Genomic DNA, 130509 nt, shown 5'->3' on the forward strand with positions numbered 1-130509 from the left:
CACGCCGGGAGGAGAAGGTCATGTGAAGCAGAGCACAGAGAATCTGCCGGCCTTGGGGAGCGGAGCGGCGCGGCCACAAGCTGAAGGATGCCGGCAGCCACAGGAGCCGGAAGAGGCACGAGGAGGCGGATTCTCCCCAGCAGCCCCCGAGGGCGCCTGGCTCTGCTGACTCCTGGATTTCCAGCCGGCGGCCCTGATCTGGGTTCTGGCCTCCAGAACCGGGGAGAAAAAGTTTTGGTGGCTTTAAAGCACCATGTTTCTGCAATTTGTTACAGAAAATGAATCCTGGACACCGTCACGCCTCACACCCCCACTCCCGAGTGGCGGTCCACGTCCTCAATCCCCTGGACCCACATTCCTCAGCTCAGACCTCGCAAGAGCTCAGGCCTGGGTCTGCCGGGACGTTCTCCGATCCCCTCCTCATCGGAAACCCCAGAACCACCCCTGGAAATGGCTGGATTTCTCCGGATGCCAGGGGGCCACCTCTGATTCAAGTCTCCGTGCCCTAAGAACCAGCTGGGCTCAAGAGCTTGTTTAAAAAAAAAAAAAAAATGCACTCAACCACGCAAAAGGCAAAGGCAAAAGCACACACCACCCAAACACGGCCCCCGCACCATCCGCCGCCATATGCTTGTGTTTCTGGAAAAAGAAGCTTGAGAGAACAAACAAAATTCTCCCCCGTGGGAGAATTTTCTCCTCCCCAGCAGCCCCTCCCCCCACTGGATACTTCCTCTCCTCTCCCGGGGGCTCCCCAGTGGGGATGGAGACACCGGGGGCCCTGAATTCCTGCCCCCTCCCACTGTTCACCATCACGGCCACTGGCAGAGAAGACACCGGGCCGAAGCCCTGAGTTCCACTTCTGTCTGCCTGGGAAGGATCCAGGCAGGGTGGCTTGGGTGGGGGTGTCTTACACTAGCCGCAGACTGGACCCTGAGTGCCATCCTGGGCCCTGGGCCCTTTTCCCTGCTAACAGAGCCCTCTCTGTGTCCTGGCATCTCACGGCAGGTGCCTGGGGCAGCGAATCTTGGTGATTCTCTACTGCTTAGATCCAGGCAATCCTGGTCCCTAACCTGGGGTTGCTTTCAAGAGAACCATATGACCCAATCCTGGCTACTCCGACTCGAGGGGCTCCTCGGGAAGTTCTCCTTGGTCTTCAAATGTGACTGAAACCAGGGATGTCCTCCCTCTTCTGCATGGGGCTCCTGCAACCATGGCAGCCACGTGGGGACCACAAGAGGAGCCCGCCCAGGAGGTGACGTGGAGGACACCCTGTGGAGGAACCTGGCCCTTTGTGACTTGGAATCTGGGTTTCCAAGCCCACCTCTGGGCTTCGGGTCAGATAGTCAATGTCCACATTGCTTAAGCCACCTTTTCTTCTTCTTCTTTTTTTTTCTTTTTTAAGATTTTAAGTAATCTCCGAACCCAACGTGGGGCTCGAACTCACAACCCGAGATCAAGAGCTGTTAGTTCCACCGACGGAGCCAGGCCCACTTAAGTGACATTTAACGGAGGTTTCTTTTCCCTGTGGCTGTCCACACAGGTGAAAACTCACCACACTGCACATTGCACCTTTTTTAAAGGTTAAAAACGAAGCATCCCAGGGAGTCAGCATTTACTGGTTATAAAGTCACCTATTTACTGTTGTGGCCTGGTCTATGTTGTAACAGACCAGGGTTCCCTTTCCAGGGGCGCCTGCGTGGTTCAGTTAAGCGTCTGCCTTCGGCTCAGGTCATGATCTCAGGGTGCTGGGATGGAGCCCCGCATCGGGCTCTCTGCTCAGCCAGGAGTTGGCTTCTCCCTCTCCCTCTGCCTGCCACTCCCCCTGCTTGTGCTCTCTCCCTGACAAATAAGTGAAAACTTAAAAAAAAAAAAAAAAAAAAAAAAAAAAGATTCCCTTTCCAGTTGATGGGTAGAGAGCGCAGGTCCTGTCTGGAATCCCATGGCAAGAATCTAGGCGTCTGTAGCAGGCCCCCATGTGACCCTCTTCTCCCCTGCCCACGGAGCAAGTGCCCACTGCCCCTTTAGGCCGAAGGGACCAAAGTCACCACTCAGGACGGAGCACCAGAAGACAGGTGTCGGTCCCTCTGAAGGGCTGAGCAAGTGCCCAGGCCTGGGCCACCCACATCCAGATATCCTGTTACTTAATTTCCCTGAACCCTGCTCTTGTCATCTGTAAAATGCGGCAACAGTACAGACCTACCACACCGCACTGGGGAAGGAAGGGGAGTAAATAACATTAGTTGAAACAGACTGTTCGAGGCCAGAAGTCTCGGCTGGCTGCTGAATGAATGGACTCAGGCCCTAGGTAAGGACTAGAAGAGGTGACCTATTAGAAGCGTTCCCAGCTGGAGATCTTAGAGCAGTGTTGGTGGTAATAAAATAATAGTCTCAAAGAGATATTTCTACACCCGTGTTCACAGCAGCATCGTTTGCAATAACAGAAGGTGGGAGGACACCCAGCGCCCACTGATACAGGAATGGATATAGAAGATGCGGTCTTGGGGCGCCTGGGTGGCTCAGGGGGTTAAAACCTCTGCCTTCGGCTCAGGCTGTGATCTCAGGGTCCTGGGATCGAGCCCCGCATCGGGATCTCTGCTCAGCGGGGAGCCTGCTTCCTCCTCTCTCTCTGCCGGCCTCTCTGCCTACTTGTGATCTCTCTGTCTGTCAAATAAATAAATAAAAGCTTAAAAAAAAAAAAAAGATGTGGTCTAGACATACAATAGGATATTATTCAGAATATTTATTTTATTTATTTATTCCAGGGAGGGTGAGGAGCAGAGAGAGGAGACAAGCAGATACCACGCTGAGTGTGGAACCCAACACAGGGCTCGATCCCACGACCCTGAGATCAGGACCTGAGCTGAAATCAAGAGTCAGATGCTCAACCGACTGAACCCCTCAGGCGCCCCCCGAGAATAGTATTACTTTTAAGCAGGAAGGGAATTCTAGAATATTCTACAACATGGATGAACCATAAGGACACAATGCTGAGTAAGAGGCGCCAGCAGCAAAAAGGCAGCTAGCGTATATTTCCACTTACGGGAGATCCCTAGAGCAGTCATAGGCATGGACAGGAAGGAGGGGCCGGGGCCTCCGGGGGAGGGCGAGGGGGCTTTGAGATTACTGGGGAGAGAGTTTCAGTACGGGCAAGTGAGAAAGTTCCGGAAATGGGTGGCATTGCAACATCAATGTATCTAACACTACTGGGCATGTAAGGACTGTTGTGATGGTCAGTCCAATGGCATGGGTGTTTTACCCCAACTAAGTAATAACAGCCATTGACTGAGTGTTATCATGGGACCCCCCCGACACTAGGTCTGGTGATGTGCATGGCCTCCCCAAGCCTTGAGCCCGTAACAGGCTCTGAAGTCCCACACTAGCCCCAGGCTCACTGGCGTCACAGGACAGAAGTCACAGGGATACGGGCTTTGGTTCGACCCAAGGAAACACTTCCCAGTGGGGAGGGCTGTCCCCGGTGGGCAGAACAGGAGCTCCCCGTCCCTGGAGGTCTGCAAGGGGAAACTGCCCATTTATCAAGACCTTTTGAAGAAGGAGTGTGCATGTTTCTTGAAGGAGAGACTTCCACAAGTCACCTGGCAGGGAGTCACGGGAGCCGAGGTCAAGAACAGCTCACCTCTGCTTTGGGTAGAAACTGAGGCCAGACAGAAGGAGGACACAGCGAGAGGAAGCTCCAACCACTTCAGATAATAAGCTCTGGGTGCTTCTAAAGACACAAAGTCAGGGTGTGCAGAGCTGGACGGGCCCCTTGCCCAACCACCTCCCTGTGCATGTGGGGAAACTGAGGCCCAGAGAGGCCGGCCCGCGCCCCAGATCTCCGGACACTCAGCGCATGTTCATGCCATAATGTGACACAATGCCCCCCCCCCAACTGTGCGTAACTGCTGTGCCATTGCAAATTCTCTCCGATGCACTGGCACGGGTCTTCCAGAAACAAACTTGATTTCTCTGTACCCGGGCAACCGTGGCAATGGTAGGCATCCTGGTTTTAGCACCGTGCTCACATGCGCTTGCCTCCTGGGCCTCCTCCCCGGCCCCTGGTCCATTGAAAAAGACATCAGACACGAACACAGCACAACGACACGCAGCAACACGGCCGAGTCTCTCCAGCGTGATGAAAGCACCCAGAAGCCCAAGGTCACACCATAGGATTCCATTGATGTGCGGCTCAAACACATCTGAACTCCGACGTTCGAAGTCAGGATGCTGGTCCTCCAGCTGGAAGGGCGTGAATGGGGCTTCTGGGGGCTGGGAACGTTCTGTTCTCCATCTGGGTTGCGACTTGGGTAATTCAGTTTCTGAAAACTTACCGAGCTGCTGACTTATAATGACTAGCTTTCCCCCTCCCCCACCTCAATAAAAAAGTTTTAAAAAGATGTCAGATGCTGGGATCCCCGGGCAGGCAGCAGACACCAGCAGAGCTGGCCGTGACAGACCTCCAGAGGGGGAACTGGGTTCCCACCCTGGGACCAGCCCTTTCAGCCCCATCACTTTATAAACCTGAGAAAATTCTCTGCAAGTTGGTGATTTATGTGCAAAGGCATCTCACCAAAGCGTGTCACACACCCACAAGAACACACAGCACCCAACACACCAAAGGGAAGCAGGAGACCATCCAAGAGCCCCCAGGGGGCTGGAAGCCGCATCGTGGGAGTCACGACCGGCCCCCGGGACATGTGGGCAAAGCCAGCAACGGACACCGCACAGGCCCTTCACCTTGCTGGAGGCTGCGGGGCTCCATGAGTGACTCACCTTCCCGCTGCTTTTTGGTCTTTTGCAAATTCTCTGAGCTAAGGACGTTATCACTTTTCACTTTTGCCACCGGGCAAGAAAGAACAGAAAACTCCCTCCTTACCGCCTCCCCGCCCCGGGGCAGGAAAGCAGCCCCACGGTCAGGCCCAGGGGCCGGGCAAAGGGCAGGCCCAGGGAAGCACACGCCTCCTGCCCTCCTGGGGCTTTCCTGGAAAACGAGGGAGGCCTCCCGCCTTCTCTGCAGAGGGGGAGCTGGGGGAAGGGGCAGCTCGGTGGCCCAGGTGGTGGGAAGCCCGCCTCCTCTCGGTCCAAGGGTTCCAGAAGGTACGGCTTTATGTCTCCGGGGTAGAGAGCGGTTCGTGAAGCGGGACGGACGCCTCCCGGACGGGGCTCCCCAGGGCCAGGCTGGGGCCAGGCCTGCGTTCTGGGAACAAGACAACAAGGGGAGCCCCTGTGTGTCAGCTGTGTGTCTGCGCCCCTGCAGAAGATGGGGTGCTGCGGGGGCGATGGGGTGGCCAGGGGCCCTGTGCCAGCCTTGCCAGGAGGGGAGCCCGGGCTCCGGCGGACAGACAGCTCTCCGGGGTCAGGTTTCTGCCCCGTTATTTAAAGCCCGGCTCCTGGCTCCTGGCGGGCGGACGCCGCCTGCGTGACTAGGATGAGAAATCGCGATCCTGACTGGGGCCGCGCGCCTGTGGCAACTGGTGTGGTAGCCTTGGAGACTAATCTCCAGGCTGCCAGGCTGCAGGGGCCTCCCCGGGGCGGGGCCCCAGCTCCCCGCAGAGGCCCTTGGCCGGGAAGGAGGGGACCAAGCCCTGTCCCAGCAGAGGACGGGGCGTCTGACCTTGCAGGGCCACAGCCCCGGCCACAACCCCCCTCGTGGTCACACGCGTGGGCTGTGGCCACCACACACTTCGTTGGACACCCCACGACACCCACGGCAGGCGCTCCTGCCCCTGAGAGTCCCAGGTGGGGGAAGGGGGGGGGGCTTGGACAACGACAATAAAATAGGCTCTTAAGAAAAAAAGATTAAAACACTGATACATCTTAATTGAAATGGCGGTTGGGGGGTGTCCACGCAGGCAGAAACTCGTCACGCTAGACACTTGCGAAGTCCGCGTTTCACGGTAAGTTACACGTCAGTTAAAGGTAAAAATAAGGAACTTGCAGGAAGCCCAGGCGAGTGCGTGGGAAGTCAGGGGAGGCTCCTTGGAAGAGGTGACACCTGAGCCGAGCGGGACGTCACGCCACAGGGGAGCTGGGCCCAGGGAGGACGACCACCCTGCCCACCCCCCACCCCGGCGCCCCCCGCCCAGAAAAGAGATGCTGAGCAAGCACGGCGAGACCCGTCTGAAGGCTGCTAAATTACCGGCTGCCCGGGAAGCCCAAGCAGCAGCCCAGCCGCCCACGTGTGTCTCGGCTAGGCCAGACCGGGGGTGGGGGGGGGGCTGACCCGCGTGGCTGGAAGGGCCGGGAAGGAGCAGGAAGTGGTGGGCAGAGAGCCAGCCTCTGCCCAGGGCGCCGGGTCAGGGACTTCAGAAGGTTGTCACTGAGGGGACAGGAATCACTGCAGGGTTTGGAGCAGGGGCAAGGTGGGGTCAGTTTTTTTGGGGGGGGGGGGGGCGGTCCTGGCAGGACTGGGCAGACGTGGATCCACACCTGGGGAGCGGGTAGTTCTGAAGTTTCTGCAGTGGTCCGGGCCAGAGATGGGCAGGTCTGAGGCAGAGGGCAGCAGCAGGACAGAGGAGAGCAGGTCTGCGACCAAGGAAAGGGCACAGGTTTGTGTCAGTGTGGACAGGGGAGCCCCGGGGGGGGGGGGCGCCTGGAATGACGTTTCTGGGCTTCTGGTTCTGATGATGGGGTGGGTGACGGTGCCCCTGGCTCAGCAGGGGACAAAAAGGGGGGGGGGGCCAAGAGGCAGCGTCTCGGTCAGGAGGGCCACCTGTAACCTGATCGGGGCTGGGGGCTAGGTGGGGGGGCTCTGGGCTCAAGGCTTGAAATCTGAGAGATGCGGGAGCAGCAGAGGCTCTGGAACAATGCAGTGGAGAAGTCAGAGGGCGAGCGAGGACGAGGGAAGGTCAAAGATCTGGGCCTCTCCGCCCAGGCCCTCTGGTGGTCTAGGACGATGGAGGGTCCCCACCCCACGGTGGCTTCCTTCCCCTGGACAGGGAGGTGTGCACAGGACAGGAGAGGGAAACCACAAGCCAGCCCAGGGAGGGGGTGGTCTCACCCGCAGGACATGCCCACGTGGGCTGTGCTCCAGGACCACAGCACCCGCCGCACACGACCTTGCTCGGTGGACGAACAAGGAGCTCAGAGGAAGTCAGCGTGGGGACTGCAAAATGAAGCGGCGCCAAACCAGACCATCCTGGGCCTCCACGGCCCTCCCCGGGTACTTCCAGCCCCGCTACCTGGGGTCCCCCTGCCGCCCTGTCTGCCCCAGGCTGACCAGCGGCTTGTAACGTCAAGGGAGGCCGACGCGTCATGCCTCAGTTTCCTTGTGAGCGAACCGTGCCACCAACTCTGCCGCCCTCAGCATTTCCAGGACGGCACGCTGATGTGAGAGGAGCATCTGGCACGGAGCCCGGAGACCACAGGCGCTCATTAAAGGCACGGCGGCGGCGCTGCTGTCCCGCCCTGACATCACTGGGTCCCGTGCACTCCGGGTGAGCTCACGCAGCCCGACCGACGGGCAGCACAGGGGTGCTTCTGTTCCCCCGCGTGGGGGGGGCCCGGGGGCGGGGAACGCAGGCCCGGCACCGGGCTGGGAATCAGGGGACCCCGGCACCTGTCCCCCCCACCCCCGCCCTGCCCCGTTTGGGCTGACCCTTGGCCGTGCACGCAGTGAAAGCATGTTTGGGTTCTTAAGCGTCCAGAGCACTTGGGAGCTGGGTGTCAGGAGATGGTGGGAAGGAGCCAGCACTGGGGTGGTGCCAGCCCCTGGGGCGATCGCGTCTCCCGAGAGCCCCCTTTGCCAGACGTAAACAGGCCTTCTGAGAAGGATGAGCAATGTGGATGCGAGCATCAGGCCCTTTCTTGTCGGGAAAAGGCCTGGCGGAAAAAAGCGAATCACGGTGGGTGATCTAATCCCAGGGCTCCGGCTCCCAGGTTCCCACCCCAGCCAGCCAGCTCCCTCCCCACTTCTGCGGCTGGCTAGCCCCTCAGCCCAGGCGGCCAGGGGTGCGGGGCAGTGGTCCCAGGGAAGGCTGGTGGGGGGCGGGGGGGGGGGGCCGGCTTCTAACACCAGACACCACCCCAAAACAGGCTCAACTGGCCCTTTGGGAATTTCTCCGAGGACCTTCTTACCCTCCACCCCAGGTGAAGGGACCATCCCGCCCCCTCCCCTGGCATCTGGCCCCCACACCTGGGCAGCCCCCGGCAGTCATCACAGCCGCCCTGCCCCCAACTCCAATGCCCCCAGCCCCCATGCCCTCCGACCCCACACCTCTTGCTCCTGGCTCCTTTAAATCCCAACACCACAGCCTGCAGGACCCCTTCCTCGCACGCTCCCCATTCCAGGAGCTCCCCATTCCAGGAGCTCCCCTGCCGGCACCAGTCCGGGGCCCATGCGTCCCCGGGGGCGAGGGCGGCATACGCATCTGTCGGACGCGGGGGCACCCACTCATCACACAGACCCATTGGGCACCTGTATGCCCCAGGCCCAATCCCGGCCCCGGAGCTCCCGGGTGAGGGAAAAGAAGCTGGAAGTTGTAAGTGGTGGTGGCCCTCGAGCGAGGAAACTGTCCCGGTTGGGAGGTATTTGTCAGATGTACCTGCGGCCTGGACCCCCTCCAGGCCTGCGGGCTGGCTGTGCGCATGCGTCACAGCTCCTGCCCACCTGCGCCCCGCCCCGCCCACAAATACTTCAGTATCCGCGGAGGCCCACAGGGTCTGTCCCGGGGGCATCCTACTGAAGTCCCCGCGGCCACCTGCTGGGTCGGTGGCTGGCTCCCCGTTAATGACCTGGTCCCTGGGGGAGGACACACCTTATTTTGTGGCTGGAGGGTCTCGGACACAGACACGGACACGCAAGTGCACCGACACCCCCTTCCATCACAGCTTCCACACTCCATCACATCGGTCGCCCCAGGATCCCCAGGAGAGAGGCAGGACAGGTCAGGGACCATCATCCCTCCCGCGCTGGACGTCAGAGGTGCGGTACATAAGTGACCTTCCTGTGATTACACACGAACCCCAGTGGGGGAGCAGGTGCCGTGGCCATGTTCACGCTGTCTCCCCAGCCTCCCACCTCAAAGCCTACATGCTCATGTGTAACCACTCACTACGGCCCTGCTCTGTGCTCACTGCTCCCTCCGTGGGCGAGGAGAGCCTGACCACCTCGATCTACCAGGGCAAGCCAGGCCCACCCGAAGCTCTGGCCAGGTGGTGGGATTCTGCAGAGCCCTCCCCGGGGAGGGGAAAATCTGGAGCCCAGCCCAGGCCACGCCATCTCCTCCCTAGAACCCGGAGACCCAGGACACAGCAGCCCCTCACCAAAGCCCAAGGGTGCAGGCTAGTCCTTGTGAGATGTGGGTCTAGTCAAGGCTCTGCCAACCCAGGGGCTGTGTGACGCTGGGCAACCCGCCTCCCCTCTCTGGGCCTCAGTCTGTGCCTCCAATAAGGACGGACATCCACAGCTCCCGCCGCTTCCTCCCTCACAGAGCAGCGGTGGGAGGTGAAAGGAAGGCTCCGCAGAGACTTTCTAGCCAGATCCCACCTTGGCCTTGGGCAGAGCTGAGGCGCCACGGCACGTTAGGCTCACATCACCATCAGCAGCCACATGAATGCCCAGTGCTGCGCTGTGAGCATCCTTTCAGGCCTCCACAGCAAACCCAGAGCCAGCAAACCCAGAGCCCATTGGCTTTCTCGCCGTTTGACAGGTGAAGATGGGGATGTTGAGAGAGGCTGAGTAACTTGCCCAAGGTCACACAGCCAGAAGAGTCAAAGCCAAGTCTGCCAGAAGGAGCAACATCGCACCCAACCCATGACAACACCCCCAAAGCAGCACCCCCAGAACCCTCTCACTGCCCTACAACGGCACGCAGATACTCTCAGAAGGCCTACTTAACTCAAACTCCTTTTCTGCCTCCCCCGGAGGGTGAGGAGCTGCAGGAAAGGGGCCAGGCTTCCTGTCTGGGGGTAGAGGCCTTCCGGAAGCCCTGGGAGTCCTAAACCAGAAGGGACCCCAAAGTATGGAGACCTCATTTTCCGAGCCACAAACAGGGCTGAGGGCCCAGGAAAGGGTCCTGTGCTGCCCAGATCATGGGCCTTCCAGGACGGTGGGGTGGTTACAGACACGGCTTGGCAGGATTCCAGGAACTGCCTGCCCGCAACACAGACCCCAAACCCTCAGGTCACCCACCACCCATCTGTTGCAGCAGCACAGAGCCCCACGTGTGGGAGCAGGGAGTCCCTGGTTTCCTGCCCCAAAAGGACCCCCATCGAAGCCTGGGATCAGAGAGCCAGTCCTCTTCCAAAGCTGTGGCCCCCGCAGAGGGGCAGCTGGGTGGGGAGGGGTCTCAGGCCTTACTCCTGGCATCCTCATGTCCCCCTCCAAGGCAGCTGCTGGCTTTCCAAGGCCTGCAGCGTGAGAACCCTCCTCGTGGGGCCGACACAGCTCTGAGCTGGCTGAGGCAGGTGACACGAACCTGGCTAGAAGCCAGCTCCAGCTCCCTGCGGCAGGCCGACCTGCCTGTCCCCTCCCCTGGGCCCACCCTCCCAATAGCCTCCAGACCTCTCAGCCGCACGTGGGGGGGAGGGGGGGGACATGGCCCACACAGCAGGGACTCAACATCAACGCCAGGAGAAACCTGGGGCCTGCCTCTCTGAGACCAGGCCCACCCATCGGAGGAGGGCCACCACCCACGACATCCCACCTGCTCCCTGTCAGGGTCTCCTGGGCTCTCTCCACTGTCAGCCTCACCCTGCCAGCCCCAGGGACCAGGGCTGCTGGATTTACCTAGACCCATAATGGGGCTTCAGGGTTACCCCGATGCCATTGGTTTCCAGGGCAGAAGCCAGCGCCCCTGTCTGTTGCCTGTCCCTGGGGGCCACCGGCCAGTCCTACACGTCACCGTTCCACCTCCATCCACCCTGTGCGACACTCCCTTCTCTCCTCATCTGTGGTGTCTTAGAGGCCCTGACCCACCCCGGAGCCCTGCCTTCAGCCACGCGCTGCCCCAAAGCCTCCCGCCAGCCGTCTGGCTCGATGTGCCCGCCCAGTCTCCAGGAACCAGCAGACAAGGGAGGCTCCAGGCGCACCCCCCAGGAGGGCAAGGAGTCCCAGCCCAGGAGTCATGAGATGTGGTTTTGGATCCTGACTCTCATAATCCTGGAATCGGCCCAATGCCTTCCCAGCCCTGGCCTCCGCTCCCCCACCCAAAAAGGAAAGGTCGTTCACCTATTCTGAAGTCCCTTCCAGTTCTAATGGTTCGTGGATCTAAGGCACAGGGCACGGCAGATGCCATCCAGGGGGCTCGTGAGCAGCAGAGGTAGAAGGGGGCCCGAGGACGGCGGCGGGAGGGGGCGCTGGACATAAGTTCCGTGAGCCAATCTGAAAGCCCCAGACCCAACAGTCACGTGTCTGCGGAGGATCGGCACCGCTAACGTAGATGGAAGGGCTCACCCTGCAGGGCGGTGAACCGGGAAAGGCCAGATCAGGTTCAGGCCGGCTTTCTGAAACTGAGCAGGTAACACACACACACTGAAATCCACACTCTGGCGGAGTTGGGTGAGTTTTTAGGGATGCGACCTCTTGTAACGGCCACCACAATCAAGACACAGGGCAGCCCCATCAGCGCCCCAAGTTCCTCCATGCCCCCCGTCAACCCGCCCCTACGCAACTCCGGGTCCCTTAGTTTGGGATCTTCCCAGCTGTGACGCAAACACCACGGGGCCTGGCTTTCTGGGCCTGCCACCTGTCAGCACCCGTGCTGTGTGTTGCTTTTTAACGCTGACTCGTTCCCCACAGGCTGAAGTCGGAGCTTGCTTATCCACACGCCCCCGGCCGGACACTGAGATTGTCCCCCGCGTGGGGCAATGATGAAGAAAGGTGCTTCTGATATATTTCTCTTCTTCAGGTTCTTATGTAAACCTTAGTTTTCATTTCCCTTGGGTAAATCCCAAGGCCCAGAACTGCCGGGTTCTATGGCGAGCCGTATGTTTTAACTTCACAAACAGGTGCCCCCAAATCCACGGAGCCACCAGCAGGGGTTGCTAAGGGGCTGGGAGTGGGGGGGAGAGTGGGGAGGAACGGCCAATGGGTCGGGGGTTTCTTTCGGGGGTGAAAAAAGTTCTTCTGGAATGAGATAGTGGTGACAGTCGTACAACTTGTGACTGTACGAAAAACCACTGGGCAGAATACTTTAAGATGGTGAATTTTATGATGTGATTATATGTCCACGAAAATAATAAATAGACTGTTTTCCAAAAATGGCCATGCTACCTTACTCCCACCAGCCATGTCTGGGGTCTAGCCCAGGCCAGATATTCCATAGCTGGATGCAGGGAGGGGAGGAGCAAAGGCCCTGAGGCAGATTCGAGTGAGCCCTGGGCTACAGGCCTCCTGGGCTAAGCAGAAAGGAGGTCTCTGGGGTGAGGGCACCCACTGCCCTCCACAAAGTGGGATCCCCATAAGCCCCCAGATGGGCTGTGGTAACTCTGGGCCACATAAGGGCCAAGTGCCCATGATCTAAGTCCCCGTCCTAATTGTTGGGGGCAGGGGGTGCTCCATATCCCTCTTCATGTTCCTGGAGAAATGCAGATGTCCACACCGGTCTGGGCCATGAGGGGCAAAGAGGGGCAATGCCTGCCCACTGGCATTCCCAATCCCCTTCCTCCCCAATAGGCACGTCTCTATCTTCCCAGTTCCCTTGTAGTTAGGGGGCACCACAGGACCAAAGTCTGACCTGTGCAAAACTGGAGATGCTCCCGAGGAGAGCATGCGTGAAGGCAAAGCTTTGAGAGAAGCATTCTGCCCTCACTCCTTCTCTCCATCTGGACCATGGGTGTGAGGGCTGGAAGGGATGCAGCCATTCTGTGATAAAGAGGCATATGCATAAGGACAAAATCCAACAAGCTAAATCAAAATCACAGGAGAGAGCACTTCATCCTTCCTCGAACAGCTAGAATCAAAACAACAATACCAAGTGTTAGCAAGGACGCGGAGGAACCGGAGCCCGCATTCACTGCCAGTGGGAATGAAAAACGGTGCAGCCACTTCGGAAAGCAGCAGGGCAGTTCCTCAGTATGTTAAACACGACACTGCCATCATCACCCAGCGAGTCCACTCACAGGAGTTTAGCTAGGGGAACAGAGCGGACAGTTTACACAAAAGCTGGTACACAACCGCTGGCAGCAGCACTGTTCACAACAGCCAGAAAGGGAAACAACCCCGATGTCCCTCAAACAATGAATGGAGAAGCAAGAGGTGGCCCAGCCTCACAAGGGAATATTACTCAGCCACAAAAAAGGAACAGACCTCTGACACCGGCCACAACACGGATGAACCTCAAAAACGTGATGCGGAGGGAAAGGAGCCGGACACCGAGGCCACGTGTCATGGTATTCCACGGACATGAAACGTCCAGAAGAGGCAAGTCTGCAGGGACAGAACGTGAGTCAGTGGTTGCCAGGGGTGGGAGGGGGCAAGGGGAGCGGAGGGCTGACTCCTCCGTGGGTCGGGATTTTTCTGGGTGATGAAATGCCCTGAAATGAGCGGTGGAAAGCATACGACTGGGAAAGAGCACTTGAGCGCATGCTTCCAAGACAATAATGTTTAAAGGCGCTTTGACAATCCAACAAGCTAAGGGAGGAAAAGAACGGAGCCCCTCGCGGCATCTCTGAGCTCCCATCCCAGCCTCCAGCTGCCTCGCCACAGGCTTTTCCTTGGGGTGGGGTGGGGGGATAAATAAAGCCCCCATCAAAGCTGATCAGGTGAGGTTTTTGATTACCTGGAGCCAAGTGTGCTCCTAACCAGCAGCTTCGTCCCCCAGTGCCACCGGCCGCGACTCGAGGGGCTTTGCACATGGGCAGCACCCGTGCTGGGCTGGTGGTCGGGACTCAGCGAAATGCCAGGTTATTCCAGCCGTTCACCCACGTGCACACACACATACACACCCATGTGCACGCACACAAGCGTGTATGTCTAAATAGCCCAGGGGATTAACTGTCCTGACACTCCACACTTGTGCTCCCTCCACACACACACGCACACACCAGCTGCCCTTCGCAGAAGGGCCCCCCCCCCCCGCCCAAGACTGGGCTGCACCCGGCCCCGGGAGACACAGTGTCGTCCCCCCCAGGGAGGTGGAGGGACAAGGCACCAAGGCACGGACCCAACAGAGGGTGACAGGCAAGTCCAAGGACGGCCAGAACACAGGGTGTGAGGAGGGCCGTGCTGGGGGATGTTCGGGGACGCAGGAACCCAGAGGAGGGGCACCTGGCACAGCCCTGGAAGGGGCACAGGGAAGGCTCACAGTTGAAAAGGGCCACCCGAGCTGAGACCCGCGAGTAACAATCAGCCTGATGAAACGGACAGGGAGCACCACGTCCATTCCCGGGAGGAGCACCACCACACGGGCAAGCCAGACGGAAGCGCCGTGTGTTCTAGAAACCCAGGGAAGCTCACTGCCCTGGCCGGGTCTGGGAGTGAGGCAGCCAGAGGAAGGTCTTTGCCTGGACCCCACACAATGCCCCGAGCCGGGCCCCGCCGGGGGAACGGCCACCCGGCCACAGCGCCATCACTGACGCTCCTGCCTCTAGACCCATACGCTGTTGTGCCCCCCAAACTCCCCACTCCCGCCCCCCCCCACACCTGCACTTGTGATGCCCGTCCCAGACTCCGATCCATCCTCCAGGGGCCAGTGAAAAGTCACCTCTTACAGGCTGCCCTCAGGCATAATCCCAAAGGGAAAGGGCTCTCCAAAAACCCGCCACAGGGCCGCTGGCCCTGCGTAGCCCCAGCCCCAGGGATTGAACCAGGTCCACCCTGGGGTTTTCCCAGCTCGCAAAAACAGAAACTGAGGCACGGCACGCTCCAGGCTCCACGGGCAGAGGGAAGAACATGGCAGGGAAGGACGGCATCTGGCTGGTCTCCGGGCAGGGCCGGGGCCCCCAGAGAGCAAGACCCTGGGATCACCATGTGACAAGGTGAGGAAGCACTCCTGAACGGAAGGGCACCCAGCTTCCCCCGGAGCACCACAACACAGGGAGAAACCCCCTCATTCGTTCTGTTGAGGCTCAGAGAGGTCAAGTCACTTGCCTGAGATCACACAGCACAAAGGCAGTCAGAACTAGGACTTGAACCCATGTCTGTCTGGCTTCAAAGGCCCTGACACTTCCCTGGAGTCCCTGGTGGCAAGTAGGGAAGGCATGAGGCAGGTAAAGGAGCCCCAAGGTGGGGCACTGGCCTCTGACCCGGGGCAAGGAACAGCATCCATCCCTGGGATGGGCAGGACGATGGACCAGGACTGGAGAGAGGAGGTGGTCAGCTCACCAGCCCAGAGGGCTGCACCCCCAGCCGGAAGCCAGGCGCACACACACCCCTTCTCAAACTGGGGAGAGGGGCAACCACCCCCCCTTCCCTAAGGCCCTAGCTCTCCCCAGCTGGGCCTCTGCCAAAAGCCGGCACACCTGAAAAACCAGCTCCTGGATAAACACGAGAGAGACATCAGACCGGCCCAGTCATAAGACTCCCCTGGAGCTCGCGGGGACCACCTTGGAGCTGGGGGGGGGGGGGGGGCCAGGACCAGAGAGCCACCCAGGAGCACCCGCGTCTGGGCCTCGCCAGCTCCAGTCCTCCCAGGCGTCCCACCAAGGACAGCCCAAGAGTCGGAATGAGGGGTGCAGGCCTCGAGGCCAGGCCAGGGGAGTCAGGGGCAGGCCGGGGAGGGGGAGGGGTTCCTGGGGGCTGTCAAGCTCCCCAGGAAAAACAAATGACTTATTTACCAAAAACAAAGTTAAAAGACCTTCAGTCTCTCCAGACACCCATGCGGGCCACGTTCGCACCCCAGGGACTCCCTCTCCTGCGGGGCACACGTGCCCTGGGGGGCCGCCAAGCTCCTGGTAGGAGACGCCACCGTTCAGGCCGCCTACCCACGACCCTGCAAGGTACTGCTGTCCTCCCCCTTCTCAGATGGTCAAACCGAGGCTCAGCCGACCCAGCAGCTGTCCACCTCACACGCAGCGGGCACGCCGCAGAGCTGGAATCGGCCGGACTAGAAGCTTCCGTGACCAACCGGAATCTCAGCGATGCCCGCGGAAGGGTTCAGAACGGCCACTGTCCATGCCGCGCGGACCACGGGCAGAGGCGGACGGCAAATGTCTTTACTTAGAACCCTAACAGGTAAAGTGGCTACAAGTGGCCCTACTCCGGCTCCAAGAGGGACACAGGGAACTGAAGGCCTGCCTGTCCCCACCCCCTCCCAGTCAGCAGCGCCCCCCATGCCCTGCGGGCTCCATGGAGGTCCACCGGCCTGTGTGACCACAGCTGAGTCTCTCGCTGGCCCCACTCTCCCATTTACAGATGACCAAACCCAAGCACAGAGATCAGACGTCACTTGCCTGATGTCACACAGCCCCCTTCTAGGGGACCCTAATCACGCTCCTGACCGGGATGCCGGCCTCAATGTCCCCTCCTGCCCACCTCCCCTCCCCGAACATGCCCTGGCCTTGTTTCAGGCAAACAGAGACGTTCTACCCCAAGCTAAAAGAATATAGGAGTGGAGATCAGGGACACACGGCCAGAAAACCCGGACGCCCGGAGATGGGTGAGACACCACCGGGCCCAGACGGCTGCCCTCGCCCGCCCCCCAGCTGTCCCCGGCCTCAGAGCATCATTGTCTCGGGAGCCCACCTGTACGGCGGAGGGCTGTGTGGATGGGAGCGCGGCCTCGGGCAGGCTGTAATTTCATCGGGGGCTCGCTGGCCGGCTGTGTCACCAGACCTGGAGGATGAAATTCTAGCTCGGCGGACAGAGGGGTGCACCTCTCCTGGCTCCAGGTTAGCGCTCAGTGGGGGTGGGGACGGGGCACAGGCTGTGCCTTTGCAAACATGAGCCAAAGGTACCCCTGCCTCTGTGTTGGTCCCCGGTGGGGCTCTGCTAACCGGGTGTCCCTGAACCCCGCCACCGCTGCCACCACAGAGCAGGCAGAGCTATGAGGCATGGCCCAAAAGTGGGACCTTACTCAGCCACCGACAGGGTGATGAAGCCAGACACAGGCTACATTCTGTGTGACTGCATTTAGGTGACATTCTGGAAAATGCAAAAACTGCAGGGACAGAAATGCACAGTGGTTTAAAAAAAAAAAAAAAGAGAGAAAGAAGGGCGCCTGGGTGGCTCCATGGGTTAAGCCTCTGTCTTCGGCTCAGGTCATGATCCCAGGGGCCTGGGATCGAGGCCCGCATCGGGCTCCCGGCTCAGTGGGGAGTCTGCTTGTCCCTGTCCCTCTGCCTCTCCCGCTGCTGGTACTCAACTCTCTCTATTTCAAATAAATAAATAAATAGCAAAAAAAAAAAAAGAGAGAGAGAGAGAGAAAGAAAAAGAAAATAGAAAACACACAGTGGTTGCCAGGGGGCTGGGGAAGGGTAGGAGGCTGGCTGCAAAGGAGCTCAAGGGGACTTTCAGGAGGGATGGAATGTCCCATGTCTTGACAGGGGCCGGGCTGCCTGAATGTGGACAATGGTCAAACCCCTTGGAAAGCACACTGATTAAAACTTGGGCTTTTCCCTGGCTATCCCTCATCCCTCGATGAAACACAGAACAATGTGTGGGGTGAGCCCCTCCTACGTGCGGGCCCGGGGCCGGATGCCAGGACCTGAGACCCCGCAGAGCTGGGGGGCAGGGGGGCACCTGTAAATTTCCCACTGGCTGGTGGAGTGACAGACAGACGGATGGACAGATAGGGACTCCCCTCTATACTGCTTCTTCCAGAAGCCAGAAAATGTACCTTGAACTGCCCCCCCCCCCCCCCCCCCCCTAGACCCCCATCGGCAAACAGGCCTGGCCCTGTCCAGGAAAGAGGCCGCCTGAGGACTATCTCCAGCTTCTGGCCTCCAGCTATGGGCTCAGGACCTCCATCTCCAACCACACAGCCCTGCTGGGCACCTGCAGGGGCTGCCCAGGACCCCAAGCCCCTGAGCCAGGACCACTCACCGATCTGGCTTCCCGCACCATCTCTGCACCCCTGCACTGGGGTGACCCACATTTCCACGTTCTGGAGACCCCCCTCCCCAATCACAGTCCCTGAGGCTCGGACAGGATGATGGGGATATCCTCCTCATTTTACGTGTGAGCACATATCCTGGACTTGGGGGCAGGGGACATGGCCCACAAGACCCTGACCCTTACTTCCTGGCTATAGTCAGTCCACACTCCCGAGGCCTCAGCACCGTCCGGAGGCTGGTGTCACACCAAAGAGGCAGCCCCCCAAGGGGACAGGCCCTCACGCCTGTGACACAACCCAGCAGAGACCCTCCCCCGCCAGGCCCCCACCACCCAAGGCAGGATCTCCAAGCCTTGCAGGGGGGAGAACATCAGACCAACGGCCTCCCGGTGCTCAGGGCTGGATCGGCATATCTTTCTTTTTTTTTTTTTTTTTTTTTTTAATTTATTCATTTGACAGATAGAGATCACAAGTAGGTAGAGAGACAGGCAGAGAGAGAGGAGGAAGCAGGCTCCCCGCTGAGCAGAGAGCCCCTATGCGGGGCTCGATCCCAGGACCCTGGGATCACGACCCGAGCCGAAGGCAGAGGCTTTAACCCACTGAGCCACCCAGGCGCCCCTGGATCGGCATATCTTGATTGCGAATCCTAACTTGGGTGTCTGATGCAGTGTACCCCACAACTTCCCTGCCCCTTCCTCCTCCTGCCATAGCGGCAGAGAAATCTCTGAAAACCAGGGCTTCCCAGACTGGGGATCCCTGAGTCCCCCCACAGCACCCAAGCCTAACAGGGGATCCGGACTAGAGAAAGCCCAACCAACCGAAACTAGATTCGGCGCTACCTGATTCGAACTCACCCAGACCATCACTGAAGCTTTAGGTCGAGCCCTGACCCCCCAGCTCTAGGCCCAAACCCGCCCTGAGCCTCTCCCCAGCCCACAACGGTCCCATGGCCCGGAGGTCACGGCTGTAGGGTTGCCAGATAAAATACAAGACCCCGGTTCAGCTTCAGAGAAACAAACAAGTAAGTCTTCAGTGTAAGTTACATTCTCAATCCTGCATTATCCGTGGCTTATCCGAAATCCAAATTTAACCAGGCATCCCTATTTTTATTAGCCAGATCTGGCAACGAGAAGCAGGTGGTCCTGAGGGAGGGAGACAGGTGGGGGCACGCATAGCTCTGGGTTGGCCCGGCCCAGCTCCGGACCCAGAGGAAGGGGGTCAGGAGCAAGAACTCTGCCTGAGACACACCCCCCACCCCCACCCGTCCTCCCAAGCCCGGGAAGGGACAAAGTACAACCTCACTCAGCTCACGTAGCAAGTCACCGTGAAGGAGGGTTCAGCGCCCCCCCCAACCCTCTCCCCCGGGGCTCTATGCCCCTTGACCATCATCAACCAGGACGCCGGAGCACTGGGTGTGAAATGACAGAGCAAACTCCCTGCTGAGCACGAGAATCACACAGCCCCAGCCAGACACGCCTGCCAACGAGGGAGCCGAGAGGGGGAGCCGGCCCCCCTGGGGCCCCGCCTGGACACCCCTACCACCCACACACAGAAGTCGCCGCAGAACGGGGGGCATCTCACTGCCTTCAACCATTTTCATCTCTACCTGCTGGGAATGCCCTTGCAGCTGCCCAAGGGTCCATCTCTCCCGGACCCCACACCCTTCCAGAAGGTTCCATGAGTCCCTAGCCCCAAGTCCTGCTCCACTCACCAGTGTTTGTGAATTAACCCTGCAGGTCTCTTTCCCGGGGGGGCCGCTTGAGGCCCCTGGAGGCCCGTGCAGCTGGGCACCCTTTCCTGCTCGTCTCATAGAACCTGGCAACACAGAGGTGCCCACAGACAGCCAAAGGACGGAGGACTGAGAGCAGCAGGACAGAGGACATCAAGGGAGCAGAGCCCCAGGCTTGTGGTGTGAGGGGAAGACACAGGCTGGGGTCATGGGGAGAGGGGGGCCCCAGGAGGGTGGGGAGCAGGAAGCTCAGGGGAAGACCCTGGCATTCTCCCCACTGCGTGTGGGGGGGGGGGCCTTCCCTGGAGACAGGGATTCAGGATCACAGGAGGAACTGCTCAGCCATGTGGGCCAAGGCCCTGAAGTGAGCCTCCATTCATTCCCTCAAGCAGCCACTCGACAAGTACTTGGGGACCAGCCCCAGGACACCAGGGAATCCAAAGCAAGCGTTGATCTCTGCCCTGTCCCTAGTGCACTTGGGGGAAAGATGTGGAACTTTTGAGCGAGATCCCCATTGGGACAGAGGAAGGACAGGACATCATGGGGGGACACAGAGGTAGCACCGTGGCCGGCCCTGGAATTCCAGCCCGAGGACATGACAGCCAGAGAAGCCTTCCCAGAGAGGAGACGAGAGGGACAAATCCTGCCACCCCTACCCCTCGCGCTAGCCCAGTCAGGCCATCAGAGGAAGTCCCCCACTCCCTCAGCGGAAAGATGGGAAGAACCCTCCAGGGAGGAGGGACAGCCCGTGCAAAGGCCATTCAGGAAAACTGCAGGATTCAAGGCGCCAGTTGAGAAGCGGGGAGAGAGCTGGAGCCGAGGAACCCCAACCCAAGACAGGGACAGCCCAGGAGATACGGTCTATGCCTCCAAGGTCACCCTTGGGATACGAACGCCCCAGGGTGTCGTCACCCGCCACTTGGCCGTGAGATCCTCACCTGGGGCTTCCAACCATCCGAATACCACCAAACTGTGCAGGCCCCGGCTGCTGGAGACAGGCTTCTGCAACAGCTGCCTCCGAGACCCTATCATTACGCCTGCCTTCCCCACTATTTCCAAGCATCCAGTGCTAACAACCACTGCCGTGTGGGTAGGCTAGCCTGGCTCTGGGAGACTGCCTTCACAGAACACGTAAGAAGTATTTGCGATTAACGCGCTGCACGGGAAATGACCCCTCCTCCAGCACCTAGAGAACAGTGCCCTTAAGTGGGGTAAGCCCGCCCCTACAACGCCGTCTTCCGAGACCCAGCTGCCCGACCTCCCGCCCCAGGTCTCCCGCATTTTCAACGTGCGGGCAGCGAGTGGCCGCAGAGTTCCCACCTTTGCTTGGTTCCTCTGCAGGGGTCCTCTGGGACCCTCTGAGTCAGAGCCTCAACTTTCTAGGTCACTGGCAGAGCCGGCGAGGGAATGGGGTGTGGTCTGACACCTCTCATATCCCAAAAGCAGGCCAGGGATTCCGACATCCTGTCACCTTGGAGCCCGGTCTGTCCCTTGGTCCAGCAGTCCCTGTTCAGAAGAGGTCAGAGTCTACCTCGCAGCCTCCTGAGCCCCTTCCCGCCATGGGTGGCTCGTGATGGGCACCGGACCACCCCCGTCGCTGCCACCTCTGTACCCAGACCTTCCCCGCCAGCTACCACCAGCCTCCCAGTCACTGCCACCTCCTGCTCCGAATAAATAATCGATGACCATGCCCTTTCCCTTTGGGAATGACAATGCTGAAATAAATGGCTGCTTGGAAAGGCACCTCCCAAGCCCCGAGGACCCGGGCAGTGCCAAGAAGCACGCAGTCCTAGCCACGGGGCAACTAAATCCCGCAGAAGGAGGTCAGAGCAGCTTCTGGCCGCCCCTTCCTCCCCCTGCGCACAAACGCCCACTCCTCTAGATGTCCAGGCCTGCCCCTCCCTGCCGCTCCCCGGCTGGGGCAATCCCATGCCCCACACCCCCAGTACCACACTCCATCCAAGGCCGACGCTTCCGCCGCGGGCCTGGCACTGAGACCCCCTCACTTGGGCTGTGGTGGGGACACAGGAGCCTCCCCCACCCCCAGGCCTGGTGTCCTGGGAGGCTGGGTCACACGGCCAGATGTCCAGGGCTCCAGCACTGCCCGGAGAGCAGAACTCTGGGCTGCAAGGTCCCCCCTCTGCCCTGGGCCCAAGCCAGGGCATCGTTCCTCTCGCTGGCGGCAGGCCGGGGCTGGAGCCCAGGACAGGCATCAAGCCCATCCTTTCCAGGGACTCAGGATGGGGGGGGGGGTGGGCATCAAGCACCCTGGGGCGCTCCACAGGCCTCCCTGCCCAAGTGCAGGAACTCAGAGACCACCCACATGCGGGGCACCCCCAACTTGCTCTCCTGGAAGCTTCGGGGCCCCCATGGCCGCCCTCTGAGACTCCTCCCCACCCTCCTCCAGAGGTTCAGCGGCCACCACTCAGGCCGGCCCCCTCCCAGGGGACCCCCGCCAGAAACCACTGTGCCGGGGCAGTCCGCGCAGTGTTGGACTCAGCCTGCGAGCGGGGGGGCCGGCCAGGAGAAGGCCCAGCCCGAGGGAGGCAGAGGTTGGGGGGGGCGGGGACCCGCGGCCTTCCCAGCCCCCCTCCGCTCCCACACTGGCCCCCGCCGCCGCGGGCAGCACGACTGACCTCATTCGCCAACTGCAGCAGCCTGCGGACACCCGCCGCCCGCCCCGGGGCGCCCCCCACCTCCGGGAGGGCCGGGGGTGGGGGGGTGACAGCTCCCGGCTCCCACCCCCTCCCGGCAGGTGGGGGCGGCCGGCCCTTCCCTCCCCCCTCCTCCCCGGCCCGAATTATAATCCCAGTCACGTGCCTCCCAGGGCACCCAAAAGCCGGACCCGGATTCTGGAACACCTTGAGGGGGAGGGGCGGGGGCCAGGGGGGTGGGAGGGGAAGGGGAGAAGGGCCTGGGCGCCCGCCCCCCGCAAAAGTTTCTCCTACCTTGGAGGATCCCCAAGCGCTCCTGCCAGCGGCGCCCCGGCCCCGGCCCGCGGCCAGGACTCAGCCTCCTGCCGCTGCCTCCTTAATTAATCCGGGAGAATGGGGGAAGGCGCGGCGGAGGGAGGCGCGGCGCGGCGCGGCGCGGCGGGGGGGCGGGGGGCGCGGGGCGCGGGGCGCCGGCCGGGGAGGGGCCGCGGCGGGGGCTCTCGGGCCGGCCGGGGGGCTGGCGCTCGGCGGCCCCCACCCCCGGCGCGGGCTGCGGCGGAGGGCGGGGCGCGGCGCGGGGAGCGGAGCCGAGAGCGGGAGCGCAGGGAGGCTCTTTGTTCTGTAATCCCAGTAAGATTGCCAGCCATTCGCCCCGGCCCTAATCCCAGCCCCGCGCAACACCACCCTCCATTGGCTGCCATTTACATACGGGATTAGCCCGCCCGGCCCGCCCCGCGCCCCGGCCTGGGCACCGCGGGGGGAGCGCCGCGCCCCCCGCCCCGCCCCCGGCGCCCAGAGCGCGCGCCGCCGCCCCAGCGCCCGCCGCCAGGGGGGCCTGCGGGAGGGGCGCCCGCGGCCTCGGCGCCCCCTGGCTGCCGGGCGACGCCCCTCCGCCTCCCCAGCGCCCGTCCGGGGCCGGATTAGGAAGCCGGGGCGCGGGAGTGGGCCCCCGGGCGCGGGGTCAAGGTCACCCGGCAGGGCACGGGGGAGGCCCCCCCCCCGCCCCCGGGAGCAGAGGCCGGCGCCCGGCGCGGAGGCGGTGGCCGCGGCTGGAGGACTGAAGGCGGCGGGCTGGTCACTCCCACCTTGCCCAGGTTAGCTTCCGGTGGCTGTTCCAGGCACCTCTCCCAACCTTTGTCCCCGGGGATGGGAGGGAAGGCAGGGGCATGCCCAAGGTCGCCGCAGACCCAGCCGGAGGCTCCCGGGCCCATCTGGTCCGGGCAGCCCTCCTGCTGATCGCGGGACTCGGACTTCGGCCACCCGCTTCCCTACCATACCAGCCAGTCCTCTGGAATCCAGGAGCGCGCTCCCCATCCTCTCCAGAGCCAGGCATCTAAACTCGGCACAAGGAGTGGTGCGCCACGTCCTGCGCCGGGCCCCTGCCATGCTGGGCACTCCTGGGAGGGACAGAAGCCAGGCAGGCCCCAACCCCAGGGAGCTCCTGGCCTAGATGGAGAGAGCCAACAGAGACTGAGAATCTTCCAGGTCCCAGCAAAGCCCATGAGGTCCTTGCCCAGCCTCCTGCCACCCTGCTGGGCACACAGCGGGCACTTGGTAAAGGATAAACTTCGGGGACCAGGTCTAGCCCACAAGCCCATCAGACAGAGCTCCTTCGGGACAGGGCAGGTCCACAGTGCACAGCCCGAAGCCAAGCCCAGAGGGGCTCGGGTGCCCCCCCGAATGCCTTGCCCACAGCATTGGCCAGAGCAGTGGGGACTGGGAATGAGGCCATGATGCCCCCCTCACCCCACACTGTCCTTTGCCCTCTTGGGAGTACCTCCCCAACCCCGCCATCACTAGGAGGCCTGCGGACACCTTGACAGGGTGTTGTGCAGCCCGCCTGAGACCCACATCCCCACCTGCCGACCCACATCCCCACCTGCCCTACCACATCCCCACCTGCCCTCTGCTGGCCTTGGTGTGGCAGCATCACCGAGGGGGAGGAGCTAGGACCTAGAGACTGTGGGTTCAAATCCTGACTCTTCTTCTTAGCGCCATGTGTCCTTGGGTGAGGTACTTCACCTCCCTCCGCCTCCATTCCCCCCCTTTTTTTGCAGCCTCTCAGTAAACCACAGCGTGGCCCCTCAGTGGACGACGGTGATGACATCACTGAGCCTGTGGGGGTGTCTTGTATTGGCCTTATACGATGAAGGGAACTGACTTGCTTAGGGACATACATCATGGGCATGACATGGCTGGCCCTGCCTCCATAGCCCTGGTTCATCCCACTGGCCTACCAAGCCTCCCTCCATCCCACCTACCGCTGCCCATCTGGGGAGGTAAGACGTGGCCTCTGTACACCTAGCTGGGGCACGCTGGTCCCCGGAAGGGCCAGCTGGTTGGGCTGTTGGTTTCTAAGGAGAATGCTTTCCAGACCCCAAGTCCTGGGACAGAGAACCCAAAGCCTCTGCAGCCCAGGGCCACCACCCCTTTCCCCCTGGATCTGAGCCCTGGCAGGGTGGGAGCACCTTGGTGTGCTCAGTACTGCCCTCTGCAGGCAGAATCCAGAGCAGCAATAAAGCGAGAAGAGTGTTGGGGGTCGGAGCTCCCTTCCAGCCTCTGGGGTGCTCTTCTAGTCCAGAGCAGCCAGCCTGAACCCCACCTCGCCCAGGCAGACTGGGGACAGTGTGATGCAGTAGAAGGCCTTGGCCCGGCGTGTCTAGGCCCCGCCCCACTACGTGGGACGACGGTAAGACACCTGGGCTTGACCTTCACGGTATCTTCCCGGCCAGTGGACTGACCTTTCTGGGCCTGAGCTTCCTCATCCATAATATGGAGACAAGATAGTCCTTTCTCTGTAGGATGGCTGTGGGGGCTGAAGGACCTATGGCACTGGAGAAATGCTTGGTGTAGTGCCTGGTGCACAGTAGGAGCGCGACGAAGGGTGGTGCTCAATTTCTTAATTTGTTGGCTTCATCTAGGGGCACAGTCCCAGTCACCGTCTTTGCTTGAACTGACCCTCCTGAGGAGGTGAGAATTCTAAGCACAAGGTCATGGGCATTCCGTTGTTGTCAAGTTCAATTCCTTCCCCTGGGAAGGGCAGCAGAAGCTCGCTCAGCTGGGAGGGGAGTTTGGAGGAGGAGTCCTTGCTGGTGGCTGCTCCCCACCTGTTGGGGCTTCTACCATTTGCAGGCACCTGGGTGGCTCAGTCGGTTAAGCGTCTGTTTTTGGCTCAGGTCGTGATCCAGGGGTCCTGGGATCGAGCCCCAAGTCAGGCTCCCTGCTCAGCCGGGAGTCTGCTTCTCCCTCTCCCTCTGCACCTCCACTTGCTTGTGCTCTTTCCGTCTCTCTCTCAAATAAATAAATGAGATCTTTAAAAAAAAAAAAAGCACATTTGCACGGGCCTTCCCTCTTCCCTCATCCTCCCTCAGGCCTGACTGCAACCCACATATTGCACAGACCTGGAAACAGCCTCTGCTCACCGCCTCCCCTTATCAACCTGGAAGCCAGAGGACTCCCTCCATCACAAAGCCTCTTCCATGCTTGCCTTCTTCCCGAGGACCCTCCTGGCAGGTGGGTCTGCCACTCCCCATTTCACAGATGGGGATCAAGAATGCCAGGGATTTGTGGAAGTGAGTGTGTCCCCAGGGCATCCTGTATCCCCATCCATCCAGAGACTCCCTGGCAGGAGCTTGTCTCTCCCTCCTGGCCAGTGCGTGTGTTCCACTGTCTCCAACCAGCAGACCGGCCAGCAGGGAGAGCTGCCCACAGGGACTCAGCCCCCATGTCCCCCTGGGGTTGGAGCCCAGTCCTGGGTCCCTGACCTCCCGAGTGCATCATTTCCTTTTCCGTGATTCTGATTCCACTTCTCCTGGCTTCTTGCTCCTTGGAGGTAAGGCTCGAGGGGATCGGGGAACAGATGGAGGGACAGTCCCGCTGCCCCCAACAAGGTAACCCTTAGCTGGGGGCAAGCCTCCAGGGAACCTGGGACTAGGCTACCCTAGACGTGACCCCAGGGTCCAAGGGTGAAGACAGTGAGCCCAAGCACTTCCTCTTACAGGTAAGCAGCCCTATTATGGAAAAGGAAGGACGGACTCAGCAGCCTCACGGTGCGTGTCGGGGTGGACCTCAGGACTCCCGATCCCCAACCTGCTACGCCTTTGTGCCATCTCCGTGGCTTTCCTTGGCTTTTCAGGAAGTGATTTTCTCTGATAATTAGTATTCATCCTTTAAAAATAAGACTTGAACAGCTTCTGGAATGAGCTACCCCTGTTTCTCTTCAGAGACGGTCTCCTGCTCCATCATGGAGAGCAAAGGGAAAATAAGATTCAGTGTATGGAAATGGGCTCTGAAGGTGGCCAGCCGGGTCCCTACAACAAGGGCAGACAAGGCGGGTGTAGAGTCTGGAACTTAGCTGGGGCGCTCAGGCAATGTGGGGGCCATGTAGCCCCCAAGGGTAGGTGATGGGCTCATTGGGGGCTGGGTGGAGGGGCCTCTTGAGTCAGTGACCCAGACCCCCCCCCCCCGCCACAGATGGGCCATTCCCCAGGCCACCAGCAACTCTTTTCATTCCCAGATCTGTTTCCATGGCCACTAAGGACAAAAATCATTTCTGTCACTGGGGTGTCTGATCTGCAGAGGAACCTCTTAGAGTCCTCCGAGCCTTTGGGACCCAACAACATAGAGCCCTTGCTTTGGGATTTCGGGCCCCACAGCCGGCCAGCCCAGCCGAGGCAGGACACAAGGAGGTCTGCCATCGGGGCACGGGCAGACCTGTGGCCTCCGTCTCTCGGGTCCCAGGGTTTGGCCCTGGCGAGTCGTCTAGAGCACCGCTGGCCCACAGAAGTAGAACGTGAGCCACAAAATTCACGCCACAGAGGGAATTTTAAATTTCCTAGTAGCTGCATTTAAAAAAAAAAAAAAAAAGTGAAGAAGAAACAGGTGAAATTCACTTCCACGATACATGTTATTCACCCCAGCCTTGTAGTCAATGTACGCAGTCCAAACGGTATTCGTTTCAATGCATAATAGTATTTTCTTTTATATGGAAATATTTTCTATTTTGTAGTCCCTGCCTTAGACGAAGTCTCTGATATCCAGTGTCTGTAGTACACTTAGAACCTTCCAGTTCGGCCGAGACAGACTTTTCAGATGTGGCTGGTGGCTAAGGGTCCCATGGGAGCAACTTCTAGTTCAGCTCACTGCTGACTTTGGGGAGCCCGGGACTCAGTTTCCCCACCTTGGGAGCTTGTTAAAAGTGCGGGCCCAGGCCCTTCCAGGAGACGGGTTGGCTTGACCCTGGAACGCTGGGAGGGAGGCCCGGGACTCGGCCCTACAGAACACAGTCCCTAGCTTTTCGGATACACACTCAAGTTGAGGGAGTAGCATTCAAATTCTGGGGCTCTCGATGCTGGCCCCCGAGATGGGAGGGCCTGGGAACCGCACCAAAGTGCCCTGTCTGTCCCGGGTGTCACGCAGACCTGGGGGCCCTGGGCCAGCTGCTGTGGCATGTGCAGGAGTGAGCCGGACAGTGTATCCACCTAAGCTGAGACCATGCCCCTGTCCCTGCCCCCCCACCACCGTGGGGGATGGGGAACCCACTGGACGGCCCTCTCCGGCCTCCATGCCTAAGGCCCCCCTGGACCAGGGTCTCAGCGCTCCCTAAAATATTTCTCTCCTGTCCTGGGATTTTCGGGGATCCCAGGGCCCTCCTGCAGCCCCTCACCCCCAGGGGAAGAGTTCCCCCTTCCCTCTACCAGCCTGCCCTGCCCCCACCCCGCCAAGGAGGGATTGCCCAGACCTCGGAGTCAGAGCTTTTGCTCTTGCATCGTGGAAGGAAAGCCAGGCTTGGCACGGTGTCCTGAACCCAGTGTCCTGCCTGCCTGCCCCCTACCCGCCCCCAGCCAGGCCAGCCCCTCATCCTCTAGGTCTCAGCTTTCCCCATTTCCCTGGCTCCCGGAGCCCTAGCGCACTCTTGAGTCTGCTGGTCGGTCGGTTTCACATGGAGTGAGTGAGGACTTGATCCCCATTTGACTCACCCACTAAATTCAGGGGAGGCCCCCAGGGCTAGCACACAGAACAAACGTTTGCTGAGTGACCGGAGGAAGGAAGGAAGGAATGGACGGCCGCGGGCCTCCTCCGTCTGCTGTCAGGTGCATCGCCGAGCTCTGCTTTCTCCCGCCGCGTTCCCTCGGTCTGTCGGTGGCCGCCTTTGTAAGCAGCTCTCTTGAGCAGGACCCCCGGCTCTGTGCACCTCCCTGCCTCGCGCCTCCTCTCCATGGGGCCTCCTCCCCCGACTTTCCTCCGCGGGAATCTGTCAAGAACAGAGAGAGGCATGTAATTGAGTTGGGGCCGTCTCCATGGCTGCAGCCCGGGAGTAACTAGAAGATCAATTTGGAAAGACTATCTCGGTAATAATTGCGCCTTAATAGTTTTTGCGAGGCCGAGCACGGCTTGGTGCGCGGCGGCAGTCAGGACAATCCCGGGACCCTGGTGGGAAGAGGCGCCCCCCCCCCAAGGCCCCCCGGGGATCCCTGGGCCGGGCTCTGGAGGAGACTTGACCTTGGCCAGAAACAGGAGGGGAGTGGAAGCCGGGGTGGGGAGGGGGAGCTGGGGGCCGGCCAGTTTCTCTCTCTCTCACTCACACACACACACACACATACACACGCACACGCACACCCACTCACACCCACGCACACGCCTCCCAGAGGTAGCCCCGCCCCCGCTCTTCCTGGTACCCGCTGCGGCCCGCTCCTGTTTATAATTTATGCTTATGATCGGAATTATCAGCAATAATGATAACGTGATTATAATTGCCAAGCTGCCAGGCTCAATTGCAGCACTGTTGGTAAATATTATGATAGAGAGTAGCGTGAGGTCACTGCCTCCGGGAGCTTGAGGGGCGGAGTGGGGGATAGGAGGGTCACGAGGCATGGCGGGGGTCCCTCCCCCGCCCCCCCGCCAAGCCCGCCCACCCTCTCCAGAGAACTTGGCGCTGCTTGACCATTCGGTCATCCATTCCCCAACAGCCCTCCCCGCTTGAATGGAGCTGAAATCACTCCTTTAGGCCCCACTGCAAGCGCTTGGAAGCCCGTGGGGTGCGGGAGATGCCATCTGTCGCCCCACCAACAGAGGGCACTCCAAGGCGTGACTCCCACGGGGGAGGTGGGGAGGCCCGAGGACGGTCCCTTCACACCCAGGTTAGTGTGATTGGTGACTAAGTCCTGCAGGAACTCAGAGGTGGCCCCGGGAGTCTTAGCGGGGGGCTAAGGGACAAGGCACACAGTTCCTGGGGGACAGGCGACGTTTCTGGCATCCAGAGGCCTTCCTTTCTGTTCAGGAGAAGCAAGTCTAGAGCCCAGGGTAGGAACAAGGATGGCTGCTGCCTTGGACGTAAAAAATGGCCCCTTTGAGAAACCCACTAAAATAACTCGAGGACGGGGGCGAGAGGTGCCCTGAGCAGCCGCCGGACAGCCGCGCTGTGGGCTGAGCCAGCTGCATCGCCGTGGAACCAGGCCCTGCCTCAGCCTGTGCCCTCCAGCCTTGGTCCCTGCTCCTGTCCGCTGTCGACCTGTTCAAGGACGTGTCCACAAAGGCTTGTGGCGCTGAGAGCCAGACAAAGGCCATGAGCTAGGACAGCAATGCCCAAGGCGATGAGGATGGGACCCACGGGCCGCCCGTGGGGAGGAGAGGCTCAGAAGCCCCATTTATAGCTCGGGGCTCCGAGGCCCGGAGAGTCTCCCCCAGGCTCACCGAGCAGCAGGTGGCGGGGCAGGATCCCGCTGGGCCCGTGTGTGGCGGCTTCTGGGACAGGACCAAGCCCTGCCCCCAGCCCCCCGGTCCCTGGCTTGTTGCATTATTCATAAACCCGACATTCCTCCAGGGGTAAACATTCAGGAGGAGCGTTTCAAATCCACTTTCCTGCTCTGAAAATAAATACATGAGCAGAGAATGCCAGCACACTTGGACAGGTTCGGCGGAGCCCTGGGAAAGCTCACAGATGGCCTATTTCTGTCCCCCCCACCCCGCCCGGGGGCCCCTGAGTGGCAGGCCCGAAACCCACGAGGTGGGCCAGCCTAGTGCGGGCCAGATGGCAGCCCCCGTCTGTCCCCTTGGGACCAACCACCCAATCACCACCAAGGCATCACCTGCCAGGTCCCCTGAGGCTGCCACCCGGGACCCCTCAAGATCTCAGAAGGGGAGTGTCCTTCAGGTGACAGAGTCGGGACTATGTGCTCCACTAGGAGACTCCTCTCTCCAGCAGAGGGAGTCAGGAGTTGCTGTTCGACCCAAGCAAACCTCTGCCCCTCTCTGGGTTTTCATTTTTAAATGAGAGGGGTCCTTTTTTTTTTTTTTTTAAGATTTTAATTACTTATTTATTTATTTGACAAAGAGAGAGACACAGCGAGAAAAGGAACACAAGCAGGGGGAACGGGAGAGGGAGAAGCAGGCTTCCTGCCAAGCAGGGAGCCTGATTCGGGGCTCGATGCCAGGATCCTGGGATCATGACCTGAGCCAAAGGCTGACGCTTAACCGACTGAGCCACCCAGGCGCCCCCTTCTAACATCCTAATGAATTCCCCCTTGGCTACATCCTAAATGGTGGCCATCTGCTCCAGAACCAAAGAGAGCCAAGCGATCAAGAAGAAAGAGGTTGTTCAGCCCTAGTGGCTAAGAGTGCAAGTTCCAGAGCCATGGGTGGTTCAGTCGTTGATTGTCTGCCTTCAGCTCAGGTTCTGATCCCCAGGGTCCTGGGATCAAGTCCCATACGGGGTTCCCCACTCAGCGGGGAATCTGTTTCATTCTCTCCCTCCGACCCTATCCCTCAATTGAAATAAATAAATAAATAAACTTTCTTTAAAAAATAATAAAGGGATAAAGAGAACCACACTAGACACACTTCTCTTCCTCCCGGCCCTTGAATTGTTCACACCTGGGGCCCGGACCAGCTCTATAATTGCAAAGTGAAAACGGGGTGTGTGTTGTTCAAAAAGCAGGAACGGGCACCCGGGTGGCTCAGTGGGTTAAGCTTCTGCCTTCAGCTCGGGTCATGATCTTGGGGTCTCTGGGATCGAGTCCCAGATCGGGCTCTCTGCTCAGCAGGGAGCTTGCTTCCCCCCCTCTCTCTGCCTGCCTCTCTGCCTACCTGTGGTCTCTTTCTCTATCAAATAAATAAATAAAATCTTAAAAAAAAAAGCAGGAAAAATGTGTCTTTAAAGGTATTAAACTCTTTTCTTTCTTCTAAGGTCTCCCAACACTTCGTGGTTTCTTAACAATTTGCTACTGAATATCATTCCAAGTAAAGCAAAATTAAAATTTATGATGGCCCCTTACGATCTCTTCTTTACCATTCTTTATATTGCTCGAGGTCAGGGTTTTTTTTTTTAAGTTTTATTTGTCTAAGTCATCTCTGCACCCAACATGGGGCTCGAACTCATGACCCCGAGATCAAGAGTCGTATGTTCTTCCAACTGAGCCAGCCAGGTGCCCCTGAATACTAGTTTTAAGCAAAGCTATGAGAGTATCTGACCTCTACGTGGAAATCCCTGAATTTACGTAGTTTATATCACGCCTCGTATGTGCACATGCACAGGGGCCCCTCGGAAACACTGAGGGTTCGGTCCCCGACCACCGCAGTAAAGGGAACGTTGCCACCGAGCGAGTATGGTGATAGAGCCGGTCAAATGACTATTTTGGTTTCCCGGTGCACAGGAAAGTTACATGCATTCAATACTGTAGTTTAAATGCAATAGCATTATGTCTCAACAAACGGGCATACCTTAATTTTAGAATACTTTATTGCTAAAAAAAAAAAATGCTAAGCATTATCTGAGCTTTCAGTGACTCATAATACTGATCACAGATTGTCGTGACAAATATAATAACAATGAAAAAGTTCGAAATATTGTGGGAGACAGAGCCCCAAACTGACTCAACTCTATTTCAGGGTTTTGTTTTGTTTTTTTTTTTTTTAAGATTTTATTTATTTATTTGAGAGCAAGAGAGAGTGAGCGTGAGCCGGGGGAAGAGCAGAGAGAGGGAAAGAGACTCTTCCACAGACACCCCACGGAGCGCAGAGCCCAATGTGGGACTCGATCCCACGACCCTGAGATCATGACCTGAGCCGAAACCAAGAGTTGGCCGCTTAAAGACTGAACTGAGAAGAAGGTGCTCTTCTATTTCATTTTTTGCTACATACCCATTCAACCAGCTTCCTCTGCCTTTGGCTTATGACATACAGGTGACCCTTGGATGCTCGCTGAGAAGGTCACTGCCTTCCTTCTGTGTTCGGAACAAGCTTGAACAGGACTCCCGGCTTCTCAAGGCCGTCCGCGGCCCCCGGATGGGACATGCGCGCCTTTTACTTGCTTCGACACCAGTTACCACCTGCAGGGCTGGCTCCTTTGGGTGACCAAAGGAGTCTGCTGTGAGCCTGGGGGTCCTGCCCAGGCCTGCTTGGGGACCCCCCATCCCAAAGCCAGTCAAAGCCATCACCTCCAGCTTCTCTCCCTGATTAATGGACCCAAACTTCCGCTTCAGCGGAAGAGTCTCCTAGCTCTTCATCCCACGCAGAAACCAGAGACCTGCCTCCCCAAACCTGCTTCCCCCAAGCTGTGCAACCTCGAACAGGCACCTCCCCTCTCTGAGCCTCACTCTCTCTGGGTGACGGCGACGGCAGTGCGGTGGGCTGCCCGAATCTCCAGCTCAGGGGAGCAGTGGTCCTTCTGCCTGGCCCACCTCTGTCACACTGGAGACATTTAAGGGCACTCTCAGCGTTCACAGTCACCCAGCCTGGCCCCCTTGTTGGGGTGGGGGTGGGGGTGTTTGTGCAAAGTGCATGGGTTTCCGATGCAGTAGGAGTTTCTGCTGACACAGCTGTATTTTCAGCATGGGCATTGTGCTCGTATTTGGGTCAGACCTATTTTAACTCCGCTGGTACCAGAGCTGAGCTGAGACGGCCTTCTGGGGCCGACACAGAGAAGAAGTGGTTGGTTCAGCTCAGCTGGGCCACCAAGGGCCCACAGGGTTGCGGGGGAGGTGGTGGGGACGGCAGGGAGGAGGGAGGTGTGAAGAGACACCACAAGGGGCAGAGAGCCTTGACCCCCAAATCCTGGCCCGTGTGGGGCCCCTTCGCTCTCTCCCTTCCTGAGAGACCCCCGACACACACTCAGCTGGTAGGGGAGGGATCCCCGGATGGAGCCTCAGGGGACGGGGTTGACGTTCATCAGTGTGCAGGTGTGACTGTCCCCCCTCGATGTCCCCACCTGTGTGATGACGGGCCGCTTCAGGGATGCTAACCTACACGTCCAGTTTCTCGTGTCCATGCAGTTAAGAGGGGCCCTGACTTGGGGCGCCTGGGTGGCTCAGTCGGCAAAGTGTCTGACCTGCCCTCCAGTCATGATCCCAGGGTCCTGGGATGGAATCCCACGTGGGATCTGCACTCAGCAGGGAGTCTGCTTCTCCCTCTGCCTGCTGCTCCCCTGCTTGTGCTCTCTGCCTCTCAAATAAATAAATAAAGTCTTAAAAAAAAAAGAGCAGTCCTGTCAGGCATCCTGGTGTAGTCACCCTCTAGCTGTGTGACTTCTGTCCAGTTACAAAACCTCTCTGTGCCTGAATATCCCCCTGCAAAATGGGGATGAAAATAGGCGCGATCTCATGAGGGTGTTGGGAGTGGGGTGGCAGATGGTTCGTGAGAGGGGCAGGTGGCCCCCACGTGGCACGCGGTAACCAGTGGTGGTGGCGGTGGCTTCGCTTCCGTGACCGGTCGTCCCCGGCCAGGGGGCCTCTCACCTCCCACCCCTCCTCAGCCCTGGCCCGAGCCTCGGAGACCCGGGCTCTTTGACATTCCAACCACCGGGGTCCTTACCCGGCCTGAGCAAACCTAACCCGCGTCTATCGCCCGATCTGGTAATTAATACCCTTGACGGTTTTTATGGGAATGAAGCGCGGCCTGCACATGACTTGCTTTTTAATTAATAAGCAGTCTCTCTCCCCACTCTCCTTCCTCCGCTGCTGTCCTTGAGGACAGGCTGGGGCGAGGGGCCCAGAGTCACCCAGGCCAGTTCAGCCAGCTACGGAGGGAGGGGTGAGTGGTTGAGCACAGGAGGTAACCCCGTAGCTGCCCCCCTGACTACGTCCCGAACATTCCCTGTGCTGGACAGGAGAGCCCAGGGGATGCCCCAGACATGGCCCCCGATCCTGGGGAGCTTGTAGTCTGGGGTGGCCAGACCCCCAGGCACATGAGCCCCAGAGCAGGCGCTGGAGAAGTGTCTGAAAAGCAGAGCCAGAAACAACCAGCATGGCCCAGAGGCTCCCGGAAAGTGGCCTGGAAAGATCTGGAAAGATGATGTAGCTCTCCTGAATGGAAAAGAGGAGACACGGGCTGTCCCAGGCATCAGGAGTCTTCTGTGCAGATGCCCAGATCAGAATGAGGCAGGAGCCCTGGGGAGCACTATGGATGGGGTTGGGCAGGGGGGAGAGGCGAGGGACCAGGCGTGACAGGTCTCAAGCGCAGGACTGAGACTTTTACCCTGGGGGCAAAGGGCAGCCATAGCAGGTTTTATACAGAGGAGTGGAGGGGTCAGATCTGATATGTAGAACCATCGCCTGGGGGTCCACTGTGTGCAAGGGACTGGGGAGGTCCCGGGATGTGGACACCAGGGTCCGGGCTGAGGCTCTAAGGCCTGGCCACCACACCAGGGTCCCAGCAGTCTGGACCTTCTCTGCCATGGTGCCTGGCAGCCTCTTTCCAGCCCCAAACGTACGTCCTTGCTCCTGCTGGGTTTTTTTATTTATTTGAGAGAGAGAGAGAGAGAGAGAGAGATGGAGGGAACACAAGCAGGGAGGAGGGGCAGAGTGAGAGGGAGTGGGGAGCCTGATGCGGGCTTGATTCTAGGACCCTGGGATCATGACCTGAGCCAAAGGCAGACACTTAACTGATTGAGCCCCCCAGGCGCCCACTCCTGCTAATTCTGACGCAGGCACCTCCTTGAGATTCAAATGTGCATCTCTAAACTAGGCTCCTTAGTATAATTTCTCTCAATTAACATTTCCAAGGTGCCAAGAAGATAGCACACATATAGCCCCAGGAGGGGACCCCCCCACCCCCCACCCCACCGCTGCCCAGTGCCCCCTGCAGAGAAGCACCCTCCCCTCGTCCTAAGAGCTGGGCCTCGGATGGGGACTGGAATGTACGTGCGCTTGGGTGGGCTCTTGGCTTCTCTGGCTCTCAGTTTCCCCTTCTGAGAAGTGAGGCCAGGTGGTGTGATCCGTAAGGAGATTCGCTCACTCTTGGCTCCAAAACCACACACAGAGTCTCCTTTCCTCCTGGCAAACGTGTGAGGGTATTGGGGATGATGAACCCATTTCACAGATGAGGAAAAGGAGACCAGAGAAAAGGAGGGATTTGCGGGGCGCCTGGGTGGCTCAGTGGGTTAAAGCCTCTGCCTTTGGCTCCAGTCATGATCCCAGGGTCCTGGGATCAAGCCCCGCATCAGGCTCTCTGCTCGGCGGGGAGCCTGCTTCCTCCTCTCTCTCTCTGCCTGCCTCTCTGCCTCCTTGTGATCTCTCTCTGTCAAATAAATAAATAAATTCTTTATAAAAAAAAAATAAAAGGAGGGATTTGCCTGTGGTCCCTCAGGGCTTCAGGGGTGGAACTAGACCTGGTGCTTTCATCTCACCGAGGAGGGTCTCCTGCGCACTGTGGGTTTCCTCGGTATTTGGGGAGACCACACCCTCATGGGGAAACCTCGTAAGCGAAAGCGAGCAGGGGCGCTGCGGCCGTCGTCTCTGAGGGCTGAAGCGGCCAAGAAACCTTTCCTTTCGTTCTCTGGGTCTCAGCTCCGATTTGCCTCCTCCAAGAAGTCTTCCCAGAACTCTGGCTCGTCTGAGCTACTTTCTCCCCCATTCTCCATGTTGCCCACTGTCACCTAAAGCTCTCCGGTGGTCCTCTTCTCCCAGGATGCTCCGGTGTCCACGCTGGACCACGGCTTCACTGAGGACGGGGATGGAGTCCCCTTCCTTCCTGGCCTTCCTGCCTCCTCGTTCCACTTGTGGCCTAGCTCGAGCCTGGACAATCAGGATCGGCCGATCTCTTAAATGCCTGCGTTTCTAGCACATGGCAGGACACTCCACGCCCGCTGGACGTGTGAATGAGCCACGTTCCTGGATGGTTAGGACCACGCTGTCTCCTCTTCTTCGGCCAACACTTCCCACCCCAGGATTTCCCTGGGCGGAGCTGAGTTTCCAGTTGGTGCTCAATGAGGCCTTTGAGAATTTAGATTGGTTTACTTCTGGTCTGCAAACTGAGAATGCTTGGGCATTTTACGGAGCCCCTGCTCCATATACAGTACAGCGGCAGACCCTGGGCCCTGCAGAAGATGCAGAATCTGCCCACCCCTGTCTGCTCAGAGCCCAAGGCTAGCTGGGGAGACACCCAACACAGCTGGGAAAAAATGCTGGGTAATTAGAGAGAGAGGGAGAGAGAGAAAAGAAGGAGACAGAGAGAGACACTAACGTCTGAACTGGTGGGAAAGGAGCAAGACACTGAGGGGCGGGAGCTGGTGACCCAGCCCCTAGCTGTCCCCCTCAGTCGGACAATCCTGTGGTCCCCAGCTTTCAGAGGGCCCCTAACAAGACCAAACCCCCAAACTCACCTGCTCCCTGGTCCATTCTTTTTTTTTTTTTTAATTTATTGACAGAGAGATCACAAGTAGGCAGAGAGGCAGGCAGAGAGAGGAGGGGAAGCAGGCTCCCTGCTGAGCAGAGAGCCCGATGCGGGGCTCGATCCCAGGACCCTGAGACCATGACCCGAGCTGAAGGCAGAGGCTTTAACCCACTGAGCCACCCAGGCACCCCTCGCTGGTCCATTCTTCACTGGCTCTCTTCCCTGTGCTCACAGACATCCCATGGTCACTTCCCGACCACTGGCCCCAAGTCCTTGGGGGATCCAAGTGAAGACAGCCAGAATTCTTTCTCTGAGATCAGCTCTGCCGGGAAGGAGAAGAGGCATTTCAGACAAGGAGGTAGAAGTAGCTCAGGGCAGAGCTGCAGAAGCCACAGGGAAGAGGGGGTGTTTGCAGCGGTAAGTAAGGAGCTGTAGAAAATCCTTCTGTTGGGCGCCTGGGTGGCTCAGAGGTTTAGACCTCTGCCTTCGGCTCAGGTCATGATCTCAGGGTCCTGGGATCGAGTCCCACATTGGGCTCTCTACTCAGCAGGGAGCCTGCTTCCCTCTCTCTCTCTCTCTGCCTGCCTCTCTACCTACTTGTGATCTCTCTCTGTCAAATAAACAAATAAAATCTTTAAAAAAAAAAAGAAAAGAAAAGAAAATCCTTCTGTTTATTCAGTTGTCTGGATGGCACCTCATTTCAAAGACGATTGGAACCCACTTTGACCCACACATACATAACACTCGTGGCAGTTGGGGTCCCCCTACTGCCTTGTATGAAGTCACATCCCATTGCTGGGGTTTGGTCCTTAAGGTCACGGGTTCACCTTCTCTCCGCCCAGACAAAAACCAACGTCTGGTCTCTGTGGGGTGTATGAGAGTAAATTTCATGTACTGGGTTTTTACCCTTTTCTTATTGATTTGTAGGAATTCTTTATATATGATAGATCACAAATCTTTGCAAGTTATGTGCTCTGCAAATCTTTTCCCAAACTAAGATTTATCTTTCATTTTGTTTTTAACATTTATGTTTAGATTTGTTATTTATTAGAAGTTTTAGGGGCACCTGTGTGGCTCAGTGGGTTAAATCCTTTGCCTTTGGCTAGGTCATGATCTCAGGATCCTAGGATTGAGCCCCGCATTGGGCTCTCTGCTCCGCAGTGAGTCTGCTTCCCCCTCCCTCTCTGCCTGCCTCTCTGCCTACTTGTGATCTCTGTCTGTCAAATAAATAAATAAAATCTTTTAAAAAAGGAGTTTTAGATTTTTTCCACTTAGTCTCACTTGTCAATATTTTCCTTTAACATTTATGCTTGCTGCACTTTGTTTCAGAAAAACTTTCTACAGCCAATTTCTGTTGGTGGCCTCCAATATCCATTCTATTCTTCCTTTGTAACAGAATTTCAGTTTTTTAGCCAGATGTATTGCCAAGCCAGCTGAAAGATTACATGACTAGTCTCCTTTCCAGCTGGTTGTGGCCATCAGACTGACATCTGGCCAATGAAATGTGAATGAAAACGTTTTGTGGGGGGCACCTGGGTGGCTCAGTGGGTTAAGCCTCTGCCTTCGGCTCAGGTCATGATCCCAGGGTCCTGGGATCGAGTCCCGCATCGGGCTCTCTGCTCAGCAGGGAGCCTGCCTCCTCCTCTCTCTCTGCCTGCCTCTCTGCCTACCTGTGATCTTTCTCTATCAAATAAATAAATAAAATCTTTAAAAAAAAAGAAAAGAAAACGTTTTGTGGGACTTTGTAGGACACGTGTCCCTCCCTTACCTTCCTCATTCTGCCATCCAGAAGGCAGATGTGGGGCCCCTGGCTGGCTTAGCTGGTAGAACAAGCAACTCTTGATCTTAGGGTCATGAGTTCAAGCCCCGTGCTGGGCGTGGAGACTACTTAATAAAAAATAAATAAATAAATAAATAAATAAAGGAAAAGGAAAAAATTTAGGAGGCAAAGGTGATGGTCGGAGCTCCAGCAGTCGTCTTGAATGTTGAGGTCATCTCAGTAGGGAAGCAACATGCTGAGGTTGGCAAGATACAGAACTGGAAGCTTTGGGGCACCTGGGTGGCTCAGTTGGCCAAGTGGCTGCCTTTGGCTTGGGTCATGGTCCCAGAGTCCTGGGATCAAGCCCCACATCGAGCCCCACATCGAGCCCCGCATTGGGCTCCCTGCTCAGCGGGAGGCCTGCCTCTCCCACTCCCTCTCCCCTTCCCTCTCTTGCTGTGTGTCTCTCTCTGTCAAATAAATAAATAAAATTTAAAAAAAAAAAAAGAACTGGAAACTTCTTCCTTTTTTTTTTTTTTAAAAGACAGAGAGTGAGTGCATAAGAAAAGGACAAAGGGAGAGGGAGAAAGAGAATCAAGTCCACAGAGGGACTCAATGCCATGACCCGGAGATCATGACCTGAGCCAAAATGAAGAGTCTGCTTAAGCGACTAAGCCACCCAGGTGCCCCAGAAGCCTCGTTCTTGATATCGCTGTGAATTGGTCACATTTCTGGTTTTATTTTGTTTTGTTTTATTACCTGCCCCGGCGTGATTATACCTGAGATAAAGATGATCATAAATAAGAGAGTTTACTTGAGCCACCGTGGCTCTGGGTTTTTCCAATTGAATACACCTCTCTAGCCTACATTTTCTTTTAAAAGTTTACAACTTTCCTTTTCCCACATAGTTCTTTAATTCATCGGGAGCCGGGTTTTGCGTATGTAGGAGGTAGAAATCTAATTTTATTTTTTTTCCATATGGACAGCTAATTGTCCCAGCATCGTTTATTAAACAGTCCAAAACAAAATAAAAGGTGTTTTGGAAGAAATTTAGTACAAGTTGCTCCAGACCTTTATAGAAAACGTTGTAAAGTTAACGTACATTTTAAAAACACTTAGATAAATGGAAAGTCATACCATGCTCGCGGATGGAAAGATAATTCCTGGTGTGCCCAGCGGGCTCAGTCTGTTAAGCATCCAACTCTTGATCCCGGCTCAGGTCTTGATCTGGGGATCATGAGATCGAACCCTGTGTTGGGCTCCATGCTGGGTGTGAAGCTTACTTAAAGAAAGAAAGAAAGAAAGAAAGAAAGAAAGAAAGAAAGAGAAAGAAAGAAAAGAGAAGATAATTCCTCCCAGAATTAATTTATAAATTCAATGCCATCTTACACAAATCCTGATGATGTGGGTTTTTCAAATTATATATGTGAAGATAAAATAAAAACGGGGTGCCTGGGTGGCTCAGTGGGTTAAGCCTCGGCCTTCAGCTCAGGTCATGATCTCAGGGTCCTGGGATCGATTCTCGCATCGGGCTCTCTGCTCAGCAGGGAGCCTGCTTCCCCCTCTCTCTCTTCCTGCCTCTCTGTCTACTTGTGATCTCTCTCTCTGTAAATTTAAAAAAAAAAAATCTTAAAAAAAAAATAAAACAAAAACAAGCTAGGAAGTTAGGGAAAATAGGACAGGAAAATAAGAGGCTGGCCAGAGGTGAGGGCTCGTGAATTTGTCAGAGGCGGGAACCACACATTTCCCTTTGAAATTTCTGGCAACCAGTACACAGGGAAACAATCTGTTTTTATCTAAAGGATTAAAAAAAGAGAGAGAGAGAGGTACCTCGTCACCAGGTAAACACGATTGTTCCTGGGAGTGGTGGTGGGACCGGAGGAGGCCCGCTAAGGGATACAGCGGGAGGGTTTCTTTTCGGGGAAATGTTCTAAGACCCAGCCATAATGGTTGAACATTCCGCAAGTATGTGAAAAGCCATCGCATTGTGCACTTCAAGTGGGTGCGTTGTACAGCAGGCGAGTTATATCTCAAGAAAGCTGTTAAAAAAAATAAGCGGGGAACAAAGAAGAACTCCCAGTGAGGCATCCTAGATGTGTGGGTGGGAGCCATGTGGCTCGCTGGCAAACCCTCAGGGACGGACTGGCTCTGCACCAGGCCTGGGGAACTCAGCGGGGGCGACTGGCTGAAATGAGTTATTACCTACACGTCTGTAAAAGGTTGGAGCATTTCCAAGCCCTGTGACCCCGGATGGAGGGTCTGATGGAGATAATGAACAGCCAGGCCAGATCGGGTCCAGGCCCTGGGAAAGTCCTATCCTCTGCCTGAGGCAGAATGCTTCCTTTTTTGTTTAAAAAAAAAAAATTTTTTTTTTTTACATTGAGGTATTACTTCCAGGAAAGTATATAATCATCTGTGGGCAGCATATTGGGTTTTATAAACTGAATGCTTCCATGCAACCAGCACCCAAGTGAAGAAATAGCATATGCCAGACCCCCAGAAGTCCCCTTATAACTCCTGCTGGTCATTACCTTGGAGACAGATGACCCTGACTTTGATGACTGTTGTCTGTTTTATTCCTCATCCACAGGGAGCTCTCCAGGATGTGCTGTTTTAGCTGGCATCTTTTATTTTGTTTTGTTTTGTTTTAAAGATTTGACTTATTTATTTTTCAGAGAGAGAGCATGAGCGGGGGTTGGGGGAGGCGGCAGGCAGAGGGAGAAGCAGGCTCCCCCCCTCCCCCGCTGAGCAGCCCAATGCAGGACTCGATCCCAGGACCCCAGGATCATGACCTGAGTCGAAGGCAGATGCTTGATGGACTGAACCACCCAGGCGCCCGTGTCATCTTTCATTCTGATGGACGAGTATTTTAAAAAGGAAAAAGAACCTGTCACCCAGTTACTTAAAAAATAAATAAAGGGGAAAAATTTTTTTTAAATGGGCAAAAAAAAAAAAAAAAAAAAGGAAAAGAAAAACCCTGTCTATGACTTTTCTGTTCTTTATAGCTGGGGGTGAGGGGCACCTGGGTGGCTCAGTGGGTTAAAGCCTTTGTCTCCAGCTCAGGTCATGATCCCAGGGTCCTGGGATCGAGCCCCGCATCGGGCTCTCTTCTCAGCAGGGAGCCTGCTTCCCTCTCTCTCTCTCTCTCTGCCTACTTACGATCTGTCTGCTAAATAAATAAATACAATCTAAGCTGGGGGTGAGGGGTGGGAAGGAGGTGAGACAGCCTGAAAGGTGGATGTTCTAGGGCATCCTGGTGACAGGGCGGAAGTACTGGGGAGGGGTGTCCCACCAGCTGGCCTGAGCCATGAGCCCATATGGGAACCAATGCTGGCGCCCCCAAAGATGATCCCCGTTTGGAATAAACTCGACAGGGGTCCAGTGTTCCTTGACCCTCAGCCCGCTGGAAGGATCCTTGAGCACGTGTCTCTGCAGGGACCCATGTGAATAGAGGCCCCTGGAACTGGGCAGTATGGTGGCCCAGGTGTCACACCGTCTTCTGGAGGTCTTCCAGAAGGAAATTGGGACGTCAGGGCGGCCTGACAGCAATCTGGGCCAGGGGTGGCCCGGCAGTGACCCTTTCCTGTCCTGTCCTCCCTCGTGCCAGGTATCAGCACTGCAGCGTCTGATCCGACCAGCGTCCCGCCAGAGGGCGGCGACACAGAGCGGCAGCATGGGCTGGGCATCGTGCCCAGCCTCCCCTCCGGGTTGGTGTCCCGCTAGTGGCAGACTCTGCCCTGCCTCCCAAGGCGTGGGTGTCAAAAGACCACAGAGTCCAAGACACGCAGGCCTTTAAACAAAGCCCAGGTGGCATGAGGCTCCAGGCAGCCCCGTGCTTGGGCACCAGACACACGGAGGAGCCCGTGGGAAAGCAGTTGAGAAAGGCAGGGAGATTCACGGGGCAGCCTGAGGGGCACCTGCAGGGACAGGGAGGGGGATGAGCCCCATCCCACCCGCCCCCCCCAGCCTCCTGGCGGGCATGGAAGCTGGGAAACAGCGGGTGAGAGTCTGGACCCAGCCACATGGCCTGGGCTCGCCACGCCTCCCGCCACTCACTCACCAGCCGCGTGACTTGAGCAAATGCTCACCCTCCTTGGGTCTCATCTGCTCAGCTGTAAAAAGGGATTGGCGACAACCCTTGAACCCTGATTGCAGTGGGGCGGAGCAGGGGGCGTTGAGAACCAGGAGGCTGGATGATTAGGGAGAAGGAATCACGGAGAAGAAGGAGCCTTTTAAACGGAGCAAAATCAAAAGCCAGCAAAGGCTAAACATCGAGTTTTTTTGTGTTGTTTTTTTTTTTAAGTAATGAGAAAAATCTCAGGTGGAAAAGAACTCAAAGACGGGCCCAATACGATGGCAACTGTGAAATAGAGTTGTGGGAGGTAAAGGTCATCAAGGTCACAATCAGCACATACGAAGCTAAAATGTAAAGCCAGGAAGTCGGGCTGAAAAGTTACCCTGAACGAGAGACAGGAGTTAAGAGGTTTAAAATAATGGCAAAATAAAGCGACAAAGTGAATGTAATTTAAGGGGGAGATCAAAGCCTAAAGTCCGAGATTAAAAGCTTAAACATGTGAGCATGAAGACGTAAGAATTTAAGGAGATCCAGACGACCGCCCACGAGACGAACTGAGATTTTCCAGAGGACAGGACCGTGGATGAACCAACACCAAGGACGGAGATACTAGGGATGTTTATCTTTTAAATAAGACATGCACTTTATTTTTTTTTACTTATTTATTTGGGGAAGGAGAGGCGGAAAAAGAGGGAGAGAGAGAATCCCAAGCAGGTTCCATGCCCAGCGCAGAAGCGACTCGGAGCTCGACCCCAGGACCCTGAGATCACCACCTGAGCCGACATCAAGAGTTGGACACAACAGACTGAGCCACCCAGGTGCCCACAAGATGTAAACTTTAAAGAAGACTAAAAGAAAACCTACTGTAGGGGCGCCTGCATGGTCCAGTCATGAAGCGTCTGCCTTTGACTCCGGTCATGATCCCTGGGTCTTGGGATCAAGCCCCGCATCAGGTTCCCTGCTCAGCGGGAAGCTTGCTTCTCCCTCTCCCACTCTCCCTGCTTGTGTTCCCTCTCTCACTGTCTCTCTCTCTCTGTCAAATAAATAAATAAAATATTTAGGAGAAAAAAGAAGAGAAAATCTACTTTATAGGACACCACCGTCAAAAGCTCGGCGATCCCAGATATAGTTGGTTAAGTAAACTCAGATTGCAAATCAATGAGGACAAGCAGGTGACTTGGAAAGGGCCACCGGAGGAAGAATTTTATTTATTTACGTATTTATTTATATTTCAGTAGGCTCCATGCCCAACATGGTGCTCGAACTCATGACCTTGAGATCAAGAGTCGAACACTCCGCTGTCTGAGCTCGCCAAGTGCTCCTGGAAGAACATTTTTTTAAACCAGGGTTGAACCTGCCAAGGTTTGGAGCTCAGGGGAGTCAGCAAAGAGGAAGGCAACGTTGAAGATTTACGGTGTCTGGGAGGGTTGATCCATCGGACCGCTGTTTATTTTTTTAAAGATTTTATTTATTGACTTGAGAAAGAGAGAGTGAGCAAGCATGAGCAGGGGCAGAGGTGGGCAGAGGGAGAGGCAGAAGCAGACTCCCTGACAAGCTGGGAGCCCAACGCGGGACTCGATCCCAGGACCCGGGGATTAGGACCTGAGCGGAGGGCAGATGCTTAATCAACTGAGCCACCCAGTACCCCCCCAACTCAACAACTATTTATTGAGCACCTACTATGTTCCACGCCCTGGGCTAGGAGTTAGGGCTGTGTATGAGCTCATGACCAGTCCTGCCCCCGGAGAGACACAGGTGTTAGACAGGTTCCCTCCAAGGATGTCCCTTCACACTGTGGTGTGCGCACGAGGGAGCAGAGGAAGGCAGGGGGAGGAAAGGGTGTGTGTGGCCTCCCTTGGAATGACTCCTCGGAGGGTGTGGGGTCTGAGCCCGGATCTGAGGGCAGAGCCGAGAGAGGGGAGGAGGGTCCCCTGCAAGGGGGATGAGGGGCAGGAAGGGTTGAGCATACTCAAGCCCAGGTGTGTTTATCCAGTGACAGCAAACGACAAAGCTCCTGGTAAATTTCAGACTCGTGGCCCCTGGGAAATCGGAGGCAAAGTCGTCCATGTGGGTCAGAGGGTGGGAGGTCACCGCAGCTGGCAGAGGGAGGCTGTAAGGGGCGTCTGGGGCGTCTCGACGGGTGTTGGGGAAGCCCTGGAGACAGCAGGCCCTTCCCTCTGCTGATTCGCTTGAGGGCAAGGGCAGAACGTTTGCTCACGGTTCCAGAGAAGATTCTAAAACTTAGTCTCCTGGTTATTTGCCCCATCCCAGGCTGCCTCCCGAATTTACTCTGGGCCCCAGACTTCAGTCTTAAGACATTTTCCAGCCACTCGTGGGGAGTAGGAGAGGGACTGGGATGAGGGCCTGGAGCTGGGGTTGGCGTGGGGCGGGGGGTGGGGTGCGGTGGTGACAGAGCTTGGGGCAGAGACTCCAGGCTCAGGAGGCAGCTCCATGGATGGGGGCAGAGCCTGGAGTCAAGAGGGCAGATCGGTCCGGGATCCTGCAGGGGTGGGGTGGGGGGAGCACCGTAATGGGAGGAAGGAGACTTTAAGTCCTGGCCGGCTGGGGTCCTGGTGATAGAGTAAACATCCACCTCCTACCGTCCCAGATGGACACTCATAAAGAAGCCAGAGCCACATCTGGGAGGCCACAGGGTCAGAGAACTCTCGGGCCAGTTGCTGAGACATCTGGGTCCCGGTTGGGCTCTGGCTGGGGATCTGTGCCATCTTCCCCCGGAGCCTCCGGGACCCCTCCCAGCCGCGGATGGGGCTTGGGAGGGCCGAGGGTGACACCTGGTGGCGAGCAGGCGGCACCACAGGTGAGAGAGAGGGCCAGACCGGGCTTGCGCAGAGCCGCGTGGGGGTCCCGCTTTCTGGGTGAGGCGGGGGGCTTCAATCTCCTAACTGGGGCTAGGGGTGCAGGTGGCACCCGTCCTCCACCTCTCTCCCAAGTTCCCTCAGGAGGAGAAGGCCAGGGCCTCCCTGATGAAGTTCTTGAACCTAGGTGAGGTTCGGTGGGGGGTGAGGTTCGGAGCCGACGGCTAAGAAAGAATTCTTAAGACGTCTTTGGGGCAAAAAGGTGGTTTATTAGAGCCCGGGGACAGGACCCGTGGGCAGACGGAGATGCTGCTGGTTATATACACAGGAGTTGGGTAGGTGAGGACAAAGGGATGTTCAGAAGGGCTATTGGGGTAAAGAAGACTGTCAGATACTGAAGTCCTGGTTACTATCAAGCCAAGGCCGCTTTCCCTCTAATGAGGCACTAACATAAAGACAACTGGGGAGTCTCCTGGTGGAATGTTACCTTCCTGCTATCAAGCGTCCTTGTTAGTGAGATTTGGGTTTAGAAGAAATTTAACTTTATTTACTTTTCCTTCTACCTCAGCCTCCTTCAGTGTTTATGGAGGGGAGGACGACATTAGGGCTTGAGGAACTGAGTTATTTGCCTCTGGAAATTGGGCTATTGATAAGGTAACTTCTCTGTTGTAAATCTCAAGGACATTTGTAAACCAAGGGAGACTCCTGCCTTGCAGGACTGTGATCTCTGCAAGTTAACTATTTGTTTTTCTTTTAGGGCAGTCAGGGGTCCTGAGGAATGTGACACACATTACCGAGGGGAGCGGGTGGAGAGGAGGTGCAGGGTGCCAGCTTTTGCTTTGTCCTCAGCCAGCCTCCTGCTCCATCATCCCGACCTACCTGGATGGTTGGATCAGTGTCTCCCCAGGCAGGCAGAGCAAAGAGGGGGAGTGGGACCAGAGTGGCAACAACCCCGTGCGATGTATTTCATTGTCCCAATCCTACTGGAGATGGGAAAGCGGGGGCCCAGGGACTTTGGGGGCTCTGGTGAAGGTCATAACCAAGTGAGTGGCTGAACTGGGAATTCAAACTCAGACCGTCTCACTCTCAAGCCCCGCTCAGGTTCCTTTCATGTCTCAGGGGGCCAGGGCCGTGTGCATCAGACGGAGGGGTCATGGGGACCCCCGGTCCCTGCAGCTATCCACAGGAGCTCACCCCTGCGCCTGGACACTGCTGTTCCAAGTCCTACTGAATCCGCCCAGAATGGGACCAACGGGGCCACCTGATGCCATCCTAGGAGCAGTGACCCAGGGAAAGATGCTCCCCCCGACCCCTGCTCAACTCAAAATTGTCGACATTTCCCTCTGTGACCGCCCCCCCCAAGGCCTGGGGATTACAATCCTGACTTTATAGATAAGGAAACTGAGGCTGGGGGGGTTCCCCAAGTCCAAAGGCAGGTTAGGGCCAGCGTCAGAGGCGGAACCCCAGTCTCAGTCCCGTGGTGTGGTTTTGCAAACGGGACAAATGTGGAGCCCTGTGAGCTCTAAAGCACTGTTAGGTGACTCTTGCGCCATCAGGAATATAAAGAGGCGGGGTGCCTAGGCGGCACCTGGGGGGCTCTGATGTCTGCTCTCGGCTCAGGTCATGATCTCAGGATCCTGGGATGGAGCCTGGCGTCAGACTCCCTGCTCTGAGAAGAGCTCGCTTCTCTCTTTCCCTCTGCCCCTCTCTTTACTTGTGTGCTCTCTCTCTCTCACTTTCTCTCTCAAATGAATAAATAAAATCTTTAAAAAAAGAAGAAGAAGAAGAAGACGACCTCAGAGAGAACTTTTGCTGTCCTCGAAGTTGGGGGACACCGTAGACGGGGGCCCAACATTTTAAGTTCTGACTCGAGATTGTGTTTGTAATCAAACTGACCTTGGAACTCTCTTACCTGTGAGAGCCCCTTGGAGGGGGGGGGTGCCCCAGCTTTCGTGGAGTGTTGAAGAGGTTCCGTGACAAACTGGGAGACAAAAATGAAGTCGGGATCATATCCTGGGAGTCCCGCCTGGCTCTTGGTCTCGGGCATTCTGCACACGTAATCGAAGCTACGTGCAGGTTTCTTTTCATTTATCATGCTCGGGAGACTTGGTATCTCACGTGCTTATCTTTCATCGATTCTGGAAATTTCTCAGCTGTTTCTTTGGATAATGCCTCCTGCCAGGCGCCTGACTGGCGCCATGGGAGGAGGAGCAGATGACTACTGATCTCGGGGTCACGAGTTCAAGCCTCACATTCAGTGTCAAGAGTACGAAAAAAAATAAGATAAATCATGCCTCTCCACAATTCTGTTTTCTTTCGGAACCCAATTAGACAGGTATCAGCCTTTCTTCTTCTTTTTTTTGTCACTTGTTTATTTAGCAAACATTCACTGAGTGCTATGCCAGGGGTGACTTGGGGGGTGATTTGGCAAATATGAGCTCCCTTGTGGGTCTTCTTTTTCTTCTTCTTTTCTTTTTTTTAATACTTTTAACTACTGATTTAAGTGTTTTCCTTGAACTTTTCTATTTTATTTATTTATTTATTCAGAGAGAAAGAGAGAGGGATAGGGAGGGGCAGAGGGAGAATCTTAAGCTGACGTCCCTCCCGAGGTGGGACTTGAACTCGTGGCCCCGAGATCGTGACCTGAGCCGAAGCCAGGAGTCAGACGCTTTAACCTCCTTCAGAGGTTTGCTCTTGTGTCTGGACTCTCCCAACAGCTGCTCGGCGGTAGGTTCTATGCTGGTGAGTATATCCCTTTGTCTTTCCTGACACCCTGGTCTGCAAAGTGCAGACCGACGGAAGGAGGGCTCTGTGCACTGGTTTGGTCCTGTCTGGATTCCCAGCTGGAGACCGTGGGTGGGGGCCTCATCCGCAGTGGGACCCTCAGTGTGGGGCTCTGCTTGGCCTCCTGTGGGGCCGCCGTTGTATCAACCCACACCCCCCAACCCTCCGTGCAGCTCCCCGAGGCCTGAGGCAGGGACCAGGGGGTCAGTCAAAGGGGACAGATCTCCCAGACCCTGGCGTCGGGTTGTCTGTCCGTTCCCTTTTACCAGCAATGATTCTTCACGTGTCGTCATGGGTAGAGCATACATTCCTCAACCCACCTGTGCACCCAGAGAAGATGGGATAAAGGCAAATGCTGTATGATCTCACTTACATGCCGAATACACTTTTTAAAGATTTAAAAAAAATTTTTTTAAAGATTTTATTTATTTATTTGACAGACAGAGACCACAAGTAGGCAGAGAGGCAGGCAGAGAGAGAGGAGGAAGCAGTCTCTCCCCACCGAGCAGAGAGCCCAATGCGGGGTTCAATCCCAGGACCCCGAGATCATGACCTGAGCCGAAGACAGAGGCTTTAACCCACTGAGCCACCCAGGTGCCACTAAAGATTTTTTAATTAAAAAAAAAATTTTTTTTTAAATTTTTTAAGAAAACCCTCATAGATACAGAGAACAGATGGGTGGTTGCCAGAGACAAGGGGGGTTTGGGGAAGGTTGGTGAAATGTGTGAAGGGGGTCAAAAGGCACAGACTTCCACTTATAACGTAAATAAGGGGCATCTGGGTGGCTCCGTCGGTTAAGCCTCTGCCTTTGGCTCAGGTTATGATCTCAGGGTCATGGGATCGAGCCCGGTGTCAGCCTCTACACTTTGGGAGGAGCCTGACTTCTCCCTCTCCCTCTGCCCCTCCACTTGCTCATGCTCTCTCTGACTCTCTCTCTCAAATAAATAAATAAATAAAATCTTAAAAAAAAAAAAAAAAAAGAGGGCGCTGGGGTGGCTCAGTGGGTTGAAGCCTCTGCCTTCAGCTCGGGTCATAATCCCAGGGTCCTGGGATCGAGCCCCACAGTGGGCTCTCTGCTCAGCAGGGAGCCTGCTTCCCTTCCTCTCTCTCTGCCTGCCTCTCTGCCTACTTGTGATCTCTCTGTCAAATAAATAAATGAAAAAATCTTAAAAAAAAAAAAAAGATGATTAAGTCCTGGGGATATCGTGTGCAGCATGGAGAGCTACAGTTGATATCACTGTGTCCACTTTTGAAAGTTGCTTGGAGAGTAGATCTTGAAAGTTCTCATCAGGAGAAAAAAACATTTGTAACTATGTGGTGACCCCATGTTAACTAAACTTACCCTGGAGATCATTTCCTGATGTATGCAAACAACTCACGATGTGGGACTCCTGAAATGAATGCAGTGTTATGTGCCCACTGTATCTCAATTTAAAAAATAATAATAATAAATAAATATTTTTTAAAAAGAGCAGAGTGGGTAAGTACATTGTGGTACATTGATGCAATGGCAGATTTAGCTAGCAATAAGAATGGACTTCGCAAAACAAAACAAAACAAAAAAAACAGGGTATTGCAAAGCACAAAAAAGAGTGAAATTCACAAGTGTTCCTGAGAGCCAAAAACACCCTTCCAGAGCCTGGAAAGTGGATAAGAAAGCTCATCAGTGATGACAAAGGTAGAAACCTGGGTGGCTTCTTGGGTGTGAGGGGGTGAGCCTGGGCTGGGAAGGGGCCCAGCAGAGCCTGCCTGGATTTGGGAATGTCCTATATTTTGACCGGAGCGGTGATGACGGTGGCGTACACTCATGTAAAAAATGCATCCATCTGGACACCGAAGATCTGGGCATTTTACCGCATGTAAATTACTCCTCAGCAGCAAAGAAAAACAAAAACTTATGATAAAATATTCCAAACACCCAAAACATTAAAAGGGATTGTATTTTATTTTTAAAGATTTTATTTATTTATTTGACAGAGAAAGAGAGGGAGCACAAGCAGGGGGAGTGGGAGACGGAGAAGCAGGCTCCCCGCTGAGTAGAGAGCCCAACGTGGGGCTCGATCCCAGCACCCTGGGATCAGCACCCAAGCTGAAGGCAGACGCCTAACGACTGAGCCACCCAGGTGCCCCAAAGGGATTATATTTTTAAAGAGCCCTTTACATAACACCAATTCAGTGACACCCACTGACGTCTTTGGTGTTGACACATGTCTCTCTGGCTCGGTCCCTACCCTAGGTGAGATCGGGGGGCTCGTTCAGGTCCGTGGGAGCAGTCTGCTGACCCCTACATTGGACTGTCAGGGGACCCACCAAGAGGGCAGCTGGGGCCGCCACATGCCTGCGGATGGAGAAAGGGAGCCTCCCCCTCTCGGCCAGGAGAGGAGAAAGGACCAATGGAGACTTTAACCTAAGGACTTCTCCTGGGGTCACATTGAGATCCACTGTCACTCTCCCTGTGACAGTGTCTGTCTCTTCCCTTCTTCCTTCCTCTCTGCACCCAACTCCTTCATCCAACGACGAACACACAGGGCCAGACTGCTGGCTTGGAAGCCGGGAGTGGGGTGGGGGCTTCGCTCTTTTCTGACCACAGCATACGGTTTCCACTGCAGGCTACACGGGTCGAAGAAACGCTCCCCCCTCCCCGGGGTCAGGGCGATGCATTTAGTGCCCTGGGTCACCACCTTATCCGAAGGGGACTGGGCCTCAGGGACAACGAAAAGAAACCAGAAATCACAGTGGTGTTCGATCAGCCCCTGGAGGAAAGAATCTTGTTTGCAGAAGCTCTTTGAAGTTCAAAATGCTGGGAAGGGCAGAGCCCGAGAGTGTCCGAGGCAGCGGAAGCCCAGAGACCAGGCGCTGTTGAGCCCTAGCCCAGAACCGTCTCTCTCTCTCTCTTTTTTTTTTTTTTTTTTTTTGGTAAAGACTTTATTTATTTGACAGAGAGAGAGATCACAACTAGGCAGAGAGGCAGGCGGGGGGCGGGGGAGCAGGCTCCCCACTGAGCAGAGAGCCCGATGTGGGGCTCGATCCCATGACCCTGAGATCATGCCCTGAGCCGAAGGCAGAGGCTTGCCATTTATTCCCACCCCAGCCCCATCCTGCTGCCCCTCCGTCTGGGCTGGGTGTGCCCCGGGGGCTGCCAGCCTGGACTCCAGGTTGGGTTCAGCCTCCCAGAGGGGCAGCTGGAGGAGGGCAGGAGAGAGCCGGGGTCATTGTCTCCTGATCCTTTCCGCCTGGAGTGGGGTCCTCCGCACAGCTCCAGTCCCAAGCACAGCGCCTTTGTTCTGCTCCTTTGGGGTAACGGTGGCCCCCAGAGTCCCCTGTGGGCTCCCTTAGCCCACCTGTGCCCACAGCCCCCCTTCCCTAAACCCGTCACCCACGCACAGCCCCCACCGCCTCCTCCTTCTCTGCTGACACAGTACCTGGGAGCCAGCACGAAGCTTCCAAATGCATTCAGCTGTTAACCCCGAGAGCCTTGATGGTCTCCCAGGACAGCAATGTCAAGTGCAAAGCCTGTAAGATGACCACAGAGCTTGCAAACTCTTACCGTTCATTTGATCTCGAGAGAGCTGGCTGCAGGAGATAGAGTTCCCTCCCTGAGGTTCCAAGTGTTCCCAGAACTCACTGAACTCGTTTTAGTTATTCTGCACATCAGGGAGAGGTTTCATTTCTTGTGGGTCCCCTCCTCCTTCTAACAGAGTCAAGTCCAAACCCCCAGCCCTCTTCTGGCAGCCTTGCCCGGCCTGCCCCCCTATGCCTGCTGTCTCTGGTCCTCAGAAGGTCCCTGCTGGGTTCCTGCTCCTTGGACGAGCTCTGGTCCTGGTCTCCTGGGTCTCTTCAAGCCAGGCCCTGTGAAGCCCTCATCAGCCTTTCACAACTGAGTAAGAATTAGCCGGCAATGAGCAGGACAGGACCGACGCCCGCTCCTGGCACGTCCCAGCGGGCACGCAGAGAAAAGCAGACAAGGGTCCTGGACATCAGTCACAAGCTTTATTGTCTCGAGCACGGACTCGCCACACTTCAACAATTCCACTTCGGGGAGGACAAGGGTTGGGAGGGCTTGGGGACGGGGCACAGGCTGAACCCACACTGGGCAGGGGGAGGCGCTCACAGGCAAAGGGCTTCTTGCCACCTGCCAGGCGCCCTGGGGGCTCAGCCCCTCCTGGTGTGGGCCTTTGGCTGTTAGTAGACTAATCGATGCCTTCTGTAGGCGGGGCGAGCTGCCGGATTTTGCTGGAAAGAGTAGTAGTTAACTCTGGGTTAGGCCACTAAAGCGTCGCTTCTAGACTGTTGTTAATAAAACCGCATGCGAGAGCTACCAGAAGCCAACGGGGAGGTGGCGGGCCGACGGGACGATCTGGCTAACCGCCCCCCGCCCCAAGGATGGGCTGCATTTGGGCAAGAATGGGGGCCCCCTGGGCTGCTCTCAGGGCACAGACTGCATACCCGTCCTGGTGCGTGGCAGGAACGCCTCGATGGGCCGTCAGGCTTCCCCCTTGAGCTCCTAGGAGGGGAGGGCCCCAGAGTGAAAACACTCCCTGAGCTGGGGGGGGGGGGGGGCGGAGGAAGGCCTCCGCGGGGACACTGAGGCAAAGGCAGTAACCTACGGGCCCTCCAGCTCTAGAGGTTTTTCTACTGGCTTTTCCCACCACCCCACAGGCCTGGAGTAACCCAGACGGGCTCGCCGGGCATCGGGGACAGGCAGTTAGATCTTTCTTTTCTACAACGGCTCTTGGGCTCTTTTCTTGGCTGCGGGGACGGGGCTTCCAGAGCTCGGAGCAGGTGCCTGGTAAGCAAGGGGGCTGCTGGCAGGCGTGCCCGCCGACGAATGAGCCCGGCACGCACGTCCCTGAACACACCCACGGGTACCCGGGTGTACACCCACACAGCGCGGCAGCAGAACCGTGTGCTGTGTGTCCGGGCACAGCCCTGCCAGGCCGGGGGTTCGACCCCAGGACCGCAGCGCGGGCATCTTCGGACCGCAAACGCCCCCGCCCACACGGCTGCGCATGCGTGCGAGACCCCCGGTGCGCAGGCCAGGGTCGGTGCGTGTCTGGGTCAGAGCCTGCGTGAGCGTGTCTGCGGGGCAGAGGCCCAGTTCTGGAATAGCTAGTCCACCCCGGGGACGCCGCGTGGCGGACCAGTGCCTGGAGCCCCGGGTCTGGACTCTCCAGCGGCCCCGCTGCCCCAGCTCCCAGCCAGGCCCGTGAGGGGGGATGAGGAGAGGGGCTTCCAAACTTTCCTAATACTGTGGCTCCTGGCCTTATGGTGACCGTCTGGCCAGCAGCTTGGAGCTACATGTATGAGCTGGTGTTGGGGGTGGGGAGGGGAGGACCTTGTCCCCACAACACCTTGAACTTGGGCTGAGCTGGGCAGAGGGGCTGAAGGGGGCTTGTACCACTGTTTGTTGGGACAAGAAGCCTGGGGGCTGCAGAAAAGGGGTCCCCACCTGGCTCCCGAGGACCGGACTGCCCTCCTTGGTGCCTAGGGGGCCTCCTCTGACCCTTTCCCGGGACAATGGCTCTCTGGGGTGTCAGGGGAACCCGGGAGAAGGAGGAGAAGGGAGGGGAGGGACACGCCCGGGGTGCCAAGATGGTGCTCTGGGCGGCTCCTTCTGGGGGTGGGGTGGGGGGCCTGGCCAGATCACCTCAGCCTCCCCCAAACAAATTCCAGAAACTGCTGGGGCATCCAGGCTGTCCAGGCCGAAGGTCCCGGGGGCCAGGCCGGGACTGTACCGCTCTCTGTGGGAGGTCGTGCTTGAGGAAGCCTCCTGGTCCCGCAGGGGAGTCGGGGATGGGGGATTGTCCGAGGCAGTGGGCACGTTATTGTTACAAACACTGTTCTTGTCTCCAAAGTGACAGTCCTGGCCCCTGCCTGGAGGGGGCGCCGCCGGGGCAGGCTGCAGGGGCTGTGGTGTGGATCAGCCGCTCCACGGTGTCCCTCGGGGTCAGTGCTTCTCCTGGAGAGAGCAAGGGCCTGATCAGCAGGTGTCGGACCCTAACCCGTCCCATCTCGCTCTCTGCCCCTCCCCCACAGGCCTCGGCCTGGCGGATTCTGTGGCCCAGGTTCTCCCATCTCTGGATGACACAGTGGCTGGGGGGGCTCCACGGCCTCAAGATGAAAGGAGGAGAGTTCCTTCTCCTGCTCAGCCTCGCCCCTGCATGTTCACTGAGCCTCCCAGGCACCCCGAACATCCGACTCTTGATCTCAGCTCAGGTCTTGGTCTTAGGGTCGTGAGTTCAAGCCCTGCCAGGGGCTCTACACTGGGCGTGGGGACTACTTAAAAAAAAAATAAATAACAGGGCGCCTGGGTGGCTCAGTCGGTTAAGCATCTGCCTTCAGCTCAGGTCATGATCTCAGGATCCTGGGATCCAGCCCCGCATCAGGCTCCCTGCTCAGCGGGGAGCCTCCTCCTTCCTCTCCCTCTGCTGCTCCCCCTGCTTGTGCCCTCTCACACGCTCTCTGACAAATAAATACAATCTTTTAGGGATAATAATAAAATAGTGCTCGCTTCGGCAGCCCATATACTAAGAGTAATAATAAGATAAAATACTCAGTGAAAAACCAGGAGGGAAACTTGACCGTGGAGTATGCCACCTACTCTGTCACGGGCTGTCAGGGGCGCTACTGAGCAGTCACCCCAGGGAACACTGCTCAGGCAAAAGCCATCAACACATGCTCAGTCCGGGGTTGTTCCGGGAAGGCACAGGGAGTTTATGTGATCGTGAAGTCTCTCTCCCTAGACCGCCGGTTAGAAAAAACCGTTAACTGTACAGCGGAGAAATCAGACAATGTCTTGACCTGGTGATCTCAATTCCTGTTGGAGGGAAGGGCAGGTGAACGCCACGCCTGGCCAGCTGGGGGGCCCAGAGGACACCACGCTGAGGACGTATTCTAGCCTGAGATGCGTAACCCGGCTCGAATCACAAGGAACCATCAGCCAAACCCCAAATGAGGACACTTCGCTTAAAGAAAAAAGGAGGGTAAGGGCGCCTGGGTGGCTCAGTGGGTTAAGCCTCTGCCTTCGGCTCAGGTCATGATCCCAGGGTCCTGGGGTCAAGCCCCGCATCGCACTCTCTGCTCAGCGGGGAGCCTGCTTCTCCCTCTCTCTCTCTGCCTGCTTGTGATCTCTCTCTGTCAAGTAAATAAATAAAATCTTAAAAAAAAAATTTCTAAAGGTGAGGTCCAGCATTTAACAATTAAAAAAAAAAAAAAAAAGGAGGGCGGGAGCACCTGGGTGCTCAGTTGGGTCAGCATCTGACTTTGGCTCAGGTCGTGATCCTGGGGTCCTGGGATCAAGAACCCAGTGACACCCAACCTGGGGCTTGAACTCACAAGCCTGAGATCACGAGTCACACGCTCTTCCAACTGAGCCAGCCTGGAGCCCCCGGGGTCATTTTGAACAGCGAGATCACCAGGAAAAAGCATGAAAATGGGAGAAACACGGCACCAAGCGGAGCGTGGAAAGGACGGTTATTGACTCAGAACTGGAACCGGCGGTGAGCATCGCCCTGTGCGGCCTCTGCTGGGACTGTGCCCTGCGGGTGACTCGAATTTCTCTCCATTCTGCGCATGCCCGAGAATGACCTAAAAGGGCCGTGAGTGCTGATTTTGGGGTCACAAATGTCATGAAGTAGGTCGGTTTGCAAATAAGGAATCAGCAAATAATAAGAATTCTGTACATCTGGGACGCCTGGGTGGCTCAGTTGGTTAAGCAGCTGCCTTCGGCTCAGGTCATGATCCCAGCGTCCTGGGATCGAGTCCCACATCGGGCTCCTTGTTCTGTGGGGAGCCTGCTTCTCCCTCTGCCTCTGCCTGCCACTCTGTCTGCCTGTGCTCTCTCTCTCTCTCTCTTTCTGACAAATAAATAAATAAAAAATCTTTGAAAAAAAAAAAAAAAAAAGAATTCTGTACATGTACACACACACACACACACACAGAGGGAAGTTCCACAAAGAGATCATTTAAGAGTTGTCTAGGTCATCTCTAAGAGTACATTCTAAGTTTCCCAGTAGGCACGTAGAACTTTTACTATGTCAGTGTTTGGAAAAAGAGCAACAAGGTGGCAGGAGCGGATGACGGCCGGATGGAGAGTGGCCGCCCTACCTGGGGAGACTCTGGCACCAGGCACCTTTGTAATTGGGGTGGCTTTTCGTGGTTTTTTCTCCTGAGAAGTCAGCCCGTGTGGGAGGGCCGTGGGTGTGGCAGGGGGTCCCCCGGGGTACAGGGCGTCCCTTACCTCTTGTTTGTGGCCCTTGTCTTGCTGGTGGATGCCGTTTGCAGAACTGGAATTGCTGATGGCCTGCAAAGAGTCACGGGCACAGGCTGAGTGAGGGTCACCAGGCAGCAGTTCCTGGTGCGACCACTAGAGGCCACCAGCGGCTCTTCAGAAAGCGGCGGGGGTTGGGGGGTCTCAGGGCAAGGCCACGTCCCAGCTTAGTCTGAGTTCCCCAGGATCAAGCCGTGTACTCCCCTGGGCTGGGACTCCCGGAGGACAGGGCGGAGTCTCCCCGCTCACAGACCAGGGTTCCCAGGACAGGGCCATGCTTCTGACGACAGGGAGCGCCCCACGGCTCGCCGCCCGGTCCGCCCATGCCCGGCCCGGGGCTCACCTGGGACTTGTCGGGGCAGCTCCTCATGGCCTCCATGAGCTTCTCCACCTGCTGAGCCTGGTCCAGGGCGTCCCGCAGCGTGTCCTCCGTGCTCACGAGCTGGCGCTGCAGCCGCTGGAGCTCGGGCGCGGAGGCCGGGTCAATGAGGGAATAGCGCCGCTGGTCCACCAGGGACTTCTCTTTGTCCTGCACGCAGCAGGGGAGACGGAGAGCGCGCGTGTGAGCCTGTGCGCGCTCGTCTGCACGTGTGCACGCGTGTGCTGGGAGAGGACGCGCCTGCCAGCCTCCTCGCTCCTGCACAAACCTGTATCCCACTGTATCACGCTGCCCCTGGGCTGGGTGCTTCCAGATCCTTCTGCTCCGCTGCTCCGCTCTGATCCTCCACTCAAACCTCCCTCACCGTGGGGACTTTCTAACCACCGAGCCCTTCCCTAGTTCTCCTGTGGCACTGGGGACAGCACGGGGGGACACAGGAGAAGCTGCCCTGGGCGAGTTCCCCAGAGAAACTTGACCAGCCTGTGCCCCACGGAGATGAGCCAGAACAGGACTGCCCCTCTCCATGAGGCTCTGGGAAAGCCTCAGGGAATCGAAACTTTGAAGTCCCCACGGGCCCCAGGGCCTTGGCTTCTCCGGAGTTATGCCCAGATGCAGAGCCAAGGGCCCTGGAGTCCTGCCTGCGGGCTAGGCCTGCCAGGATTGGAAGAGTGTGCAGTGAGTGAGCCCCTGGCCCTTGACCCCGAGGGCCCCCAGCTGCAGGCAGGTCCTGTCCCTCTGCCCTGCCCTTGAGGCCTCCCTTCTTCCGTCTCCTCCAATGGCTGAACCCGTGCAGCTGAGCGGGAGGGCACTGGGGGCTTTGGAGCCACATCCCACGGCAGCCGGCCTGTCTTCCCAGAACCTGTCCTGTCCAACCCTGGGACTGACAGGGCCCCATAGCTGGCCACAGGGGGACCAGTGGGGACAATTCTGTCCTGTGTTCCCAGCATGGCCCACCTACTCCAAGCCCCACGTCTGGGGACTCAGCTCAGGCAGGTTCCTGCTCCTGATGGAGGAGTCTTAGCTCCCAGCAGCTCGGGGTTAGAAAGAGCTCTGATAGGTCCCATCTCCTTCCTGAGACAGATGTGTGAATCCCCGTGGCAAAACCCTGAATTAGGAGCTGGTTTCTGGCTGATTACTTCCCTCGATGGGGAGCTCACCACCCTGCAGGAGCCCATCCTAGCTCTGAACAGCTTGGGGTCTTTGGAAATCTTCCCTCTCACTGTGTCACCCAGACTGCCACACGGCCAGCCACGATGTCTGCAAAGGGGTCGCCCGTGGCCCTTCCACAGCTACGTCGCTGGCCCTGTCTGTGATTCTAGGGCCTCTCGAACCCTCCCTGTGACTTGGCTGTCCCTGGGGTGGCTCCAGGACATCGCCAGCCTCCGCCCACCACGGCATGCCCCTGTCCCCAGGCTCCCCCTTGTCCACGCACCAGCCCGGTCAGCTTTTCTCGCAGACCCCGGATGTCGTCCTTGAGCTTCTGCTCCTTGATCCTCCACTCGGCCTTGTGGACCTCGCGGCTCAGGTCCCTCTCGGGCCCCGGGGAGTGGCGATTGGCCTCCAGCAGCAACACTCGAAGTTCGTTCAGGCTCCTGGCGGGATTCGGTGGGCGGGCACAGGAAAGCCCGTCAGCCCTGGCCCTCAGCTCCCACATCCCGGCGATCCGCCAGCTGCCTACGGGCTGGCTGCGCTAAGGGAGGGCGATGGCTGTGCAGACAGCGCCCGGGCCAGGAGGGGCCACCATGAAAACGTGGGGCACAAAACCGTTTGGTGGCAGCCCGAGAGGGGCCAGGATTTGGGGATGGGATGGTCAAGAGGACGGGGCCTTTTCTAGAATGTTCTTCAAGTTTTAAAAACGGAGAACAGAATATCTGTTTGATTAAAAATTAAATAAAACAGGGGCGCCTGGGTGGCTCAGTCGGTTAAGCATCTCCCTTCTGCTCAGGTCATGATCCCGGGGTCCCGGGATCGAGCCCCACATCGGGCTCCCTGCTCAGCGGGGAACCTGCTTCCCCCTCTGCCTCTGCTCCTTCTCCCTGCTCATGCCTTCTCTCTCTCTCTCTCAAATAAATAAATAAAATCTTTAAAAAAATATATAAAAATAAAAATCTTTTAAAAAGTTTAAATAAAACATTCATCCAAGAGAGCTCATGTGGAGACACTTTCTATTTTTTTATTTATTTTTTAAAGACTTAATTTTTAAGTAACCTCCACATCCAACGTGGGGCTCGAACTCACGATCCTGAGATTGAGTCTCATGCTCTCCCGACTGAGCCGGCCAGGTGCACCTAAGTGGTATATTAATAATACTCTGAAAAGGATATTAAAATACTCCTCTCTCTTTTCCAACTACATTATCTACGTAAGGTCAGATTTTCATAACATACTTCAAAATAACAACTGCAAAGACGGAAAGCAGAGGAAGATACGAGAATCGGGCTGTCTTCTACAAATTACAAGACCCAGAAAATTTGCAAAAATGTAACACGATGCCACTCTTTTCCTAAAATAATTTTTGTTTTGGAAAACGGTCACTTTTTTAAAAAATTAATTAATTATTTATTTATAAGATTTTATTTATTTATTTGCAGAGAGAGACAGCTAGAGAGAGAACAAAAGCAGGGAGAAAGGGAGAGGGTGCAGGGCGCCCGACGCAGGGCTCCATCCCAGGACCCCGGGATCATGACCTGAGCCGAAGGCAGACGCCCAATGACTGAGCCACCCAGGCGCCCCAGAAAAACGGTTACTTTTTATCAAAAGCATATTATTTACATGTGATGCAACTGGCTTGTTATAATTTTTAAGTGGATTTAGAAAGATTAGTAAACTTCTGTTTTAATTGATAATATGGTGATTACAGAATAAATAAACAAAAGCTTTTTGGGAATCCTCGGTCCTTGTTAAGAGTTTAAAGGGATCCCAGAGACCAAGAAGTCTGGGAACCACCAGTGTTGCCTGCAGGCTCTGCTTGGAGATCTGTGTTGAGAAGGATTCTGAGGTTTCATCGGAGCAGAGGATGGCGATTGTCCGTGATGCCAGGCACCTGTCTCACCCGCCCCTCCCCTGCCCTGCCTCCGGAGAAGACTGGCTAATGTCCGGCGGAATGGGGTCAGGGTCAGGGTCAGGGTCAGGACCGCCCTCAGTGGACTCACCGCTCCTTCCGGAGCAGCTCCTGGCTGATGAGGACCAGCTGGCCCGAGGCGTCGTGCGTCTTTCGGGACACGGCCTCCAGCTCTGCCTCCAAGCGCCGCTTCTCCTTCTGGAGGGCGTCCACCTTCTTCTCTCCCGACTTGCACTTTGTCTCCAGTGCTGAGGGTCAGACGGCAGGGAAGGCAGAGAGAGGGTCAAGCTCTCCATGAGAATCTGTCTCCGCTGGGGGTCGGGGAGCCAAGTCCCGGGCAGGGAGCTGGTTTACATGGGGGACCAGGGTGACGCACTCCACAGAGCGGGTCTTTCTTGTCCTGGCGAACCAGCAAGGGGCCGAGAGAACAGCCACACAGAGCAGGCCACAACCCCAAGTTCAGCCACACAGGCCCTTTGGTGTGGGGAGAAGCAGGCCACCTGTCCCGAGACAGGCCCTGGGCATCGACACTGCGACCTGGACAAGGGAAGGCTAAATCCTCCCCTTAGCCTTGGAGAGGTCTGAGGTCAACCGCCCTTTGTGGGGACCAATGAGGCCACGTGAGCGTCATGGGAACTGGACAGAAGTGGGGGTGGGGACCACTTCCCGGGACGGCGGCCGTCTCACGGACATCACCACTGGCATTCCAGGACGAGAAGCAGGGCCAGTTCTCAGAATCACAAATTCCAGACCTGTGCCTCTCTCTAGGCTCCCCTTCTGCCCTTGTGTCCCCTGTGTCTCGCTCCCTGCTGTGGCCAGCATCCTCCCTGCCCCCCAAGTCCGAAGGCCTGTATTTCATCTAGAAAGGAGCCGGAGGCACATGCACTCTATGTGCACGACCAACATTAAAGTCAAGACGAGAGATGGGGCGCCCGAGCAGCTCAGTCGGTTAAGTGTCTGCCTTCGGCTCAGGTCACGATCCTGTGGTCCTGGGATCGAGCCCTGCATCGATCAGTGGAGAGCCTGCTTCTCCCTTTGCCTCGGCCGCTCCCCCTGCTTGTACGCTCTCTCTCAAATAAATATTTTTTAAAAAGAAGTCAAGAGGAGAGAGAAAGCTGATGGAACTTCAGAACACAGAGAACACAGACCTGGCTCTATGGGAAGAAGGCAGCGGGGCGCTTGGCCATCTTAGAGATGATGTGGGGGTCACACTCTTCCACTCTCCGCTGCTCAGGTGGGAGTCCGAGCAGGGGGACTGGCCCACATCGCCCTCTCAAGGCGGAGTGGGAGAGGGCACCCGGACCCAGAAGCCAACCCAGTCCACGCCCCACTGGCTTGAGACCCCCGTGAGAGCCCCCCGCATCTGCCCTGCGGCAGGGAGACTTACCACTTACTTGGGCCCTGAGCATCTCGGTCTGGGACATCAAGGCTGTCACCTCTTTGTCCCTCTTGTTCAGCTTGTCCTGCAGGCCTGGGGGAGAAAGGAGAGACAAGGGGCCATAATGTTGCAAGGGCAGTGGGTGAGGGCGTGGCCCTCCCGCAGGAACCTGAAAACGAGGCCACACTTGGCCTCCAGGGTCCACATCCTTCCCCACACCAGCCCTCTCACGGGGGGACCCACTCCAAAGACGCCTCCAATACCACGCGGTCTCAGGCCATTTAACTCTTGGGGAGTCTGTTTCCCTGAGTGAAAAATGGGGACAGTCACGGCGCCCGTGTCACACAGCAGTATGTTCGAGAGCCTCAGAATGGTCCCCAACAGGATGATCTACGGAACGTGCTAGAAACACATCCACTTCCCATAAGTTAATAAGTGTACGTAGGATATCCATAAAAATACCAACAAGATTTTCACTCTTACGGAACTACGTTAGCTGATTCTGAAATCACTTGGAAGATAAGCAAGACCAGCCAAGAGGTTCTAGCAAATCCTTCCTCAGTGCGTTAAGACCCAGAACACACGGGCACACCCCCAAAAACGGGAACAGGGACTCGCATGCGTCTCCTTGTGCGTGTGTACAGCAGCACCACTCCCAAGAGCCGGGAGGCAGAAACAGACCAGCCCTCCATCAAAGCTGGAGGAGGAATAAGACGGGGGCACACGATGGCATATTACTCGGGCATGAACAGGAACGGAGCGGTGACACGTGCTACATAAGTGAACCTTGCTTATAGTGCGCTCAGTAAAAGCGGCCAGGCGTCCACCTATGGCATGATGCCATCTGTACTGGACGGCCTGAATGGGCAAATCCATAGACAGAGAGCAGACCGGTGCCTGTCAGCGGCTACAGGGAGGGCAGCCGGCAGGGAAGGGACTGACCATGGGCACGGGGTTTCCTTCTGGGGAGATGAACATGTTTTGGAACTAGATGGAGGTCGCGGTTACAGAATACTGATTGAACATACTAAATGCCCCCCGAATTATTTACTTTAGAACAGTTAGTTATGGGCGCCTGGGTGGCTCAGTGGGTTAAAGCCTCTGCCTTCAGCTCAGGTCATGATCTCAGGGTCCTGGGATCGAGCCCCGCATCAGGCTCTCTGCTCAGTGGGGAGCCTGCTACCCCCTTTCTCTCTCTGCCTGCCTCTCTGCCTACTTGTGATCTCTCTCTGTGTGTCAAATAAATAAATCAAATATTAAAAAAAAAAAGAACAGTTAGTTATGTCTTAATGTTGCAGCTTAAAAAAAAAAAATCAGCCAAAAGAATTTACAATTTTGAAAAAGCAGAGCAGGAAGGACTAGTCCAGAGGGACTAAAACATAAATAAAGTCTGGGTGGCTCAGTCAGTTAACTGTCCGACTTTTAATTTTTGGCTCAGGTCATGATCTCTGGGTCATGAGATCGAGCCCTGCGTCAGGTTCCCTGCTGAACACAGAGTCTGCTTGTCCCCTTCCCTTCCCTTCTGCCCTTCCACTTGCTCCTCTCTTTCTCTCTCTCTCTCTCACTAAAATAAATAAATAAAATCTTTAAAAGAAATCTGCATGGCATGCATGACCATAAGAAAAGTCAAAAGACAAACTACAAATGGGGGAAAAAATGTTTGCAATGTCATATATAAAGAGTTTCTAAAAATCAACAAGAGGATCAACAACCTGCTAGGAAAAAATGAGCCAAAGATGCAAGCAGAACACAGGACATGAAGAAAGAAAAGGGCGAGTTGAAGTTACATCTTTCACCACTCAGAGTGGCAAAGACCACAAAATGTGATGAAATATTTTGCTGGTGAAGCTTGTGGGGAAACATACTTTCAACCTCAGCTGGTGGGAGTTGAAGTTTTGAGCCCCAAAGAGCAGAAGGTAATTTACTGAAGCAATGTAATAGACAAAGACTGGAAACAACACACAATCCATAGGTAGGAAACTGGGTAAACACATGACAGGGCTCCAAGCAAAGGATTATTCTCCGTCATGGAAGAGACTGGAACAGACTGGAACAGTCTCCAAGAAGCACTGTAAAGTGGACAAGAGAAAGGGGTGGAACGGCACGGGAGGTGTGGCTGGGCGACCCAGGTGTTTGTGCATAAGCGTCTCTGGAAAGGAACCGTAAGTTGGCCAACGTGGTGCCTTTAGGGAGAGAACTCAGGCGACAGGGCACCCTTTTCCAGATGCTGCCCTTTGACCCACTAGAAGTTTATATATTAAAAAAAAAAAAAGTTAAAACCAAACAGGTAACAAGGGGTTTAGCCCAAGGCCCGGCACTTCATAAGCCCAAAAGCCCAGGGTCCCACCCAGCCCCATGGCCACTCACCCTCTATAGTCTCCTTCATCCTGATCTTCTCCCCTGAAATGTCGTTGGACTCAATCATCTGAAAGAAGAGCGTGGTAAGGGGGTCGCTCAGCCCCCCCCCCCGCCCCCCCCCCCCCCCCCCCCCCCCGCCGCCAGCAGAGCCAGCACCCCTCACCCCTACAGGCTGGTTCTCAGGGACTTGATATGGGGGCAAGGAGCACAGATGTTCTCCATCCTGCCCCCTGACAACAGAGGACCCCCCTTCCTGCTCCCAGTGCCCCCGAAGGCTGTTTGTGCAGCTTCCCCAAGAACGCTTCCCATCCCTTCCTTTGTTGCAAATGTCTATTATGTTAAACAGATGTCTCCTCCCCTGGGACACCCACAGAGATCAGTCCTGGAAATCTGTTTTCATCATTATCCAGAGGCAAAATCCCCGGCTTGGTTTCTCATCCATAAAACAAGCATCAGCAGCCACAGGGCAGCTCCCAGAGGGACTTCAAGGAAAGCTACTTCCTCTCCCTCCAAGACTTCTTTTTAATAATAAACCCAGAAGCCAAAGAAGAAAAGACCCATTAAGAAAAACAAATCCTGATGGCAAACGTCAACAGGATGCCCGCGGCTCCTCGGAAAAAGTGTCCAGACTCTGCCCAAGCTGGCTGTCCTCTGGGCCTGCGGTTCGCCAGTCTAACACTGAGGGGCAGCAGAGAGCCAAGCAGGCAGTCACCTCCATCAACCCGCCCCTCATACTTCTGTTCATACATCCCAAGCCCCCTTCTGAAGTCTCAGCCAATTGTCCCTACACTTAAACCTCTGCATCTGGGAGTCATGTGGGTCCAGACTGAAGCTCCATGTGTGTGAAAATCAAGAGATGGGCCTTCCTGAGGTCACTGCCCACTCCTTGGCCTAAGGTCTGTGACTGAGGGGAAGGGGGCCGTCCCCACAGCAGTCCCAAACCGCCTCTGGTAAGGGACTCTCCCTATTCTGAGCAGCCAACCAGGCCTCGGGCACACAAGCAACTCTGGGGGCTGTTCCTTTCCCCTCTGCCCAGGATCCTGGGAAAACACTTGCTAAAAATGGTCCCTCCCTAGGAGAAGGGGGCAGAAAGGCTGCCACAACGGACCTCCAGAGGGGACACAGGCAGAGGTCCCTCTACAAAACAGGCACCCATTTGTGAAACTCCTGAACACTTACAGCTAGAAGTTACTCTAGTGTAAATGCCCAAGGAGACTCGGACGCCCAAGGAGGCCCAGGGCCTGTTTAAAGGCAGTGATCACGCCACTCGCTGTCCCTCATCTGGGATCTGACCTGTGTCATCCTGGGCACCCTCAGCCGGCCCTCCAGCAGCGGAGCTGGGCCTGACCTCCACCGCTGGTGGGCAGGAAACCCCGCCTCGGGCTTGCTTTGCTCATCTATGAGACAGAGCTAACACTAACCTTGCGAGGGTTAAGGTAAGAAAAGGCAACACAGGTCCCGGCACAAGGGTTTGGTGGCCAGAGCTACCCAAAAGGCCCTTCCTGGAGGGCATGCTCACAGCCCACACCACCCAAGGCCTGGGCCTCCCCAGCATGCTGAGCTGAAGGAAGATGTACTAGATGTTTAGAGGACTTCTAGATTCAGACCAGAACGGATACTGTAGCAACAGCCGCTCTGGACCTATGCCCTTCCAGCCTCCCACTGCCCACTCTGGAGACCCCACACTCTGGCCGTGACTGTTGTTCAGGCTCAGCAGGACTGGCAAAGGGGGCCGCCCTTAGGTCACCTAGGTTGGTGCCTGTGTTGGGAAATGGGCCCCCGCCCCCCCGCACCATGGAGCTCCTGGTGCTGGCGCCTTGGGGAGATCCAGGAGCCCGCAGAGTGGGACACGTCTGGGAGAATCAGGGGCCTGGGGATGGGGAGAAACCCTGTGCCCTGGGCCGACGTACGCATCTCTCCAGGCCCAGCCAGGTCAGCTCTGCCCACCTTGGGTCCCACGGTCACCCTGTCCTACCAATGGAGGGATGGGGGGGTTCCTCTGGTCTCGCGTGGGCCTGGCTGGAAGAAGGGGTCCGCCAGCGCTGGGGCCCCCGTGGCCCCGTCCCCCCGCCCCAGCCATCCCGGCCCGAGAGGCGGCTGCCTACGTTGCTGTGCTGGGACGAGCACAGGGACTCGACGGCCTGCAGTCTGTTTTCAGCCACCAGAAGCCTCTCCCGCAGCCTCTCGGCCTCCTGCTTGCTCTGAGCTTCCGACCGCTGCAGCAGCTCATGGTCCAGCATCTTCTTCTCGGCCAGGGAGATCTGCTCCTTGAGGAACTCGATGGCCTGCGCCTGGCCCCGATACTCCGCGTCCAGCTTCTCCAGCTCGTGCACCCGCAGCTCAGCGTCGCGGCACCGGTCCTGGGCCTCCTGCAGCTCCAGCCGGTGCTGGCCGGCCTGCGCCTCCAGCTGGGCCCGCCAGTGCTGCCGCAGCCCGGCCAGCTCCTCCTGGGCCTCCTGCAGCTTCTGCCGCAGCCCCTCCTTCTCCTTGACGTGCACGGCCGTCTCGATGTCGTGCTTGGCCCGCAGGTTGCCCAGCTGCAGCTGGTGCTCCATCTTGATGCCCTCCATCACCGCCTTCAGCTCCCCGATCTCCTTCTGCTGGGCGCCCGGGCCCGAGTTCAGGGTGGCCTTGAGGTCCTCCAGGGACTTCTGGTGGTCCGAGGCCAGCGAGTCCAGCTTGGACTTCCAGTTGTCCATGAGGCCCATGTTCTCACTGGTGGCCTGCTGCACCTTGGCCTTGAGGTCCACCACCTCCTGCGCGTACTTCTCGTTGGCTGCCCGGAGCTTCTCCACCTCCGCCTGGTAGGCCCGCAGAGCCTTCTCGTACTTGTCGCGCAGGGCGCCGCTCTCCCGCTGGTGCTCCTGGCTGGCGGACAGCAGCCGCTCCCGCAGCCGCAGCGTCTCGGCCGCCTCGGGGTGGTCGGCCGGCGGCGGGCCCGAGTGCCGCAGGCACTGCTGCAGCTCCTCGATCTCGCCGCGGCGCAGGCTCAGCTCCTCCTCCAGCTGCAGCACGCGCGACTGCTCGGCCACCGTGGTCAGCTGGCGGGGGAGAGGCAGGCGGAGGTCAGTGGGCGGCAGGGGGGGCGGGGGGACAAGGCCGGGGAGGGGGAGCTCTGTGGAAGGGAAGGGCGCCCCCCGACCCCAGCACCCGACCCGGGCGCCACCTGTGCCCGGGAGCACCCCCTGCCCCACTCCCGGCCACAGCCTCTGGAGAGACTTCCCTGGCCTGTAGTCCGGTGGCCCAGGGACTAGGTTGTCCCTGCGGCCCTGGGTGGCTCGGGACAAATTGGTGGTTAAAAGAAACCACCTGTTGGGAGGTTCTGGCTTTCCTGAGGAGGGAGCGTTGCTTTATCCGGCTCGGGGAGGGTCCCCAGCCGGAATGGGTGGATTCACTAGGAGGGTCGTCTAGAGCGGGTGGCCCAGGAAAGGTAGGGCTTAATGCCTAAGGCAGAACAAAAATAGTGCTCCCAGACGCACCTCCTCACGGATAACAGATGAGAGGCTCATCCCCGCCCCCACCCCCTCCAACCCCACCTAGATCACGACAATCGAGGTCGTATTTGGAAACGATACACTTACAAGTTTTAAATCTCTTCCTAACTGAAAAAAAAAAAAAATGTTGTTTCCGAAGGTGACCTTTAGTTCTGTAAATCCAGTTTTGTCTTTCTAATCAGGGTGACCCCCAGATCAAGGTGCCTCGGGGTGGCGGGTTCCAGCCCGCCCTGGTGACTGGGTCGGTTTCTGTAAGCAGCCTCCTCGTACGCGCGCGTCCCGCACAAGCACACACGGTCGCCTAACCGCGGCCGGTGTGTGCAAAGGGACGCCCGGGTGTCTCCGGACATGCACACACACGCACACGCTCACTTGTGTGCCGAGACTGACCTGCAGAAACGGACCGCGGCTTGCCCTGGCCCGCACCCTGTTCAGATGGTCTGCCCCGTCTCCGCTAGCTGGCTGTTGGGCTCCGTGGCCAGACCTGCAGCCGGGCTGGGCTGGCCAGCTGTGTGGATGTGTGCACCTGCTCAGGGGCCGGCCCTGGGGCAGATTGGGGGAGCCGCAGAGGGGCCAGTAGGGCCCAGACGTACCCCCCCACCAGAGGGTCTACTGTATCTCAACGGCCCCACCACTGCGTCTAATACAGAGTCTTATGCCCCAGGGACACTCCCACACCCCCAAAGCTCCAGATCCTCCAGGCGAGCCCCTCCCACCACCAGAATTAAGACCCGCTAGACTAGAGAAGCCGGGATCTGCACTCCCCGACCTCCGGCCTTCCTCAGCCTCCCGAGCCTGGGGAGAAGGGGAGAAGGGAGGCGTGGATAAGTTTCCCTTGCACCTGCCCATATATATATATAAGGGGCAGACCGTTCCCAAGAGCCCCCCACCATTTCTGAACTTGACAAAGCCTGGCGTTGGCAATGCATAGGGAGGCAGGGACGGGGAGGGCCTCGCAGGACACCCCCAGCCAGTGGGACCATGAGCTGGGTGCAGGGGCTGGGACAGCCAAGGCCCCCTCCTCCCCAAAAAGCGTCACGTGGCAACGGCAGAGAAGCATCCCTAACCCTTGACTTCCCTCCTAGAAGGGGCCAAAAAGCGAAACACAACGAGGAGAGCAGCCAAAGACGGAGAAAATAATAAAACAGAGAAGCCGAAGGAGGCGAGGAGGGGCGGAGGCGGCGGGCCGGGGGCGGCGTTACCCTGTTGTCGGCTAATTCGCGGAGCAGCCGCTCGGCCTGCGCCTTCTCCAGCAGCAGACTCTGCTCCAGCTCCCCAATGCGGGCGTGCTCCAGCTGCGTCTGGGTCTGGTCCGCCCGGGGCGGGAGGGGAGGCGGCCCAGGGGAGAGGAGTACAGGGCAGAGGAAGCCGGAGGAAGACAGAGAGAGAGAGAGACAGAGAGAGAGAGAGAGAGAGGCTGCGTCATCTTCCGTGCACAAGACAGGAGAACAGGTCAAGGACAGGAGGTGGCTCGGGGACAGAGGAGGTCTGGGGAGGGGCCGGGCCGGGCTGGCCAGCTGCCCCTCGCCACCGGGATTGTTCAAAGGCAGGGAAGGGGCTGCGGCAATCCTGCCCCCCAAGCCACCCCACCGCAGAGCGGGTGGTATCAGGGCACCAGACTCCCGCCTGTCACCCCTTGGCGGCTCTGGGGAGGGCCCCCCGCCTGCTCCTGCTCCCCATTCAGGTGCCTGCCCGTTTTCCGCCCAGATCCCGCACGCTGCAGGCCCCGGGATGGACGGATCTGTAAAGGAACCCAGGACTCCCGGCCCCCCAGGCCTGAGCTGAAGGCACAGAGCCATTCGAAAGGGAAGGTTTTACAAGATACCCCTACCCCGCGGGGAAGGCCTGGTCTCCGCAAAGCACAAGAACGTCTCTGTTCCGGCTTCCCACGCTAACAAAGCCCAACTTTCTCGGGCCATCCAGCCGGGCATCTGCTCAGAACAGATCTGCAAGGGTGGCCAGGGCCAAGGGCGCCGGATCCAGGCCCCCCGGGGCCAATCTGGAGACCACGTTCGTTCATCGCCGGGAGAAGCCAGGGGGCCTCCTCAGCCTCCAGCCCCCGGAGAACCTGTGGGGCCAGTCTGAAGAGGCAGCCGGTGACTCAGGGACTTGACTGTCCCTGCAGCCCGTCACCAGCAAGGGTGATGCAGACAGCAGGGACCCACCCAAGAAACACGCGTGCGGTTCCTGCACAGCTAGAGACGCCTGTGTCGTCTGGCCTAGCATCTGATCTCTGAGAATGTTCCTGAAGGAACAACTGGAAAGCTTCTCTGTCCCTGTGTCTCAAGAATGCGGCACGTCACAGTGCTAATGAGCTGCCAGGCTCAGGCTTCTTCAGGAAATTACAGGCTGACAATGATGTCTCGGTGTCAGCCCCTGGGTGGTGGCCGGGGTGGGGCGGGGGCCTCGTCCCCACCCTCCTCTCCTAGAGGGTGGGCCCCACAGCTCAGCCGGGACCCATGCTAGGCGGGCCCGATTGTAAATGATTACTGGTGGTCCCACAGACAAGAAAAAGCCCCCAGCCTCACAATCCCAAGTTTCACTCGGTGCTCCCAAAAGGACACCCCTACTGCCCCGCATCAGCCTCATCCCAAACTTCTAGCCTCCTGGTTTGTAGGCTGGGGTCTCCACAGGGGCACAGGAGGACCCAGCGGACTCGCTTCAAGGGCTTAATTAAGATAAATTCAACCACAGAAAGCTGAAGGATGGAGAAGAGCCTCTCAGGCTACATTTTGGAGACGGGGGGCAATCTGGCTTTCCATCAGCTCCAGGGGCACTGCCCAGGGTGTGAGGAGTGGGGCCACCACGCTCCTGCTTCTCAAGCTCCCTGGAGCTGCTATTCATCAGCTGTGCCCACGGTTGAGGTGCTGGAGGCAGCGTGAGTGAGGGCGGACGCCACTTCTGTCTCGAGTGCTAACTATAGGACCCAACCCCCAAGGGGAGGGTGTCGCGGCTGTCTCCCCAGCTCCCAAGTGGGAGTGGCTACTCCAGACAGACGAAGCCTTGGCCGGGATCGGGAATCACACAGCAACTGGGGGCAGCTCCAGGTCGGGAACTCAGACACCCCCGGTGCCAAGACTGGTGCCTCTGCCTGGAACCGGCCGAGCTCCATAGTGGGGATGGTGTTGGGGTGGGGAGCCACAGACTTCCAGGGGCAATACGGACCATCAAAGGGGGCTCCTGGAGCAAGGGACCCCCATTTCCCTGCCGCAACTCAAATCTAGGAGCTCGGCCAAGCCCTGCCTACACCCCGCACCTGCAGCATGGCCTCTCCCTGCAGACACAGGGTCCGCACCCCCACGAAGCACAGAGCCACTGTCCCGAGATACCCCTCAGGTAACTGAGGGCTGGGATCGTTAATGGGGGAGGAGATGCCCCACCTGCACTAGGGGCCCCTGAAGGTCAGGGGCACGTGTCACCGCTCTTGACCTCTCTCTAGTCCTCACAGCGCACAAATCGACAGGGAGCGGATTCTGAGTTCACAAGCCTGGCCCTCTCTGCTCCCATGGGTCCTCCCAGGCAAGTGACCGACTGACCCAACAGGTGCTATTTAATTAACAAAATCGTAACACGTTTTAAGCCCTGGATGATTGATTAATCAACAACCACCAAACCCCGAGAAGGTCGAGTCCCCACTGGGGCGGCAGCGGGGAGAGGCATGCACATTTTCACGGTGCATCGTGGCAGACATCCACTCAAGAACCAGAAAGCCTGGCCCCAGCCCGCGACCTGGGATTCCCACCTTCCCAGGGCTCCTTGCCTGTTCCAGTCGTGGGGACTTAAAGGTGCACGAGACAGACAGGGTCCCTGCCCCCCAGGGGCATACACTGCGGGGAGGGACAGAAATGATAGATGATTTCAGGTTGTGGGTGCGGCTGGGAACAGGGCTCAGGGTGGGGGGCGCGGCGGACAGATGTACTACCGAAGAGGCAGAGGGGGCGTCTCTGAGAGAGACCGTGGGAGGTGAGGCCCGAAGGAGAAGCAGGAATCAGCACACGGAGTAGCTCAGAGGCAGACAGAGCTTGGAGCATCCAGGAACAGAGAACCCCCACGTGCCTGCAGCCCAGGGGCACGGGCTGGGTCCCCAAGGGGCTCCTCTGGGCCCTTTACCTGGGCTCGTGGTGTCAGAGGTGCGAGCACAGCAGCGGCAGGAGCTGGTTAACCTTCTTAAGAGATCTGGTCGGTTTGCTTTACTGTAACACTGAGAGGGGGCCGGTTTGGGGGGTGGGGACTGGAAGAAGATGGGCCATGAGCTGACAGTCACTGAGCCCGCTGACCCACCAGTGATGCGGGCTTCTTGCCCTTCTTCCCTATTTATGTGTAGCCTCCAAACCTCCCAGAGTTAAAACTTGCAAAGCTTCAGTGAGGACAGCAGGTAGCAGAGAAACACGGGAGGTGCCAAGTAGAGGCTGGTGCGGTTGTCTGAGGCAAGGTGCTGGGGGCCTGCCTGGCCCAGGAAGGCGGCCCACGGGGAGGCAGAGAAGGTCAGAGGCAAGGTCAAGGTCAGGATTTCTGACAGAGGGATGACGGAAAGATTCAAGATGAGTCAGCTAAGCAACCATCTGTGGGATTGGGCGGTGGGGGGGGCGACGACAGGAACAAATGCTCTGGGTTGAATAGTGTCCTCCCAAAACCTCACCTTTACCTGCAGCCTCCGAATGGGACTCTGTTCTGGAAGAAGGGTCTCGGCACGTGTGACTCGTTAAGATGAAGTCATGCCGGATGAAGGCGGACCCCAACCCCAGTGACCGCTGTCCTTACTTGAAGGCAAGTCAGAGACACAGGAACACACAGGCACAACGGCCGCATGACGACAGAATCAGTGACTCAGTTTCAAGCCGAGGGATGCCAAGGGTTTGCCAGCAGCCTTACCGAAGCTGGGAGACAGGCATGGAACAGGCTCTCCCTCAAGCCTGACAGAGGAAGGAAGCCTGCCGACCCCCGGATTTCAGATCTCTGGCTTCCAGAACAGCGAGAGAGGAAGTTTGCATTGTTTTAAGCCACCAAATTGCGGTCATTTGTTACGGCAGCCCGGGGAGGCTGCTGCTGGCACCGTCCTCCCTCCTCCTGGGGGAGACGTCCGGTAGGCAGGCCGGTGTGCGTGCAGGGGGCACGAGGGAATCGTGAGCTCACAGAGGACGCTGAATGACACAGACTGACGCTCTCAGGGACAGTGTAGGTCGAGGGACAAAGGGGCCCTGGGACAGGCCGACATTTAGAGATCTGGAAGGAGGCTAAGAGGTTAGAACCAGGGAGTGAGGCCAGGAGGAGGACAAGCATTGAGATTGGGGTGACAGCTGGTGGGAGACCAGGAACTCACAGGAATGCGCTGGGTTTTATTTTTGACTCCCGAGATGGGTGGGTGTGAGCAGAACTTTGGGACCATTTGCGTTCTGGTCGTCATGAATGTGGTCACAAGGAAAACAGCAGCAAGGGGACCCTGGTGCCCCCCGACTGGCTGTCTGTCGCTGTCTGTCAGGGTCTCTCCCAGCCGTTCCCAGTTGGGGCTGAAAGGCGCCGGGATGGACACCGGATCCAAAGCAGGCCAGCTCATTGTCTAGCCTAGGACCAGAGGACAGAGGCATGTGCTGGTGGGAGGAGGGTGCTGGGCCCTGGGCAGGGCCAGGAGGCGGTGGGTGGGCGGGGCCAGAGGTGGGTGGGCGGGGCCGGAGGCTGGCAGGTGGGCGGGGCCAGGAGGCTGCAGAAGGCGGGCAGGAGGCTGGGGGTGGGGCAGGAAGAGGGAGCAAACCTGCCTAGAGCCCAGGAGATACAACAGGCTAGAGAAGAAAGGGAGAGACAGACAGACGAGGAGACTGACCACAAGTAAGGAGCCGAAGGAAACCTCTGAGCAAAGAAGGGACTTGGCTCCTGATGCCATTTCTCGCGTTGGGTCCTTGAACTGCCGGTGACAGCTCCCTGTAGCCTTTCAGTAACCCCCCTCGAGTGACGTGCGCAGGAGGGGTCTCCGTCCCTTGCAAGCACGGGTGCTTTTTCCAGAAGCCCACCCCAACTCCTGCAAAGAGGGCAGCCGCCTGGCAGGAGAGCCAACCACATGCAACCACACAACCTGCCCCCTTGGCTGAGAGGGAACCTACAAGACAATGTCGTAACGCTGGGCTGGGGTCCTACATTGGGATTGTACCCCGATATCCATCCTTAAAGCTAGGTGGCAAAATCTGCTCCATTAGGGGCAGCCGCCAGGAACCCTACCCCGATCACACACACACCCCTCCCCCAGCCAGGGTCACCCAGGGACAGGACAAGCACAGGCATAATTCTGCTGGGCAGCAAAGTCACGGGCCCTTAAGGCAGCTCTTTCACAAAATCAGAAACTATAGTGTCCAGTTTGGGCTCAGAAATTATCTAGTATAGGGGCGCCGGGCTGGCTCAGTCAGTGGAGCCCACAACTCTTAATCTCAGGGTTGTGAGTTTGAACCCCAACTTGGGTGTAGAGATTCCTTAAAAATAAAATCTTAAAAAAATATTTAAAAAAAAAGATCGAGTGCAGTGATTCCCCCAAGTATGGTCCCTAGACTGGCATCACCTGGGAACTTGCTAGAAATGCCAGTTCTCAGATCCCAGACCCATCGAATAGGGAGGCTGGGCCCAGCACTGTGTCTGAACACGCCCTCTAGGTGATGAATTCAAGTCTGAGAATCACTACCTAGTTTAACCTCCTCATTGTGCAGATGAGAAAAGGGAGGCCTGGGAAGGGAAGGGACTGCCCAGGGCCAGTTAGGACCAGGCCAGTGTGTGGAGGACTGAACTCACTGCCCCCCGCCCCATCTGATGGCTCCAGGAGCCCCCCTCATCCCTGTCACCTCCCAGGGAGCTGGGAGGACCACAGCAGCAAGGCATTCCTGCGCACCCAGCATTGGCCGCGTGAGCCCTGAGGTCTGTGTGATGTGGTGGAGGGCTGGGTGGTGGGGGGCGTTCACTGACTGATAGGCTCAGAGCGGGTAGGGTGAGCAGGGGCTGAAAGGCTCACCTTTGCCCAGACCACCTGTCCAGGTGTTGTAACACAGGAGGCGCCCTAAGTGGTCCTCCTCACGGCGGAGCTCGGGAGGCAGGAGTCGCGGGTCCTGACCCCAGGGGCTGCAGCCTCGCTCCCTGATCGGGTGAGTCCCTTTGATTTTCTGGGGCTGCTGTGCCATGCCTAAGCCCTGAGACCCAACAACAAGCTACTTCCAGCCCAAACGTCACCTGGAGTCCAAGATAAATAAAGGACCCACGGGACACTTCTAGGGCGACTGTCCAACAAAGAAGGGACAGGGGAGTCCAGCCACCATGTCCTAAGGCTACCCTAGTCCACCCCACCTGGCAGCCAAACAAAAGAAGGCCTGCCCTCCGCCCCCGGGGCTCCTGGAGCTGAGCCACTCCCCGCCCCCCAACACCGGAGTCTCTCATGACCTGCCCCTCCCCATCCTCCCAGGGGCCTCTTCTGGATTTCCCCCTTGAAATGTCCCCAGCCCCCTCCTGGGGAGGCCAGAGCTGCTGCCTGGTCCTCAGGACCGTGTGCCTGGCAAGGGCTGGGCCGGGGCAGTGGGGAGTGGAGCTAGGGCAGGGGTGGGGCGGGGCGTTACCTCCAGGTCTCCTTTGGTGATGGATTCCTCCTCCACCCGGAACTGCAAGTCCTCCACCTTCCTGCGGGGGGGGGGGGGGGGGGGGGGGGGGGGGGGGGCGCACCTCAATGAGGGCAGGGAGGGGTGAGGCCGGGAGCCAGTGCTCAGGCCCGGAGAAGGCACCGTCCCAGAGTCATGGTGATTGGGGCAGAGCCTCCTGGAAACCTCTAGCCCTCCCAGTGTCCCGCCCCGTGCTCCACTCTGAGACCACAGGATTCTCTAAAAGGGGGGCAAGTCAGGCAACATCCTTCTCACCTAGGGTGGCTGTGGGATGAGAAAGGATGGGCGGTCCTGCTGCTGTCCTCGGGGAGGGAGGGAGTGTGGGCTTCTTCCCCTGCTGACCACTCTCGCATCCCTTCCCCACAAAATCGGGGCCCGGAGCCATGGAGCTGCTCCCTAACAAGGGCCCCCACTGCCCTGCCTCCCACAGTCACCCACCCATGTGCCAAGACAGCACATGGGAGACGCGAGCACGTAATGGCACATGGAGCTGCCCGTCCTGGGGCCTCCTGACAGCTCCCAGCACGCAGATGGGGAGACGGGGGCTGCAAGGGCAAGAAGACCTGCCCAAGGTCACCCAGCAAGCCCAGGGGCCTGCACCCAGGCCCTCGGTGAACACAACCCCCAGGACAGCCTTGAGTTTTCTGTTTGTCGGCCTCCGGCATGTCACCATGGGAACCAGATGTGTGGGCCCCGAAAACTGTCTCAGGCAGATATAAATAAGCCCTTCGTTCTCCAAGTCAGACAGTAACAGCAGCCTATGGCTCACAGGCCAGAACAGCCAGAGGCAGGGCTGAGCATGGGGGCTGCCCGAGGCATGGGGGAGGGGAGGGAGCCCCGGGAATCTGGGTGTCGGGGGTGTCTGGGTGGCTTGGTCGTTAAGCGAGTGCCTTCGGCTCAGGTCATGACCCCAGGGCCCTGGGATCGAGTCCCCCATCGGGCTCCCTGCTCAGTGGGGAGTCTGCTTCTCTCCCTCCCCTCTGCTCAAGCTCTCTCTATGAATGTCTCTCTTTGAAATAAATAAATATAAAATCTTTTTTTTTTAAGATTTTATTTATTTATTTGACAGAGAGAGAGATCCCAAGTAGGCAGAGAGGCAGGCAGAGAGAGAGGAGGAAGCAGGTTCCCTGCTGAGCAGAGAGCCTGATGCGGGACTCGATCCCAGGACCCTGGGATCATGACCCGAGCTGAAGGCAGAGAACATTAACCCACTGAGCCACCCAGGCGCCCCAATAAATATAAAATCTTAAAAGAAAAAAAAAAGAAAAGAAATCTGGGTGTCAGCTAGGGGACAGGGAGAGGACCCTGGGCCAAGAGAAGCCCTGTCAGCTCTGTCCTGCTCTGACCCAGGACCAAGTCAGTCCAGAGGCCCCGCAGGGCGGGAACCACAGTCCCCACTGCCTGCTGGGGCAGGAGAGAAAGAACCAGCGCCCTCACCAGCAGACCGGTGGCCTCAGGCAAATCCCTGCCCGCTCTGAGCCTCCGTTTCCTCCTCTGTGACATGGGGGCGAGAGCCGCCTCCGGGACTCATGGTAACGCAGGGAGCCCTCAGCCCGGGCTGACACGGAGAAGCAGGGTGCTTCAAGGGGCCTCTTGGAGCTGCTTCTCTGAGCCTCGGGGACCTGACCCAGCCCAGCAGGGTGCTCTGCAGGTACAGCCGGCGTGGGGGGGCCTACCCACCCCGCGTGTTCCCCTCAGGATGTGCTGTCCCGGCCGGTAGGTCAGGTGCAGCGAAACCCTTGCCCTTCCGGTCAGGAAGGAGAGCAGCGGACGGATGTGGTGACCCCTCGAGCCTGCAGAGATGGGGACCATCACCCCACGTAGCGGACGAGTGGCTGGCCTGCAGAGCTCAGACACCCCCCAGCCCGGGGCAGGGGTGCCCCATACCTCCTCTCCTCCTCCAGCTGGTTGGACAGGTCCACCTTCTCCTTCCGCACGCTCTCCACTAGCAGCCGGGCCCGCTGCAGCTTCTCCTCTGTTTCTGTAACATACTGGGCCCCGAGCAAGGGCCAGCGCGGCGTCAGCCCCCTCCTGGGCCCGGGGTCCGGGTGGGGGCAGGGATGCGAGCGAGGACCCGGGCCTGCCACTCTGGCTGCCCCGCTGGAGGGGCACAGCCCATGGGCCTCGCTGTTTAGGGAGGACAGCCCAGCTAAGCGCCAGGAACAGCAGAGGCCAGACTCACCCGGTGGGAACCTCAGGTCCACCTGTCCCCAGTACCCGGCACTCCAGTGCCTGCCACGTTCCCTCAACCACTAAGGTCCTAAGATCCGCTGTGTTGGGAAGGCCTCTGTCCCAGCACACACGGAAGCCTGGCCTTCATCACCACATTTGAGGGCGGGCTGAGCCAGACTCCCAGTGGGGATGGGGACCCAGGAGGGATCTGTCACACAGGAGACAAACACCTCCATAAGGGAAAAGAAGGCAGGTGACAGCAGCAGACCCAAGTCGATGGGAGAGGACTCCCCGCCCTGAACCCAACACACAGATCTACCCGAAAGCATGATCTGGAACGTGGACAGGGGCAGACCAAAAAATGTGTACCTGAGTATATTTAGAAGACGTGAGTAATTGGAAATAACTTGAGCCACCACAGGGGACTGGCTGCGCGGGTAAGGACACAGCCCGCGATAGACGGCCACGCAGCCGCGAAAACAGGAAGAATTTTCCATGACCTAGAAAGTGCTCCCACTCTAGTTAAGTAGGAAAAAGCCCGCTAGAGCCAGGCTCCGGATCGTCAGGGGGGAGGAGGAGGGGTCTTAAGATTCTCTGTGTGAGGGTGCCCGCAAGGCTGACCTGGGGGTGCCCACCCCCCACGACCCCACCGGCCCAGCCACCTGTTCGTGCTGCGCCTTGAGCAGGGCGATCTCCTTCTCCACTTCGCAGATGTGGCTTGTGGCCTTGGCCACCTCGGCCCGCTCCAGGTCCCGCTCAGCCAGCAGCTGCTCGATGTGCTGCTGCTTCTCCTTTAATGCCTCTTGCAAGGCAGTGGTGCCCGATATCTTGCGGGCGTAGCGCGAGGAGGTCTCTGTGAGCTGCGGGAAGGCGCAAGTGCAGGTGGGATTCAGGGGTCTGGAGCACCGTCCGGACACCAGCTCGAGCGCCTCGCCTCCCGGGCGCCAGCTCCTCCGGCCAGTACCCTAGGCACTCTACGTAGGGGGAATCATGATGTTCGAGATGCTGGGAGCTCCCGGCTCTCGGCAGAGCCCGACTGACCCCTGACAGTCACAGCACCGGGGCTCTGCCTCACCTGGGCCACTTTCTCTGCACACATCCTAGACTCCCTGCCTAGATTCGGATTGCCCAGAAAGCTCTGTGCCCCCAGCAGGGCAGCATTGCCTTCTCCCCTCACCCAGGGTGCTTGTGGCAACCTGGAATTCCCTGCCCTCGACCTGCCCTCCATCCATACTACCTGTCCTGTATGTGTATGACCCTCCTTAACTCCCAGGAAAGGGGTAAGGCTGCTGACAAATCCGTAATGTAAAAATAACAATAAACATAAATGGATCAATCTTTCCTATTAAAAGACTTCAACTTTCATCTCTTTTTTTTTTCCTTTCTTAAGTAGGCTCTATGTCCAATGTGGGGATTGAGCTCACGACCCTGAGATCAAGAGTCACATACTCCACTGCCTGAGCCCGCTAGGGATCACTAAGCTTTCACCTTTGTTCCAAAACCCCACATTGGGATACGTGGAACACAGCAAGTCAGGGGAGAATGGGACACCCGGATCCTTCTGTCCCTACCCTCTCGCCCCCACACACACCAGGGTACCCCTTCCCCACTCCCCCCTCACCAGTCCGCTGCGGCTGGGCCGGCCCCCCACGGAGGAAGCCACGGAGCTGACAGAGCTGATGGAGGAACTGCTGGGGCTGTGGGTCAGCGCCGAGACGCCCATGGCCATGCGCTTGGTCTTCTTGGCCTTGGCCGGGCTGGTGGATGGGAAGCCGATGCGGATGACCTTGTGGATGGGTGCGAAGAGACCAAACTTGGGTGGGCACTGGAAGTACCTGGGGGAAGCAGGAGAGACTCACACTGCGGTCACGGCCCCACGGCCCAGAGCCTAGTGTCCCCCAGCAGAGACGCTTATCCTTCAGGGCCCAACACCCTCACCCCATGACCAATACAGGGGACTCCCAGAAAGGGAACAGAGGGGAATAGGGCTGGAGATTCTCTATAGCCATAAAGAGCCACTGGGCATATGTGGGAGGGGTCTGGGGGAATAACGATTATCCGAGTACCCACTCCATGCCCGTCCCAGGTGAGTGCCCATTCCTAACCCCCAACCACTCTACTCTCATCCATGTTTCACAGATGAGGAGATACAGGCTAAGAGAGGTTAAGGAACTTGCTTATGGTCACACAGCTGGTTAAATGGTAATGCCAGCATCGGACTCCCCAGTCTTCTGGGCTTGGCTCCCACACACCATTCAGAAGCCCTCTCCAGCCCTATCTGCAGCCCCCACTCTCATGACAGCCCCTGGGTCACCCCAGACCCAAGGAACCCCACTGACCCCTTGCTCGCGGAGCTCCCAGTGCACAGCAACCAAAACCTGAGGGGGACACCTTGGAGGTGGGGGGCTGCTGCCCCCCGGCCCCCGAATTCCGAAGGCAAGAGTGAGTTGAGAGAAACACCCAGCTTGCCAACAGGAAGGCACAGTGCTGTCAGGGGAACGCTGGCCTATCTTCTCTCAGAACCTCTCAGGGCGGGGATTCCACCAGGGGCCGGGGAGCCGGACCCGCCCAGTTCCTGCCTCACCTAGAAAGTGCCTCACCTAGAAAGTGCCTCCCCATCCCGCCTCTTCCTACAGGCGGGTCTTTACTAGGACCGCCCCCCGCCCCCCCGGACCCAGAAGACCTTCCTCAAAAAAAGCCTCCTTTCCTGCAAGAGCTGGGTGAAGGAGGGCTGCTCCCCCAGAGCTTGACCTGAACCCCAGTAACCGCTCCTTTTCAGAGTCGGCACAAGCCAGCCTCAGGACAGCCAAGGCACAGTGGGGCTGCTGGGCCTTAGCCCCATGCCCCTGCCAGTCTGCTCACCCAGAACCTCACACCCCCCGGCCCCAGCCTCTAGGCAGCCAGTTCCCTCTAATCAGAGAGGGTGTGCGACCTGGAGCGCAGCTATGACCCCACCTGGGGCTGTAGGCCTGGGACAGTGTCAGACTGTTTCCCTTGTCAGCACCCCCTCTTGCTTCCTCGGCTCTGGCCCCCCTAGCCACACGTGGCATGCAAGAGCGAACACAGAACCCACAACTCTCCCAGCACTTGTCCATGACTCTGTGTGACCTTGAGCAATGACCTCTCTGGCCTTTGTTTTCTCATCTGTAAAATGGGGATGCTATTCCTCAGCCAGAAGGAAGGTGGCAGCACCTCTCCCATGGTGCCTGGCTCAGCTACCGGGAGCCCCAATACCGGCTTCCTCAGATGCCCCAGCCCCCACTCCCATCCCAGGGAAAGAGGAGCCCCTCCCAGGCACCCCGGGGGAAGTCTACCATACCTGGTGCCCGCCACCGCCCCATCGTTCTTCCCAAGGGGCTCATCCAGCTCCACGCCACACCACTCGCCCTTGGCAAAGTCTGTCTCCCCCACGTACCGCACCACGCCAGTCTTCGTACCGCCAACCTGTTGGCATACAGACAGACTCCAGTCCGGAGGGTGCACTGAGCCCAAGCAGAGCCGGCGTGGGCACCCAGGTGCTCATCCCATCCTTCCCTTCCGGTGTGCAGGGGACAGGGAAGGTAGGGGTGAGAGGAGAAGAGGCCCAAGGGCAGCGGGGAGGGATCACAGCTATCACCGGGGCTTCCCGGGGCTGTCCCATGCAAGAACTTTGGAGACAGACAGACAGACCTGCACTGGAACTCTCTGCCGCGTACAAGCTGTGTGAGCCTGGGCAAGTTACCTGACCTCTCTGAGCTTCAGCATCGTCATCTGTAAAAAGCATTCATTTTATTTTTCTCCCCGAGGATGAAATACTTATGTCTGCCCCATACTAGAGTGTCAACAAACATTATCCTTAAACATTGTTCGATGGTGGTTGCCAGCGGGTGAGGAGACAGGGAAATCAGGAGCTGTTTCATGGGAACCGAGTTTGTTTTGCAAGAGGAAGAAAGCCTGTGGGTCGGGTGCACAGCGACGTGAATGCACTTAACACTACAGAACGGTACATTTAAGGGCGGTTAAGGTCGATGTGCGGGGCGCATGGGTGGCTCAGTGGGTCAAGCATCTGCCTTCGGCTCAGGTCATGATCCCGGGGTTCTGGGATCAAGCCCCGCGTCGGGCTCCCCGTTCAACAAGAAGTCTGCTTCTCCCTCTGCTCCTACCCCAGATTGTGTGCGAGCTCTCTCGCAAAAATAGATAAATCTTTAAAAAAAAAAAAAAAAAAAGGCCCTAGAAGTTTCTCAACCTCACTCCACAAGCAAACACGGCAACTCTCTAAGCTGAATATTTTGGCACTGACCTCCTTATTCCTAACACGTACAGCGCTATTTCTCGATTTCTCAATTTTGGTGACCCCCCACTTCGACTTCCCATCAAGGAGAGGCGTCAGCTCCCCGTCATCACTGCCTTGCACGCGTGTACACACACACGTCCCGGCTCTGTCCCCTCTCCCAGGCAGTGGTGTCTCAATTTTGGTCAAATTCTAGGTTTACAGTTCTAGAGGCTACGACTCGCTGCTCACGGAGAAGTACGGGAGGCTGCAGCGCTTTTCCCTTCTGGCACAAACTTTTCCCTCCAGGTAACAACTGTCCCTTACGATCATTCGTCCGCCTGGCCTTTACAGACAAGACTCATTCCACCCCAAAGTTTCTCAGTTAGGAAAGGCCTGGGGGATCCCATCCAGTTCCTTCTGAAGAAGACGTGACCTCAGCCACATGACCCACTGGGAGGCCACCAGCCTCGTGGCTACCGTCACCGTCACCCTGAGGAGTCCCTTTGCCTCTCTCCTGGGCTGGACCCCGTCTTGCCTGGATCCTAGGTCTTCCATTTTTCTTGGTTTACTTCCTTATTTTTTTTTGTTAAGATTTTATTTATTTATTTATTTACTCATTTATTTGACAGAGATCACAGGTAGGCAGAGAGGCAGGCAGAGAGAGAGGAAGGGAAGCAGGCTCCCTGCTGAGCAGAGAGCCAGATGCGGGACTCGATCCCAGGACCCTGAGATCATGACCTGAGGCTTTAACCCACTGAGCCACCCAGGCGCTCCAGTTTACTTCCTTATTTTTAAGAAAAGGTGCCCAAAGAAATAAACTCTTTGAGCCTCTGCAAATTTGGACATCATTTTTTACTCTAGCCTCCCTTTTGCTAATCGAGGTGAAAATGCCACGAACATCAAAATTCACCATTTTAACCTGTTTAAAGTGTCCAATTCCGTGGCTTTTCGTTTGCAACCATCACTGCTCTGGGATCCCAGGACAGTTTCATCCCTCCCAAAAGGAAACCCCACCCCCAGGATAGTTTCCTACCAATGGAATCACCAGTCGGTGACGCTTAGCGTCTAGTCTTTGTCCATCTGGCATAGCGTTTGCAAGGTTCCCCCATGTCTACCACCATCAGGATCACTCCTCAGCATCATTCCTACCTATGGCCAAATAAAACTGCAGCGTATGGATCACATCAGATTTTGTTTGCCCGTTCGCCCACTCTTGGACATTTGGGAAGTTCCCACTTTTTGGTTCGTGTGAACCACGTTGCTGGGAACATCCATGTGTAAGTCACTGCGTGAACACTCGCTTCCCTCACTCCGGAGTGAGGACGGCTGGGTCCCTTCCCTCGGGATTTGGAAGGCTCCCACCTCGCAGGACTGTTAAGACATTTCAAGTCCAACAGAGTCCCAGTCCTTCTGGTGAGCCCGTCTGCCCGCCCCAGAAACCCACAGGGCTTGCTCTCTGCACCCGGGGTTGCCCAGATACCCAGGGAGGTCCAGGGTGGGGGCCTCTAGCCCTGGGCTCCCCTGGGCCCTTCCGACCGAGAAATACTTGACTTCCATCCTCCTTTTCTTGTTTTCTCTCTCCAGAACCGCTGCGTTTAGATGTTGGAGGCGCTGGACGGGCTCTCTGGGAGTTTGGTTTCCATCTGTCTTTTCGTTCTACTTTCTGGGGGATTTCCTTAAATTCTTCTCAGACTTCGTGGTTTCTTAATGTGGGTCATCGGATTTTCTTCATTTCCCAGAGCTTTTTTGTGCCCCGAAGAGTCATGTTCATATATTCATGGGCATTTCCTTCAAATTTAATGTGTGACCTTCCCTAACTTCCCAGAGGACCAGCCACCGTCCCCCGCAAAGCCTCTTGTGTTCGCCACTGAGGAGGGCACGGGCTTGGCAGCCAGAGTTCTAGAAGCAGCCAGCCGGGAAGGGGGCTCAGCCTTCAGGATCCAAATGTTCCCTGAATCCTAATTTTTAAATCCAACCTGCCTGGGATTCCCCCACCCCTGTCCCCCTACCCCCAACCAAAGACTCTCCCCAGCCTGCTCAGGAGATGAAGAGAATTGGCTGAGCTCTCCTGAGAACTAAAGTCCGCAGTTGACATCAGGGTTCCCTCGTGGTGGTGGACGTTCTGGGGGTCTCGACAAACGTATAACGACCAGCACCGACCATCACAGCATAACAGAGTAGCTTCACTGCCCGGAACTCCTCCGGGCTGCCCCTGTTCACCCCGGCCGCCCCCCAACCCCAGCAACCACTGATCTTTCTACCGTCCCGTAAAGTGTGGCTTTTCCAGAATGTCAATAGTTAAAACCAAAGCCCCGTATGGAGCCTTTTCAGATGGGTTTCTGTCACCGAGCAATTTGCATTTAAGGTTCCCCTGTGTCTTTTCATGGCTTGATAGTTTTTTTTTTTCTTTTTTGAAGACTTTACTCATTCGAGAGAAAGAGAATGAGGAGGGGATGGGTACAGAGGGAGAGACAGAAAGAAGCCCTCCCCTTCTCCACCACCCGTGGGTTTTCGGGGCCCAGAGTCCCTGCCGGCCTAGGCCAAGCACCAGCTAGATCTGGGGTCCCTCGGAGCAATGGTGGGGGGCAGGCCGAGCTCCTCTGTTCCTAGGGGACTTTCCTCTGAGGAAGTCAGAACTGTGACTCACTTAAAACGTCTACGGCCGGTCATCTGTCCAGCTCCGCCGTCAGGAGGCGGGGGTGAGCCAGCCCCCCTCGCAGGGCTGCTGGGGGGACCATGAGGGGCTCATGTCCGCAGCTGGAGCGGCACCTGCTGGGGAGCCAGGGGGCGGGAGGGGAGCATGCGGAAGCAGGGGTGGGGCTGCTGGCAGGAGGAGGCTGGCTGGGGAGATGGGTCGCTCCCGGGGAGTGGAGGGGACAGAGGTGGGCGGCCCCTCGGTGGTCTTCTCTGCCAGTGAGGGGAGCCTGGGGTCCAACCAGCCTGTGGAGCCCCAACACGGTGCCTGTGGTGCCTCACTGGCTTGGGGCTACCCACAGGGCCCTGAGTCAGTCACCCAGCAGGTACGTTCGAGCACCCTCCTGGCCCCAGGGTCTGGTGTAGGCACTGGGGGCTCATCCATGGCAGGAAGCAGGCAGCGGGGGAGAAAGTAACTAATCCAGGTGACCGGCGGGGGCTCGCAGAGGGACACCAGAGTCCTCTATCCCAGAGAGCCCGAGGCGCACAGCCTAGCGGAAATGGGACAGCGAGCTGTGGGACGCCCCGGGGGACAGTGTCCCTGGCGCAGGAGCCGACCTGGGGCACGGGAGGGAAGGAGAGCCGGCAGGTGCAGCTGGGCCCAGCCAGGATGGAGGGAGGGAAGCCGCGTCACCTGACAGTGGGCAGGGGTCACAAGGGGCTTCGGGCCATGGGAAGGCAGGTGGATTTTAACCCAGGTGAGATGGGAGCCTCTGGGGTTCTGGGACCTGGGTGGGGGGTAGTGACAAGGAGACCAAGGAGGAGGGATCTCCACTGTCCAAGAGAGAACAGCTGCCCGGGGAGACGGTGGGATGGGGACAGATTTGGGGGTGTTTCGGAGATCAGCACAGAGACCTCCCGATGGGTCCCGTGGTCGGGGAGGAGACAAAACAGGGCCCAAGGCCGGGTCCCAAGTTCCTGGCCTGGTCAGCTAGAGATGCAGGTGCACGTTCCCAAGGATGGGCACGACAGAGAGGAACAGGTCAGGGACAGGGCACGGGAGATAAACAACTGAATTCTGTTTTGGTCACGTGTGACACGTTGTGTCCCCCCAAAAGACATGCTCAAGTCCTGACCCCCTAAGGTCCTGTAGATGGGATGCGGTGCAGAGGAGGCCATCAGGGTGGGCCCTAAGGGATGTGACTGATGTCCTTGTAATAAGACAGACGGAAGGAAGAGTGTGAAGGTGCCCGCGGACGCTGGTATGATGTGGCTGCTGGCCAGGGACGGCAGCGGCCTCCAGAACCGAAGGAAAAGCCACGGGGATGCTTGTCCCGATCCTTCAGAGAGCACATGGCCCTGGGGACGCCTCGGACCCCAGATTTCTAACCCCCAGAGCTGTGAGAGCAGGCACCTGTTTCCCTTAAGGACCTGGCTCGTGGTCCTCACTACAGCAGCCACAGGAAAATAATATATGCTCGGGGGAGGGATGTGACGTAAGAGCTGAGCCGATGCGGGAGATCCAGACCTGGGCGGCAGGACGCCCCCAAGTGCCTGGAATGTTCTAGGTCAGAGGCCCAGATGGTCCCATCAGGGAGAGAGCACAGGGGAGACAGGCCGAGGCCAGGGTTCTGACCTGACCTGAGAAGAGGAACAGCAGGGAGTGGGGGCCGGAGAGCTGGCAGCGGGCCGGGGAGCGTGTGGAATCAGAGAAGTGGTGGGAAGACAGTGCTTCTAGAAGGAGGCAGGGAGATGCACAGTGGCCAGTTCTGCCAGGCCGGGGCATGAAACAAAGGCAGGACGGAGAACTGGCTGTCGTGTTTGCGACATGAAGATCCCTGGCAGCCTTGGGCGGCAGTGGTCTCCCCAGAGCACAGGGTGCAGGAGAGTGGAGGGTACAGACCGTGTGCACAAATGGGCCTTTCGAGGGGGTTAGCCAGAGGGAAGACAGAGGTGGGCACGGCTGAAGGGATCAGGGGTCGTTTGGTTTTTACGGTGGGCGAAGGCGGGGGCAGAGAGCAGAGCCATGCAGGGAAAGGGGGACCATTAGGGGAAAAATGAGGTCCTGCACAGGGGTGGGGAGGATGGTGACTGGGGCCCCAGGCCGAGAGCCGAGGGCAGTGGGGAGTCTGGGGGGCGGGGGTCAGAAAAGCTCACTGCGGGAGGAATTCCAGGCAGCGGTCGGGAAGGCTTTCCGTGTGCGTGCCGGGGCAGCGGAGAGGTGGGAAAGGACAAGAGCAGGGCCACCGGTCACCGCAAAGTGGGCCCCAGCAAGGGCTTGACCAATGACAGCCAAGGACATCAGGTCATCACGAGCTGCTGTGTCACCTCGGGGAGGCTCTCTGAGCTCTGAGCCCCTCACTGCACCTGGGACCCCCTCCCCACCCGCCATGGCCAAGGAGAACTTCAATGCAGATGAGGAGACTTTAATGCGGGAAAAGAGCTAACGCTTCGGGGCGCTTACTCGGAGCCACACACCTTCTAAATACTGCGCACGTGGCCGCGAACTACTAGCCCATCTCACAAGCAGGGAAACTGAGGCACGGGGAGCCTACATAACCTGCCCACCAGTGTTCAGCTAGTATGTGGACCTTGGGGGGGTAGCCTGGAACGCCCCGTGAAACCAGGATCCATAGGTATCTCTGAAGAACAGCTCAACTTAATGAACGTGAACACGGCTCATGCCCCGTTCAGAAAGACCGGGGAAGCTAACAGCTTCCATGCCGGCCGCTTCCAAGTGCCTGGGAGGGGCCCAGCTAACGCACATACAAGATCACAGGATCTAGAAAATGTGCAAAGCAGTATTTTCCTGGGTACTGTTTTTCCTAGAGTCCCTGACCTCAAACAAGTTCCGGCCTCTACAGTCACCCACGTCCAGCATGTAATTTTTTCAAGGGCGCGGTCGGGGCAGGTGTTTACAGCAGGCACAGGGAAGCCACAGCAAGCCGGGGGGCCGGTCAGGCCAGCCGGATCCTGGCAGTGAGCAGCGGACCAGGCTACAGGACTAACCCTAGAGAAGCTGCGGACTAGGGTGGGATGGGGGGGCCCATGGGGCTCTATCCTCTCAGCAGAAAACAAACCCCAGGTTCGAGCTCTCCCCCACCCAGAATCCAAGGATATCCTGCTTCTAGGGCTGCCACGGTTGCTGAGTATAGAGGACTGAATGGTCTCTCGTCCCCCGGCTGCGTGACCCTGGGCTGAGCTCAGTTTTCTCCTCTGTAAAATGGGAGATAACTCCCACCTTCTAAGGCAGGACCCCAAAGACTAGGTACAGAACGTGCTGGGAAGGCAACAGGGCCTGTGTGCTCAGGCTGCTGCCAGCCCTGCCGATTGGGCTAGGGCCTGGTGGACGCTTCTGGAGTAATGCCCACATTGTGCAGGCTTGTCTGCCTCCTGTCCTGTCCTGCATGTCTACTTCCCACTCTCTGAAGGGGAAGCAGGTGCAAGGGGAAATTCCAGACAAGATCAAACTGGGGTTCGACCTCCCTGCTCCCCCAGCCTGGGGGCCAAGCAGAGCTGGCCGATAACCCCCCCCCACCGGAGCCTCCACGTCCTCCACCAAAGAGGTCGCAGACCACACCAGGGCAACTCACGTGACACTAACCAGACCCTGAGAGTCCGGCCTCCCTGTCCCACAGCAGCCCCCAGACTCTCCGCTCCCACGCCCTCCCATCCTGTCCCATCTTGTGCTTAAATCATGGATCCGCTTGTGCTGCTGCATAAATCCTTCCATGGCTCCCTCTGCGAACAGAGCAAACCCCCTCTACTCCAGCCCAGGCCCCAGCCCAGTAGGGTCAGCCCACACCAGCCTCATGGGCACTGTCCTGGCCCAGCTCCCTTGCTCTCGGCTCAGGCCCCCTACTCTTCTGCTTCTCTCTAGTCCATTCCCGGCATCTCAGTCCCAGCATTGGCCCCAGGGATGCGGACGACCAGGTCAAGCCTCCGCGATGGGCTCTCAAGGCACTGCATTTCTTCACGGCACTTATCCAGATCCACAAGGAGACCCTGATGTCTGCTATCACATGGATCACCATCTCTGTCCCCTGGTGGACTGTAAGCTGCTGGGGGGCAGGGACCAGGTCTGGCCACGCCCACCACCAGATCACCGCGGCGAGCAGTTCTGTCCACAGGGCAGTGGGCTGGCAAAGTGGCCCCAGGGAGGTGAGGGGCAGACCCCAGACAGATCAGCAGGGTAGACACAGTCCGGGAGCAGGTTTCAGGGGCTGGTTTGCATCTTGGCAAGTTACCACCAAGTTCTTAAACTTCTCTGAGCCTCAGCGTCTCTACCCGCTAAGTGGGGATAAAACTGTACCCAGTGTGGGCTTGAGGATCCAACAAGGTAATGGGGCACCTCTCGTGCCCCTGCCCCAGTGCAAATGCTCTTCCCATATGCCTCCAGGGGGAACCTTGGCCTTACGGCAGGTCCTCGGGGTAGGGAAGGAGAATCCTGGGCAGCAATACCCTCCTGCGGTCCCCACAACAGGACCCCGGAGCCCAGGAATCCCTTCTCCACTCAGCCTTGGTGCTCCAGACTTGTGGTCACCCCTGTCCCACGGGAAGATTCACTGACAAACACAGGGACCTCTCCCCCCAGCAGACCACGCCCCACTGGCTCCTCCCACCCAAGCCCAGCGACCCCCTTCTGAGACCGTCCCATGTGTTGTGCTCTCCTTCCCTACCCTGTGGTTCTGGGGACCACCCCAGCCCTGGGCTTGGTGTAGCGGGACAAGATCCTGTCCTGTCATCACCTTGCCACCCCCAGCCCAGGCCCGACCGCAGCAGGTGACAAGGGAAGCACTGCCTTGCTGCCTCATTCCGGACTTCTAAGGATCTGGGGGCCAACTGTCCCCCTTTCAACCTGGCCCCAGTCCCAGGGACTGCCACAGAAGAGGGGTCCCTGGCAGGAAGACTCGGCCGGCAGTCCCTCAGGCTCCCGTGACCCAGTTCTCTCCCCTACAGCAACAGTGGTCACGCGTCACAGTGGATTTGGTGTCTGAACCACCTGACCCCGGGCCGGAGATCCTGAGCACATCCGGTCTCAGACTTTTCCAGGACAGGCCTGGCATATCCACACTGGGGGACTGGATCAGGGGAGGGTACCAGCAAGAGCTACCACTCAAGGAGCACTCCCTAAGCGGCCAGCACCGTCCAGGGGCACCACACGTATTCAGGCATTTCAACCCGTTCTACACATGGGAAGACAGGGGCCCAGAGAGGTTAAGACACTTGCCCAGGGTCACACAGCGGCAATCTCCAGAGCTCACTTGAGTCCCCAATCACTCTGCGGTTCTGAGAAGGATGGGGAGCCCCAGCCTGGACCCCACCCCAGCCCCCCATGTCCCCTCCCCGCCCCCCCACCTCCGGGGGTTCAGCCGGCAGGGAAGGCGGGTGGCAGGGGAGGGGGGAAGGAACTCACCAGCACGCGGTCTCCCAGGCGCAGGTCCTTGTCGCCCCGCTTCACGGAGCCGCTGTCCGAGAGGTTGGAGCCCGATTCGTTGCCGGTCTTGACCGAGCTGTTGAGGACGCTCTCCCGCAGCGGGATGACCCGGCTGCTGAGGGGCGGCGTGGCCGTGCCCGAGTGCAGCGACAGGTTCTGGGCGGTGAGCGACTCCACCGAGTGCGCGTCGCTGCCCGAGCCCTCGGCCGCGGGCTGCCGGCTGAGCTTGGAGGGCCGCGTGAAGATGCCCTGCAGGGCCGGGCACTCGAAGTAGCGCACGCCGCCCACCGCGCCGTCGTTCTTGCCCACCGGCTCGTCCAGCACCACGCCGGCCCACTGGCCCGGCGCGAACTGCGTCTCGCCCAGGTACCGCACCACGCCTGGCTTCACGCCGTTCACCCACACCCGCTCGCCCACCGCGAAGTCCCCCAGGAAGTCGTCGCCCACCTCGGCCGCCTTGGGGCCCGGCTTCTCGGGCGCGGCGGCGGGGGCGGGGGCGGGGGCGGCGGCGGGGGCGACAGGGCCCGAGGCCTGCTTGTGCAGGGGGGAGCCTGCGGGCGGGAGAGAGGCTGTGGTCAGGACCCCGGGGGGGCGCGGAGTCCCGGCCGGGGGGTGCCCGCGCCAGCTCATGGGTGGAGAAACTGAGGCAGGCGTGGCCAGGCATGGGGCCTTGGGCAACCCGAGGTCTCTACGTCCCAACCCCGCCTGGCAGGTCAAGGATTCAGAAGCTCAGCAAAGGGTCTCCTTTCACTGCCCAGAGTCCCTCGAGATCGAGGGCCCTGAAGGAACCCTTTCTTGAAGGTTCCAAGCTGCTCCCTCCCCATCCCCCGGTGGGCTCCAGCCCCGGCTGTTAACCTGAGACCAGCCACGACCCTCGACCCTCAGCGGGACTCAGATCTTGTGAGTGATCCCTGTGTCCCCCACCTCCCGCCCCAGTCAGCTCAGGGCCCCACAAAAGGCTCTCAGACTGTTCCTGGACAGCTGGCGACAACCACAAATGCCTTGGGGAAAGGAAGGGGCCAGAAAACGTCTTGCTCCACTCCCAAGTCTCCCCTCCCTGAGCTGCAGCTGCACAGAGCAGGGAAAAATGGGGTAGAGGTATGTGGGAGGCAAGTCCTGCCCCGCGACATTCCTGGGGCTGAACTCCAGGCTCTCTGGGCTGCCAGGTGCACGCTGGCCCAGCCCCTCTTCAAAGGAAGCATGACCCTGAGGCTCAGAGAGGCAACAGCCTTGCTCAAGGCCACACAGCAGACTCGGGACTCAAACCCAGGGAAGGCACCTGCCGCCTAGGCCTGGGCTCTGATGGGCTACAGATGAGGAGGTGGGAGGGAAGGGAAGCTACTAGCTCGAGGTCACTCATGAGAGACAAAGCAGGGCTTGAACCCATGTGCCTTCTGTGTATCTGGCTCTTGGGCCCCACAGAGGGCCTCCCGCGCAATGGGGCTCAGGAAGCCCCGCCCATTCACCCCACGAGGTCTGGAGGCTGCCCCCCAACTTCCCGCCAGATGCAGCATCAGACAGAAAAGACCCCATCCTTCTCGACTCCAGAGCCTGAAGCGTGTGGGATACAGAGATGGGGGACAGGAGGCATGCAGATGCGGCCACACCCCAGCAGAGTTGCCTGTGTTTCAAGTCCTTCCCGGGGCAGCCAGTGGCGGGGCCACGGGGCAGCAGCTCCCCCCCGCATCTTCCTTCCAGCCAAGGCCAAGTAGCCCAGGCCTGGCAGGAGGCTGTATCGAGACTAGATGCCAGAACTTCTGGGGGCTGGAGAAGCCACACAGCCCCCAGGACAAGCCAGACCCACGAGACCAAGCACAGGGATTCTCTCTCTGGGACCCTGGGACCGCAGCAGAGGCATTGGGGAAGCACGTGGCACCAGGGCCTTGGCAGCCAGGATGGGGGTTCCTGACCTAGGGGCTCCCGGGAGGTCAGCAGCTTCGCTGCTGAACTTGACTGAATCCACAGTAACCACACCCATGCTGCTAAGAGACAGACACACAGGAGCTCATCGGACCCTCACGGTTAATCCCGTGAAATAATTTTATCTCTGATGGACAGAGGAAGAAACAGGCTTGGAGACATCGGGTGGTTCATCCAGGCCCCCAGGCAAGAGGCAGCAGAGCCCACCGGCCACAGGCCTCTGGCTCTTAGTGTCGGGCACATACATAAGTCAAACCAAACCACCGCGCTAAGCACTTGCCGTGCCAAAGCCTCAACCTAGAACCACCCCCAGTCCCTTGGGCTCCCCTGAATGGACCCGTTTTCCAGAATCTGGCCAAACCCTGCAGCTCCTTACAACCTCGCCTTTTACTCCAGCCTGTGTAGGGATGTCCCCTTCCACGTCCCATCTGGAGAAGACCCCTGGGGTGGGGGTGGGGGCGAGGCTCTGTGCCACCACCGAGATCCCACCAGGCAGAGGCCACTGTGGCTGAGGGAGCCAGCCCCGGAGCCCCAGAGGCCCGCAGCTCCTAGCCCCCCGCCCCTAGGACTGCTTCTCACCTGCACCCCGGTTCTGGGGCTGTTCTCCGTGCCCGGCCGGTACAGGCACACAGTGGGCACTGCCTGGTGTTATTCTGATGAGAATGATTTATACAAAGACTGAAGAATTAAAAAAAAAAATTAGGGGCGCCTGGGTGGCTCAGTGGGTTGAGCCTCTGCCTTTGGCTCAGGTCATGATCTCAGGGTCCTGGGATCGAGCCCCGCATCGGGCTCTCTGCTCAGCAGGGAGCCTGCTTCCCCCTCTCTCTCTGCCTGCCTCTCTGCCTACTTGTGATCTCTGTCTGTCAAATAAAATAAATAAATAAATCTTAAAAAAAAAAATTAAAAACCACAAAGGGGTCCCAGGAGGCCAAAGAAAGGCTTCCAGGCAGGTTCCAGTGACCCTGGGCAGGGGGCTCTACCCCTGAGTAAAGCGAGGCAGCCGGCGGGGCCTTCCACAGGTGGCACAGAACCCGGAAAAGTAATCGTCAGCTCACAGACCTTGTCCTCATGGTCCTAGTCATGCCCTAGGACAGCCCTGTACTATAAGGAGCCTCTGCAGGGCGCTGGGAACCCCATCCACCCCCCGCAGATGAGGCGGGCACCGTCCATAGGAAAAGCCACTCTGGAAAGCAGCCTTACATGGAGGAAGCCATGAATGAGAATATGGCCCAGCCCATGCCCGCCTCGTAATGCGGCCCAAGGAGCCGTGGGGCCCATCATCAGGGAGCCAGCGTGGCAGCGTGAAGACCTCAGCTAGGACTGGACGCTTTCTCTACGTTATATTCTTATCGTGCAGATCAGGAAGCAGAGGTCGTGACTCTTGTCCAAAGCTACCCCGGCAGGAGTCAGGCCCAGCCGGTCTAGCTCAGGGCCCTCCCCTTGCCAGCTCCCCCATATGCTCGAGTGCGCGGTACGTGCCCTTCCCATATCTGTTTCTAGAAGCTTCCGTGCGCCCTGGGTCTCCGTGATGCCCGCAAACTGACCTGGGTAGCTGGGAGGTAGGTAAGCACCTGGGTCTACCTGGTCTCTTTGGCTGGAGCGCAGAAGAGGGTCCCAGGTCGAGGGGCACCCAGCGTGGCTATTCCTGGAGAGAAGCTGCCTGCCCAGCTGTCCTCCTCCCCAGCTGTCCCGGGCCGGGCAGCCCCTCAGGTAATCTTTCTGCCCTGTCCCGTCCTGCCCCTTCCAGGGTCACAGGCCCAGAGACCAGCTGTTCCAACAGCTGCTCAAATCCAGGTCCCAAGCCTGCGGTGACGGCGCTCGGGGCGGGGGGGGAAGGGGGGGTACGCGGTTCGCCTCATTTTTCCTCTTCGGTGCCCTCAGCTGCCCCAGCCTCCCGGAGACAGACCCTCGTCAAATCCCCGACGCCAGCAGGGAAGCCTCCAGAGGCCTGGGCTCGGGAAGGCAAGGAAAACTGGGACAGAGCCCCCTTCCCTCCAGGGAGCCCTCAGTAACACCCAGGCCGGGCCGGGCCGGGCTCCTTCCCCTGTCTGGGCCTGTCTCCCTGCAGGACGAAAAGGGCTAAGCCAGGAACAGCCAGGACCTCATGGTCTCCCGCCCCACCCGTTCTCCCAGAGCTGTGGGACCTGGCTGGCTCCCCCCAACCCCACCGTCACACCCCCCCAGGGCTCCAAGGCAGGTTCCCAAAGCGCCCTGAGGGCAGGGACTGGGCCCCCCTCCCTCGAAAGCCCCCCAGTGGAGCAGCCGGGCCCAGCGAGCCCCCAAGAAAGCAGAGGGCAACATTTAACCCTCTCTTGAGCACTTGGTCCTTTCCCCAGACGCCAGGCACGAGGGAATTTCCTGCTGGTTTCAAGTTCAAAGCAGGACTTTGAAGAAAAAGGCTGAGGGGCCTGGTGTGGGGTGGTGGCAGCTGGCGGCCTGCTGCCGTGGAGGTGGGGGCCAGCGGGGGTGCCCGGGGTGGGGGGGAGAACGCACCCGCCCCCCTCCTCCTGAGGGGGCCTGGACCCCACCCTGCCCGGGGAACCGTGGACAGGCCTTGCCCATGCCTGCCGGATCTCAGCTGCCAGGGACCCCGTTCTCCGAGCCCCCAGGGTCAGACACTGGGGACCACAGGCACAGCCAAATGGGGACCCGGCAAGGTGACTCAGCTGGTCACTTCCCTGACAGGGAGGAACCTGGATCCATGGGGGCCTGGGGCTGCGGAGAGAAGGATCCCTGGGAACAGAGATCGAATGCCTTCCAAAACCTCTGCCCGACAGTCACACAGCTCACTCCTCACCTCCTCAGAGACGTCTTCCCTGAGTGCTTCTCCTAAAAGCCAGTCCCCCTGCATCACCCAGCACCCCCATCCTTCCAGAGATTTATCCCATATTTCACCGTGTATGTGTGCCCCCCATCCTTGAACAGACGCTCAGGAGGGCCCTGTTTCCACTCTAGCACCAGGCTTGCAGGCCCTCAGCGCGAGCTGCCTGCACAAAGCTGGTCCCACTCCCAGGACGGGCCGCCGCGGCTCTGCGCTGGTGCACGGACTCTTCACATCCCCGAGCAGCGGAGAACCATTCCCATTCCTCCCGTCAAGGACAGAGGCTCACTGCAGGCCAGCCTCTGGCTCACCTCGTCTCCCCCCACCCCCAACCTCCGATCCCGCCCCACCTGTTCCCCCCCGGATCCCCCCCGGAGCCCACTGTTAGCCCCGTGTTTCTACAGGAAAGCCACGAACATTCTTCTCCTTTTAGGAGCAAACCTCTATCCCCTTTTGGTCTCCCCAGGGACCTGCCTCCCCACTATCTCTTGCCTCTGTCCCCTCACTGGCTCTCCATGTGTGCCACCAATGCCCCCCAGCCCATAAAATCACAGCTTCCCCCACGGACCCCCCTCCTGCGGTCACCCGCGGTCCTTCTCCACCAACTAACTTTTCCTCATTCTATGGACGTCCACTGCCGAAAAATCAGAAGGCAGAGTTACTGATTTTTCTTTTTTAAATGAAACCACCTCGAGTTCCATCATACAAACACGATTACATTTACTGTCCTGGAGTAGGTTTCTCCAGACTTTATCCGTGCGGGGATGTTGTGTACACAGACTTCATACTTGCCTCCTCCGCCCTCCGCCCCCCGCCCCCGCCCAAGGTCCTGTGTTCCAGCTGGTGGGCTGCAGGTCAAGCCTTATCAAGGAGCTGTCCGGGAGGAAAATAGGAACCCTACCCACCACAGTCAATTTCAGGATGCCGGCCCGGTGTTCCTCTGAACACGGAGTTGGAAAGAATTTCTATAGTGTTTCCACCACAGAGCAATAACCTCAAACACACAGACATTACAAAATTTGACTACTAGTAAAAAAGTAGTATTTTACCGGTAGTAAAACGACGGTATGAACACTACTGTAAGTACAACCAGAAGTCGTGAGTTTTGAGTATTGGTTATGGATGTTTTTAAGAGAATTTATTACACTGCAAGTTGATACGATCTGGTTTCTTACGTCAAGGCTGTGTTTCACATCTGGCTTGTAAAATTCCTGACCGTTCCACCACTGTTCTCCGGAGCAGGCAGCACAGGGCTAGTCCCGTTCCAGCCCAAACCCTGCACAGGGGGCCAGTCTAAGACCAACAGAATTCTCGACAGACCCCCTGAATGACAGACAGGAGAGAAGAGTCTTCTGACCAAGTCTCTGACCCGTCTCCCACGCAGGGAGGCGGAGGGGAGGGGCAAGAGGCAGGAGGGATGTCCTCCTTCTGTGGTCAGTACCCAGGGAGCCCTGACCTACACTGTACGCCCCCCACAATCGAACCCACTCCCCCACCTTGAGCCGCTGCTTACCCGTCACCACGTCCCTGCTGTTTTAAAGACACTAATACATTCTCCTTGTAAAAGATCCAAGTGACAGAGGAAGATGCAGAAGTTGGGCCCCCATTGCTCTCTCCAGTGCTGATCCCGTCCCTGGCCCCTGGCCCCGCCCTTCCAGCAGCCGCCTCCTCCTGGATGTCCTGAGGACCTCACACTTGATGTTCTAGACCGCAGTGACCCCCTGCAAGGGCTCCTCCTCTGTATTGCCCAACTACGGGGTGCAGCCCCCCAACACCCACTTACTCAAACCACAAATCCTCATCGTTCCTTCCCCTCACCGTGGCCCCCAATCCAGCTATCCGGCAGATCTAGCAGTTCCACAGAAGAAATAACTGAAACGCACACTTCCCTCCAGGGTCCCCAAGGCCCCTCTGGATAGCAGGCCCATGAGGTTTCACACCACCTGCCGCAGCAGCCTACGGAAAGGTCCCTCCCAGCCTCCAGCACCCCTGCCCTGCTTCAGCCCCCTCTGGAGACATCCAGGAGCCCCCCCCCTAAACACAAACCCACTCTCATCATCACTCCCCACCTGGGTCATTTCAACTCTAGGCAGGGAACACCTTCTAGGTTAACCTTGGAATTTTATAAGAAGCCGGTGTTACTTTGGTTAAAAAATGTCAAAAAATGAAATACAATAGGGGCACCTTCGGCTCAGGTCATGATCCCAGGGTCCTGGGATCGGGCTCCCTGCTCAGTGGAGACCCTGCTTCTCCCTCCCCCTCTGCCTGCCCCTACTCCCCGCTTGTGCTCTCACATGTGCTCGCTCTCTCTCTCAAATAAATAAAATCTTTTAAAAAAAAGAAAGAAAGAAAGAAAAGAAATAACAATATTTTTAAGAAGAAAAAATTAAATAGAGAATGTAATCTTCGGTCCATTTCCCAAAGAAGGGATCCAAAATTTATTTAATTTTCTTTTTTTTTAATATTTTATTTATTTATTTGACAGAGATCACAAGTAGGCAGAGAGGCAGGCAGAGAGAGGAGGAAGCAGGCTCCCCGCTGAGCAGAATCCGATGCGGGGCTCGATCCCAGGACCCTGGAATCATGACCTGAGCCGAAGGCAGAGGCTTTAACCCACTGAGCCACCCAGGAGCCCCATCAAAGAAGTAATTTAGACAGAAAAAAACCTGACTGTCTTATCATTCACAAAACAAACAACAACAACAAAAAACCCCTGGGGGTGTGTAGCTGGCTCAGTCAGTACAGAGTGTGACTCGTGATTTCGGGGTTGTGAGTTCAAGCCCCACACTGGACATAAAGATTACTTAAAATAAAAAAATCTTAAAAAAAAACAAAAACAAAATGAAACCCGGAATCTAAGTGCCCCCAAACAGGAGAGCATTATATGAATTATGGTCAAGTCTTTCAGATTCATAAGCAACTTTTTTTTTAAGATTTTATTTTATTTCTTTAAACTTCTCTCTACACCCAACATGAGACTCAAACTCACAACCCCCAGATCAAGAGTCGCATGCTCTACCGACTGAGCCTGCCAGGTGCCCCCTAAGCAACTTTGAAAATAATTCTTCCAGGTTATGTGGAAAGGTGTTTCTGATGTGACACTTGATCAGAATGCAGGGCTCAGGAGTGTCCGGACACAGACACAGGGACACAGACGCCTGGGAGCAGCGTGTATGATAAAAAGGTATCAGTTTTACAAGAACACAAGAGGGGACTTGCAGGAACCACAGTGACGACATGCTCTGAACTGAGGAGTGTCTGAGCCGAGTCTGCCCTCTGTCCCTGAAGGCCGGAGGGAAAAAAGTGTGCCTATGCTAAGACCCCGTCCCTCAAGGAAGGAAGCAGTTCCTTAAATGTTCCACAGAACACAGTTCCAAGGGAATTTCATAGGTATTTTGAAAGTAAATAATCTCCAAATTCCCACAATCTTGAGAAATAGCAGCTTAGACAAAGTTAGGGGTTTTTTTGCTGCAGGACTTGTCAGAGCATTTAGCATGCTAATGAGCACCGACCTCGTAGGAGGGGCTATAAAGAAGGTGACCACATGATTCGTCACCCAAAACCAGACACCTTGAAGAGAAGGGAGGCGCTGTTAATACAGCATCATGCCAAGACCACAGACATAAACTAGGGCTGTCCCAGACAGAATGGTCACCCTGGCATTTTCCTCTCCGTGTCACCTAAGGAAACCCTGTCTGTCCATCAGACTAGCTCCAACCCCCCCGAATGGCACAACCCCACTGCAGGACTCCGTTTCCCTTGGTTCAGGCAGCCCGCCTCCCAGGCTGCTAGGGTACACATCCGAGTCCCCCTCAGAATGCAAGCCCTGGGAAGGGAGGCCCACACCGACTCCCCTCTCCATCCTCAGAGCCCGCGACCAGGCTGAAATGCAGACTGGCCACGACCCTGACCTCCCCTCCCCGGTGGCCCCAAAGCAACACACATAAATGCACCATGAACCCCAAAGCTGCGCTCTGCTCTATGCCCCCTCTTGTCCCCAGCAGGTGCACAAGGCAGAGGTCAAGAAGAGGGCAGGGTCTCTACAGCTTTCCTCAAGGGAGCCGGCTTTCCTACAGTGAGGTCCCCAGCCTGGCCACTCTCCAGTCAGTCCTTCTGATCACTGACTAAATCCACCCCAGGGCCCACCCTGATCAAGGCAGGGCCCACCCCCTGGCATCCACCCCCACCCGCCCCACCCCCCGGGCTCCGCTGCCTCCAGTCCGCCAACCCTGAAGAAGGAACCCTCTATCTGCCCACGCTGGGGTGAGCCCCATCCCAAGAATAGCTCAGCGTCCTTCCTGAGCCAAAGGGGACTCATAAGTCCCCTTCCGTTCTCCCTATTCCAGAAACCAGGAAAACAGAGCGCCCCCCCCCCCGCCCCGGCAGAGTCAGGTGGCGAATGAGGGGGAGAAAGACGTGCGAGGCTTACCCTGGAAAGAGCAGAGCCAGCTCCCCATGGAGAAGCCCTGCTCCAGCCATAGCATGGGCCGGCCGGCCGGCAGGCGCTAGCAGATGGGCCCCTGCCCCCCGGATCGATACTGGGCGACGTCAGGAACATTAGGAGGCCGCCCTGCCCCCCACCTGCTCTGCAGCCCAGCCACAGAAATGTTCAGCTTGGCTTTCCCCATCCTGATGCCATTAAAAAGTTTAGGATGTGGTTAGGGGAGGAGGGCCGGAGAAGTTGACCTTGAAGGGGGCTGGGCGCTGCCTGGGGCTTGGCAGGCTGTGCGGGCGCAAAGGCTACAAGTCTGCCCACATGTGCGCGGCAGCGGGGCCGAGTCCCCGAAAATGGGGATGCTGCTGGCCGCCCTCCCAGGGAGCGGGATACCACGGAGAAAGCCATCCTCGGGGGCTGGAGTGGGGCAGGGCTAGGGTCTAAGACTAGGGGCAGCTGCAAGCTCTGTGGGCTCCACCTGGGCCACATCAGGCTGGTTCCCGGGTCTGGAGCACCCACGGGGTACGGGGGGGCATCTGGGCCCCAGTTCCATAGCCAGAACGGAGAAGCTCTGGGACCGGCCCTGTGCAGGCCCTCTGGGCGGGGATCGTGGTATGGGTGGTGGACCCTGCCCCGAGTGGCCTGCTCCCCGCCTGAGGGGAAGCTCCCATGCCCGCTCTTCCTTGATCTCCATGTCCTGGTCCCCGGTAGGAGGAAAGGCCACAGGCAATTTGGGAGACACTGGTGACCAGCCTAACAGAACCGATCACTTGTCCCACCTGCCCAGGACAGGACTGAACCAGGGGGTCCCAGCCACCCCACCCCTGCGGCTGAGAGGTAGGTGCCCATGGCCTGAGCCAGACCCTCCTCCCCAGCCCCGCCACTCTCCGGCCCTATTGCTCTGGGCAACTCCGATGACGGCCTGAGCCTCAGTTTCGTCAGCTTGAAAACGGAAAGAACAGCTCTCTCCCTAAATGGGACACCTCTGGGGTGGGACCACAGCGCCGGGGAGGAGAGGAAAGCCCCCCCGACCCCCGCACGAGGACCCACCTGCCCTGGGGGAGGGGCAGAGGGAGCGCAGCAGTGGCCTGTGTCTGTCCCTGGCCTGGCAGCCCTGAGCCCTCCCCATGTCACCCATGCTCGTTGGGGCCAGGAGGGACCCCCACCACCCGGCCTGGCCTGCCTTCCCCTGAGGCCCAGCAGCAGACCCCAGGGAAGGGCTGAGGGCTCCTGGCCACAGCCTGCCGCTGTCCCCTCCTGCCCACCATCATAGGGCAGCGGCAGACCCTGCCGACCCCTCCAGAGGGCTCTGGCCGCAAAGGAGAGGTATACTCCAGCGGCAGTCCTGGCCGCCTGCCTGGAAGCCGGGACCCCCATCTCCTCCCTCAGGCCCAGGATGGATTCCAAAGCCCCAGGCGCCCCCAATCCCGCGCCAGCTCCCAGCTTCCCCCTGGGGCCCTGGCACCTGCCTGGACCCATTCCCAACACTCCCCCTTGCCCACTCGAGCTGCACAAGACTCGGGCCCTTTGCAGCCATTGTCCCCTCTGCTTGGATGCTCTTCCCAGCTCAGCTGGGCTGGCCGCTGCTTGTCTGTCACTCAGATCTTTGTACCCATGTCACCTCCTAAGCAAGGCCCTCCCTGACAGCCTGATCTGAAACAGCTTCCGGGGCCGCGGGGGGGCGGTGCTCCATCCTGCCTGGCTGGGCTGCCCCCCGCACCTCATGAGCCTCTGTACACTGGAGGGCCCTAGACCGCCCTCCTGCGCTCCCCCTGCTCTGATCACCTCTGGGCCTCCTCCCAGTAGGACGGTCCCCCTCCAAGGGCCCCTTGTTCCTGCCACTTCCTGTATGTCCCAGCTCTGGGGACTGACGCAGCCCCCCTCTGTCCCCACAGAGTGGGGGGCAGGGGCATCGGTCCAGGCCCGGCCCGCGGCCAGACCCTCTGCCCGGAGGCTGAGCTCATACTTTGGGAGGGAGCCACTGCCCCGATTCCCAGAGCAGGGCCAGTTTATTGCTGCCGCTCCCCCTGCCCCACCCCCGGGCTCCAGACTCCTCCAGACCCCCTCTGGGGCCCCAGTGCCCCTCACACAGGGTCCCGGCCTCCTACAGGGGTGGGCACGTCCCGCACCTCGGACAGCAGACAGCTAGGCCCACGGGGTGCGTGAGGGAGGCAGAGGAGCCAGCAGGGGAGAGGGGGTGACCCTGACCTTCTCTGGGGCTTCCACCCGCCCCCCCCTCCTCTCCTGAGATTGGTTCTGAGACCCGGAGCCCAGCAGGGACAAAAGCAGCTGTGGGCCTCAGAAATCTTCCTTCCCCCTCTGGCCAGGCCAATTGCTCTGGGCTCTCTGCTCCCTCTCCGTCGCCTGCGAGTCTTGCCAGGACCTGCCCAGGCGGAGGGAGGGGGACTCGGAGCCCAGCTGCGGCCTTTGCCGCCTGCGTGCCCAGCAGCAGGCACGGGGGTGTGCCTCTGTCATCAATCGGGCATTCACAGCGTGGTACCTCCTCTCTCTGGAACCATCCTGGGGGCGGGGGTGGGGGGCGGCGGCAGAGTCAGACCGCCCAGCCCCCACCCTCATGGGCTCTGCCCCGCACGGTGTGACCAGAAGCAAGTAGCAGGCCACACAGGGGGCAAAGACACCGCAGCGGCTCAGGGGGCACTTCCTACAGAAGGCAGTACCACAGCGAGACGGAGATGAGGGCACGGTCCACGATGGAGCTGCTTGCGGATGGACGTACCACCCGAGAAAAGACCAGAAAGAGCTCCAACGGTGGCCTCAAGTAGACCGGAAGGGTAGTGGCTGCTTCTTTTATCACTTGCAAATTTTTCTGCACTGGGGCTGGGGAGGGATGCGAGGGATGGGGAGAGGAAAAGTAAGGAGTCTTTCCGGAGTTTTGTACCTGCAGGCACTTCACACTCAGTTAACTCTCTGGATCCCATTTGTGGCTCAGAGAGGTTAAGTCCCTCTTCCAGGGTCACACAGCAGGGGCAGTTAGAAGGGGCATGGAGGGCTGGACCAGAGCCAGATTCAGACCCCTCTAGAGCAGGGAGGGAGCAGTGAGGGCCAAACCCAGAAGGTGCTGCGGAGCTCTCTCCAGGAGGCAAGAGGGTCAGGTCGGGCTGGTGACCTTCTCCCAGACAGTGGCCACACGACCCCCACCTGGGCCAAGCTCAGCCGGCTTAGTGCCTTTGCCCGTCCAGTCCGTGCCACTTCCTCCACGGTCCTCCTCCTCCTCCTCTCCACATTCCCATTCCCTCCATCCTGAAGGCGGAGCTCATTCCTGCTTCCTCTGGGAAGCCTTCCCTGATAGCCCACTCCTGGTGCTCAGCCTCTGACCGCCCCTAGCCCCGGCAGTGAGTGCAGGCTCCTGACCTGGGGGGCCACACGCCTCCTCACTCGGTCCTCCCCCAGCTTCTAACCCCACAACACGTTCTCCACACAGAGGTCTGAGGGATGTGAGCGTCCCGCCACTGCTCTGCTAACACTCTCCCACAGCTCCGGTCACCCCGAAAACCAACCCGAACCCCTATCCTTCATGATCTGCCTCGGCCACCTCCCCCAACCTCATTTCATACTCTTCTCTACCCAGACTTGTCTTCCTTCTTTCCTTCTCTCACAAACCAGGTCTGTTCCTGCCTCAGGGCCTTTGCATCGCTGCTTTCAGTCCACATGGAACATCCTTTCCCCTTTGTTTTCTCTCTCCGGCCTCTTCCCGTGGCTCACTAAGGTCTCTCATGAGTAAAGAAGGATTTGCCACATTGGAAAGGAAGCCTGGGCCTCCAATGGAGCTGCTCTGGACAGGCCCGCCCGCACAAGTGTGCCCAGCGACCGCACCACACAGCTTCCTTAACCTCCCACCCTGGCTCTCTGGCTGTGGCGGGGCCCTGCTTATGCCAACTGTCCATACCTTTGGCTCAGCCTTTCCTTGACTCCACCCAGGGCCCAGATTACGTAATCTGGCCCCTGGCTACTTTTCTGTCTCTCCAAACTTCTGTACCCATCAGTGTCTTACCCTGGACAGAGTCTTGCCTGCTCGGCTAAAGTATAATCAGAAAAACCAGGATTTGTGCCCGAAGACATTCATCACAGGTCATTTATCAAAGTGGAAAAACAGGAACCAGTCATCCCCAACCACAGAGAATCAGTTAAGAACATGTTCCCAGTCCTTTTTTTAATCATATCCCTTTCGATTTAAAACTCTCCAATGGTTTCCCAATGTTATTCCAACAAAAGCGAAATGCCCTGGACAGCCCCAAGCTGTCCCCACCACAGCCCATCCTCTCTTACCAGCACACTTGTCACTGGCCACACGCCAGCCACACTCTCTTTCCCTCCCTTACATTTGCCATGTGCTCTCCTGCCACTGGGCCTTTGCAAGAGCTGTTCTCTCTACCTGGAACGCTGTCCCCTCTTCAAGTAATAGACTGTCACCCCCCGGACCTCGGCTCACCTGTCTCCTCCTGGGGGCTGACCTCCCAGACCTGGTCAGGCCCCAGCTCTATGATCTCATGACACTCCACCTCCCCCACCAGACCAGCAGCCCTGAGGGAGGGCTGGGCCCACATCCGGTTTTGCTCAGAACGAAAGCTCTGGGGGTCTGAGACTGTGTCAATAAAGCAGGCCTTTGATTTAGAGTCGTTGGACGGACCGGATATCTTACATCCATTAAAAATGACGTGGAAAAATCCACTCGAATCATATTAGAGGGAGAAAAACCAGATTTTCAAGTCATAGATGCAGCACAATTGCAAATAGGTAGGAAAAAAAAGAAAGTAGAAGGATAGAAACCAAAATAACGGGTACCTCTAGGGGGGTTAGATTATAGGCAACGTCACCTCTGCATCAAACTTCCTAAACATTCCACCGTGGGCTCCCTAGCAGCTGTCCCCACCCCCCGCCCGGGCACTAGGACAATCCCAGACCCTGGAAGGGAACACGCTGGGGCAGGGAGGCTGCTGGAGGCTGGAGTTTGAATTCCAGCTCAGTGACCTTGGGCCCAGGGCCATGCGCGCCCGGATCCCCACTTTCTCGCCCCCAAGCGGAGCCTGCAGTAAGACCTGCCCCCCAAGGAGGGGAGCGTGAGAAGGAACGACACGCATAAAGCTAGTTAATTAGGAAAGGGATTACAACCAGACAGAAGGGAGAACTTCCGTGTGCTGCCAGCCCCCAGGCTGGTCTCGGAGGGGCTCTTCTGGAAGGACCGCTCCCCACACCCGGCCCCGCACCCACCACCTTCGACCCCAGCCCTGCACCCACCACCTTCGGCCTCGCGCACCTTCCTTGGAGCTGGTGGCTGCCGCCGCTGCGGACACGGAGGCTGACCCAGTGGACGTCCGGCCCACGGGGCTCGAATGCTTCCCCCCTCGGCCGGGGGGCTTCAGGCCGCTGGGCTTCTGCATGGTGGTGCCAGTCGGTGCGTGGAGAAGGGTCCGTGCGGGTCACATCCTCTCCGCCATCGCCCCTCACCTGCAGGCAGACGAGAGCCATCACCTCATCGTGTCACCACTGGCCAGGGCCCCCCAGTGGTGACACAGCAGGATTCCTGCGCCCCCTACCCCGTGGGGCTAGGACCACCACAGCCCTCTTTCCTAGCTAGGGAAACTGAGGCATAGGGCAGTGGCAGCAAGCGTGGGTCCCATGTGGTCCCAGTGTGGCCTGGCACGTGTCCTGGTCTGCTGGACCCCGAGGTCGGGCGTGCTGTCTCTGCTCACCTCCTGGGCCCACAAGGCGAGATCAGGAGCAGGCTGGTTTGGGGGTCTGCCGGGATAGCCGCACTGACCTCAGCAGCAGCACTCCACCGGGACCCTGCAGGTCAGCACAGCCACCAGCGGCTGAGGGGGCCTCCCCCGAGCACAGGCTGGTATGGCTTCTGACACGCGTGGGCAGCCTGGTGCAGACCAGACAGGCCCGCGTCCCCCGGCCCCTCCTCCACTGCCCTGGCACACACCCTCTCTCGCAACAGACGCTCACGGAAGGCTTGCCAGGGGCCAGACCCGACCCTGCCCCAGGGCTGCAGGCCTCTGTCTGGCGAGGACATTGTCCAGCGGGGAAAGGGAACACAGAGCTCCAGCAGACGAGCAGAGGACTCTGCCAAAAGCATCACCCCCGGGGACCTCGGGAACGGGGGAAATCTGTGCTTTCTGGGTGCTCGGCACATGACCCAGGCCTGCCCAGAGACCCCAGGGTTAGTTAAGGAAAGATCATATGACCCAAAGAGCGCCAGGGCCTGGACTCTGGCTGGTACCTTCAGGAAGGATTACTTCCTTTCTCTGGGGCTGCCTGGGTGTGGGCTGGATGCCGGGAGCTACAGGGCGATGCAAGTTACTGCATGGAGGAGCCTGCCAGGGAATGAGGCCAACGTAGAGCAAGCGGAGCTGAGTTGCTGGATTTGGATGGAGGGCCTGGATCCAGCCGAGCCTGAAGCTGGTCCCTTGAGCGCCTCACTTACAACCGTCAACACATCCTCACACCCGGGCACCAGTTTCTCTTTTTACCTACACCTACTGGAGGGGCCCTGTCGCTTGCAGCCCAGAAAGTTGTGACTAATATAGAAGCCAACCCACAAGGCTCACAGCAGAGGTCTGCCAAGTACCCTCTGAATGGCGGTCACGCGAGCAAGCTGACCCGGCGACTCCATGTTAGCACAGCCCATGGGACAACTGGGCTGCCGGCCCTCAGAGCGGGGACAGATAACCCCCAAGGCACATGGGGTGATGCATACACGCCCAGGGACATGGGACATGGCTGCCAGCCTTGGCCTGGTTCTAGAGCCTTCCAAACCCAACATCTCACTCCTCTGATGGATGACTCTGACGCCCCCAGAATTCCGAAGTCCCGGAGTCGCTCCATCAGCGGGTGTATGAGGGGCTCCCTCTCCCCCAGAAATGGGCCCTCCAGCAAGCTCACTCCCCAGGGAAGTGCCTGTGGCTGCAGGCATCACTCTCTGGTCTGGTTAGGACTTGCTGGCCTCCCCCTACAAGCCCAAAAGACTTGCTGAGCCAGCAGCAGGGCAAGGGAGCTTGCAAATTCCCCTCCCCTAGGGCTAAATGGCTTCCTGCCCCAGCAGCTTAGCAGGGGGGCCCTCGAACCCAGGAAATCCTGATGCAAGGAGCCCTCTCCCCATGCCTTTTGGGGTCCCTCTCTGCCTGAAACCCCCCCAGGGAAAAACATTACAAATCACACACCTAATAAAAGACATATCCAGAACACATAAAGAACTCTAATCATGGGGCGCGGTGGGGGCTCAGTTGATTAAGTGTCTGCCTTCGGCCCAGGTCATGATCTCAGGGTCCTGGGATCGAATCCCGGGGCGGGGGGGGGTCCCTGCTCAGTGGGGAGTCTGCTTCCCCCTCTGCCCCTCCTTCCACTCATGCTCTCTCTCTCTCTCTCTCTCTCTCTCTCAAATATACAGTCTTTAAAACAAAAAAAAAGTTAAGGGGCTCCTGGGTGGCTCAGTGGGTTGAAGCCTCTGCCTTCGGCTCAGGTCACGATCTCAGGGTCCTAGGATCGAGCCCTGCATCGGGCTCTAAGCTCAGCGGGGAGCCTGCTTCCCCCTCTCTCTGCCTGCCTCTCTGCCTACTTGTGCACGCTCTCTCTCTCTGTCATTTTAAAATCTTTAAAAAAAACAATGTTACACTAACTGCAAGAAGGCGAACACAGAAGACTCCATATTGCATGACTCTTATTTACTATTACTAGACACAGAACGCAGTCGGGGGTTGCCTGGGGGTGGGGGCTGGGACTGACTGGAAACAGGCATGAGAGAACTTTCCAGAAGGCAGAAGTGTTCCCAAATCGGATTGTGACGGCCCCACAACTGACATCTATACTCGATATCAAATGTGTCACCACGCCATATTTAAAATGGGTGAATTTCATGGTCTGTAAGCTACATCCTAACTTCTAAAGATCACATAAAAAACAAAGCCCTCGAAGGCTCTCCGTAGAAGTTAGTTGCCAGCCTTCAAAGCTCCTCCCCGCAGCCCTGTGGCCCTTGCCTACCCCACACCAGCCGTGCCCAGATCACAGTAAGCGCGCCCCAGCCACAGGGCCTTTGCACCCGCTATTCCGATGGCCTCAAATATCCAAATTCCCTGCTCATCTCCTCCAACTATCTGCTCCAACGTCCCCTTCTAAGATTACCACCCCCACCTAGTCCTCCCCATCTTCAGCCAGCTTTGCTTTCTGCTACCGCTGAAGGAAAGGGACTAGGGTCTTACTGTGGTCTCCTTCGTCCTGAGAAGAGGCCTAGGAGCATCCCCCACCCAACCCCAGCCCCGCTGGGGGTCCAATGCCATGGCTTCTCACACAGCCCGTCTGACCTTCCCACTGGCCAGCATGTCCTCTGAGGCAGGGACCAGGCATTGTAACAGCGACCCTAGCATCAGAGTCTCCCCAGCCAGCGCTGCCATGGGCGGCCCTGAATTCCCTCACTACTCACCTGACAACCCCCGCCTCCCAGACCCCACCGGTGCCTTTGCTCCCACCTGCTTCATTTTTCCAGCCATCTGCGTGATAACCCAGCCCCATGCCTCCTCCTCCGTGAAGTCTTCCCAGACCTCTGGCCCACAGAGACCTCAGGCTGGCACGCTTAGCCGAGGAGAGACAATACTGTTCTCATTTATCATCTTGCCTCCCGGGAGCCAGCGGGCAACCCCAGCCGGGGCCCCAGCTTCTCTAAGAACCCAGCCCAGCACAGGACCTGGCCCAGAGCCCATGATCCGGAAACCCCATGTGAGGGCACACCTGCCATTGCCCAGAGGACAAAGGCCTCTAAAGCTGCAAATCTCCAGGACACTCCTCCTTGGGGAGGACTCTGGAGTTGCCCTGCTCCCTCCTGGACCCCGAAGAGCCCAGCGGCCTCCGGTATGAGGGCCTCTGCCAGGCCTTGCAGGAATGGGGCCTTGCTCCCCCTCCCGAGCCCTGATGAGCCAGCAGCTGTCTCGGGAGGGGCATGGAAAGCTCAGGAAGGTGCAGGGACTCACCCCATGTCACACACTGCTTGCTCAGCCGCTGTGCTGGACCCAGCCCTGGGCCTGGCCCTCCCCTGCCTCCCTAGGCTGGCCAGCCTGGGCCGGGACTAACATTTGCGAGACCCCTGGCCTCTGGGGAGAGCGCCCGCGTGCCTCGCTGACAAAGGAGACCGAAGGAGCCGGTGCACTCACTCTGGACTCCGGCCCACCGCCACTGCCCACCGCCACTGCCGGGGTGGGGAGGGCTGGGCAGGAGAGGCCAGCGGCCACCCCCACCCCCAGGGTCTCTGAAGGGGGCGGGGAGCTGAGCGAAGGGGAGAGGGGAGGAGAGAAGAAATGGTGAACAGGAAAAGGGGGAGGAGACTTGGGGCCAATCACCCCCTGGTGACTCAGCCCTGCTCGTGGGATAGAGGAAGGAAGGGCTTTCTTGGGAAAAGCCGGGATGTGGTGATAAACTGGCCACCAGCCATGCCGGCTGGGGGGGATGGGGGGAGGGCAGGCCCAGGAGACAGGGAGGGAGAGGGCTGCAGGCAATGTGGGTCCAAGGTGGCTATGGGTCCGTGGCCCGGTGGGAGCCTGTTGCATCGCCGGTAACATGGGGGTGACAGTGTGGCAGCCCCGGGGGGGGCACGGACAGGTGAGTCCGGACACACACACCCCACGGGCGCCCCTCTGTGCCCACAGGCGCCCCCAGGGAAGGGAAGGCCCGGGGGGCACACGCCGCCTCCCCCGGGGACTCGGGCCAGGACAGGCAGGCAGGGCGGGGGCGGGGAGGGCAGGCGGCATTCAGACCAACAGGCCCCCTTTGTGCTGCCCTCAACTGCCATTTACCAAAGACAACCCGGGCTGCATTTCAGGGTTTCCATTTCAGCTGCCCGGGGGTGGCAGGCCGCGGGCTCAGCGGGGAATGAGGCCCAAGGACTCTGCCAATCAGAGGCCCGGGGTATGTGGGGGGGGAAGGAGCCAAGCAGGGCAGTGGAGAAAGCCCATCCCCCGGCTGCTGCCACGGCCCAGGGGGTGAGGGAGGAGGGCACAGGGGCCTCCACTGCGGAGACCCGGGCCCCTCTGGCTGGAGGGAGGCGCTCTGGTAAGACCCCATTGCTGGCTGAAGCCCGGCCTTCAAGCCTGGGCTTGCCACCCTCAACATCAGGGGCTCCCCTGGGCTAGTCCTCCTCCTCCCCCCTCGCCTCCGGGGTCAGCAGCCAGAGTGCCCAGGCTCCCCTGTCCTCTCCCAGCCCTGGGGCCCGAGTGCTGGCCGATGGGGCGCCCTCGGGGTGGCCTGAGCTCTCACCAGCAGCCCTAAGGCTCAGGCCAGGCAGCATCGCAGGGGTGGGGCTGGGGGAGTGTTGCAGAATAGGGAGCCCAGGGCACTGGGGGCCAGGCAGGCGAACTTCAAGGCAGAGGCCAGGTTCTGCCAGGTCAACCAGAGGTGAGGATTTAGGGCTAAAATGTACGTGTGGGGGGGGAGCTGTCATCCAGAGATGGGGAGGACAGTGGGGTGGGGGAAGGTCTCCCAGTCCCTCACAGGCCGTCAGCCTGAGTGGATGAGAGGCCCCGGAAGGCGTCAAGCAATGGGTGGGACAGACCAGATGTGCCTGTCGGCAAAGTCACTCAGGAACTGAGGAGGGCACTGGGGCGAATGAGGGCAGGGAGGCCACGGTCCCGGGGACCGCTATGACAGACAAGGGACATGACAGTGTGGCCTGAAACACCACAGAGGCGGGGGCTGGAGGGGACAGGTGCTGAGCGGCATTTGGTGGCCAGTGGTGTGGGTGTGGAGGGAGCACCTAGGGGCCCCGCGGGAGGCGGCATCTCTCCACGCTGGGAGGGACCTTGGAGAAGGTGGGGGCTGGGGGAGGGAGCCCGGTTTGGAACGTGCCAGGTGTGAGGTCCCCGAGGGACCCTGGAGGGCGATGCAGGAGGCCAAGTGACAGGGCACTTGGGAAGGTCACTGGGGACAGCGAAGACCAGGGAGAATCCCAGGCGGGAAGTACCCCCCAGCTTGTGACATGAGGGAGGAAGACAAAGGGCACCCCGGACAGACAGACGGGTGAGAACAGACCGCTTTGGAGAGGGTGTCCCCGGACAGCCAGCCACGGGCCTCCCAGTCGGCAGGGAAATGCAAATCCAAGCCACAAGGAGATCCCGTTTCCCACCCAATCAGATGGGCAAGAAGCCAAAAAGCCAGGTGACACCCGGAGCCTGCGAGGTGGGGCAGTGGGGGCTGGTGGCCGCGGTGTCCAAACCTGGACCACGGGGCCGGGGCCCGGGAGGCACCAGGAGTTGTGCTGATCGCGACGGCCGGGGGGGTGCGAGTCTCGGGTAGGAACGGGGCTGGGGCGTGGTAACTGGGGGCTCCGTTTCTATTTCTAAGAGTTTTTCTTAAGTCCTGCAGGACATACGTGGGTGGTGATCAGGTTCTGTTTATTCCTTTTTCTGAGTGCCTGAAATATTCGTAATTATTTTTTTAAAAACACAGAACTCTACCTCTGAAACTAATAATACACTATGTATCAATGACTGAAATTTAAATAAAATAAAATTTTCTAAAGCTGTAAAGACGGACACACCTGAGAGGGGGAAGCAAAGAGTCCCTCCCCTCCCTGAACACACCCACCCAGAGGAATGGGGGGGCAGGCCCCAAACAGAGCGGACCCCCCACAGGTGCCGACTGCCAGCCGAGGGCTCCTCAACACCCCCATCCCTGAGTCCAGCAGGCGGACGTGACCACCATCCCCACAGGCCTGCTCCCACCTGGCGCTCACTGCTTGTCCCATCCTGCGCAGGAGGGAGGCTCATTTTGTCTGCACTTGACCCAGGCTGGGGCCTTCTGCCCGGCGCCCTCCCTGCGAGTTCGACCAGCTTGAGAGGACGGTCCAAGCCGGGAGCCTCCCGCCAGCGCCCGTCAGGCCCGGGGCGGCCGGGGAAAATGGAGCCAGCCTACTTGTGCCCCCGTCCCCACACCCTCTCTTCGCTCTCACCCGGTCAGCGGGGCCCCACAGAGCAGACCCAGGCCGGGCAATCCTGTCACTCATGGGGCCGCAGGCCAATGGCAGGAGATGGTGGCCCCAAGAAGGACAGGGAGCTAACGGGGCTTGCTTGGGGTCCAGAGTCCCCCTGGGAGTACCAAGGGGCCTGGCAGCCATCCAGAACCAGCCCAGGAAAGGGGCTGGCCCGAGCCTCACAGCAGAGCTGGGGCCTGAACTCCACCAGCCGACGTGGCTTCAAGGAGAGGCAGGCAGAGGCGGGAAGATGGCACAGCGGGCCGGCGGCATGGACACGGAGGGCAGGGCACACAGAGGCTGAGCAGAGGACAACCCAAGGGCCACAGTGGACCCCAGCTTCTCTGGCACCTCAGGGGCCAAGTCCAGAAAACTGGGGTCCAGTCCCACGTGCTCACCCTGCTCAGGGCTGGAAAGCCCAGTTTGTAAAGTCAGGATCTTCCCATCCTGCCCAGGGCCTGGGGTGATGGCAGAGCCCCGGGAAAGACTGGACTGTCTGTCCTACCTGAGCCAGATACACTGCAGCAGGGCCATCTTCCCCCAGGCTGGGGGTGGTTCAGATCCCGTCTCTCAGCACAGCAAAGGGGATCAGGGCTGTGTCGGGTCTGGGGAGGGGAAGGAAAGTCAAGGTCAGCTTACTTCCCTTGCCTTAGACACACACACAGAGTCAGCACACTTACAACCAGGGGACAGCCATGGCTCCAGAACCTGCTCCAGGCTGTGTGGCCACCCACACCCTGTGACGGAACTGCTGGGGCCCTCCTCCCACTGGCCCACAATGCTGGGCAGACACCGGCTGACTCACCTGCCCTCTGACCCACCTTTATTCCCATCTCACAGAATGGGAAACTGAGGCCCAGGCTGCCGGTCACGGAGCCAGGGACCAGGTGGTGAGGTTCAAGTGACAGAAACTGGTGCTGGGTAAAGGGGTCCCTGCGACAGATGGGAGTTAGAGGCCGAGGGAGGGGCCTGCTGAGGTCACCCACTGACGGGGGCAGAAGAGGAAGCAGAGGGCTCCTGTGTCTGGCCTCTCTGTCCGTTGCACTGTCCCACCCATCCAGGCCAAGGAGCTGCGGGAGAGCACCCCATCCCTGGGCTCCCTCCCTGACCCAGCCAGCCACGCCTCCTCTCCAGGTTCAGGATTTGCACAAGATACTAAAACACCGCTCCTGAGCCCAGTCAGTTAAGGGTCTCCCTTCAGCTCAGGGTGTGATCTCTGAGGGGTGCTGGGACGCAGCCCGGCCTCAGGCTCCCTGCTCAGTGGGGAGTCTGCTTCTCCCTCGCCCTCATGCGTCCCCCGCCCCATTCACGCACTCTCTCTCTCAAATAAATAAATGAAATCATTAAAAAAAAATACCGCAGGGATGCCTGGGTGGCTCAGTTGCTTGGGCAGCTAGCTGCCTTCGGCTCAGGTCATGGTCCCAGCGTCCTGGGATCGAGTCCCGCAACGGGCTCCTTGCTCATCGGGGAGCCTGCTTCTCCCTCTGCCTCTGCCTGCCATTCTGTCTGCCTGTGCTCGCTCTCTCTCCCTCTCTCTCTGACAAATAAATAAAATCTTTAAAAAAAAAAAAATACCCCGGAGCAAAGGACAGTCTTTATAATAAGCGATGCTGGGCCAACCGGATGACCACAGGGGAAAAAAAAACATGATCCCGTCTACAGCAGGTAGAAATAACAGCCCCCTCACGGTGTTCATGTCCCCATCCCCGAAGCTGTTACCACGTTAGCGTCCACACGGCAGAGGGGAGTTAACGTTGTAGACGGAATCAAGGATGCTAGTCGGCTGACCTCCAGATGGGAAGATTATTCTGGATTACCCAGATGGACCCAAAGTGATCACAAGTGTCCTTCAAAGTGCAAGAGGGAGGCAGGAGGGACAGAGTCAGGGAGAGGGCAGCGTGCCAACAACTCGCTGTGACATTGCTGGCTTTACAACGGAGGAGGGGGCCCCCAGCCCAAGAATGTGGGCAGTCTCTAGAAGCTGGAAAAGGTCAAGAAACAGATCCTTCCCCGAGCCTCTAAAAGGAACACGGCCCTGCCGGGATCCTGGTTTTAGCCTGGAATGATCCATGTCAGTCTCCTGGCATCAGGATTGTTAAGATAAAATACATTTGTGTTGTTTTGGGGCTGGCACGTTCGGGCTCACTTGTCAGAGCAGCGAAAGGAAACTAATACATTGACTTCATGTGGTACCCAAAGGTCAATTCCAGATGGACAGCGCATCTAACGGAGAAAGGCAAAACAATATAGCTTTTAGCAGAAGACACGAGAGAAGATCTTCATGACACTGAGGTAGGCGAAGATTTCTTAACCAGGACCCAGGGAGCGCTGGAAAGCAGGGAGAGGATGGATAAACGGACAAGATTCAGATTAAGGGCTTCTGAACGTCAAAGGACAACATGGAGAGACAGAGTGTGTGTCAAGAGTTAACCACAGAATAGGAAGGATATGTTTGCAATTCCTACGTACCACGAAGGATTCCTACTCAGAATACAGAAAAGCCCAACAAATCAAGGTCAGCGAAACACCTGGCCAAGCACTACACAAAAAGAGGGCATTCCAAACACCAGCAAACAGGGGCGCCTGGGGGCTCAGTCGGTTAACCTCTGGCTTCGGCTCAAGGTCATGATCCTGGGCTCCTGCGACAGAGTCCCCCATTGGGCTCCCTGCTCAGTGGGGATCCTGCTTCTCCCTCTCCCCCTGCCTGCTCCTCTCCCTGCCTGTGCTCATTCTCTGTCTCTCAAATGAATAAATAAAATCTTTAAAAAATAAATAAATAAAATAAAATTCTAACAAACAGACGCGCACAAATGCAGGACAACTGACCGGCGGATGACAGAGGGGAACGGGGACAGTGGGGAGGATGGGCAAAAGAGGGGAAGGGGATTAAAAGGCACAAACTTGCAGTTATAAAATAAGTAAGTCCCGGGGACGAAAAGCACAGCACGGGGGACCACAGTGAGTGGCATCGTCAGGACCTCACGTGGTGACAAGACGGGACCACACTTACTCTGAAGCGACCCGAACAACGTACAGACTCGTCAAGTCACTGGCGTACGCCCCAAGCTGGTAATGTTGTGTGTCAAATACAGTTAAAAATAAAAATACATGGGGCGCCTGGGGGGCTCAGTGGGTTAAGCCTCTGCCTTCGGCTCGGGTCATGATCTCAGGGTCCTGGGATCGAGCCCCGCATTGGGCTCTCTGCTCAGCGAGGAGCCTGCTTCCCCCTCTCTCTCTCTCTGCCTGCCTCTCTGCCTACTTGTGATCCCCATCTGTCAAATAAATAAATAAAATCTTTAAAAAATAATAAATAAATAAATAAAAATACATGGGGCCTCTGGGTGGCTCAGTGGGTTGAAGTCTCTGCCTTTGGCTCAGGTCATGGGTCCCAGGGTCCTGGGATGGAGCCCCGCATCAGGCTCTCTGCTCAGCGGGGAGCCTGCTTCCTTCTCTCTCTGCCTGCCTCTCTGACTACTTGTGATCTCTGTCAAATAAATAAAATCTTTTAAAAGATTAAATTAAATTAAATTAAAATTTAAAAATAAAAATAAAATAAATAAATAAATAAAAAGTAAAAATACAGTGGCGCCTGGGGGGCTCAGCCAGTTACATCTGACTCTTGATTTTGGCTCAGGTCACGATCTCAGGGTTGTGAGTTTAAGGCCCCGGGCTGAGCCTGGGGCCTACTTAAAAATAAACAAACAGGGACACCTGGGTGGCTCAGTGGGTTAAGCCGCTGCCTTCAGCTCGGGTCATGATCTCAGGGTCCTGGGATCGAGCCCCACATCGGGCTCTCTGCTCAGCAGGGAGCCTGCTTCCTCCTCTCTCTCTGCCTGCCTCTCTGCCTGCTTGTGATCTCTCTCTGTCAAATAAATAAATAAAATCTTAAAAAATAAATAAATAAACAAACAAATAAATGATACAATATAAATATAAACAAGCAAATAAATAAGTAAAAATGAAGATGCCAGAAATCAGGGAAGGGGTCCCCCTTGGGTCAGGGCTACTGACTGTGAAGGACAAGCCCAGAGGGGCCCTGGGGAGCCAGCAGGTTCTCGTTCCCGATCTGGACTCTGTTACACAGGCGTTTCGGTTGGAGAAAATTCAACAAGCACCATGCACACTTTTCTGTAAGGATGTTGTATTTCCATAAAAAGGTTTTATGGAAATATAAACATTTTATGGAAATACCTATATGTTTCTAATATACATATATATATGTATTTTTTTTTCTTTCCCTAATTACCTAGGCTGGGGGTGGGCAGCAGCAGAAGCAGAGGAAGCAGGGATGGTCCCTGACTCTGGGGCCTTCCCTCCCACCAGCCCCAGGAGGTGGTGCCGAACCATGGGGCCCATGGGAGCTCCTGTCTGCCACCACCTCCGCCCCACACCGCACCGGGGCCTGCAAGCTTCCCGCAGGCAGGCCCAAGCCCCACGGAGTTCAAGCACCCAGGGCCCGACACGCAGCAGTGCTGTGCTCGCTGGACAGCCTCCAGCACGCCCACCTTCCTCCCTCAACAAAGCATGCAAGTCAGCACCCCAGCATCCCCTCCTGAGCCTTCCCCTGCAGGCAAGGGGCAGGTTGGAGGCTGAGACCACGGAGCTGGGCCTGTCCCCTCACGGACACAGCAGGACAGAATGCAAACTGGGGCCCATGTGGGAGCCTGGAGAAGGGATGAGCCAGCTGGGGGGCCAAGGGGCACCATCTATGCCCCCAAAGGGCAACCCAGGGCTGTTGGCAGGGGATGGGGGGGGCTGGGTGGGGAGGGGCAGAACCTGGTGGCTCCAGGGGTGAGATCCGTCCCTAGCAAGCCCTCATAGTCAGTGTTTTCTTTTAGTGCTTCCAGAAAAGCAACGGCCGCCCCCAGCCACCAAATGCTAGCCGAATGCCGCAGACGCCCACCCACCCACACACAGTGTCACATCGCTGGGGCCTCACACATGCTGTTCCCTCTGCCGAGAATGCCCATCCTCTCCTCCGATGGCAAACTCCCTCACCTCTCGCTGAAAGCGGCTCCAACAGGGCAGGTCCTCTGCCTCTGTTGCTCATTGCCGGGCTCGGTACCGAGGACAGCGCCCAGCAAACAGCCCTCCACGGTGAACACAGGCGTGAATGAAGGAAACATGAATGAGCAGAAATGCCCTCCTCTGCCGTCCTCGTCCTGCCCGTGTTTAGCTGGAGGCCCACAGCAGCCTGTCCACACGCCATCGCTGCACTCGCTGGCCAGCTTGGAGCCGTCTCCGGGAAAGGAAGAACGTTCCAAAACAACGAGCAGCCAGCGCACAGAGTGGGTGCTAACCACACGTGGGTCCAGTGAACAAAGAAGCTAGCAGTGAGCCTCCCATCACTGGAGGGGATCAAGCAGAGACTCGGGTCTGTTCTCAGAGCACGTTTCTGCTCCAGTTGGCACAGCTGCCCTGGGAGGCTCTCCCAAACCCACACAGCGTCGGACACCGTCAAGAGCAACATTAACTGTGAACGGACCATGCTGAGCACCCGCAGCCCCCCAGGGCAGGTCCACCGCAGGGAGAAAGGTGTCCCCATGTCCGCACCACCCCCCATCACAGAGACAGCCTACTTCTTCACTGCGCTACACTCAGACCCTGTGTGGCCAGGGGTGGGGGGCTCAGGGGAGATAGACCATCCCTTCCTCTGAGCTCCTCCAGCCTTGGGAGCCACGGACCTGCATGATCTGTTCTGCTCCAGACACCGGTCCCAGTGCTCTACAAATACCAGTACAGCAGACCTTCGCAGCAGCCCTGTTCTGAGCCCATCCACTTTCCTAGTGGGGAAACTGAGGCCTGGAGCGCTCCATCCTTTGCCCACGGTGACAAGGCTGACCGAGAGCAGGCCTGGAATTTGAACTCAGACGCTCTGGCCACGGAGCCTGAGCTCTTGACCGCTTTCCTGACTTCCTCAGAACCAAGACCGACTCTCCTCCAGGCACCCGGGATGAGGTTTGGGCAAGAGGTCAGGAGGGCAGCCCAAGGCCACGGTCTGCCACATCCCTGCCGTGGCTCCTGGTTCCCGGGCTCTCACCAACACCTGGGACTGGTCAGACCCCAGGGAGGGGCTGGCTGTGCACACGAGCCCCAGCTCTCAGCTGAGGGCAGGGACCCTCCAGGGGGAGGCTTCAAAGAATCGAGGGGCGGCAGCTGACCCCCTCTGCGCTCCAGACCCAGGGCCGTACCCAGGACCACGCTGTCCAACCCTCAGGCTTTGGCGGGACACACAGCGGGGCTCACGCAAGGCGAGGCAATCGTACGGCCCCTCCAAATTCCTGCTCCTTCCTCGGATCTGGCTGCTAGAAAGCTCAGAGTCAAATTACCTCCGGGAGAAGGTCCAGTGGGCCCCCTCCAGCTCCGTTTGATTTTTGATCTTCCTCTTGCTCAACTTTTGCACGCCTTTTCTGTCTCCTTATACCGCGTTTCCTTCGGCAAATCACCTCCCAGCCCTTTCGGGGGTCAAAGAGCACACAAGACCCTGGTGAAGGTCTTCCCTCCTCTGCCCTGAGCGCTGTGTGCCCCGGCTCAGCCCCTGGTCTGAAGGAGCTGTGTCAACGAACCAACGAGTTTATGCAAGGAACAGCCTACAGCAGAAAGGGAACAGCCTGAGCGGAGTCAGGATACGAGGAGGCAAACCCCCCACAGACACCAAACGTCGCTCCCTCCCTCCCTCGTGGCCGGTCCGGCTTCACACTCCACGTGGAAGAGTGGTGGGCTGCAGGCTGAGCCCCCAGCCGGAAAAACAGGGACCCCGGGGGAGCCTCAAATTCCACCCCCTCAAGGCAGAGAGGCCATGAGGGCGAAGAAGGACGTGAACTCAGAGCAGGTGTTTTCCTGGGCAGACAGAGTCTGGGATAGACTCCAGGGATGCCCGAGAGCTGCCCAGAGAAGACGGCAGTACTATGTGGACAAAACCCCACGCCTCGTTAATAAAAGCCACCCGACATGCTCTGCTTCCTATTCGGAAGGGAAACATTTCATTATCATTTTGAATCATTTCCTCTGAAAACATGAGTTTTGTCTGACTGTTCCTGCGCACACACACACAGACACACACAACCCCCGCAGCCCTGCACGGGAGCGGGGGGACAGGGTGGGCTGTGGGGTTGCCACGGTCCCGGGCTGGCAACCGGGCCTCCAGTCTCCAGGTCCTGAAGGGAGGACCCTCATCGGCTTCTAAGCCACAGCTTGTGGGGGCGGGGGGCAAGTGCCGTGGGTCACCTTCCCCGCTGTCCCTCGCCATCCCCCGCCATCCCTCCCTCCCCACCCAGGTCGGACTGGTGCACTCCAGCTACTCCCAAGAAATCACCCAGTCAACTGGCCTGGGTCTGCCTCTCCCATCAGATCTTGAGTATCCAAGGGGAGCAATGCCCCATTCACCCATCCTCCCCCAGCACACGCCCCCAGCACACACTGGGCACCATCACGGCAGGCAATCCCGAGGCGGGATCCACAGCCCCCAGCCCCGGAGCCCACGTGGCCTGCCCCCCCACCAGCTGAGCGACAGGGTGGGTCCCCTCACCCAAGCTGGGCCAGTCGGTCTCTCTAGCACCCCCAGAACGAGGGGGGCCCCACAGGAGGTCCTGGGGCCTCAGTTAGAGTCACCATTCAGGGCAGCCGTGCCGACAACCCAGACAGAGCCAGCCTACAGGGAGAAGGGCAGGGACAGATGCAGTGGGAGAGGAGGAGAAAATGAAACCCCGGTCCAGAAAGCGGCAAGCCAGAGGGGCTGCCTGCCAGCATCCCAGGTCCTGGAGGACCCCGGAGCCGCCTGTAACTGTTGGCTCTACCAGTTCCCCTTCCCTCCTAACTCCCCTCTCCCTTAATCTAACTGAAGGAGTTTCCTGAGCCCTGCAAAAGCAGAGAATCCCGGAAAACAGGGGTCAGGACCCTCCCCGCCTTCCTGCCACCACCCCCAGTTTACCAAAGCTGAGGCTCATCGTCCGGGGTCAGGCTGTCTGGGGTCAGGCCAGCATGGGTGGGTGGGGAGAGGAGAGCTGGGAAGGTGTGAGGGTCAGCCTGGCTGGGCCCCCAGGGAGCCAGAGAGCGAGCGGGACTGGACTTGGGCAAACTGAGGTGGTGTCTGAGGAAGGCATGGCCCAAACGGAGCCCTGGTGATAATGCACATAGCATAGTAGCCTGTCTCCCCTGGGAAAAACAGTTGGTGCTTAATGGATGCACGAAAGGCAAACAGGGAAGCTCTCTGGTCCTGACTCCCGCATCCGTCAAATGCAGGTTGTGCTGACAACCGCACACGAATACGAGCATTTAGAGAGCTCGGGAAATGGTTCCTGGCACAGAGCGAGGGCTTGGGTATGCGCTGTTGTTGTTTTAAAAACCTACACAAAAGCTGAGTTCTCCCCAAGGACCCCGGGGCAGGCGCTCGGGTCTGAATGTTTGTGTCCCACCCCCCCAGATTCAAACCTAACCCCAATGTGATGGTATGGGGGGAGCTTTGGAAGGTGACATCTGTCCTGAACGGGATCAGTGCCCTCATAAAGAGGACCCCAGACAACTCCCAAGTCCCTTCTGCCAGATGCGACTACAAGAAGTCTGCATGCCAGAAGAGGGCCTCCCCCATCGGAACTGGCACCCCGAGCTTGGACTTCCAGACTCTAGAACCGTAAGAAATCAATTTCTGTTGGACCTAAGTCACCCAGTCTGTGGTATTTTGTTCCAGGGGCTCCGACGAAGACGGCAGGGGCCCAGCGGGGTCAGGAACACCGTCCCCACTCTGGGCATGGAAGCAGAGGTGGGAGACATGGCTTCAAGAGGACAGGGGTCAATCTTCAGGGTGGCAGGGTCAGGGAGGGGAGGGCAGGAGGGGAGTGTTTCCCCCACATCACAGATGAGAGCAGAGGCAGCAGCCCCGGGAGGAAACTGCGGTGAGTGGTGGGATAACAGGCAGGACTGCCCAGCGGTGGACAAACAGCGGGGGAGGGGACGAGCCACGCGGTTGTGGACGCGGTTGTGGATGGAGGCTGGACCCAGGGCACTAGCAAAACAAACACTGGGCACCCTCCCCGTCACTGGGCACCCACTTTACACACATTCATCCATCAGATTCCCACAGCAACCCTAAAAAGGCAGAGACCCTAAGCACCCTCATTTTAAAGGACAGGGAAACTAAGCCAGAGAAGTACAGTAACTTGTCTGAGGTCACACAGCTAATAAATAACAGAGCTGGAACCCAGACTGTCGGGTGCCAGCCTCCCAACTCAACCACCAAAGCAAGCAAGTAGACACTGAAAAGGGCCTGCTGGGTGGCTGAATCCCCAGCTTGGGATTTCAAGCTGGGGGCCAGGATCCCAGACACCACCAGCCTCCCTCTGCCAGGTCCTCTGCCTTTGAAGCTCTGCTCCATCTCCCCCCCACCCCATGCGACCCAGAACCCGTACCCCAACATCTCTCCTGGGCCAGGCACTGCAAATGCCAGAGCAGCCTGGGCTCATAGTTCATGGAGGAGGGAGCCTGGGGGGGTGGGGGGAACATCTGCAAAAGTAGGAAGGGGAAAACAATCCCTTCCTTCAGCAGAAGTTCCCCTGCCTTAAACCCCACACCCCAGTCACCTAAGTCCTTTGCCACTCCTCCAACCCAACAGCCACCAGGCCTCCTTTTGGGACTCCAAGCCCCTGCCCATGTGACTTTGTCTGCCTGAAACCCCCTTTGGAATCCTGGCAGCAAACTGTGGCTCAGGGTTCTAACCAGCTTCCTCCTCCACCCCATCATCCAGGGGTCCCTCCTCTGTTCTCCCAGCTCCCCCACCCAGCGAGCCATCAGTGTTGCTGGGCTGTGCTCCTTTGGGGCAGCGGGGCCCCTGGCAGTGCTGGGACAGGTGACCTTTGGGGCAGCGGGGCCCCTGGCAGTGCTGGGACAGGTGACAGCAGCCGGATGAATGAAGGGCTCATTGTTTACATTACAACTGGTGGGGTGTCTTGCCCCACGTGGCCTTCCCAGCACTCTCCTCCGCTGCCTGCAGCCCTGGGTCAGTGCTACCCCCACTAACCTCCCTTGGGCATCTTATAGGGGTGAGGACATCCCCCCCCACAAATTGGACTCCTACATCTCACTCACATGGGAGCGGCCGGGTATCAAAGGTGGGAGATGCGCTGCTGGGTGTGTGACACTCCCCAAGATGCCCCCCTGCCCATCCTGCCCGAGGTGGTGCTGGGGCCTGGTGACAGCGCCCAGGGGGCACCAGCCCCGCCCAGGCCCCCCGCCTGAAGGGCCCAAACGGGCGCGCCCTGGAGGCCAGGGCGAAGCATCTCGGCGGCGAAGGCCCCTCCCTACGGGGAGGGCAGAAAATCTGCTGCCTCACCAGCTACCAGCGCCAGCCCTGGGGGGGCACCCCTGCAGGAAGCCGCCCTGCCCCAGCCTCCCCCTCACCCCTCCACCATGCACTTCAACCAAGTTTTGCGAAGGCAATGGGCCGGCCGACCCCAGCCGGCGGGGCGGAGGCTCCGAGCTCTCCCAGAGCCGGGGGTCTAGACAAGGGGGCCGTGCGGCCGCGCCCACCCGGCTGGGGCCCCCCGCCCCGCCCCCCACCGTCCGGGAGCCCGGAGAGTCCTGCGGCGTCCCGCCGCCCCGCGCTGCCCTTGAGGGCCGGGCCGGGTGCCCCCCGCCCCCGGCAGCTGTGCGGAACCCGGTCTGCGGGTGCGGGAGCCGAGGGTGCCGGCGCTGCCTCCACGCGCGGACCCGCGACCCAGGGAGCCCCCCAACGCCGGCAGCGGCCCCTCCTCGCCGGCGGGCGACCGGGAAGTTGGGGGTGCGGCCGGAGCACCTCCCGCTCACGCCCACCAGCCGGCCCCCTACCCTCCCGCCCGCCCCACGCCCCGACAATGCCTGCGGGCGGCCGCCCGGCTGCAGCCCAGGCCGGGCCGCCGCCGCCTCCCGCACCCCCCGCTCCTTTGTTGCCCGGCGAGCCCCCTCCCCCGGACCCCCCCCAAGCCCGGCGGCTCCTACCTGCGCCCCTCCGGCGGCGGGCTGCACGGCGGGCGCCTCGGAGCCCGGCCTCCTCCGCTCCCGGCCGGGGCGCCGCGGGGGGAAGAGGATGCTGCGGCCCCTCCCCGCGCGCCGCTGCCCACCGGCCGCAGCCCCTCCCGGCGCCCGGGCTCCGCGCTCGCGCTCCGGGCCCGGGCCTCGCGCCCGGGCGGCGGCGGGAAGGCGGGAGGCGCGGACCGAGCAGCCCCGGCCGCCGCCTGCGCGCCCCGCGGCCGAGCCGAGCCGAGCCGAGCTGAGCGGGAGCGGAGCGAGCGGCCCGGCTCCGGGAGGGAACAAAAGGGGCCGGCGCTGGGGCGGGCGCCGGAGGGCGGGGCCTGGCGTGGCGGGGGTCAGGCGCGCGCTCACGTGGCCTCGCGTTTCTCGGGCCGCCGCGCCGCGCCGCAAGTGGGCGGGCGGGCGGAAAACGCGGCCTCCCCTCCTCCTCCGCCCGCCGCCGTCAGTCGTGGGGCGTCGAGGGTACCCCCACCCCCGCCTCGCCGCCGGTCACCTACAGGCGCTTAAAGAGCCTCCGTCGGCCTCGCTCTGCGCACGAGGATGTCCCAGAGCCCTGGGAGAGGTGGAAGCTCGGGATGCTGGGGGCGGCTCCTGGGGTTTCCGGGAAGGCTCCACAGAGGAGGTGACGTTTGGACTCGACAGGAAGGGATGAGGAGGAGATGGTGTAGCCGAGCTGAGACCTTCAGGGTGGTGGGTGGGGGGAAATGGCACGGGTGATGAGGTTCCCAACACGTCTTTGGAAAAAGTGGTACCCAAGATCAGGATGAATGCTGCGCCCTCCTCCCCTGAGCGGGGTCTGCCTCCTGTGATATCAGCGGAGTTTACAGCTGCCAGCCCTCTCCACCCCCAGTGCAAACTCATCTCCATTTCCTTCAAATATGGGAATGAGGGTGTGTTGGGGGAGGTTGTGGTCTGTACGGTGACAGTGACGCCAAGGAGGACAGGCACCAGGCAGTCTCGTTCATGTCCCGCAAGGCACCCAGTCCAGTGCCTGGCCAAGGGCAGACACTCAATGACACCAGAGTGAATGAACTGGCTTCGTCCCCACCACTGTCCCTCCATTGCTCTGGTTCCCATAATCTTGGAGAAGTGAGTTCACCTCTTGAATTCCCCACCTACCAACTGGGGGTACCGTTTCAGTTCACTTCTGCTAAGGGGTAAAGGTTCGAGGAGGGAGGCTAGACCCTGGCCAGCCCTGAGGAGGAGGTCCCCAGCTGGTGGGCGGAGCCAGAGCTGGAGACCAAGGGGAAAGGAGGCCCCAGAGCAGGCCCAGAGAAGAGCTGTCTGGAGGAGGTGTCAGCCTCGTGGGCGGGATAGGGTTCCAGGTGGGAGGCTACGTTCAGGAACCAAGAAGCTAAACTGTGTCCATGTGGCCAGGAGAGAATGGTCTGGAAATTAAGAGATAAGACACAAGGCACAATGCAACGGTGAGAATTCAGCTTCATCCCCTGCCAGCTGATGGGCAATCCTCTCTAGGCCTCAGTTTCCCCCATCTATAAAGTGGAGCTGGTGACAGACCACCTCCTAGGGTTGTTGTCAAGGTCAAGTATCTTAATCTACGTGAAGCACTAAGAGCAGTCAGCACCTAGTACATGGTTAGCCTTTCACACACGTCAACTTCGGGGCCCCTGGCCGGCACAGTCTATAAGGCATCGACTCTTGATCTTGGGGTCGTGAGTTCAAACCCCACACTGGGCTTTAAGTTTGCTTTAAAAAAAAATAATAATTAAAGAAAAGAAATGTGAACTTTTTTCAAAAAGAGCCGGGTCCTCTGAGGATGTGTTAGGAGCTTGGATCTCCTTCTGTGAGCGGGGGATTTCGGACAGGGTCTTCTCTAACCATCAGAGCGGAGGACACACAGAATGAAGGGCAGGGCTCTGTCAGGTTGCTGGCCTCCTAGATTCTGCCACTGCCCTCCCTGCAAAGGCCGCGGGGGCTCTGAAGGTGGAAAGCAGATGAGAGCTGATCAGAAGCAGCTCAGAGGGCTACCTGGGTGGCTCAGTGGGTTGAGGGTTAGACTCTTGGTTTCAGGTCAGGTCAGGGTCTCGGGGGTCCTGGGATGGAACCCGCATCGGGCTCTCTGCTCAGCGGGGAGCCTGCTTCCCACTCTCTGACTATTCTGCCTGCTTGTGATCTCTCTCTCTCTCTCTCTCTGTCAAATAAATAAATAAAATCTTAAAAAAAAAAAAGAGAGAGAGACAGGGCTCAAAAAATAATAATTAAAAAAATAAGAGAGGAGGGGTTTTTCCAGGGTGCAGAGTCTGGCCTGCTGTGATGTACCTGAGCTCACCTGGTCCTGTCCAGTTTCCATCCACACCCCCTCTTGCCTTCCGCCCACCCCTGACCACCACCCCCCAGCAGTGCCCTCCCTCACTGACAGCCCTCACTATTATTCAGCCCAACAGCGCAGGCAGGTCCTAGCTTACCCCTGCCCCGGACTCCGTGGGGCGGAGCCTCAAAGGGGAAACTCACCCGCCAGACTCCTTCCAGGTGAGAAAAGAGCTTCTGTCTTGTGGGAGCTGGGATTGGGGTTTTCTGCTTCCAGGATGTCAGATGACGGGTTGGGGCGAGGACCAGGGGGGCAGAGCCCTCCCAGCTGCCCTCTCACCCAGCGCTTTTGTCTCCACCAAAGTGCTGATCTGGACATTTTCTTGCTGACACTGGCCCTGACTGGTAGCCCCATAGGAAAGGGGGTGGGGGGCGCGCTTTCATGGGAAAAGTGCGTTGGGAGCCACAGGGGCTGGGCAGAGCTCTTGGAGGCCTGGGGAGGTGACAACCACAGGGGAGGCCTGGGGGCTGCCTCTCTGGTGTACTTTTTACTGTGGCATTTTATTTTTTAGGACCAACAGGACATCGGTGTGATGGAATATTTTATAAACTCTGAATTGCTTTTTACGAGAAATTTGTAATAACATGGGAAAACAGGGGCACCTGGGAGGCTCAGTGGGTTAAGCATCTGCCTCCGGTGTGGGTCATGATCCCGGGGTCCTGGGATAGAGCCCCACATCGGGCTCCCTGTTCAGCAGGGAGTCTGCTTCTCCCTCTCCCACTCCTCCTGCTTGTGTTCCCTCTCACTGTGTCTCTGCCAAATAAATAAATAAAATCTTAAAAAAAAAAAAAAATCCCCATCACAGACACCTGAAACTAACATAGAACACTGTCATGTTAATTATACTTCAATTTTAAAAATGCACAAGATAAAAACTGTGGATATCGTAGATTTCCCAACCTTTTAAACTACAGAGGGGAAAAAAACTGGTAACGGTGGGGGGCTTTGGGTGGAGGGAATCCTTGCGATTTTTCTCTTCCCTTTTCTGCATCTTTCCACGATCAACGATCAAGGTACATGTTACTTAACTCACAAAAGGGGGTTTAACCCAACCCAACCCCCCCCACCTTCTGTTAAGAGGATTGTTCAGATGTTGTGTTTCTGTTCAAAACACACACAAAAAAATGATTGTTTGGATGTAGTCGCGGGCTGGGGCTGGGAGTGACATCACCATGGAGATATCAGGAGAGGCCGTCCCTCTCAAGGCCACACCCTTCCTTGCAAACAGTTGGACTTTGCCTGCCCTCCGGGATCAGATGGGATCAGATCAGATCAGAGGATCTGATCGCGGCACCTCCCCCCGCCCCCGGGGCTGATAATACCCCACAGTGTAAGGAGTCCCAGTGCTGAAGGAAGGTCTCTGCTGCTGGTTCCCTCTGTGGGGAGTTCTCAAGGTCCTGGGAGCTTTGTCCGCATGGCTCCCCAATTTCCTAAGGACAGATGGCAAACTGAGGCCGGCCAAGTGAACTGAAGGCTGGCATTGCCGAGTGCTTGTTAGAGGGCAAGGTTCAAGCTAACGGACCGTATATGGGTTGCAGAGATAAATGAAGACCCCTTGGATGAGAAGAAGCCAAGGGAGTTTATCCAGAGCCGGCGGGCTCTGGAGGGAGGGGGTCAGCCACATCGCTTGTGTTTCCAGACTCCAAGCTAGCCAGGGAGCGGGGCAGCCTCCGAGTGGGCAAAGGGAAGGGCTAGGTAGGTCTGGATGGGCGGCTGTTGGCACAGAGAAGCTGGAGGCAGGATAACTAAAATCAGGGTATAGATCGCCTCTGTGATGGGCCAGGGAACATACTCAGTTATTTTCGTGTCGGTCCTGAGTTGGGAGTAAAGGCAAAAATTTGGGAAGCGGGCAGTTACCGATGGAGTCCTGGCCGCCTGGGGCCGATCGCTGTGGGGGTCATCATTTGTTCTCCTGTCCTCCTGGAGGACAGGCTGCAGACAGTGGGTCCCTTCTTTTTTTTTCGTTTTTTTTTTTTAAGATTTTATTTATTTGTCAGAGAGAGAAGGAACACAAGCTGGGGGAGTGGGAGAGGGAGCAGGGAGCCCATGTGGGGCTTGATCTCCGGACCCTGGGATCATGACCTGAGCCAAAGGCAGACGCTTAACCGACTGAACCACCCAGGCGCCCCCCAACTCCGTTCTTTTTTATATGTGATCTGGCCCTGTGTTTCAGAGAGGAGGAAACCGATCACAGAGAGGTTAAGGGACATGTCCAAGGTCGCAGCTCCTGTGGACAAGGTGCTGGGTGGAGGGGGAGCAGGGAGAAGCCCCCTTGAACTCTAATCTGAACTCTGCTGCCTTCGGGCTTTGTGACCCACTCTGTCCCTCCCTGGCCAGAGCCACGCTGAGAGGAGCCGTGTGTGCAATGTGCCAGGTCCCACGTGCACCTTTTGAGCGCCTTCTGTGTGCAGTGTGTGTTCTTTACTGCGGTTCTAAGCAACTGAGAGTCTATAAACTCACGGGATCCTCAGGCAGCCCCGGGAGCTGGGTCTGCTTCTGGCCCCGGTTACTGGTGAGGGTGTGTGACACTCGTTCACAGAGCAGGTAGGGGATGGGGAACCCAGCCTCCCTGCCAAGCCCCGGGGCCGGAGTCAGTTGTTGTGCTAGTGCCTCCACTTCCCACCCCTCAGACCACGTAGAGACTGTGAGGGGGCACCTGGGGTTCCTGTCTTTGCTGCCGGGATGGTTCTTGCCAAAGTGGAGATGCCCCTCTCTGGGACGAGGCCTTAGGTCCTCATGCCTGCCCTCCCTTCCTGGCATTAATTCCTCCTTCAGTCCAGACCTGGGCCAAGTACCTGGTCTCCTCTTGCCAAGAGAAGTCTCTAGAAGGTGCTAGCGGAGGTCCCACTGCTCCCCACCCCGCCAGTCCCTTGGTTTCCAACCTTCGCAGCTGCTAGTCCTCATTCCTGTCTCCCTGTCCCCAAGTTTGCACATCTGTGCCTTGCATCACTGGGCCAGGAGTGGAGACACGCCCCGGGGAGCGTGTTTATCCTGTGTGTCCGCAAGCCTCTCGCCCCGGGAGGCCGCCAGCATCTTTCTCCCTGGGACACTGCCCACTGGCCTTTGCTTCCCCGGGGCTGCCCACGCCCTCCCGGGTGCCCTGGGGACACCTCTGGGTCCTTGGAGTCCTTCACCCATCACCCCTCACCCCAGTCTCTGCCGTGGAGACCGGCAGAAAGTTTCCTCCTCTGTTACTTTACCAGGAAAAGTCACTGGAAAAACACGGCGCCCGCACCGTTTCCTACAAGAAGGGGTGTTTTGGCACCAGGAATAGGTGAGGGCGTCCTTTGGAATCAAGGACGGCCCTTTAAGTTAAGCCCATCCAGCTTTCTGGAAAGTTCTTGTGTTGCTCACTTCGCCGCGGATGGAGAATACTTGGCCAAAGTTGGCAGCCGTTGCTGGAACAGTTAGGACCAGCGTCCTTCGGAGGCTCGCTCTGGCTTCGAGACCCAGGGCGGTGACCTTCTCGGTCCCCCCGCCCCCGCCCGATCCTGGTGTCCTAAGCGGCGTTGGTTTCCTAACTGAGTGACACTGCCCAGTTTGGCTTTTCTTGGACCAGTTCACACGTCCGTCCCGTCCTTCTACTCCCCACTGCCTTCTGGGGCCCTGGGAGCCTTGGATATCATTACGCCCCCAGAGCCTTTGAGCCAGATGTTTGGGGAGAAGCGAGGAGGTCATTCGTCCAACTCCTGTCGCTTTTCCGCAGCAAGGATAAAGTGCCATGAGGCCAAGCGGCATCAGGAGAGCCCCCAGACCTCCTAAAAACAGTGGCCTCTTTCTCTACAGCTTACCCTGTGGCCTCATCTTTCATAAACCAGCCCTGCATCCCACAGATGTGGTCCACGTGTGCGTAATATACAAAAGCAAGAGCTCATATTCAAACTCCTGTTGTCCCAGCCACAAAACCCCCTTTACTACTTAAACGCCTCCAGCCCCCTCTCTGCCCGGTGTGTGGCTACGGGATTGCTTGGCGGGTGCACACACAGGCGTCTACCGTATAAAGCAAGAGGGGCTCTGGTGGAGGTAGGGGCAGGGTGGTTTGGGGCACATCCATGGTGGCTTCCTGGAGGAGGTGACAGCCCGATGTGTCTTAAAGGGTTAGTGCGTGTCAGGCAGAGCGGGCCAGCCGGACTGGCACGTTGGGAGGAATCTAGAGCACAGGCAGCAGGAACACACAGAACCACGGCTTACTTAGATGAGGGCAGAGGGGTGGCTGGGCCTGCCCTCACAGGGCAGGGCTGCAGAGTGAATTTCTTCTTTTCCTTTCTTTTCTTTTTTAAGATTCTGTTCATTGATTCGATGGGGGTAGAGAAGCAAGAGCCAGGGGGAGGGGCAGAGGGAGAAGCAGGCTCCCCACTGAGCAGGGATCCTGAAGCTGGGCTTGATCCCAGGACCGTGGGATCATGACTGAGCTGAACCCACTCTTAACCCACTGAGCTTAACCTACGGAGCCAGCCAGGCGCCCTGAGGTGGGCTTTTAACTCAGGCGACAGGGAGCCCTGCAGCGTTCTAAGCAGGGGAGGGACCTGAAGTTTAGACCCGAAGCCTGGCTCCCTAGGCCATGTGGGACCAGCACAGTGACAGGTGGACAGGCAGGAGAAGAGGGCGCTTAGGGACAAGGGGGTGGGGCTGTGGTGGGGTGGACAGAGAGGCGTGGCTGTTCAGCTTCCCAGGGCCTCAACCCCTGGCCAGGACTGGACTGAGAAATCACATCATCAAGGACAGGGAATCCCCCCCACTTTGGGCTCCCCCGTACCCCAGCTCCTCCCAGCCAAAGGAGGCCCCCCAGCTCCCCATGCCTCTGAGCAGAAGGTTCTGCTCCCCGCAGATGGCACGCAGGGTGGGCCCCTGCTGCCCACCTAAGAAAGCTCCCAGGGGCCTGGGCATCATGAGCCCTGCGTGGCAGGGCAGGGACAAGGCCATGCATGTTTTTCTGAGCCTGCTGCCCAGGCCGGCCGTGACCATCCTGGGCCCAAGGAAATGTGGTGCCCCAAACAAGGATGCTTCGGTGGGGTTCCCGACCAGAGTGATCGGGGTGAAGAGCTCCTGACCCGGTATCCCCAAGACACCCTTCACTTTGAGACTGCAGCCCTGGGGCGGGGTGTGCGGTGGAGGACGGAGGCACAGGCCTGGGAGATCTGCAGGACCCGAGGGACCCTGTCCTGCCGTCAGCCCAGCAGCAGTGTGACCCTGGATGAGAGACGCAAGGCCCAGCCTCAGTCTCCTGATCTGCAAAATGGGAACGACCCTGGACAGACTGACTCGGACCGAAGCCGTGACCGCTTCGCTGGGGAGCTGGAGACACCCCGGGCCTGGGTACCCGGGGCTGACTCCGCACCACGGCACTAAGTAAGGGGGCACAGGGGCCAGGAGGGGCGTCGTCACCGCTGTCCTTTCATGTCACGGGGCGAGGAGAGGCAGGAGCAGAGATGGGCTGAAGCGGTCAGCACGGACCAAGGATGTGGCAAGGGAGAGGGAAGGGGCCAGCACCAGCGTTCTTGTCTCTGGCAGGAGCGAGTGTGTCCGTGAATGTCATCAGGAAGCGGCTTCCTCTCCTCCCCCAGCCTGGAGAGCTGGAAGCTTCTGTAACTCCCTTGGGGCTCCATGCGAGACAGGAAACTGCCCCTGACTCAGTTTCCCCGGCACTGCGTCCCCTTCTCCTCTTTCAGTCGAGCTCCGTGGGGTCTCAGGGCTAGTGCCCTGAGTAGCCGAGGGGGCTTTAGCCCAGGGCGGGGCTTGGTGGGGGGGAGATGCTGACACGGAGCCTGGGACCCACCGCTCCCCTGCACACCCCTCTGCCCCTCTGCCCCTCACCCCTCCCCTCAGGCCAACCAATACTGAACTGAAATTTCCAGAGGCTCCGGAGCAAGTCAGAGGGGCTGCCACAGATCTGGAGGGGATTATCTACCAGGCCCCCAACATGTTGAATCATGAGGCACCTGCCTGACCACCCCCAGCCTGCAACCAGCTTTCGGGGCCACTGGGGCCGGGGCCACTGGGGTCGGGGCCATTGGGGGTCTCTGCCTGAGGCCCAGAGAAGAGGGCCGGGTGGCCTCTCCCCACTGTGGTGCCTGACGGCTCCCTGTCAGGAAGGGACGTTCAGGCTGGAATCTGATTTGCCCTCTGGCCTTTGCACCCTGGGGCTGGGGTCAGCCCATAGACCCCGGTCTTCTCCCTGGAGCCTCCTGGAAACATTTGAGACAAGTCACAGTGGAGCTTCTAGATCAGGGTGGGGGGCTCCCTCCTTCAGCCTGGGGATGAGGTGGGGGTCTTTGGATCAGAGCAAGTGTGCAGGTAGAATCCTGGGCTCTACCCCCACCTTCCTGTGTGATTTGGGGCAGGTTTCTCGCTTCACCATCGTCGTCCTTGGTTCCTAAGATGGGGGTTAGTGTAAGGGGGGTAAAATGTTTTCAGGGTTTTTTTAAAAGATTTTACTTATTTAATTATTTATTAAGATCTTATTTATTTATTTGACAGAGAAAGAGAGATCACAAGTAGGCAGAGAGGCAGGCAGAGAGAGAGGAGGAAGCAGGCTTCCCGCTGAGTAAAGAGCCCGATGCGGGGCTCGATCCCAGGACCCTGAGATCATGACCTGAGCCGAAGGCAGAGGCTTTAACCCACT

The 130509-nt window shown here is 58.2% G+C and overlaps 2 protein-coding genes across 9 annotated transcripts in view; both read right to left on the reverse strand.

Moving 5' to 3' along the window:
- Positions 1–22700, reverse strand: part of LOC111146112 (GTF2I repeat domain containing 1) — a 96486-nt gene extending 73786 nt beyond the window's left edge. For all 4 annotated transcript variants that reach the window (XM_022501507.1, XM_022501509.1, XM_022501508.1 and 1 more), the window contains exon 1: positions 22608–22700. The gene's annotated coding sequence lies outside the window, so the exon portion shown is untranslated. The remainder of the gene's footprint in view (positions 1–22607) is intronic.
- Positions 22701–52909: 30209 nt separating this feature from the next.
- Positions 52910–121658, reverse strand: LOC111145953 (CAP-Gly domain containing linker protein 2). 5 transcript variants are annotated; one of them, XM_022501272.1, is made up of 18 exons: positions 121526–121658; positions 111063–111162; positions 103859–104049; positions 89387–89958; positions 80404–80528; positions 78706–78919; positions 77747–77944; positions 76800–76903; positions 74874–74934; positions 68493–68597; positions 65902–66837; positions 63806–63863; positions 61448–61531; positions 60152–60308; positions 58432–58591; positions 56964–57149; positions 56591–56653; positions 52910–54310 (listed from the first exon to the last, which is right to left on the reverse strand). In XM_022501272.1, exons 3-18 carry the CDS (start codon positions 103980–103982, stop codon positions 54299–54301), a joined length of 3159 nt encoding a protein of 1052 aa, XP_022356980.1. In that variant the 5' UTR covers positions 103983–104049; positions 111063–111162; positions 121526–121658; the 3' UTR covers positions 52910–54298. The 5 variants fall into 5 exon arrangements, with proteins under 5 accessions (XP_022356980.1, XP_022356981.1, XP_022356983.1 ...); XM_022501273.1 differs by lacking the exon at positions 111063–111162; XM_022501275.1 differs by lacking the exon at positions 68493–68597.
- Positions 121659–130509: the final 8851 nt, after the last annotated feature.

Source organism: Enhydra lutris, unplaced genomic scaffold, assembly GCF_002288905.1.
Source record: "Enhydra lutris kenyoni isolate GAN:26980312 unplaced genomic scaffold, ASM228890v2 scaffoldscaffold13, whole genome shotgun sequence".
NCBI classification, from domain to species: Eukaryota; Metazoa; Chordata; class Mammalia; order Carnivora; family Mustelidae; genus Enhydra; species Enhydra lutris.

Excerpts from the sequence above, each read along its gene's own strand:
- LOC111145953 (XM_022501273.1), bottom strand. The coding sequence starts at position 103,982 with ATGCAGAAGCCCAGCGGCCTGAAGCCCCCCGGCCGAGGGGGGAAGCAT. Across the intron at positions 78,920-80,403 it reads GGGGCGGTGGCGGGCACCAG|GTACTTCCAGTGCCCACCCA; the intron begins GTATGGTAGACT and ends TGCTTCCCCCAG. Across the intron at positions 77,945-78,705 it reads GGCCCAGCCGCAGCGGACTG|CTCACAGAGACCTCCTCGCG; the intron begins GTGAGGGGGGAG and ends GCCTTCCCGCAG.